Below are 121896 nucleotides of genomic sequence, written 5' to 3'. Positions count from 1 at the left end.
AACGTGTGTGTTTTTTCTGCTTTTCATGTGTCTCTCTCAGGAGGAAATGGCTGGCGTATGGGAACAGGGTCCGTGGGTTGGGAAAGGAAGGCACATGAGGCTTGGAGAGTAGAGTGAGTAATCATGAAGACATGCTCATATGTAGCGCCTGTTCATATGCCCATCAATGCCTAACTAAAACTCAAGTGATAGAATACTTTAGAACAGTACACAGTCGACAGCACAGATGTTATTCTATACAATTATCTTGGGAATTCATTAGGCTACAGTAGGTTATTATAGGACAGGCTGCCTAAGATAGTCATTTATGTATCTATTTTTAGAGGTGTCTAGCCACTTGTCCATGGAATTGACCAAACACAGACAGGATGGGGTTTGAGTTATGTCAAGCTTCTAGGTTCAGTTATCTAAAAGGATGTGATGTGAAACAGTATCACATGACTGCTCTCACAACAGCGACCCTTGAGACACGGGACCATGCATGTCTATGCAGAGTCATTCTGTCCACATCTGTTATTCATTAACATGTTAGGACCGTGGTTTTGTTTCAGTTTGATTAATGCTTGAAACTTGCTTTACAAATAAAGTTGTTATGACTGGGATATAAAGAACAGATATTGAACAGATCTGTTGAAATGATCATGGCCTTACTTTAACTACAACATCAGTAGCCTACAAAGGTATGAAGACGGGAGTAATACTAAGTGTGCTAATAACCTTCAGTTACAGTTGACACATGATTCAACAATTTATTGATCACGGCTGGTCAGGTATGTCCTATGATGTCATGTCATATGATTTCTCTGGATGGGCCAATGTCTGGGTAGTGCCAAATGAGAGCGGACATGATTTGTTACGATCCTGTCTCTTTAATATTTTTAACCTGATCTCTTCTTAGCCACGCCCGTCAGCCGGTTAGCGCCGAGCGCGGCAGTGGCTGTCCATGTAAACCGATTGGCTGGTGGGTTTGACGGTCTTGTCCTATGCTCAAGGGCGGGGTTCTCGGTCGGTGAAACTGAATTACCAGCGGAAGAAAACTTACCCTTGTTGAGCCTTGCGGTGTGGGAATGCGCTGGACACTGCCTGTGAAAATAGGAGCCCAATAGACATATCTGGGAATGTCTTAACGTTTTGTCACTAGTTCCAGGATATATAAATAGACTCTTGTTTGACTCGAAATAAATAATTATTTTTCCTTCTCAGAATGAAGTGACATCACATTTCAGTAACTGGGATCTGAAATCTTTACAACCAGATTTTTTCTCCGCAACGGGAAACATAGGATTTGATTTTGATAAGGGTAAGTTTATTTGTATACTACATGAATAGGCTGGGTTTAGAGTGCTAGTGTATATAGGATTTAAAACATCAGAAATAGAATGTTAAGAAGACGATCCTGAAAAAGCGATCTGTCCCTCTGTCTCGTGTGCGCACAGTTGTATGATCGATAGCCTACACCGGGATCGATAGCCTACTCACACGATCCAAAGGGAATGTATCGAACGAATTGTACTATTTGATATTGGAACCTGTTTTGAATGTCCTGGTTCACATGCATTTGTGCTGTAGATTGGAAAGATCTACGTGTATCGCTATACAATATAATACCTGTCATTCGTTTTGCATATTTGTGATTGTGAATGACAGCTTGTCATCACCTCAATACCAGTGCCTCTATTCTATAAATGTTTGTCATTTCCGCGAGCGCCTATAGGCTTCACGACAGTCCTGCATGTTCATTTGTAGCACAGTAGCACGCCCGGTCTGTAAAGGAGCACATAGCAAGGCATTACTACATAATATGACTGCTATTACGCAGGCTTACACCTTAGGTCTTTTGTCAGGTGATGAATGTAACAGTTCTCCTCTGATCATTTTTCTCCTGGAAAAAGTGGTTTCAGGTGTTTTCTAAGCAAAATAATTGGAATACAATTATTATGGCTGTACTCTTTCACCTTGTACTCCAACGATTGTTCATGACGACCATTATCAATATTCTGTTATGAACTATTAATAGTAATTGTTAGGTAATTGATTGCTTGTTAACATTTTCATACATGTCATGAATGCAATGCCATTGTTTAGACTCCACAATATAGCATAGGCGTCTGCCTCCACTGTGCTACCAGATCAATGGACACTGCACTATAGCCCCCTGTGTGCAACAGGAATGAGAGATGTATTCAGATGTGTTATTTTGGCAAAGTGAGAGGAGCAGCAGGCCAGGCAGGCAGCACATGGCCATCCACAGGATCATCATGAGGACTGATGTCATGACACAGATACAGCAGGCAGGGCCATCATGTGTGATAGTGACGGTCATGTTCATCCTCTATTACCGTTGCCTGTGTGTGTGTGTGTGTGTGTACAGTGCGAGGCATGTGTGGAGGAAGGTGTGTGGCATTTTGTGAGAGCGTATTCCTGTGAAAAACCGAGGGGTTCTGGAGCTGGCATTGAAGGGAGCAGGTGGGAATGGGCTAGCCAGGCCTGTGTTGGTTGGTTGGTATGTGGGTGTAGCAGGGAGCTGCTGAGGGGGCACACTGGACTGTAGTCATGCCCACATGAGTCATGGTGCAGTATCTGTCTATCTATCAGTCAGTCTTGCTAAGTGTGCAACACTCACTCTCTCTCCATGTGGTGTTGTTTTCACTTGGGTTACTGGGTTGAACCGGGTTCACCCTCAGGAGTCCTGTTTTGAACCCACCAGACAGTGCCAGACTTGTTTTGGTCTTGTTTTTATCTTTAGGGGAGGGACACTAGCATGGTAGCGTGCATGCATCTCTATTATATGTAAGGCCTTCTAAGGCAGCCATGAAGTTGTGTTCTGTGTTGGTGTTTGTTCTAATCACTTCATGATGAAAAGCTGACCCGTTTTCAGATGTGGATGTGTCATGGCAGATCCTCTGCTGCTCCGTCCAGTCGATGATGCAGCCCCTTGGTACGAAAAAAAAAGCAGTTCCATATTTCCTGGAATGATCTTCTTGATTAACATGGTCTCAGAGCATTTCGTATGATTCTGTACGTAAACCCAAGACACTCTATTTAGTATGATATGTTACATTTCGTATGGTTTGTATTCATTTGTGGATGTCCATCATCCATTTCGTACAATATTTGACGAATTTGCAAAACGTACAATATGTTACAAATATGTTACCGACACGCAACCTTTGGGCCCACCTACCTATCGCCGACCAACCACCCTCCTTTTGTTTTTGCCTTAAGCAAATTCTATCTTATGTAATCATACCAAACATAACATATCATACGTTTACTATGTTACATCTAGTCTATAAGACCGTTCTGTCTTGTTATGAAACTACATTGTTCTTGCCCATGGCCTTCAGGTATTTACCCTAGTCTCTGTACTGTTCTCTCTCTCTCTCTCTCTCTCTCTCTCTCTCTCTCTCTCTCTCTCTCTCTCTCTCCTCTCTCTCTCTCTCTCTCTCTCTCTCTCTCTCTCTCTCTCTCTCTCTCTCTGTCTCTCTCTCTGTGTTTCTCTCTCTTGTTCTGTTTGTGTGTGTGTGTGTGTGTGTGTGTGTGTGTGTGTGTGTGTGTGTACGTGTGTGTGTGTGTGTGTGCTGAGCACATGCTTCTCTAAATCAACCCAGGCTGCCTGCTGCGGCTTCAAAAGGCCTTGCTACATCATGTGAAACCCAGAGATTATAATCATGTAGTGATGACTATGGTGTGCTATAATGCCATTGGGATGATGTAATAGCTCATTATTATTGCTCTCTTATTAGTAATTATAGTGTTAGTATAAATCAAAGTAATATCAATTGTTGAAGAGAAGACATTTTCAACCACAGGCATATCTGTGGTTGAAAATGCTTTACCCTTTTGGGTTAATTGTAGCATTAGTGTGGGCTAAATCCTAACACGGAATTCTCACGTGAATCACACACCCAACAATCTGAGTTATGTATGTGTATCCACATCTCAAATGAGGATTCCTCTGTTTGTGGAAGCGAGCTTGCAGTTGTAAAATATAGGGCAAAGCAACAGTATCTCTTGTCTTGCAGTTAAACATGTCAACCAACTTGGTGAGCAGCTTTAGTTACAATAAGCGGGGTGTTTTTGCTCAGCAGATCAGTTAAGAGTGTTCCCACTACGGCAGACAGATAGACGGTGCTTTACAAGCATGGCAGGTATAGTTTCACTGAAGAATAATGGCGAGAGAAGAACAATTTACTGCCTCTGCGCTCTCTTTGATCTGGGCCCCATTGGTGCTTGCTCAACCACGACCGTCAATAACTTTGATGTGCTTGTAGTCAGCCTGGAGTTTGTGTCAGATTGTGTCAAGGCTTCAGGAATGGTTGATAAGCAAAAACAGACCACTCTTTTCAGACGTTGCAAAAATGATTTGTCGCGTCAATCTATGAACCGTGGAGAATATGCCGTGGGGATTAGGCTTTATGTGGAATACTTGTGAACAGGAAGATGTTTTCCTCACGCTGTCAGACACTGAAAGCATTTCTCTACATGCAAGTGAAAACACAAACCTTCACATTAGTTCCCAACAGTCACAATGAAAAAACCTCATCAAAACCAATCCCCCACCATTTTGTGTCGTGTGAGGAGTTGGCGTGGCCATTGAGGCTACTTGTTTGAATTCACAGTCATCCTCCCTCGGGTGTCTTGAGTTTGGCCGTGTATGAATAAATGGAACATTGCTTTGGTCTGTGAGTTTCCTGTCAGTGTTCAGGCCTTGATTATGTGAGTCCCAGGAAAGCAGCCGTGAAGCAGCTAACTGTAACCCTCCCATTACATCTTGGAGGTGGCACGTAGGGCCTGTGCTGCAGAGGCTAGGCCCGGCCAACAGACGGGACTGCAAACTCAGTCAGATGTGACGTAATGCTATTTCAGGTCTACCTCTGGTCTCCAAGGCTCTGTCTGCCAGCAAGCCATTCTGCCTGCTCCTCTCTCTCTCTTAGTCCCTATGTTAGCACCTCATCTATCAAAACTCAGCCATGACCTATGTTGGAATCCACAGTCAGGAATCCCAAGAAACTCAATTACCGATGTTTCCTGTTATGACTACAGGGCAGAATGGGAACTTCCTTTAACTGAATATAGGGATTAATATAGATTTTTTAATGTTATTATTTGTTTAAAGCTGATTTTAGGTGGGGCTTAGTCTGATGAGATGAAATGTAGGGCATGATCCTTGCTGCTGGGGTTTTTCTGGATTCCATTGGTTGTTGTTCTCAATGGGGTGGCGTCTGGTCTGAGACTGGTTAACCTGGCGGCACTCGCCATTCTCAGGACCATGGGAATGTTGTGGGTACTCCCACCAAGCAGACTAGAGCTCCAAGGAGGAGGAACTGCTCTGTGTATTTTGATCTTCCAGCTCTGTGTCTGTAGACAGAAACTATAAGGGTGTTTGTCTTTTTCACAGGTAAAAAAGAAGGGGTCCATAGGAACGTATTGTTCCATAGCTGTTGACATGTGGATAGTGCAGATCCTGTGTAATATCTCATAACACAGAGTTTACACAACAAGTCAGAATCTCTAGTCCAATTCAGATCCTGCCACTCAAAACAGATGAAATATAGGCTTCATTTTTTGAATGGTTGTCAAGTGGACAGTTAGTGGAACTATTGTCAGTCTTGTTCTTATTCGACAGGAATCTTGAGTGCAGGACTAAAAATAACATATACCACATTCAGCACTTTTCCTCGCCCTTTTGCTAGGAAGTGGGCGTTCTGATGTACACCAACAAAGTCCATTATTGCAAAATCCTCAAGAGAAATCTTTGTTCTTCAGTTTTCAGTTAGAGCCCATTAGTACAGGTCTCTACTGTCAGACTGTCCATAGTGTTAGATTCCTACACACACTATCTCTTTAAAAGACTGAATGGCCAGACAGACACAAGGATTGGAGAGGGACAACTATAGTTAATATCCCAGGACTGTTACAGTTGAGAGCACATTTTTAAATAGGGCGGCCTGCCTTCTCCGACCCTATCTTTGGCACAGCAAGCCTTCAGCCCCTAGTGCAGGGATCATCAACTAGATTCAGTCACGGGACGATTTTTTCTTGAGCGGATGGTCAGGGGGCCGTAACATAATTACAAATCATTTGTAGACTGCAAATTGACCGCAAGAAGCCCAAACAAAAATGATACAATGACCATGAGTTTCACTATCGTTGTAACGGGTGTCGTAATCCTCCTCCTCAAACGAGGAGAGGATAGAAGGATCGAAAGACCAAAATGCAGCGGGTTGTGAATACATAATGAATTTTAATAAACAAGACGAAACTAAACACACGAAGAACACTTGATACTTTACAAAACAACAAAACGAAGTAAACAGACCTGGACACGAACTTACATACAACGTGAAGAACGAACAGGAACAGACTACAAATACCTAACGACAATAAAACAGTCCCGTATGGTGCGCACATACACTGACACGGAAGACAATCACCCACAAACAAACAGTGAGAACCTCCTACCTTAATATGACTCTCAATTAGAGGAAAACGCAAAACACCTGCCTCTAATTAAGAGCCATACCAGGCAACCCAAAACCAACATAGAAACGGAAAACATAGACTGCCCACCCAAAACTCACGCCCTGACCATCACACACATACAAAACAACAGAAAACAGGTCAGGAACGTGACAATCGTGAATATGTTGAGTGAGAAAATTCCAGACGCAGAAATATCATACCCCCAAGACATGCTAACCTCTTACCATTACAATAACAGGGGAGGTTAGCATTTTTACAGGGAGATGATATTTGTCCCTCTGTAACTTTCTCACTCATCATTATTCACAATACCTTCAGGACTATCCGTATTCATGGTAGCATCAACATTAATGTAGAAGTGTTTGGACACATATTCTATTCTTATTTACAATAAAAGTGACTCCAATGACACGATACGTTATTTACCATTCATTTCTATCGGGCACAAAATACTCTGAAACACAACCCATAACCGAAACAAACAGCAAATGCATCCAAAAAGTTTGTAGAGTCACAAGCTTGATGTAGTCATTACGTGCTATGAATATGGGACCAAATAATAAACTTTTGACTACCTTAATACAAAAATAAGTGAATTTGTCCCAATACTTTTGGTCCCCTAAAATGGGGGGACTGTTTACAAAAAGTGCTATCATAACTGTTTACCCAATATGGATAAAAAATACCCGCAAATTAAAGCTGACAGTTTGCACTTTAGTCTTTGTATCATTTCAAATCCAAAGTGCTGGAGTACAGATTCAAAAGAAGAAAAAATTATTCACTATCCTAATAATTTCAGAGGGTACTGTATTACGCTCTATTGTGCGTGGGAATACTTTGGAACAGATTTCCATAATGAAGATCACTTGGAGCTGATTTGCTGGGGGTTTTACAGTCTTTTATGTCCAACAGCAAAAACAACTTTTCTGCTTAGTAAACTTGGGGGGTTAGGGTTAACCCAAACCCTAACCCAAAGAAAATCACCCAAGGGCCGCCAGTTGGGAAACCCTGCCCTATTAGTGTATCACGCTATAAACTCACGTAGACTGTTCCCCTGCATGGAAGAGCACACAGAGTCATACACAGTAATATCTGGACAGTCTCAACCAACAGTCCACACCACCACCTCCATCACATACCTTGGGCCCAACTCACTCTGTAACGGAGTTTCCAAGAAATGAGGGTGTGCTTTTTGAACAGCTCTGTGACTTGGACTTGCCTGGCCCTATGGGAGGAGGTGGATCCAGGAATGACTAATGATAACTGACAGGGAGACCACTTGGATCACTCCGAGTACACTTTGTACTTGAAACTTGAAGCACACTGCTACCCTTGGACAGAAGGTTTGACATTTCCAGTTTCGAGGGACCACCATGGTCCCTTACTTGCTGTAAGGGAGTGTGTGCCTTGGCTGTTCTTGTTAAAGCACTCTGAAGTAGTGAAGTCGTCCAAGTGCTACAGCACAGGAAGGTTCTGTAGTTGAACTGTTCTGTTGTGTTTTAAGATCTTTGTGTCACAACAATTGAAATTGGTAATGACGTCATCCTGAAATTCTGCTTGTCCTTCCCGTTAGTTTACTCTCCTGTTCTTGTCTGCTGCCTGTGCTACACTTCAGATCCATGCCAACTCTTCCATCCATTGGCCAGTTGTCAGTGGTTGTGCTTGGCATTGCCTTGTGCCAGGAAGATGATGTAAAGCCTACCAGTGATGCCAGTGTTGCCACCCAGTTGATCACGTCACGCACTGCAATAATGAAGCCGTCTTCTGGATTCTTCTGGTTGCGAGCACAGTAGTGAAGGACATTTGCATGTAGAGCAGCGATTCAACAGAAAAAGAAATCAGTGAATAGTCTGTCAGGTTCTTCAGTCTGGGGACGTAACCCAGATACAGTGAGTCAAGTTGGTTCTGCTGCTGTAGGGGTTGACTAATGCACACTCATCACCACCACTCTGTCTCTCCTAATTACTCAGTCACACTATAACCTGTTACCTGACTGATGAGGGTTTATTTGGATTCTCTCACAATGACGAGCACACCTGGGAAGCTGGGATATGTGTCATCCCTTGTCCCCCACCTTATCTCCCCTGTCAACACATTGAGCTCATCTCTGTGGAGGAGTCTGTGTTTTCCTCAGCCCAATCTACAGGGTGAGGACGGAGGAGGCCCTCTTCAGCCTACTGTATCTCCCATGGGGTCTGCCCCAGCCATAGCCCCAGCCTTCCTGTGCCTGTGTTTGGGGGTTTCCATGACTCTCTGTGCAGCACAGCTGGCTGCAGCAGGCCCGTCCGCCCCTGCTCTCTCTCCCCGACCCCTCAGACCTGAACCCTGGCTGGCCTCCCTTCTGATGATCCCCCAGGGCCAGCTTCACTTCCTCAGAGATGACTTGATGATAGAGGATCCTATGGCACCTTGTTAGATTAGGGAATAAGATGTAAGGATACAGGTGAGGGGCTTGTCTGAAACAGGTCAATCAAATGTTATGTGTGGGGGAGATTCCAGGGCATGTGAGAGCTGAGAGAATGGCCAAATGTAGCTCCAAAAAAAGATCACTAAACAGAGATTATTAGCTTATTTTTCTCCTCTTCATCTAATACGGTGCACATATTAAATACTGAGGGATATGAAATACAGACATGCGTCTAAACCGCATCGTCATTGTAACGTTTTGACTTTATTTTCACGGTCTGTTGATGGTGCTCAGGAGACTATGATGCAGTGTATCAAGCACAAAAATACTCACTCTGAGATCATACGTTCACCCACACTTGTCTCACAAAGACCTGGCGGTTGAAACCAAAAATCTCCAATTTGGACTCCAGACCAAAGGACACATTTCCACCGGTCTAATGTCCATTGCTCGTGTTTCTTGGCCCAAGCAAGTCTCTTCTTATTATTGGTGTCCTTTAGTAGTGGTTTCTTTGCAGCAATTCAACCATGAAGGCCTGATTCACACAGTCTCCTCTGAACAGTTGATGTTGAGATGTGTCTGTGAAGCATTTATTTGGGCTGCAATTTCTGAGTCTGGTAACTCTAATGAACTTATCCTCTGCAGCAGAGGTAACTCTGGGTCTTCCTGTCCTGTGGCGGTCCTCATGAGAGCCAGTTTCATCATAGCGCTTGATGGTTTTTGCGACCGCACTTAAAGAAACTTTCAAAACTCTTGAAATGTTCTGTATTAATGTACCTTCATGTCTTAAAGTAATGATGGACTGTCATTTCTCTTTGCTTATTTGAGCTGTTCTTGCCGTAATATGGACTTGGTCTTTTACCAAATAGGGCAATCTTCTGTTTACCAACCCTACCTTGTCACAACACAACTGATTGGCTCAAACATATTAAGAAGGAAATAATTTCCACAAAATTAACTTTTAAGAAGGCACACCTGTAAATTGAAATGCATTCCAGGTGTCTACCTCATGAAGCTGGTTGAGAGAATGCCAAGAGTTTGCAAAGCTGTCATCAAGGCAAAGGGTGGCTATTTGAAGAATCTCAAATATAAAATATATTTTGATTTGTTTAAAACTTTTTTGGTTACTACATAATTCCATGTGTTATTTCATAGTTTTGATGTCTTCACTATTATTCTACAATGTAGAAAATAGTAAAAATAAAGAAAAACCCTGAGTAGGTGTTCTAAAACTTTTGACCGGTAGTGTATATGTCAAAGGTAAATGGGTTTGTCTGGTTGGAGTCACTCTGTGTAGAAGATTAAAGATCCATAGTACACATCCTCAACAGCTACTGTGTAAGTGACTGTATATGTGTTGAATAAATTGAAACCTCAGATTGTTGCCCCCAATTGTAGAATTGCCTTGTTGCCATATGGAGACGGGTACTACATAGCAGCAGTATGCTGTAGTAGTCTGTGGTTCATCTCTGGCCCCTGCTGTGATGGGGGTTACAGCTGAAAGATGGCACGTGTCACATGCTCTGGGACATTCCATCCCCTGTCACTTGGCTTTGAGGACACCATCCCATGCCCTGCCTGCCAGTCCTCTGCTCAAGCACTAGCAGTGAGTGCTCTGCCCCTATCACTAGCTGTAACATCCCAGAGGAAGCCCCCAGTCTTAATATTATGACTGGTCATAGCAGGTATTAGGCCTCAGACCCTGTTTGTTGTGATGCTGGTCAGGAAATCAATTCCTTCGATCTGCTTGTGTGTATTCTGTGTGTTATTTTTCATTTGTGTACATGTTTCACCAGAAACCGCACGTCTGCTGAACCAGTTGAGGTCACTTCCTTCCTTGCAAGAATGTTCTTGGTTTGAGGAAGTGATATCATGAAGAGTACGGTGTTCTTCAATACATATGTGACTCACTCCAAACCCAATATACAGTGGGGAGAACAAGTATTTGATACACTGCCGATTTTGCAGGTTTTCCTACTGACAAAGCATGCAGAGGTCTGTAATTTTTATCATAGGTACACTTCAACTGTGAGAGACGGAATCTAAAACAAAAATCCAGAAAATCAAATTGTATGATTTTTAAGTAATTCATTTGCATTTTATCACTCCAAACCCAATACATATTTGACTCACTCCAAACCAATGCATATTTGACTCACTCCAAACCCAATATATATTTGACTCACTCCAAACCCAATACATATTTGACTCACTCCAAACCCAATACATATTTGACTCACTCCAAACCCAATTTATATTTGACTCACTCCAAACCCAATACATATTTGACTCACTCCAAACCCAATACATATTTGACTCACTCCAAACCCAATTTATATTTGACTCACTCCAAACCCAATTTATATTTGACTCACTCCAAACCCAATATATATTTGACTCACTCCAAACCCAATATATATTTGACTCACTGCAAACCCAATACATATTTGACTCACTGCAAACCCAATACATATTTGACTCACTCCAAACCCAATACATATTTGACTCACTCCAAACCCAATACATATTTGACTCACTGCAAACCCAATACATATTTGACTCACTCCAAACCCAATACATATTTGACTCACTCCAAACCCAATATATATTTGACTCACTCCAAACCCAATATATATTTGACTCACTCCAAACCCAATATATATTTGACTCACTCCAAACCCAATACATATTTGACTCACTCCAAACCCAATATATATTTGACTCACTCCAAACCCAATATATATTTGACTCACTCCAAACCCAATATATATTTGACTCACTCCAAACCCAATACATATTTGACTCACTCCAAACCCAATATATATTTGACTCACTCCAAACCCAATATATATTTGACTCACTGCAAACCCAATACATATTTGACTCACTCCAAACCCAATACATATTTGACTCACTCCAAACCCAATATATATTTGACTCACTCCAAACCCAATATATATTTGACTCACTCCAAACCCAATACATATTTGACTCGCTGCAAACCCAATACATATTTGACTCACTCCAAACCCAAAACGAATGAAAGATAGAGAGAATAGAGAATTGTTAATTAACCATAAAGGTCAAGCAAATCTGTATGAAGGGATTAGAAGAGGCTTTGAATCATATTACAATCACTGTAGAATTCCCTCCAATTTAATATATGAATGAAAGTTTTAGTAGTAAATGGATAAATTAATGAATCCATGGGATTATAAATGTCATTAAATTAACCTTTCAGTATTTGCCTATGTTTTTAGGACATAATGGTGAAGCTACTTTTCTCTGGCGGTTTGTCAAACGTGGGTTCAAATAGTATTCAAAGACTAAACCTGAGTTTAGTAAACAAATACTGTTTGTTCTGATGGTGTGTCAGTTGATCCCTCACTCCAGCAGACAGACAGACAGACAGAGGGTGGGTGTTCCTGCCAGTCCCTCCCTGGCCAGTTTATCAGAAGGTTTGACCTCATTGGCTTTGATTGGAGATCAGAGGGCTGATTTGGACAGGCCAAATGCCCATTCTCTCCCCTGGCTAAATCCGTGTGTAGTCTGGCTAATTCCTTTGTCCCAGAGCAACAGGCCACACTTCATCTGCTCTCCTCAATAGAGACAACAGCTTAGATTTTACACTGCATGGAGATGCCAGATGGAGCTGACGGGACAGGACAGAGGGAGGAGGGAGGGGTGGCTGTTGTTCTCTACTGTGGTATTTGGAGGGGAGGAATGCCTCATAGCCGGTGTTGGGATGAAATTGATTAGTGTGTGTTGTTTCTTGTGCTGTGCGCGGTGGACGTTGTGGAGAAGCCTCCCAGACAGCAGTGTGTTTCCTGCTTTCCCATTTGGAGGTCTCTTCAGCTCCTCCTCTCCTCCCCACTTCCTCCCAGCACGTCTTAAATAAGCAGTCATCTGACCTCTCCATGCTGGTGGTCTTTCAGGGAGGATGTGAGGTCACACAGTTGATGGCGTCTCTTTGTGAAGTTTTTTTACTCGTGTTGATTGGCCAGAGCGTGGAAATAAACTTAGGAGTGCCCACAGTGAGTAATACGGTGGTGGCAGGCCGTATCACCTCCAGAATAAATCGTCTGAAGGACTCCATAACAAGATACGCTGTCTGTCCGATACAGCTGGAGTCTGTCCACATTTACACCCTCCTAACCATGATGGGGTTAACGAACTCCATGCACACAGAAAGTTACTAGCTAAACACAGAACTTGCTGACACCCCAGTTTTGATCGATAAAGGAATGAATCCTTCAGTCAGCCTGGTTTTCCCCTTCCTTCTCTCACGTTGAGGAGGAATTTTGGACCAGTCTCCACAACAATGACCATCCTTCAGCCCCATGCACATCATCAGCCTGATGCCCAGCACACAATGCAGCCTTTTGTAGGCGGGAGCGATTCAGGCTGATATCATGCTGGAAACTATTTAGATGGGGATCACATGTTGTTTGGTCATGCTGCTGCTGAGTCCCCTCTTAGCTCACTTGGCTAACAGGAAGGGCAGCTTCTGACTGCTTTCTACAGACAATAAGGCGCTTGTTTAGCTAGTTTGGGGATGCATCTGGGAGCCTCTCTACGGGGGATAGTAGTGGAAGTGAGACATTCTGCTTTGAGTTTGTTTTCCTTTGTTTTGTTAAAGCTGCCCTGTCTCTCAAGAGGATGTAAATCCATACAGGCACTTCTATGTCCAACGGTGAGAGGTCAAGAGGTCAAACACGCAAAAATTTGGTCGCTAAGTCAAATGCTAATGTTATCGATTGACTGATTATGGAGAGAGAGAGAGAGAGGGCTGTTTCAGATTTGCATGCTGTGGCTCACCCAGTGGTTTCCCTTGCCCTGTCAGGCCGGTTTCATAGCACTGTTTTGAATTTGTGAATAAGTAAACTGTCAGTGCAGAGAGCGGAGAGACAGTATTTTATTTATACACATGTAATTACTGTGATTTATTATGGAGTGTAAAAGTGTCATGTTCATCAATCATGAAATGTTGAGTAATGTTATTACTTGGATAACCCTTTTGGCATTTTTTTTTTTTTCAATTTAAAGTTTTATTAAGTTTTCAATCAACCAACCAAACACATTCCACATTCACAGATGTGACTTAAAAAAAAAAAAAAAAATAATAATAATAATAATAATAATAATAATAATAAAAAATTGTTTTATATATGTATATATATATATATATACATACATACATATATATATATACATACACACACACATACATACATACATACACACACAAATAATAATTATAACAAAATTTAAATTATAAAACTTGCAGCAGCACTATCAAGGTTCTTATTAGCTATTTCCAGCCTTAGCTGAGATGACGAGCCAATAATTAGTTTTTAGATTTTACAGCACCTTACACAACACGCATCTGCTCATCTCCCTGATTCCCCTATTCACTCTGTCCAATTTGAAATATAGTTGAGTAGTGGAGACCAGAGTCTATCAAACTTGGGCTGTCTCTTGTGGAGGTCATAAGTGAGCTTTTCAAGAGGGAGAAAGTCAACAATCTGGTCAATCCACATTTTAAATGTAGGAGAAGTATTAGAGGCCCACAATAGAAGAATACATTTCTTAGCAAAGTATGTAATGGTCATGAGCAAATTTTCTCTGTCAGGATCAAGAACAAATTCCTGCTGGGCATTAAGAAGATAGAGACACGGGGTCATATCAAACTGTACATCTAGTATTTTCTGTGCAGCAGTATGTATAGATTGCCAAAATCTGGCAATCTCTCTACAGCTCCAAAATACATGCATATAGGTTCCACTTTCAGAGGTACATCTATTACAGTTAGGAGAAATGTCTGTTTTCATTTTATGGAGTCTCAGGGGAGTGTAATAAAATTTGTACAAAAATTTGTAATTAGATTCTTTCATTTTTACATTAGTAGAGGAGCAGTATACCCTGTCGCAAACCTCCGCCCATAACTCATCACTGATAGTCAGACCAAGGTCCTTTTCCCATACTATTTTCAAAGGAGTAAAGGAGGAGCCTCCTTTCTCAGAAAGGAGTCTATAGATATAGGATATTTTGCCTTTAATGGATTGTGCTGTGACAAGAAGGGTTTCAACTTCATTCAACTGAGTTCTAAACCTCCTCTTGGAAGTAAATGAGGAGATGACATGTCTAATTTGTAGATATTTAAAAAAATGGGATCTTGGCACATTGAATTCATTGCAGAGCTCTTGAAAGGATTTCAGTGTAGTGGTCTTCTGATGAAATAGGTCTGAAAAGGTCCTGATTCCTAGAGTATGCCAAAGATTAAAGTTGGCATCTCTCAGGGCTTTTGGCAAGTCTGGGTTGCCTACTATAGGCGAGTGAGAACATATTTGGGAGGAGATGCCCAGGTATTTCTTACAGTCCCTCCACGCTCGTAGGGTACTGTAAATCACAAATGTTTTGGCTATGTTGCCCACTTCACTAAAGTTATCAATGAATATAGTTGAGCTTAGTGGCAATGAACCACAAGATTGGGCTTCTATCTGGATCCACGTTGACTCTTGTCTGTTTGTGATCCATGTTAGCATGTTGCGGATTTGGGCAGACCAGTAGTACAATTGAAGGGAGGGAAGGGCAAGACCACCCTTAGATTCAGGTTTCGATAGAGTGGAGAGCTTGATCCTAGGTTTTTTATTGCCCCATATAAATTTGGTGATGCTTTGGTTAATTGTTTTGAAAAAGGAAGCTGGGAGATAGCATGGGAGCATCTGAAATAAATAGTTCAGTCTAGGGAGGATGTTCATACGGATTACATTAATTCTTCCTACTAAGCTAATTGGGAGGGAGATCCAGGTTTGGAGGTTGTTCTTGATTCGATCCAGGAGTGGAAGATAATTCTCCTTGAAAAGCCTATTCAGCTCTGGTGTTATGAATATCCCAAGGTATTGAAACCCCTGTGTCTTCCATTGGAATGGGCATAGTGTCTTCATAGAACTGGTGAGTGTAATATTGAGAGGGCAGACAGTGGATTTGTTAAAATTAATCTTATAACCTGAAAACGTGCCATACTGAGCAATTGTGTCTAAAATGGGAGGAAGGGATTTCTCAGGGTTGGATATGTAGAGCAAGACATCATCCGCGTAAAGCGAAATCTTGTGCTGCCGGTCGCCTGCAGGAACACCCATAATACTTGGATTGCTCCTTATCAACTCTGCCAGGGGCTCCGCCCCCAACAAGTAGAGCAGGGGGGACAGCGAGCACCCTTGTCTTGTGCCCCGTCCCAAAGGGAATCTGTCAGAGTTCAGTCCGTTAGTAGTCACCATGGCATTTGGATGAGAGTATAGTGATTTGATCCATTTAATAAAGTTTGGGCCCATGTTGAACTTCTCTAAGACTGAGAACAGAAAGCTCCACTCCATCCTGTCGAACGCCTTCTCAGCATCCAGTGAAGCCAGCAGGACAGGGGTCTTCTGTGCGTTTACTTGATCAATAATATCAAAAAGACGGCGAATGTTATCAGAAGAGTATCTGTCTCTAATAAATCCCGTCTGGTCCGCTTTTATTATTTTGGGAAGAAGAGTGTTTAGTCTTTTGGCGAGCAATTTGGTAATTATTTTGTAGTCGAAATCCAACAAGCTTATGGGCCGGAAGGAGGAGCAGGATAGGGGGTCCTTGTCTTTTTTGAGCAACACTGTAATGCGAGCTGTGTGCATTGAGTCTGGGAGAACTCCGTTTTTGCAAAAATCCTCCAGCATTGGCATGAAAATAGGGCTAAGCTGGGGCCAAAAAGCTTTGTAGAATTCTCTGGGGAATCCATCTGGGCCTGGGGACTTGTTAGGTGGCATGGAGGTAATTGCCTCCAGGATCTCCTCAGGGGTGAAGGGGGAGTTGAGATCTTCTTGGTCGGTCTCTGATAGTTTAGGTAGCGAGATTCCCTCTAGGAAGGAGTGGAGTTCTGCCTCCGTGTGTTTTCTCTCAGAGGTATATAGTTTGCAGTAAAACTCATGAAAAGTTAAATTGATCTTTTTTGGATCATATGTGACCTCATCCTCTGCTGTTCGGATAGCCATAATTGTACGCTCTGACTGCTCTTTTTTTAATTGATAAGCAAGCAATCTACTAGGCCTATTGCTATACTCATGGTATTTCTGTTTAGTAAAGAAAACTTTTTTTTTAATCTCCCGAGTATAGTCCAAATTCAGTTTGGCTTTGGCTGCTTTAAGTTGACTCCAGGAGGTGCTGTCTGGGGATTGTTTATGTACTTTTTCACAGCGTTCCAGCTCCCTCTCCAGATCTAGCCTGTGTGCTTCCATTGCTTTTTTCTTAGAGGAAGCATATGCAATTAGATGACCTCTTAGTGTGGCTTTAGCAGCGTCCCACATTGTGGCCGGAGAAACAGGAGAATCTTTGTTGTCTTGTGTGTAGTTGTCTATCCATGTAGTTACCAATGTATGGAATGCTTCGTTTGATAGCATGGAGGTGTTGAATTTCCAGCTCTTTGATCTCGGGATGTTTTTGCAGAGGTCAAAGCGGAGGTGGACAAAGGCGTGATCCGAAAGCGCTATGGGTCCGATTGTACACGTGGCTGAATTTATGAAACTCTTTGGGATAAAAATGTAATCTATACGGGAGTAGGTGTTATGGACATTAGAGTAGTATGTATAGTCCATAGCTGAGCTATTAGTCTCTCTCCAGATATCTATCAGTCCCGTCTCTTTAGTAAGAGAGTTCAACATCTTTGCAGATCTAGGATTTGTGGTGGGGACTTGAGATGATTTGTCTAGGGTTGGGTTCAGGGTACAATTAAAATCTCCGGCCAACACTCCAAAGGAAACACAATGCTCATTGAACAGAGTTATCATTTTCGACATAAAAGCAGGAGTATCTGTGTTAGGGGCGTATATGTTTAAGATAGTAATTGGTTGCCCATACAGTGACCCAGTTATCAAAATAAATCTCCCCTCCGGATCAGATATGTTTTTGTCAATTATGAATGGAACATTCTTATGGATAAGTATTGCTGTACCTCTACTGTTGGATTTGAAAGATGAGAAATACACCTGTCCCACCCAAGCTCTGCGGAGTTTGGCATGTTCAGCATCACAGAGGTGTGTCTCTTGCAATAGCGCGATGTCTGCTTTTTCCTTTTTTAGAGCACATAGTATCTTTTTCCGTTTTATTGCATGGCCTAGACCGTGGCAGTTCCATGTCAATAGATTTAAGGTACTAGTCATCGTCATCGAACAGTAATCGAACTTTAGTGCAAGTCATCTCTGGGTAAAGGTGGATAGTAGTTACAGCTGCGTTCACATAAAAGGAAAATAAATGGTTTACATAAAATAACAATCTCTGAACACCCCAGCCGAGTTCCCAAACAACTCGACATATCCCGTTGGATCTATTACCTCCCCGCTCAGTCACAATTCTGTGTTCCAACAACAACAAAAAAAAGACCGGGAACAGTTAGCAACGCACAACGTCTCCCCCTCCCCACCAAAGAAATGCCTCATCCTCTCCGCCCGCATTGAGTAAATGACAACGTAGCCCCCGTCCTGACCACATTAAAAAAGGGAGAAAATAAAATCAATAGCCCAGCCTACATACAGTAGGCCTAGGTTATAATATGGGGCCTATCCCTCTCAGCTAAAGGAACATAAATATAGATTGGACGGCTATAATGAAATTTAGCAGGGCGGTGGGTCTTTGGATATCGGCTATATGTTGTCTTACCTCCTTTAGTAATAACAGTAATCGCATTTAGTCAATGGTCCATTTCTCATTGACCGGGGTTGTCTTTCAAAAAACGTTTTGCCTCTTCGGGAGTTTTGAAGTGTCGCAGGGCTCCTTGGTGAAGAATCCTGAGCTCGTTTGGGTATTTGAATCCCCTAAAGATGCCTCGGTCAATGGAGCATTTCTTCACCTCGTCAAACTCTCGGCGCTTTCGGCGTATTCCAGCTGACAGGTCCTGGAGTACGGTGAGTTTGGCGTTTCCCACTGTAATGGTGTTGGTTTTCGCCGCCTGTAGGACTCGTTCCTTGTCGGTGAATCTCAGGAAACGTATGGTGATTGGGCGCGGTGGTTGTCTGGCTGCTGGTGGGGGCCTCAGTGCTCGGTGAGCTCTCTCGAGTTCTATGGGCCTGTCGGTGGACAGGTGGAGCCACTCGGGAAGTTTGTCTTGCAGGTAGCGGATCAGTGGCATGTTTCCCTCTTCTTTTTCGCCCAGATTTAATAGAACACAATTATTCCTTCGCCCCCTGTTTTCCAGGTCCTCTGTTTTCTCTTCCAGCTGCTCTATTTTTTTTTTAGCATATGCTATTGTTTCCATGGCGTCTGTCAATAAGTTTTCCGTGGATAGGATTCGCCCCTCTGCCTCGTCCAGGCGCCCCGCGTTTATGGTTATCTTGTTGTTTATGTCAGGCAAAGCATTTTCCAGGATTGTCACCTTGCCCCCTATCGCACTGAGCTGAGCGTTAATGGCATCTAGTTTAGTGTTGAGTTCTGTACGTTGGGATCTCAGCTCAGAAAAGATGTCTTCGACAGAGTGCGAGGTTGGCATTCGTTGGGCCTCGGGGGGGAACGGGTCCTCTTTCTCCTGGCTAATGGCGCTAGCTTTTTCTGAAGCTAGCTGCTTCTTGGAGGCTTTTTCCGTCGCTAGTACTCGAGTCCGGGTAAAAATGTCACCTGTAGTGTTGCCTTTTGAAGCCGCCATGACTTTTTGACTAAAGCTAAATGAGTTTAAGCTTGAAGTGGAGGTAAGATTAGGAATTGGAAACTACTTGTGCGGAGCTCCTAGTTCATGCGGCCATCTCGTTCAAGGGTCACGTGATCCCCCCCTTTTGGCATTTTGAGTAACAAGTTATGTTATTATCGTTATGTAGGCTAACATTTAGTTTGACAGAAGATGGTTTCAGCATTGTTCTACTGTAGACGTTATCTTGTTAAACCACTCAACCTCAGTTAAACCAACTCAGCTTAAAAGGTTCATGTTGATAAATGGTCATGGTTGAACTAGTCCAATCACACACCTCCTCTGTGTTTTCAACCTTTGACCCAGATCTCCTAGTTCTCGTTAAAATTAGGTCATGTCCCTATAAGATGAGGTCATGTCCTTGTGAGTGTCATGCTCATGTTATTATCTCCGTTCTTTACTCTGCTCTTTGTCCCCACAGCATTCCTACCCATCTCCAGGCTGTTAAATACTGGAAACTCATAGATATACCTATTACAAGGCTGCTACATGGAGTAGCTGTTGTCATGGTCACACCCTGTCTTCCAGGCTGCAGTGGTCTGGGGGGTGGATGTCAGAGGGGCTCTGGGTCTAGGTGGATCTCTACTCCCACTCTCTCCCCAGGTGACAGGCCTTTCTGTGTGGGCACACTGGGTTGTCTGCTGGGGGAGATAAGGAGAGTTTCCATGCGAAAAAGTACCGTCTGGGACCCTGGCATGATAGCAGCAGTCTCAGGGACTTCAGGCTAGGATAAAACACCCTCTCTATTCCCACCACATCTCAGACTTGAGGAGGTTGTATGAGTGTGTGTGTGTGTGTATGTGTGTGCGTGCCCTAAGAATCAGCTGATGTAATCACTGTCCATGCACAAGAAGACACAGTATTTGATTGTGTTAAATCAAATTGCATTTACTTGTCTTAGAATAGTATAAGGCATCTGGCCCATGAGGCAAGTTTGGAGTCGTCTGTCTTTATATGAGATGTGCAAACACTGGCATGTGTCCAGACAAGATACAGATTTACAGTGAGGCTGGTTTTTCCACCAGAGTAAAGATATGTACCAACCATCTCAATTGCTGCTGTGGGTTAGGAGTGGAGCTTCAGTAAAATGGGCACATTAAAGAGTTGTGCTAAGAGGGGCACGCTAAAGAGTTGCGCAAAGAGGGGCACGCTAAAGAGTTGTGCTAAGAGGGGCACGCTAAAGAGTTGAGCTAAGAGGGGCACTCTAAAGAGTTGCGCTAAGAGGGGCACGCTAAAGAGTTGCGCTAGAAGGGCAAGTTAAAGAGTTGCGCTAAGAGGAGCACGCTAAAGAGTTGAGCTAAGAGGGGCTCACTAAAGAGTTGAGCTAAGAGAGGCTCACTAAAGAGTTGCGCTAAGAGGGGCACGCTAAAGAGTTGCGCTAAGAGGGGCTCACTAAAGAGTTGAGCTAAGAGGGGCATGCTAAAGAGCTGCGCTCAGAGGAGCGCGCTAAAGAGTTGCGCTCAGAGGAGCGCGCTAAAGAGTTGAGCTAAGAGGGGCACGCTAAAGAGTTGCGCTAAGAGGGGCACGCTAAAGAGTTGAGCTAAGAGGGGCTCACTAAAGAGTTGAGCTAAGAGGGGCACGCTAAAGAGTTGCGCTCAGAGGAGCGCGCTAAAGAGTTGAGCTAAGAGGGGCTCACTAAAGAGTTGAGCTAAGAGGGGCATGCTAAAGAGTTGCGCTCAGAGGAGCGCGCTAAAGAGTTGCGCTCAGAGGAGCGCGCTAAAGAGTTGAGCTAAGAGGGGCTCACTAAAGAGTTGAGCTAAGAGGGGCATGCTAAAGAGTTGCGCTCAGAGGAGCGCGCTAAAGAGTTGCGCTCAGAGGAGCGCGCTAAAGAGTTGCGCTAAGAGGGGCACGCTAAAGAGTTGAGCTAAGAGGGGCTCACTAAAGAGTTGAGCTAAGAGGGGCTCACTAAAGAGTTGAGCTAAGAGGGGCTCACTAAAGAGTTGAGCTAAGAGGGGCACGCTAAAGAGTTGCGCTCAGAGGAGCGCGCTAAAGAGTTGAGCTAAGAGGGGCACGCTAAAGAGTTGCGCTAAGAGGGGCACGCTACAGAGTTGAGCTAAGAGGAGCACGCTAAAGAGTTGCGCTAAGAGGGGCTCACTAAAGAGTTGCGCTAAGAGGGGCACGCTAAAGAGTTGCGCTAGAGGGGCACGCTAAAGAGTTGCGCTAAGGGAGGCACGCTAAAGAGTTGCACTAAGAGGGGCACGTTAAAGAGTTGCGCTAGAGGGGCACGCTAAAGAGTTGCGCTAAGAGGGGCACGTTAAAGAGTTGAGCTAAGAGGGGCAAGTTAAAGAATTGTGCAAAGAGGGGCACGCTAAAGAGTTGAGCTAAGAGGGGCACACTAAAGAGTTGAGCTAAGAGGGGCACGCTAAAGAGTTGCGCTAAGAGGGGCACGCTAAAGAGTTGAGCTAAGAGGGGCACGCTACAGAGTTGCGCTAAGGGAGGCACGCTAAAGAGTTGAGCTCAGAGGGGCTCACTAACGAGTTGCGCTAAGAGGGGCACGCTAAAGAGTTGCACTAAGAGGGGCTCACTAAAGAGTTGCACTAAGAGGGGCACACTAAAGAGTTGCGCTAAGGGAGGCACGCTAAAGAGTTGCGCTAAGGGAGGCACGCTAAAGAGTTGAGCTCAGAGGAGCACGCTAAAGAGTTGAGCTAAGAGGGGCTCACTAAAGAGTTGAGCTAAGAGGGGCACGCTAAAGAGTTACGCTAAGAGGAGGCAAGCTAAAGAGTTGAGCTAAGAGGGGCACGCTAAAGAGTTGAGCTAAGAGGAGCATGCTAAAGAGTTGAGCTAAGAGGGGCACGCTAAAGAGTTGAGCTAAGAGGAGCACGCTAAAGAGTTGAGCTAAGAGGGGCTCGCTAAAGAGTTGAGCTAAGAGGGGCTCACTAAAGAGTTGCGCTAAGAGGAGGCAAGCTAAAGAGTTGCGCTAAGAGGGGCTCACTAAAGAGTTGAGCTAAGAGGAGCATGCTAAAGAGTTGCACAGTAAAGAGTTGCGCTAATAGGGGCACGCTAAAGAGTTGCGCTAAGAGGGGCTCACTAAAGAGTTGCGCTAAGAGGGGCACGCTAAAGAGTTGCGCTAAGAGGGTCACGCTAAAGAGTTGCGTTAGAGGGGCACGCTAAAGAGTTGCGCTAAGGGAGGCACGCTAAAGAGTTGCACTAAGAGGGGCACGTTAAAGAGTTGCGCTAGAGGGGAAAGTTAAAGAGTTGCGCTAAGAGGGGCACGTTAAAGAGTTGAGCTAAGAGGGGCAAGATAATATAGAGTTGTGCAAAGAGGGGCACGCTAAAAAGTTGAGCTAAGAGGGGCACGCTAAAGAGTTGCGCTAAGAGGGGCACGCTAAAGAGTTGCGCTAAGAGGGGCACGCTAAAGAGTTGAGCTAAGAGGGGCACGCTAAAGAGTTGAGCTAAGAGGGGCACGCTACAGAGTTGCGCTAAGGGAGGCACGCTAAAGAGTTGAGCTCAGAGGGGCTCACTAACGAGTTGCGCTAAGAGGGGCACGCTAAAGAGTTGCACTAAGAGGGGCTCACTAAAGAGTTGCACTAAGAGGGGCACACTAAAGAGTTCCGCTAAGAGGGGCACGCTAAAGAGTTGCACTAAGGGAGGCACGCTAAAGAGTTGAGCTCAGAGGAGGCAAGCTAAAGAGTTGAGCTAAGAGGGGCACGCTAAAGAGTTGAGCTAAGAGGAGCATGCTAAAGAGTTGAGCTAAGAGGGGCACGCTAAAGAGTTGAGCTAAGAGGAGCACGCTAAAGAGTTGAGCTAAGAGGGGCACGCTAAAGAGTTGAGCTAAGAGGGGCACGCTAAAGAGTTGCGCTAAGAGGGGCACGCTAAAGAGTTGCGCTAAGAGGGGCACGCTAAAGAGTTGCGCTAAGAGGGGCACGCTAAAGAGTTGAGCTAAGAGGGGCACGCTAAAGAGTTGAGCTAAGAGGGGCACGCTACAGAGTTGCGCTAAGGGAGGCACGCTAAAGAGTTGAGCTCAGAGGGGCTCACTAACGAGTTGCGCTAAGAGGGGCACGCTAAAGAGTTGCACTAAGAGGGGCTCACTAAAGAGTTGCACTAAGAGGGGCACACTAAAGAGTTTCGCTAAGAGGGGCACGCTAAAGAGTTGCACTAAGGGAGGCACGCTAAAGAGTTGAGCTCAGAGGAGGCAAGCTAAAGAGTTGAGCTAAGAGGGGCACGCTAAAGAGTTGAGCTAAGAGGAGCATGCTAAAGAGTTGAGCTAAGAGGGGCACGCTAAAGAGTTGAGCTAAGAGGAGCACGCTAAAGAGTTGAGCTAAGAGGGGCACGCTAAAGAGTTGAGCTAAGAGGGGCTCACTAAAGAGTTGAGCTAAGAGGGGCACGCTAAAGAGTTACGCTAAGAGGAGGCAAGCTAAAGAGTTGCGCTAAGAGGGGCTCACTAAAGAGTTGAGCTAAGAGGAGCATGCTAAAGAGTTGCACAGTAAAGAGTTGCGCTAATAGGGGCACGCTAAAGAGTTGCGCTAAGAGGGGCTCACTAAAGAGTTGCGCTAAGAGGGGCACGCTAAAGAGTTGCGCTAAGAGGGGCACGCTAAAGAGTTGCGTTAGAGGGGCACGCTAAAGAGTTGCGCTAAGGGAGGCACGCTAATGAGTTGCACTAAGAGGGGCACGTTAAAGAGTTGCGCTAGAGGGGAAAGTTAAAGAGTTGCGCTAAGAGGGGCACGTTAAAGAGTTGAGCTAAGAGGGGCAAGTTAAAGAGTTGTGCAAAGAGGGGCACGCTAAAAAGTTGAGCTAAGAGGGGCACGCTAAAGAGTTGAGCTAAGAGGGGCACGCTAAAGAGTTGCGCTAAGAGGGGCACGCTAAAGAGTTGAGCTAAGAGGGGCACGCTAAAGAGTTGAGCTAAGAGGGGCACGCTACAGAGTTGCGCTAAGGGAGGCACGCTAAAGAGTTGAGCTCAGAGGGGCTCACTAACGAGTTGCACTAAGAGGGGCACGCTAAAGAGTTGCACTAAGAGGGGCTCACTAAAGAGTTGCACTAAGAGGGGCACACTAAAGAGTCCGCTAAGAGGGGCACGCTAAAGAGTTGCGCTAAGGGAGGCACGCTGAAGAGTTGAGCTCAGAGGAGCACGCTAAAGAGTTGAGCTAAGAGGGGCACGCTAAAGAGTTGCGCTAAGAGGGGCACGCTAAAGAGTTGCGCTAAGAGGGGCACGCTAAAGAGTTGCGCTAAGAGGAGGCAAGCTAAAGAGTTGAGCTAAGAGGGGCACGCTAAAGAGTTGAGCTAAGAGGAGCATGCTAAAGAGTTGAGCTAAGAGGGGCACGCTAAAGAGTTGAGCTAAGAGGAGCACGCTAAAGAGTTGAGCTAAGAGGGGCTCACTAAAGAGTTGAGCTAAGAGGGGCACGCTAAAGAGTTGAGCTAAGAGGGTCTCACTAAAGAGTTGAGCTAAGAGGGGCTCACTAAAGAGTTGAGCTAAGAGGAGCGTGCTAAAGAGTTGCACAGTAAAGAGTTGCGCTAATAGGGGCACGCTAAAGAGTTGCGCTAAGAGGGGCATGCTAAAGAGTTTTGAGAAAAGAGACAGTAAGTGTACTACTGTAGTCACAGAGTGCTATGGGCCAAGTGGTTCTCTCTCTCTCTCTGTCTCTCTCTCTCTCTCTCTCTCTGTCGCTCTGTGTGTGTGTGTGTGTGTGTGTGTGTGTGTGTGTGTGTGTGTGTGTGTGTGTGTGTGTGTGTGTGTGTGTGTGTGTGTGTGTGCGCGCGCCATGCCAGCTCCAATGGGAAATACACAATGAATTATTCACAAGTGTAGAATGGCTTAATAATTTATCTGTTGAATTATCCACCCTTGCAATAATATTTCACCCCCTAAAGAAAAGTGGAAAAACCGTTTTGCCTGGGCAGAACTTACTCAACTTCAAGTGAACTGATTCAGTAGACGTGGCAATTTAGGGCTAATTCCTCTCCCTGATATAAAACACATCTCACCCTTTTTTTCATGTTGATTTCCAGAGGAAGATATATGCACTGTTTTCTCAATGTATTCATTGGGATGTTGCCTGCTCAACTTTGCTTCATTTTAGGGTTCCCACACTGGCAATTAAATATGCTGTATATGAGTCAGGAGGGTGTTATGAGAGTGATGAACTGCATAACACTGTCACTGTACAGTACAGTGCACATCGTGCTGTGAAGTCACTAGTGAGATGTTAAAAGGATGCGGCCATCATTTTTCCAGTTACAGTAGTAGCATTTGCCGTTATATCATCCTACAGTACTTTCTACTGCCTTGATATCTAGCATGTCTGTCATTATGTAAGCTTGTCTATAGTCTATCTCCAGCAGGACGTTGGCCATTGAAGTTCTATAAATAGACTGTATGCACACAGAACAGCGTCAGAGACCTACTTATCCTCTCATACATAGTACCTCTGGCACTAGATCTTAGCATACAGTCAATACTGTTTGGACAGCAGTAGCAGAGGTTTTTCCCATGCACCGTATGTAGCACGTTCACACTCACTTTGGATTGAAAGCCACTCACTTCCAAGTGTTGACTTTGCACTATAAAATCCCCCGTGGTGTGTGTGTGTGTGCGTGCGTGCGTGCGTTTTCCCGGACGGTAGGGCGAGCCGGCCCTGGTGTCTGAGTGAGCAAACATGGGGAATGGAATGAGGTTCCACCAGACAGGCCTATTATGCCAGTTCTCCCCTCTGGCCCCTCCCCAGCCATGACACTGGATCCCTGGGTCAGCTGCAGAGGGTATTCCTGTTGTGTTTGCGTTTTAATGTCAGACGGGGATGTTTCGGGGGGACAACCTGTCACATGTCACTGTGTCAGTTTGCCTCAGGCTAGACACACACTGAATCTTAATGATGCGGAGCGGGCCGGACACAGGGCGGCTCCTTGGCCTCCGCTACCAAGGCCTGGTCTGCAGCTATGTGGAGTATTTCCTTCCATGTAAGAGGAGCATACCGCCAGGCCATACGCCCAGACTGAGGAGAGGAACTGGAGCTGGACCCTCCTTCCTTTCCCCCTTAAAAAACCCTGGTGAAAATCCCCTTGTCATCCCAGCGCCGTGGGCATGGAAACCACGTGGTTTAGAGTCACACTGCTCTGTTAGTCATCAGGGAGAAGGTGTGAAGGAGGGAAAGAGGGAAAGAGAAACAGAGAGTTGCGTTTACACCCGTGGTTATATCACAGAGGCAACTCTAGTCTGCATCCAAACTCTGCTTCCACAATCAGAGTGGTCACCTGGTCTTGCTGTCTCTCCTCCAACATGAATGTTGTGTTGATATTCTTAGTCCTTTAATCTGCGTCTGTTTCAGAAATCCATAGGCTCCCAAACTAAGACACTGCAGCTTCTGTCAGCTTCTTAATTGGTCTCGCTTGACAGTGGTGTGTGCGTGTGCATGCGTGTGTGTGTGTGTGCTATTTAAAGACCAAAAGCAGCACCATGCTGTAATAAATGCCCAGATGGGCCTCAGATGGATCAGGTGTTACGCAACACTGAGGCCGTTGTTATTAAGTGCAGTTGATTGACAGTCTCTAGATCACCCATCTAGGTCCACTGCCAGATCAGATGTGTGTTCCAATTGCTTAGCACGTTCCTTATCCATCCAAGCACACTTGAAGGATGAGGTCTTGTTGGGCTCCTTGGCAATAATGACTTTGTGGGAGTGTTGTTGCCTACGGTGCATGCAGATTGCAGCATAGTAGGCCTATAGAGTCATATGAGGAGTGAGGTCAGTGTTTGGGTAAGAGAGTGAGCTGCTCAATGGCATATTTTCCTCCCATTGTTTCCTTTATGTCAGGCTTTGCATTGCTTTCGACATGTAGTGAGGCATGATGACTGCAGCCATGATGGATAGGTGGCATTGTTGTTAGTGACAACTCCAGCATGGTGAAGGTCAACATTACCAAGAAGAATCTCTGTTTTTATCCAGGTTTAGGGTATTTATGGTGCATATTCTGTTAGGTGAAAAGGGACATGATATGCGGTACTAAAGCGAAGTCATTGTCTTATAGTTTTCCATAGTGTATCACTCATCCAGAGAAAAGAGGGAAGAATACAATTATACACAAAGACATTTAGAGAAAACCAAAATAAAGGGATTGAGGTTCAGCAACAGAGGACGAGAGAAAGATAAAGATATATTCGGGAGAAATGCTGGGTAGAGAGAGAGAGGAAGCGAGAGAGAATGAGAGAGCGAGGAAGCAGAGCCTTGGGTCAGGATGTTCAGTTTCTCAGGAAGGAAGTGTCCAGCCTTCTCAGTACCCAGATTAATGAGATCATCCATCATGGCGCCTGCCTTGGCCTGCACGCCAGCATGTCTCTCTGTTTCTCTTCCTCTTCCCCCTACGCCCATCCTGCCTCCCTCTGCCCAGCGTGCCTCATCTACCCAGCCTGCCTACCTCATCTACCCAGCCTCCCTCCCTCTGCCCAACCTGCCTCATCTACCCAGCCTGCCTCCCTCTGCCCAGCCTGCCTCATCTACCCAGCCAGCCTCCCTCTGCCCAGCCTGCCTCATCTACCCAGCCTGCCTCCATCTGCCCAGCATCTACCCAGCCTGCCTCCCTCTGCCCAGCCTGCCTCATCTACCCAGCCTGCCTCCCTCTACCCAGCCACCCTCATCTCCCCAGCCTGCCTCATTTACCCAGCCTGCCTCCCTCTACCCAGCCTGCCTCCCTCTGCCCAGCCTGCCTCCCTCTACCCAGCCTGCCTCCCTCTGCCCAGCCTGCCTCCCTCTGCCCAGCCTGCCTCATCTCCCCAGCCTGCCTCATTTACCCAGCCTGCCTCCCTCTACCCAGCCTGCCTCCCTCTACCCAGCCAGCCTCCCTCTGCCCAGCCTACCTCCCTCTGCCCAGCCTGCCTCCCTCTGCCAAGCCTGCCTCCCTCTACCCAGCCTGCCTCCCTCTGCCCAGCCTGCCTCATCTCCCCAGCCTGCCTCATTTACCCAGCCTGCCTCCCTCTGCCCAGCCTGCCTCATTTACCCAGCCAGCCTCCCTCTGCCCATCCTGCCTCATCTACCCAGCCTGCCTCCCTCTGCCCAGCCTGCCTCATTTACCCAGCCTGCCTCCATCTGCCCAGCATCTACCCAGCCTGCCTCCCTCTGCCCAGCCTGCCTCATCTACCCAGCCTGCCTCCTTCTGCCCAGCCTGCCTCATCTACCCAGCCTGCCTCCCTCTGCCCAGCCTGCCTCATCTACCCAGCCTGCCTCCCTCTACCCAGCCACCCTCATCTACCCAGTCTGCCTCATTAGCCTCAGCTCTGCCACGCAGCCAGCTGCACTGTCTGGAGCTCTGTCACTTACAATAAGACAGAGCATTTTCCTGTGACTGTCCGCACACAGGGCCTACTGAAATGACACCCCACTTTTTGGCCAAAAGTAGTGCACTGTATGGGGAATAGGGTGCAATTTGGGACACAGACGTCCTGCCCTGTACATGGAGCAGGGAGTGAGCAGCAGAGCACACCGAAGCAGCATGGAGGAAATCCCTCGCCCAGCCCAGACACTGGCTGACCAGACTGGTTTGACTTGATGTGCTTTCTCCAGCAATGCTGCTCACTTTCAGAATCAGAATCACCTTTGTTCACCAGGTACATTTACACATACTCAGAATTGTACATGGTGATATGGTGCTACTAGAGATAGACAACATTTAGAGACAGAATACAGGCAACTGAGTTGATACGAAGTTTACATGCATTATATACAACTAGGCAGAGTGAGCATAGCGCTATAAGAGAATGAGCAGATGTATAAATATACAGTGGGTATACGGTTGATATACAGTGGGTATACGGTTGATATACAGTGGGTATACGGTTAATAAACAGTGGGTATACGGTTGATATACAGTGGGTATACGGTTGATATACAGTGGGTATACGGTTGATATACAGTGGGTATACGGTTGATATACAGTGGGTATACGGTTAATAAACAGTGGGTATACGGTTGATATACAGTGGGTATACGGTTGATATACAGTGGGTGTACGATTGATATACAGTGGGTATACGGTTGATATACAGTGGGTATACGGTTGATATACAGTGGGTATACGGTTGATATACAGTGGATGTACACATATACATTATCAGTATGAATATATCTAAATGCAGAGAGATGGACAGAGTGCAATGCAGTTATTTTAGTGCAGTTACTTTATGTGCAGTTCAGAGATGGCTTGATGCGGTGTGCAGCATAGAGTGTCCTTTAGTGTCCATAGTCCTTTAGTCTCTATTTGCCAGATGGCTGGTTGGTGAGGGCCACAGTCCTTTAGTCTCTATGCGCCAGATGGCTGGTTGGTGAGGGCCACAGTCCTTTAGTCTCTATGCGCCAGATGACTGGTTGGTGAGGCTCACAGTCCTTTAGTCTCTATGCGCCAGATGGCTGGTTGGTGAGGGCCACAGTCCTTTAGTCTCTATGCGCCAGATGGCTGGTTGGTGAGGGCCACAGTCCTTTAGTCTCTATGCGCCAGATGGCTGGTTGGTGAGGGCCACAGTCCAGGGGAATAAACTTTGTGGCGGGATGTTTTGATCAAGAGTGACCTGAACCGCCTGCCAGAGGTGCATATTTGGAGTAGGGGGTGACCGGGGTGGGAGGAGTCGGCGATGATCTTTCCTGCACGCTTCCTTGTCCTGGAGGGCAGGTGGCAGCCTATGAACCGCTTTGCAGAACGGACAATGCGTTGCAGTTTGCCCTTACAGTGGGCAGACCCAGACGGTGATGGAGGAGGTGAGGATGGACTCAACGATTGATGTGTAAAACCGGATCAGGATTGCCTGGGCAATTTTTTTAAAATTCAGCTGCCGCAGGTAGTATGTCCACTGTTGTGTCTTCTTGGTGACCGCTGTGATGTTGTCTGAGGTTGTGGGAGATGATGTTCCCCAGGAATTTGAATGATTCAGCCCTGCTAACAGCTGAGCCAGCGATCTCGAGGGGGAGAGATGGTGGGGGGCTGTTCAACTGAAGATCATATGGAATGTTGCTATGGAATGTTCCAGTGACAGCTTATTATGAATTCAGGTTATGTCCCTGGATGGAGGTCTTGGGAAACATACTGTACAAGACCCATTTCAGAAATGTATAATGTATCACTTCTATTTCCAAATCTGGGCTGGCATTAGATGAGAGAGGCTGCTGACAAATGCATTCCTGCACACATGGATAATGAAATGGATGGATCATGTTGTCATTTTCTATCGATTAGATCTTATGTCGAGGGGTGTTTAGTATCAGGAAGTTAGGGCTACCAGTTAGAACAGATGAAATGAAGATTTTTCAGTGGAACATTTGTTTCTGCTTAGCAGGCATCAAAAAAGGGCTACATTTAGAATGTGGATAACGTCAAACAGGATGTGTCAATTAAGGAAACGTCGTGAGATCGCAGCAGGAGAACTAGGTCCTGTTGAAAAGTGAACAATGAGAATTAACCCCTGTGTCACGATCGTCTTGAGGATAATGAGTGGACCAAGGCGCAGCGTGTGAAAAATACATTCTCTTTTATTTAGAGACGAGAGAAACACGAAACGAACACTTATAACAAAACGAAACAAAACAACAAACGACCGTGAAGCTACAAACGTAAGTGCAATACAAAAGCTACAAACGTTCTACATAGACAATTACCCACAAACGCATAATGCCTATGGCTGCCTTAAATATGGCTCCCAATCAGAGACAAATGAAAGACAGCTGTCTTTGATTGAGAACCACTCAGGCAACCATAGACATACCTAGACACATTTACTAAACACAACCCCATACACTAAACCCAACACCCCCTTTACCATATAACCACCCAAGACAAGACAAAAACACAAACATTCCCCATGTCACACCCTGACCTAACTAAAATAATAAAAAAAACAAAGAATACTAAGGCGAGGGCGTGACACCCTGCCCTCGCCCACCAAAGCCCTTTCAGACAGGCAGCTGAAAGTGTCACGGTTCATGAATCCACTGCCTCACTCTCTCTTTTCTCTCTCTCTCTCTCTCTCTCTCTCTCGCTCTCTCTCTCTCTCTCTCCTGTGTTTGTGTGGGCGTGGTTCCCAATCTTGGCCTGATTGTCTGCGCCAGCTGGAATTAATTATCTTCCCCTTTATATGTTCTGTAACCTGTGTTTCTTGTTGTCAGATCGTTGTTTCTTCCCTGAGGTTGTGTCGTGTGTCAGTGCTCATTCTCTCTCAGCCCTTGTGGGGATTATCTGCTGTGCTCCTTCCTACCCGGCCGGACTCACTCCCTTGGATTTCTCAGCACGCTATCATCAGAGGATGTGCCCTAGGCCCTGGGTTGGATTCTGTCTGAGTATATTCTGTCTGTCCTGTGGATACTGTAAACTATTTTCATTAAACCATCGTTGCTTGCATCTTGCATCCGCCTCTGCATTGTGACAGAACGATCTGACCATATCATGGATGCAGCGAGTTCAACGAGTCTGACCGAATTCATTTCCCGCAGTATCACGAGAATGGACCAACAAGAGGAGAACATCTCCAGCACAGGTCGGGCAGTTCAAGCCATGGCGACGCAGGTATCCCAGCTGACCCAACAATTACAACATCTGAAGGGTCTCGCTGCGCCACCTACACCGGCAGTTCCACACGCCCCGCCAGAGCTGGATTCTCAGCTAGAGCCACGACTACCGACACCAGAGGGTTATTCAGGTGATCCGGACTATTGTAGAGCTTTTCTTACGAGATGTTCAATGCATTTCTCGTTGCAGCCACGGACCTTCAACCGTGAACAGTCTAAGGTAGCATTCGTACTCACACTGCTATCAGGCAAAGCAGCTCTTTGGGGAACGGCGGTGTGGGCGAACCAGGACCCATGCTGCACCTCTTTCCAGACACTCTCCGAGGAGATGAGAAGGGTCTTCGATCGGGCCGTGGCGGGTAGGGAGGCGGCCAGACTACTCGCTGACCTTCGCCAAGGAGACCGTTCAGTATCGGAATACTCCATCCAATTCCGCACTCTGGCCGCAGAGTGTCAGTGGAACGAGGAGGCGCAGTGGGACATGTTCCTGCATGGGCTGGGGGACCGGATCCAGAAGGAGATCTATGTTCTGGACCTTCCCAGGAGTTTAAATGGACTAGTGGAACTAGCCTTGAGGGTCGATGCTCGTCTGAGTCGTATTGGCCACCGAGCATGCCCTAACAGACCGTATAACGACACGGAGGGCTGGCATACCAGCGGCGGGAACACGGTCAGTTCAGCCTCCGCTCACGAACCCATGCAGCTGGGGAGAGCTCGCCTCTCCCGGGAGGAGAGGGAGAGGCGGAGATCACAAGGACTCTGTCTCTACTGTGGTAGAGCGGGCCACTTTATCCACTCCTGCCCGGTAAAAGATCAGGCCCGGTAGTAAGTATGAGGCTACTATCGGGTGGTGTCACCACAGAGAAGACCTCATCATCTACTCTCCTCCCGGTAAGACTAAGATGGGCCACCCACACGCACGACACCCAAGCTTTACTGGACTCAGGAGCAGAGGGTAATTTCATGGACTTCAAGCTCGCTCACAAGCTCCAGATTCCTATCACCTCACTCACGCACAAGATATCCGTCAACGCTCTCAATGGTCAAGAACTCCCCAACATATCTCACACCACTGAACCTATCACACTCATCACTTCTGGCAATCACACTGAGACACTATCATTTCTACTCATGGACTCACCCCTTGCACCATTAGTTCTCGGCCACCCTTGGCTCACCCAACACAACCCCAGAGTTGACTGGGGTCATAACTCTATATCCATGTGGAGTAACAAGTGTCTTGAGTCCTGTTTAGTGTCTGCTTGTTCATCTGTGTCTGATTCTGTGTTTCTAGAGGAGGCAGTGGATTTGTCTAACGTGCCCGTTGAATACCTCGACCTGAAGGAGGTGTTCAGTAAGTCCCGTGCTGCTTCTCTTCCTCCGCATCGTCCCTATGACTGTGCAATAGAATTATTGCCAGGTGAGTCTCCGCCTAAAGGCAAGTTATATTCACTCTCTGTTCCTGAGAGGGAGGCAATGGAGAGATACATCTCTGATTCTCTGGCATCTGGATTCATTCGTCCTTCCTCTTCTCCAGCGGGGGCGGGGTTCTTCTTTGTGGGGAAGAAGGACGGATCTCTGCGTCCTTGCATTGATTACCGTGGGTTGAATAACATCACAGTGAAGAATACCTATCCCTTACCGTTGATGTCCTCAGCCTTTGAAAGGTTACAGGGAGCATCCGTGTTCACTAAGTTGGATTTACGTAATGCATATCATTTGGTTCGCATAAGGAGGGGGGACGAATGGAAGACCGCGTTTAACACCCCCAGAGGGCACTTTGAATATTTGGTCATGCCTTTTGGGCTATCCAACTCCCCAGCGGTTTTCCAGGCACTCGTCAATGACGTGCTGAGAGATATGATTGATCAGTTCATATATGTTTACCTGGATGACATACTGATTTTTTCTTCTTCTCTCCAGGAACACGTTCAGCACGTCAGACGAGTGCTCCAGAGGTTGTTGGAGAATGGACTTTTTGTCAAGGCGGAGAAATGCATTTTTCATGCACAATCCGTTCCATTCCTAGGTTACATCGTCTCGACTGAAGGTATTCGCATGGATCCTGACAAGATTAAGGCTGTGGTGGAGTGGCCAAGCCCAGATTCCCGTAAGGCCCTACAGAGGTTTCTGGGATTCGCCAATTTCTACCGGCGTTTTGTTCGCAACTTTAGCCAGATAGTCGCTTCCCTTACCGCCTTAACCTCCCCCAGAGTGACGTTCAGGTGGACCGATACAGCCGAGGCTGCATTCGTCAAACTCAAGAGCCGCTTTGTTTCGGCTCCCATCCTCATAGCTCCCGATCCCTCGCGTCAGTTCGTGGTGGAGGTGGACGCTTCAGAGGTGGGGGTAGGTGCGGTACTTTCCCAACGTGCCGCATCTGACAACAAGATGCACCCTTGCGCGTTCCTTTCCCATCGGTTATCACCTGCGGAACGCAACTACGACATTGGCAACAGAGAGTTGTTGGCAGTAAAGTTAGCATTGGAGGAGTGGCGCCATTGGTTAGAGGGTTCGGGGGTACCTTTTATAGTTTGGACCGATCACAAGAATTTGGAATATATCAGAACAGCCAAGAGACTCAACTCCAGGCAGGCGCGGTGGGCACTCTTTTTCGGACGTTTTGACTTCTCTCTCTCGTATCGCCCGGGTTCCAAGAATGTCAAACCCGATTCCCTTTCTCGTATTTTTGACCATTCCGAACGCCCATCCACTCCCGAGTGCATCCTACCCAGGACCCTAGTGGTCTCCACACTTATATGGGAGGTTGAATCGAGGGTCAGAACGGCCTTAGAAGGGGTAACGCCTCCGCCCGGTTGTCCGCCTAATCGGTTGTTTGTGCCGGAGGGGTGTCGGTCCGATGTTATTCGGTGGGGGCATTGCTCCAACGTAGCGTGTCATCCAGGAGTCAGTCGTACTAGCTTTTTAGTGAAGCAACGCTTTTGGTGGCCGCTGATGGCTCGTGACATTCACAGTTTTGTCTTGGCTTGCTCGGTTTGTGCCACTGGGAAGAGTTCTAATCGACCCCCAGATGGGTTACTCCAACCGCTGTCGGTCCCTTCGAGACCCTGGTCCCACATCGCGCTAGATTTTGTTACCGGTCTCCCGCCCTCCCAGGGCAAGACGGTTGTTTTGACTGTGGTGGACCGGTTCTCGAAGGCGGCTCATTTTATTCCCTTGCCTAAATTACCATCTGCCAAGGAAACAGCGGTAACGGTCGTGGATCATGTCTTTCGCTTACATGGCCTGCCGATGGACGTAGTTTCTGACCGTGGGCCCCAATTTGTGTCCAAGTTTTGGCAGGAGTTTTGTAGGTTACTGGGAGCAAGTGTCAGTCTTTCTTCAGGGTTTCATCCCCAGAGCAACGGTCAAACGGAGAGGGCCAACCAAGATTTGGAGAGAGTGTTGCGATGTTTGGTTTCTAAGAACCCCTCTTCCTGGAGTCAACAACTCTCTATGGTTGAGTACGCTCACAATTCGTTGCCAGTGGCAGCCACGGGTCTCTCTCCATTTGAGTGTAGTTTAGGTTACCAGCCACCTATCTTTCCCAGTACAGAGTCCGAGGTCACTGTTCCCTCCGCTCACGCTTTCATCCAGAGGTGCCGTCACGTATGGAGCAGAGCCCGTGAGACTCTCCTCCGGGTGGGGGCGCGCACCAAGGCTAAGGCCGATCGCCACCGGTCGAAGCCTCCGGTATACGTTGTTGGACAAAGAGTGTGGCTTTCCACGAAGAACATTCCACTCCGATCCGTTTCTAACAAGCTTGCCCCCAAATTTATCGGGCCGTTCAGGGTCACCAGGATCATTAGTCCGGTGGCGGTCCGGCTCAAGCTTCCTCCGGCGTATAGGAGAATTCATCCTACCTTCCATGTGTCCAAGATAAAACCGGTGTTTCAGGCACGCATTAACCCGCCGGTCCCGGTTCCCCCGCCGCCACGACTTGTTGATGGGGAGACCACCTTTTCTGTCAATCGGATTTTGAACTCGAGAAGGAGGGGACGCGGATTCCAGTACCTGGTAGACTGGGAGGGTTACGGTCCGGAGGAGAGAAGTTGGGTACCCGCTAGGGACATTCTGGATCACTCCCTTATCGATGATTTCAATCGACAGGTAAATTTGTCTGGGAACGCCAAGAGGCGTTCCTAGGGGGGGGGGGGGTATTGTCACGGTTCATGAATCCACTGCCTCACTCTCTCTTTTCTCTCTCTCTCTCTCTCTCTCTCGCTCTCTCGCTCTCTCTCTCTCTCTCTCCTGTGTTTGTGTGGGCGTGGTTCCCAATCTTGGCCTGATTGTCTGCGCCAGCTGGAATTAATTATCTTCCCCTTTATATGTTCTGTAACCTGTGTTTCTTGTTGTCAGATCGTTGTTTCTTCCCTGAGGTTGTGTCGTGTGTCAGTGCTCATTCTCTCTCAGCCCTTGTGGGGATTATCTGCTGTGCTCCTTCCTACCCGGCCGGACTCACTCCCTTGGATTTCTCAGCACGCTATCATCAGAGGATGTGCCCTAGGCCCTGGGTTGGATTCTGTCTGAGTATATTCTGTCTGTCCTGTGGATACTGTAAACTATTTTCATTAAACCATCGTTGCTTGCATCTTGCATCCGCCTCTGCATTGTGACAGAAAGAGGCAGAGAAGGAAGGCACAGCTAATCAAATCAAATCAAATCAAATTTTATTTGTCACATACACATGGTTAGCAGATGTTAATACGAGTGTAGCGAAATGCTTGTGCTTCTAGTTCCGACAATGCAGTAATAACCAACAAGTAATCTAACCTAACAATTCCACAACTACTACCTTATACACACAAGTGTAAAGGGATAAAGAATATATACATAAAGATATATGAATGAGTGATGGTACAGAACGGCATAGGCAAGATGCAGTAGATGGTATAGAGTACAGTATATACATATGAGATGGGTAATGTAGGGTATGTAAACATAAAGTGGCATATTTTAAAGTGGCTAGTGATACATGTATTACATAAAGATGGCAAGATGCAGTAGATGATATAGAGTACAGTATATACATATACATATGAGATGAGTAATGTAGGGTATGTAAACATTATATTAAGTGGCATTGTTTAAAGTGGCTAGTGGTACATTTTTACATAATTTCCATCAATTCCCATTATTAAAGTGGCTGGAGTTGAGTCAGTATGTTGGCAGCGGCCGCTAAATGTTAGTGGTGGCTGTTTAACAGTCTGATGGCCTTGAGATAGAAGCTGTTTTTCAGTCTCTCGGTCCCTGATGCACCTGTACTGACCTCGCCTTCTGGATGATAGCGGGGTGAACAGACAGTGGCTTGGGTGGTTGTTGTCCTTGATGATCTTTATGGCCTTCCTGTGACATCGGGTGGTGTAGGTGTCCTGGAGGGCAGGTAGTTTGCCCCCGGTGATGCGTTGTGCAGACCTCACTACCCCTCTGGAGAGCCTTACGGTTGTGGGCGGAGCAGTTGCCGTATCAGGCGGTGATACAGCCCGACAGGATGCTCTCGATTGTGCATCTGTAGAAGTTTGTGAGTGCTTTTGGTGACAAGCCGAATTTCTTCAGCCTCCTGAGGTTGAAGAGGCGCTGTTGCGCCTTCTTCACAACGGTGTCTGTGTGGGTGGACCAATTCAGTTTGTCCGTGATGTGTACACCGAGGAACTTAACTTTCCACCTCCACTACTGGCCCGCCGATGTAGATAGGGGGGTGCTCCCTCTGCTGTTTCCTGAAGTCCACAATCATCTCCTTTGTTTTGTTGACGTTGAGTGTGAGGTTATTTTCCTGACACCACACTCCGAGGGCCCTCACCTCCTCCCTGTAGGCCGTCGCGTCGTTGTTGGTAATCAAGCCTACCACTGTAGTGTCATCCGCAAACTTGATGATTGAGTTGGAGGCGTGCATGGCCACGCAGTCGTGGGTGAACAGGGAGTACAGGAGAGGGCTCAGAACGCACCCTTGTGGGGCCCCAGTGTTGAGGATCAGCGGGGTGGAGATGTTGTTACCTACCCTCACCACCTGGGGGCGGCCCGTCAGGAAGTCCAGGACCCAGTTGCACAGGGCGGGGTCGAGACCCAGGGTCTCGAGCTTGATGACGAGTTTGGAGGGTACTATTGTGTTAGATGCTGAGCTGTAGTCGATGAACAGCATTCTCACATAGGTATTCCTCTTGTCCAGATGGGTTAGGGCAGTGTGCAGTGTGGTTGCGATTGCGTCGTCTGTGGACCTATTGGGTCGGTAAGCAAATTGGAGTGGGTCTAGGGTGTCAGGTAGGGTGGAGGTGATATGGTCCTTGATTAGTCTCTCAAAGCACTTCATGATGACGGAAGTGAGTGCTACGGGGCGGTAGTCGTTTAGCTCAGTTACTTTAGCTTTTTTGGGAACAGGAACAATGGTGGCCCTCTTGAAGCATGTGGGAACAGCAGACTGGGATAAGGATTGATTGAATATGTCCGTAAACACACCAGCCAGCTGGTCTGCGATTGCTCTGAGGACGCGGCTGGGAATGCCATCTGGGCCTGCAGCCTTGCGAGGGTTAACACGTTTAAATGTTTTTCTCACCTCGGCTGCAGTGAAGGAGAGCCCACAGGTTTTGGTAGCGGGCCGTGTCAGTGGCACTGTATTGTCCTCAAAGCGAGCAAAAAAGTTATTTAGCCTGTCTGGGAGCAAGACATCCTGGTCCGCGACGGGGCTGGTTTTCTTTTTGTAATCCGTGATTGACTGTAGACCCTGCCACATACCTCTTGTGTCTGAGCTGTTGAATTGCGACTCTATTTTGTCTCTATACTGGGACTTAGCTTGTCTGATTGCCTTGCGGAGAGAATAGCTACACTGTTTGTATTCGGTCATGTTTCCGGTCACCTTGCCCTGGTTAAAAGCAGTGGTTTGCGCTTTCAGTTTCACGCGAATGCTGCCGTCAATCCACGGTTTCTGGTTTGGGAATGTTTTAATCGTTGCTGTGGGTACGACATCGTCAATGCACTTTCTAATGAACTCGCTCACCGAATCAGCGTATTCGTCAATATTGTTGTTGGACGCAATGCGGAACATATTCAGATCCGCGTGATCGAAGCAGTCTTGAAGCGTGGAATCAGATTGGTCGGACCAGCGTTGAACAGACCTGAGCGAGGGAGCTTGTTGTTTTAGTTTCTGTTTGTAGGCTGGAAGCAACAAAATGGAGTCGTGGTCAGCTTTTCCGAAAGGAGGGCGGGGGAGGGCCTTATATGCGTCGCGGAAGTTAGTATAACAATGATCCAAGGTTTTACCAGCCCTGGTAGCACAATCGATATGCTGATAGAATTTAGGGAGTTTTGTTTTCAGATTAGCCTTGTTAAAATCCCCAGCTACGATGAATGCAGCCTCAGGGTGCGTGGTTTCCAGTTTACAAAGAGTCAGATAAAGTTTGTTCAGGGCCATCGATGTGTCTGCTTGGGGGGGAATATATACGGCTGTGATTATAATCGAAGAGAATTCCCTTGGTAGATAATGCGGTTGACATTTGATTGTGAGGAATTCTAGATCAGGTGAACAGAATGACTTGAGTTCCTGTATGTTGTTATGATCACACCACGTCTCGTTAATCATAAGGCATACACCCCCGCCCCCTCTTCTTACCAGAAAGATGTATGTTTCTGTCGGCGCGATGCGTGAAGAAACCAGCTGGCTGCACCGACTCTGTTAGCGTCTCTTGAGTTAGCCATGTTTCCGTGAAGCAGAGAACGTTACAATCTCTGATGTCTCTCTGGAATGTTACCCTTGCTCGGATTTCATCAACCTTATTGTCAAGAGACTGGATATTGGCGAGTAGTATGCTAGGGAGTAGAGCGCGATGTACCCGTCTCCGAAGCCTGACCAGGAGACCGCTACGTTTGCCCCTTTTACGCCGGCTGGGATCAGATCCATTGTATTGGGTGGAAGGCAAAACACTGGATCCGTTTCGGGAAAGTCATATTCCTGGTTGTAACGATGGTGAGTTGACGATGCTCTTATATTCAGTAGTTCCTCCCGACTGTATGTAATGAAACCTAAGATTACCAAGGAATAACACATAAAAAAACAAAATACTGCATATTTTCCAAGGAACGCGAAGCGAGGGGGCCATCTCGGTCGGCGCCGGAAGTATCTATAAAGCTCCTTGCAGCCCCCAGCCCTACTCACCACTGTTTGTCTTCAAGCTTTACCTGTTACAGCTGGGCCCTCCATTGTCAATACTCATTGCCTCTCTATGCATGACTGGCACCCATTTACCAAGTCATTATATTAATAGATGGCCTAAAAACCTCATCCAGTGTGTGTGTGTGTGTGTGTGTGTGTGTGTGTGTGTGTGTGTTCGTGTGTGTGTGTGTGTGTGTGTTCGTGTGTGTGTGTGTGTGTGTGTGTGTGTGCGCGTGCATGCGGCACATACACCAACAATAGACCTACATGGCTGCCAGGGAGGTAAATCACTGTGGTTGAGCCTGGCTGTCAGTTTGATAACCTGGAAGCCTCATGTCCTACCCTGCACCTGGAGAGACCAGGGTCAGTCCTCTGGGCTTAGTCTGCCTGCCAGTCTTCCCCGCTAATGGAGAGCAACAGCAACACCAGAATGTAAAAACACAGTCAATCGAGTTTGTTGTAAATGCATCTCAGGGTTGAGTAGGAAGCGTTTGTTTCTCACATGCATTAGCCTGGAGTTGAAGCGTCAGCAGGAAGCTAATCTTGCAGTGTGCATGTTGCAAGGATGGGAGTGGGTGTTTTCATTCTTCAGATGTGGATCTGGAAGTTAAAACAAATCTATTTAAAGGGCCCACACGTTAAATCTCGTTAACCTCATGTCGTGGGAATTAAGGGTAGGGGTGCTGATGGTGCTGCAGCAACCCCTGACAAATCTGAATTTAAAAAAGTATCAATAAAAAATAAATCCATCTGCAACGCCAGCGCGGGCAAAAAGATTTGTTCAGCCCCACCCCCAAACTACTTCCAGCGGCTATGGTTAACTTGAAGAATGCTGAGTGCAGACAGACAGACAGACAGACAGACAGACAGACAGACAGACAGAGTAGTTATCATGGTGGGAATTCCATCTCCAGGCATGGAATTGTTGCCACGCAACGTTCAGTTTTAACCTTTAACCTTTAGACAGTCTTCGACTCAATTAATAATATTAAGCAGTAATAAGCATTAATGTGATAGTATCAAATAAATAAATGGTTGAGCCACTTGCCTTCAATCCTTTTGGAACTTGAATGTGAATTGAAACTATAAGGAGTCAGGAGTCAGGGAAAATGATAATCCTGTGTCCTTGGATGGGGTCCAAAATGTAGAATTCAATCAACATCATTTCTCCTCAAGGATATCTCCATTGCTCAAGGACTTCCTCCCTATAAAATCCAGTCAGTGTGCCTCTCAGACTGGGATGGATGACCCTGAATACTAGCTAGGCCCTTGGCCTTCATGCAGGCCTAATGTACTGTACTCATTCATTATCCTGGTGAGAGGAGATGACTGCCATGTTAAAGACTGCCACGTGGTAGATCACTGCCATAACCACAGCCCGTGTCCACGCTGGGTGTCCTGGAGCCTGCAGACCTAGTATCCGGCTTGTGGCTGCCATCCTCCCATCCTCCTCCCCAGACACAAGCCTCAGAGCTCTGCCAAGTCATCTGCCATGTTGACTTTGGACTGGACTGAAGGACAAGAGAGAAGGAGACAGGCTTCCGAAGCACACAGCTGTAGGTCTGCCTGTCTGTGGGTCTGTCAGTCTGTCTGTAAGTAGGTCTGTCGAAGGTTTCAGATTTTTATAGGTCTCAGTGTGCCAGACGCGTCACCCACCTGGCCTCTCTCAGAGTTACACTCAGAGTGTGTACACAGGGTAGTAAGGATGAGAGGAAAGACAGGCAGCAGGCAGGAGGATTTAAGTGGGTTGGCCGTAGGAAAACCGTGGGGAGAATCGGAGGCGACAAAGACCCCAGTGTTAGCTACAAACCCAGGAGATAGTGGAGCGTAGATTCAGCAGTAGAGAGAGGCTGAGTCCCAGTTCAAACACACTACAGTCACGGCTCCAGGGCCTGGAATCAAATGAGACTGAGTGTGGAAGACAATTAGGCTCCCATCCCTCGATACAATCTGCAGAACCAGGGCATATACCTCTGCTGTGTTGGATCACTAAGTACTAAGATCCCTAGAGTTTGTAGTTAAAAGCAAATTATGGGAGCTGTAGCTTCAGGGCTGTCTGGGCTATAGAAGAGAGGGTTTGTGTGTGTGGTTCTGGCAGCAATGTTGTAGTGGGTGTTTTGTACAAGTGCAAAGGCTGAAGACAGACAGGCTGAAGTTCCCCTCCTCCAGGCGTTGGTTGCTAGCTGGTCAAACAGAGCTTCACCTGGTCCATGACTCACCCCAGTAGGAGACCAGGGGAGGCTGTCGCTACGCCTTATACCCCCGGTCAGAAAACCTACAGTCATGACCTGTACCGTCACTAGAAGTCTGAGCTCATATGGAGCTGAGTGACCGTGCTTCGAAATGTGTCACCTTGTGATATTTTCTCTGCTCATCTTCCTCTGCACAGAAGAACCTGGTTGCAAGTCAGTGAGGGCAGTCTCCCCCTCTTTCCTCCCTCACACCTCCCTCCCTCACACCCTAGGCTGGCCTGCTTTGTTCCCATCTGGCTCAGCTAACAGCTAATCCTGGCCAGTCATCACAGCCCAGAGCTCCTGACCAGACATAAAGGCTGGGGAGGTCGGACAGCATTCCACCACAGAGCCCTCTCTCCACTCTGTGCAGTGGGGCAGAATGTCTCAGCATGGCGTCCATGGGTGAAGTCACCGACCTCTTGTTGGCTCTGTCTTCCCAGTAGCTAGCTATTTACCACAAGCTTATGGACTTGTTCAGTACGCGCTCTCTGTGACCGACCTGGGTTCAAATAGTATGTGTTTTCTTTCAAATAATTGCTGCATGATATTGAGCCTACACGGAGTGCCATATTGGCAGGGTTTGCACTTTTGGTACTATTCCCTTGGTTCCATTGCACCAGGCAAGCTCAATCAAACTCAGTTAAGGTATTTACATAAAGCAAATACTACTTGAACCCAGTTGTGTGTTGTAGACCATTTTCACACATGATTGGACAGGTCAGGATGGGACTGACTGCATGTGTGTCCTGCTGTGAACCGATGGCTCGTGAACACCAGCCGTCAATGATGACTTGGCTGACTGGGACCAGGCTGCTGTTACTAGCAGTGTGGTTGACCTCACCTTCACGCCTCTCCTCTCTATCCGTGGACAGCGCCTCCGGCCTGGGGTTTCACTCCTGCCTCCCTCCACTGCCCTCCTTTGTCAGCCTCGCTGGCTCTGTGGCAGGATTTATGTTTCATATGAACGCTCCCATCATCACTTGGGCTAAAACAGGAGCCTGCAGTGTGTTAAAATGCAACGCAAAGCAGATGTGCTTGACATTGCCATGGACTTTCCAAGGACCTAAAGCTCTGTAACCGTAGAAGGGTATGTGTGACCCTGTATGACTGCTGCCAGCCCGCTGCCAGCCCGCTCATAGCCCTCTGATGCTGCTGAAGTGAAAGCACAAGACCACGTTAGGGCCCTCATCCCTCTTCTTGTGGGGCATTTGAGCAAAATGAGAGTCTGTGAAAGACAAATATCATGTGCCAAGTGAGGAGAGTGTTTTTCCTCACATTCACAGGGTTTAATAACAGCTTCTCTGGTGAGGAACTACCCAATGGCGCACGCTTCAGTGTTTTTGTTGGTGGAAATAGTCTTCATTTACGCCTTCATGTATCTCACCGCGGGAATGATTGTTTCAGTCTTCCTATGATGCCCCCGAGGAGAATGTCGCAGAGCACTTTAAGAGTGCCACCCTGGTGTTTGAAGGACACTGTATTATTTTACCATAATCGGCAGTGAGGAAAATAACAGGATATTACAAACAGAGAGATAAGTGAGACTGTGAGAGAACCCAAGCTGAAGTGAAGGATTGTTGATAATGATGCTCTAGGGAAGAGGAGACTTCTCTGACGGAGGCCGGCGAGGTTCATTGCACCACCTGTGGTCTCGAGGCTGCGTCATGGGAAAAGACCTAGCAATTTAGGCTCTCCGACAAATGCCTGGCGGGGGATAGGCCTAGAATAGAGCAATATATAACAACAAGGTGGGATTAAGTTCAATTTCATCTCTGGCATTTCGGGATTAGTCCTTAGATCATAAACTTCCCCACTCCCGCTGCACAAATATTTATTGCTTTGTTAAATGGTTCCGTGTGCTTCTTTCTGGGTAAGAGTAAACAGCTGTGGTCTGGTAATCACTCCATTTGGCGCTCTCTGCTTTTGTAGCTGGTTTTACGATAGCAGTACAGACCCTGTCACATGGGGTGACTCAAGGCTCATCAGCACCATCTTGTGTAATGACTCTGCAACACAAGCTATTAAAATCAAAGTTTCAAATCAAGTCATTATCGGGATGCTCTCAGGCTTTCATTTACAAATTGTTGATTAGTCTTTTAACTGAAACTCCTGAGGGACAAAGAGGATGTGATTACACTTGTAGGATGGATATGTATCAGTCTCATCCTTCCCTTCGTCTCTCTCTCCCTGTAGGTGGGAGGCGTGTGGTGGGGTCGGGAGCATGGCTGAACCACGCCATGAGAGCACCAGCAGCCTGCAGAGGAAGAAGCCTCCATGGCTCAGACTGGACATTCCCACTGCTCAGGTGTCCCTGGATGAGCCACCCACCTTTGTCCAGGTACAGCACACACTCTCTCTCCTTCTCTCTCTCCCCCTGTCTCTATCGCTCTCTTTATCCCTATTGTTCACTCTTTCTTTTGCTCTCTCTTTCACTCTCTCTTTCACTCTCTGTTTCTTTCTTTCTTTCTCTCTCTCTCTCTCTCTCTCACTCACTCACTCACTCACTCACTCACTCACTCACTCACTCACTCACTCACTCACTCACTCACTCACTCACTCACTCACTCACTCACTCACTCACTCACTCATTCAAACACTCTCTTTATTTCTCTCTCTCTGCTTGCCTTTCCTTGTATCCCACACTTCTTCTCTGGATCTCTGTCTTCATTCTTCTCCCTGCTTCTCATTGTCTCTCCCACAGTGTTGTGTTGGGGTCTGTTGTAACTGTATGTGAATCTCTGCATGCAATATGGCTCTCATTGTGTGTACTTCATCTCTCTCTTCCCATGCCCCCCCCCCCCCCCCCCCCCCCCCCCCCCGCCTGCAGCCGGTGAAGCGCCAGGGTTTCCTCCGCAGTATCAGCATGCCAGTGGAGCCCTCCCACCTCCGGTCCCCGCCTCGCGACCTCTTTGACCCCCGCCGGCCGCCCCTGCTACGCCAGTCCTCCATCACACAGACCATCAAGAGGTAAGGGGAACATACCAGCGCTCTGGAGCTACTGAAGGACACCTTGATTGGTTAGATCGTGGTTGTGACACGGAATCGTACGACCTCCATGGGATTTGGTTATCTTTGGTGTTGAGCAGTGGGCCCACTGAAAATATTTGATTATGAACTTGTCATGATGGTGTGAAATAAGCAATGTTTTAGTCATGGATGGCATGTTTTTGACCAGTTTGTGTTACTGTAGGCTACTTGTGTGATGCCAGTAACAAGGCATGAGACCATACTGTCCGTTTCTCTGTCTGATTGCCCCCACCCACTTCAGTTTGGTGGTTTGATTGCATATTGATGTTTACCAGACACCTGTATTTGTTTGACAGGACAGACTGGTATTTGTAGGTGTTTGTTTGTGGTGTGTTTTATCAGTGCCTGTCTGGGTCTGCAGATGGGCTCATATTACAGTGTATAAAAGTTGAAATAACTGTGGCTGTGATTGTGTGCATTGATTCTTCAACAGTCTGAATGAATGAGTTGGGAAACCCTCCGCATGCCTGGTTCTTTGTCTGGTCAGTGTGTATGATTCTAATGCATGTTCAAACTTTATTTCCCTTCACAATTTCAATGCTTGAAAAGCTTTACTCCATTTTGCACTATTTCTGTCTTTATCGCTTTTCTAGATGCTGTTTCTTGCTCACCACCTCTTCTTCTCTCCTTCTCTTTCCTTCTCTTTCTTGCCCTGCCCTGCCCTCCTCCACCTCTCACCTTCCTACCCTCTCCCCCTGCCCCCTGCCCTGTCCTCTTCCACCCTCCACCCTCCTCCTCTCACCTTCCTACCCTCTCCCCCTGCCCCCTGCCCGTCTCCAGCAGCAGGAGGGTGCACTTTGAGCGGATTAACACAGTGCCCGTTAAGGGTCAGCGGGCATCTCGCCGCGGCCCCAGGAAGCATCACTCTCTCTCCAGAACCCTGCTCAGGTACTGCAGGCCAGAGGTCAGAGGTCAGACTGGGCCTACAGTACACTGGCCAATGAGGACAGCACTTCCTGTCTGATTACAGTAACATACAGTGTGCAACCACAGGGAGCCAGAACATCTTGTGATGGATAACATACTGACACAGGTTTAACCCACCAGTGTTTGTGTCATATGTTATGTTGGTAATGGCTCAGATCTAGGGAGTACAAAGAGTCTGAAGTGCAGAACAGAGAGAATTATCAAGAGAGTGCAGGCTCTCCGTAAGATAGAATACTGCATCAGGCATACGGACACAGCTTGAATGAACTCTCTTCAGGGGTGCTGTTGTTTTCTCTCTGTGCTATGACTGGTGTTGTTATATGACTCACCTCATTGACACATCTGACTCACACTGAATTGGTCATAATAAAGGGGCCTAACACAGGGACCTGCCATTTTCCTGGAATACACAACAACCACCGCATTCCATTGTGGACAGACCAAAGACTAAGCAGCAATAATGTCGCCTCGGACTTTATGAATCTCTGTGTGAGTTAGGGACCATAGAATACATGTCCACTGATTCGATGTTACAGTCACTAAAAGACCATACTTGCGTTTGACTGTGTCTTAAAATAACCTGAGCTGCTCTTTAAACTAAGCCATTCTGGTTAGTTTGTGTATAGCGGCAGGGTTGGGTTAGCGTGGCCTTCTGCAGCACCTGATTAGATTAGACTGGCAGAGGCAGAGAACATTGTATTGTGATCCTTATTGAATGTACAGATTATATGATTCAATAGAAAACAACAGCTCATGGAAAAAAAGAGGCAGAGAGAGGGAGAGAGAGGGGCAGAGAGAGAAAGGGGCAGAGGGAGAAAGCTTGATATTGAGAAAGGCAGCCTTGGCTCTTAAGAGAAGACAGACTATGTGCACACTGCCCACAAAATGAGGTGGAAACTGAGCTGAACTTCCTAACCTCCTGCCAAATGTATGACCATATTAGAGACACACATTTCCTTCAGATTACACAGACCCACAAAAAATTTGAAAACAAATCTAATTTGATAAGCATATGTTTCCCATGCCACAAAAAAAACAGAGAGAGCGAGGCAGAGGTAGAGCGAGGCAGAGGTAGAGCGAGGCAGAGGTAGAGCGAGGCAGAGGTAGAGCGAGGCAGAGGTAGAGCAAGGTAGAGTGCGAGAGAGGGGGGCAGAGGAAAAGAGCGAGAGAGGGGGGCAGAGGTAGAGAGCGAGAGAGGGGGCAGAGGAAGAGAGCGAGAGAGGGGGGTAGAGAGAGAGAGCGAGAGAGGGGGACAGGGATAGAGCACGAGAGAGGGGGCAGAGGAAGAGAGCGAGAGAGGGGGGTAGAGAGAGAGAGCGAGAGAGGGGGACAGGGGTAGAGCACGAGAGAGGGGGACAGAGGTAGAGAGCGAGAGAGGGGGACAGAGGTAGAGAGCGAGAGAGGGGGGCGGAGGAAGAGAGCGAGAGAGGGGGGCAGAGGAAGAGAGCGAGAGAGGGGGGCAGATGTAGAGAGAGAGAGCGAGAGAGGGGGACAGAGGTAGAGAGCGAGAGAGGGGGCAGAGGAAGAGAGCGAGAGAGGGGGGGCAGGGGAAGAGAGCAAGAGAGGGGGACAGAGGTAGAGAGAGAGAGCGAGAGAAGGGGACAGAGGTAGAGAGCGAGAGAGGGGGGTAGAGGAAGAGAGCAAGAGAGGGGGACAGAGGTAGAAAGCGAGAGATGGGGCAGGGGAAGAGAGCGAGAGAGGGGGACAGAGGTAGAAAGCGAGAGATGGGGCAGGGGAAGAGAGCGAGAGAGGGGTGTAGAGAGAGAGAACGAGAGAGGGGGCAGAGGTAGAGAGAGAGAGCGAGAGAGAGGGGGGCAGAGGTAGAGAGTGAGAGAGGGGGGCAGAGGAAGAGAGCGAGAGAGGGGGGCAGAGGTAGAGAGCGAGAGAGGGGGGCAGAGGTAGAGAGTGAGACAGGGGGGCAGAGGTAGAGAGCGAGAGAGGGGGCAGAGGTAGAGAGCGAGAGAGGGGGGCAGAGGTAGAGAGCGAGAGAGGGGGGCAGAGTTAGAGAGCGAGAGAGGGGGGAAGAGGTAGAGAGCGAGAGAGGGGGGCAGAGGTAGAGAGCGAGAGAGGGGGGCAGAGGTAGAGAGCGAGAGAGGGGGGCAGAGGTAGAGAGCGAGAGAGGGGGGCAGATGTAGAGAGCGAGAGAGGGGGGCAGAGGTAGAGAGCGAGAGAGGGGGGCAGAGGTAGAGAGCGAGAGAGGGGGGCAGATGTAGAGAGTGAGAGAGGGGGGCAGAGGTAGAGAGCGAGAGAGGGGGGCAGATGTAGAGAGCGAGAGAGGGGGCAGAGGTAGAGAGCGAGAGAGTGGGGCAGAGGTAGAGAGCGAGAGAGGCGGAGAGGTAGAGAGCGTGAGAGGCGCAGAGGTAGAGAGCGAGAGAGGGGCAGAGGTAGATAGAGAGAGGGAGAGGTAGAGAGAGAGGCGGAGAGGTAGAGAGAGAGAGCGAGAGAGGGGGCAGAGGTAGAGAGCGAGAGAGGGGGCAGAGGTAGAGAGCGAGAGAGGGGGCAGAGGTAGAGAGCGAGAGAGTAGGGCAGAGGTAGAGAGCGAGAGAGGGGGCAGAGGTAGAGAGCGAGAGAGGGGGGCAGAGGTAGAGAGCGAGAGAGTGGGGCAGAGGTAGAGAGCGAGAGAGGGGGGCAGAGGTAGAGAGCGAGAGAGGGGGCAGAGGTAGAGAGCGAGAGAGTGGGGCAGAGGTAGAGAGCGAGAGAGGGGGGCAGAGGTAGAGAGCGAGAGAGGGGGGCAGAGGAAGAGAGCGAGAGAGCGGGGCAGAGGTAGAGAGCGAGAGAGGGGAGCAGAGGTAGAGAGCAAGAGTGGGGGGCAGAGGTAGAGAGCGAGAGAGGGGGGCAGAGGTAGAGAGCGAGAGAGGGGGGCAGAGGTAGAGAGCAAGAGAGGGGGGCAGAGGTAGAGAGTGAGAGAGGGGGGCAGAGGTAGAGAGCGAGAGAGGGGGGCAGAGGTAGAGAGCGAGAGAGGGGGGCAGAGGTAGAGAGCGAGAGAGGGGGGCAGAGGTAGAGAGCGAGAGAGGGGGCAGAGGTAGAGAGCGAGAGAGGGGGGCAGAGGTAGAGAGCGAGAGAGGGGGGCAGAGGTAGAGAGCGAGAGAGGGGGCAGAGGTAGAGAGCGAGAGAGGGGGGCAGAGGTAGAGAGCGAGAGAGGGGGCAGAGGTAGAGAGCGAGAGAGGGGGCAGAGGTAGAGAGCGAGAGAGGCGGAGAGGTAGAGAGCGTGAGAGGGGCAGAGGTAGATAGAGAGAGGGAGAGGTAGAGAGAGAGGCGGAGAGGTAGAGAGAGAGAGGGAGAGGTAGAGAGAGAGGTGGAGAGGTAGAGAGAGAGGCGGAGAGGTAGAGAGCGTGAGAGGGGCAGAGGTAGATAGAGAGAGGGAGAGGTAGAGAGAGAGGCAGAGAGGTGGAGAGGTAGAGAGAGAGGCGGAGAGGTAGAGAGAGAGGCGGAGAGGTAGAGAGGCGCTCCAGATGTTCCATCAGGCAGAGGTTTATTTATAGCCTCCGAGGTCACAGATGCCAGGCTGACACATTCTAATGACACGCCACAACCTGGAGGACAGGGCAGCTGGTCTGGAATGCCAGAAATTCAATCATGTCACTAACAGACTGATAGAGATAGTACATCCACAACCCAGAGGAACACAGGACACAGTATTTCAAATGATCTGTCCATATTACCCAGAATAATCCTTTACATGCAACAGGTAGAGTAGGTGTTTAGTGGGCTATAACAACGGTTGCTAGGAAGTAGGGCTTGGCATTGCCAGGGACCTCATGATACGATATTATCCTGATTCTCACGATTATATATGTATTGCAATTTGATACTGTGATTTTATTGTGTTTCAATGTTCCGAACATATTGCTCACCCTGTGTCTTCTGCAGAGGGACAAGAGAGAAAACGAGTTCACTGGGCAGTTGTGATAGTTACTAATCGGAATATCATTTTTGACGATATATCGTATCAACTATCGCAATATTATTTTACACCAAAGTTCCAGGTATTTTTCCTTCATAGCTTGTTCTCCAACTTCTTTTTAAATAGGGAGACTTTTTGTTTTCAGCACTTTTATTTCCATGACTGACCCAAACTCGTATTCTCATGGCTCTCTCTTGTCCCTCTACAGAAGACATATGGTGAACAATATGTTTGGAACATCGAAACACAATCAAATCAAATCAACTCCATATTTGGTTTGATGTTACTTAAAGGAGATTTGGCCATTTAAAAAAAGAATGCTTCCATTGATTGTTAGCTTGTCAAATCAAATGAAATTGTGTTAGTCACATGCGACAAATACAACAGGTGTAGACCTTACTGTGAAATGCTTACTTATGAGCCCTTAACCAACAATGCAGTTTAAAAAAATACGATAAGAAATCAAAGTAACAAGTAATTAATGTGCAGCAGTAAAATAACAATAGCGAGACTATATACAGGGGGGTACCGGTACAGAGTCAATGTGCGGGGACACCAGTTAGTTGAGGTAATATGTACATGTAGGTATAGTTAATAAAGTGACTATGCATAGATGATAACAACAGAGAGTAGCAGCGGTGTAAAAGAGAGGGGGGGCAATGCAAATAGTCTGGGTGGCCATTTGATTAGTTGTTCAGGAGTCTTATGGCTTGGGGGTAGAAGCTGTTTAGAAGCCTCTTGCACCTAGACATGGCGCTCCGGTACCGCTTGCCGTGCGGTAGCAGAGAGAACAGTTTATGACTAGGGTAGCTGGAGTCTTTGACAATTTTTAGGGCCTTCCTCTGACACCCCCTGGTATAGAGGTCCCGGATGGCAGGAAGCTTGTCCTTAGTGATGTACTGGGCCGTACGCACCACCCTCTGTAGTGCCTTGCGGTCGGAGGCCGAGCAGTTGCCAAACCAGGCAGTGGTGCAACCAGTCAGGATACTCTCGATGGTGCAGCTGTAGAACCTTTTGAGGATCTGAGGACCCATGACAAATCTTTTTAGTTTCCTGAGGGGGAATAGGTTTTGTCGTGCCCTCTTCACAACTGTCTTGGTGTGTTTGGGCCATTCTAGTTTGTTGGTGATGTGGACACCAAGGAACTTGAAGCTCTCAACCTGCTCCATTACAGCCCCGTCAATGAGAATGGGGGTGTGCTTGGTCCTCTTTTTCCTGTAGTCCACAATCATCTCCTTTGTTTTGATCACATTGAGGTAGAGGTTGTTGTCCTGGCACCACGCGGCCAGGTCTCTGACCTCCTCCCTATAGGCTATCTCGTTGTGGTCGTTGATCAGGCCTACCACTGTTGTGTCATCGGCAAACTTAATGATGGTGTTGGAGTCGTGCCTGGCCGTGCAGTCATGAGTGAACAGGGAGTACAGGAGGGGACTGAGCACGCACCCCTGGGGGGGCCCTGTGTTGAGGATCAGGGTGGCGGATGTGTTGTTACCTACCCTTACCACCTGGGGGAGGCCCGTCAGGAAGTCTAGGATCCAGTTGCAGAGGGAGGGGTTTAGTCCCAGGGTCCTTAGCTTATTGATGAGCTTTGAGGGCACTATGGTGTTGAAGGCTGAGCTGTAGTCAATGAATAGCATTCTCACATCAGTGTTCCTTTTGTCCAGGTGGGAAAGGGCAGTGTGGAGAGCAATAGAGATTCCATCATCTGTGGATCTGATAGAGCGTATGCAAATTGGAGTGGGTCTATGGTTTCTGGGATAATAGTGTTGATGTGAGCCATGACCAGTCTTTCAAGGTACTCCATGGCTACAGACGTGAGTGCTACAGGTCGGTAGTCATTTAGGCAGGTTACCTTAGTGTTCTTGGGCACAGGGACCATGGTGGCCTGCTTGAAACATGTTGGTATTACAGACTCGGACAGGGAGAGGTTGAAAATATCAGTGAAGACACTTGCCAGTTGGTCAGTGCATGCTAGCAGTACACGTCCTGGTAATCCCTCTGACCTTGTGAATGTTGACCTGTTTAAAGGTCTTACTCACATCGGCTGCGGAGTGCGTGGTCACACAGTCTTCCGGAACAGCTGGTGCTCTCATGCATGTTTCAGTGTTATTTGCCTCGAAGCGAGCATAGAGTTAGTTTAGCTAGTCTGATAGGCTCCTGTCACTGGGCAGCTCTCGGCTGTGCTTCCCTTTGTAGTCTGTAATGGTTTGCAAGCTCTGCCACATCCGTCATGGCCGATGTAGTATGATTCGATCTTAGTCCTGTATTGACGCTTTGCCTGGTTGATGGTTCGTTGGAGGGCATAGCGGGATTTCTTATAAGCTTCCGGGTTAGAGTCCCACTCCTTGAAAATGGCAGCTCAAGCCTTTAGCTCAGTGCGGATGTTGCCTGTAATCCATGGCTTCTGGTTGGGGTATGTACGTACAGTCACTGTGGGGACGACGTCATCGATGCACTTATTGATGAAGCCAATGACTGATGTGGTGTACTCCTCTATGCCATCGGAGGAATCCCGGAACATACTCCATGTGCTAGCAAAACAGTCCTGTAGCATGGCATCTGCTTCATCACTTTTTTATTGATCGAGTCACTGGTGCTTCCTGCTTTAATTTTTGCTTGTAAAGCAGGAATCAGGAGGATAGAATTATAGTCAGATTTGCCAAATGGAGGGTGAGGGAGAGCTTTGTATGCGTCTCTGTGTGTGGCTAAAGGCGGTCCAGACTTTTTTCCCTCTGGTTGCACATTTAACATGCTGATAGAAATTTGATAAGACGGATTTAAGTTTCCCTTCATTAAAGTCCCCGGCCACTAGGAGAGCCGCCTCTGGGTGAGCATTTTCCTGTTTGCTTATGGCAGAATACAGCTCATTGAGTGCGGTCTTAGTGCCAGCATCAGTCTGTGGTGGTATGTAGACAGCTACGAAAAATACAGATGAGAACTCTCTAGGTAGATAGTTTGGTCTACAGCTCATCATGAGATACTCTACCTCAGGCAAGCAAAACCTTGAGACTTCCTTAGATATCGTGCACCAGCTATTATTTACAGAAATACATAGTCTGCCGCCCCTTGTCTTACCAGACGCCGCTGTTCTATCCTGCCGATAAAGCGTATAGTCCGTAGTGGCTAAAGTTAGCTGAAGTTTGTAGTAGATGTTTAAAGAGAACTGAACTGTAGATTAGTTTCTCCTGGCCCATAGACTACTTTCAGCGCAAGGAACCATGTTATTTTAACTTGTAAAATAGTAAATAGTGAACTACTCCTTTAACGGGGTCAAGTTGTAAGAGAATAGTCCATTCCAAAAATCTCTTTATTCTAAAGTTAGTCATCTGGAGGAAATTGACAGATTTTCTTTAGCGGATTCCAGCAACAGAATGCCTCCAGCGTGCTTTGAGAGTGGAGAAAGTTCAGTCTTTTACATTGATTGAAATGTTTGACTTTTTTACCGTGCTGTAATGCTGCAAAGACAGACAAAGTAATACAATATACACCAGACCCATGAGAGAGACGGTGTGTGTGGTGTTTGTGTGTGTGTGTGTGTGTGTGTGTGTGTGTGTGTGTGGGTGGGTGGGTGGGTGGGTGTGTGTGTGTGGGTGTGTGTATGCCTGGACTGGAACATGTCTGGGCTTATTCCCTCTCTCGCTGATGGTCTATTACTAGTGCAGTCAAGAACAATTAGTCATTTTTTCCATTCTTGGGAAGTGTGGCGTTATCAGTCCATTGCATGTTTGCCCACCCAGTCTTCCAAACAGGGCTTTGAGGAGGGACATCTAATAACAGCTCTAGATCTCTCTGGCCATTTACTGACGCACTCTGTGCTAGATAGCTGGAGTTAGCAGACTCCCTCTACGAGAGAAGTACTGCGGAACTAGGTGATCAGAGAGAGTTCTGTGGATAGGTTGGAGTTTGTGAGATGAGATGTGTGCTTCCCGTGGACTGAGTGGCTGGTGTTTGTGGTGTCAGGGGCACAGCGGACTGGTTCGGGGTCAGTAAGGACGGCGATGCCACTCAGAAATGGCAGAGGAAGAGTCTGCGCCACTGCAGCATGCGCTATGGCCGTCTGAAGCCCCAGGTGATCCGGCAGATGGACCTGTCAAGTCAGGACAACATCTCTCTGACCAGCACCGAGACGCCCCCGCCCCTCTACGTACCCTCCTCAGTACATGCCTTTGGCATGCAGAAGGTATAGTACCTCTGTCATCTATATATTTGGGTCATTATACCTACAGTACTTTTGTACCTCAGTGAAGGTTTCATTGTGGATCTTGATAACATATTTTTGGATGTATCAATATCTGTCTCCTGTGGTACCCACAGTATTTTTTCAATTATAATCTCGGTTGATTATTCAAACATAATCCAGTTTCACAATACACACTCAGTCCTAGATAGCCCGCTCTTAACCGCCCTGCCTGTGTCTGTCATCTTCAGATCGTGGACCCGTTGGCGAGGGGGCGTGCGTTCCGTATGGTGGAGGAGGTGGACGGTTACAGCGTGCCCCAGACCCCCGTCACCCCCGGCGCCGCTTCCCTCTGCTCCTTCACCTCCTCCCGCTCGGGCCTCAACCGGCTGCCGCGGCGACGCAAGAGGGAGTCTGTCGCCAAGATGAGCTTCAGGGCAGCAGCCGCTCTGGTTAAGGTGAGCTTGCTGTGTGACGAGACATCCTATTGAAGGAAGTGATTCATTATTTCAGCTGCTAAAGCCCTCTACTGTACTGTACACACAGATCCAAACCATACCCACCCAGTACCACTATGACCAAACTCTTCCCTTAATCGATAAGGTACCCTCAGTGAAACAGCATGGCCTGATCAGTTGTGTGGAATCAGTCAGCCTCCGGCGTTCTAGAACAACACTGAGTTCCATCGGGGCGGACACATTTATTTTCTAAAGGAGACATTATCTTTGTGTTGTGTTGTGTCATTCAGTGTTGAGGGAGACCACTATGTGCTATGCTGCATGTTCAAGAGCAGCAGTGCTGTGCTTAGGACTACTGTTAGGAAAGAGCTTACCATTTTGGAAGTGCAAGAGTGACATGGAGGAATGAACAAACATGGGTACTCAAGCTCTGGTATGCCTACTATGCATGTGTTATAATTATGAGGTAGTGTCTCCAACATTTCTTACATGCAAAAATACACTCAACTCAATGTTAGTGTGTGCGTGTGTGTGTGTGTGTGTGTGTTTGTGTGTCTGCACCGTTTGTTTGCTGTATGGCACTAGACATAACACTACAGCCTGCTGTGCTAGGTGACAGCTTATAGTGTGTGTTGTGTTGTTATGTGTGTGTGTGCGTCTCAGGGGCGCTCCCTGCGGGAAAACGCCACCCTGCGGCGGATGCAGAGACGCAGCTTCACCCCTGCCAGCTTCATGGAGGAGGACGTGGTGGACTTACCTGATGAGCTGGACACATCCTTCTTCGCCAGAGTAAGGACATGTCCTCATCTACTCTGTAGTTAGAAACTCATCTCAAGCCTCCATCTAAAAGAGATCATACAGCACCCCCTGTAGGTCTCTAACAGAGTTGCAGCCTGGGATAGAGTCTAAAGGCCTGTGATTGGCTGTGTGTTTTCATTACGGCCAGGAGTTTTTCCTTCGCCATGTGTGAGCTGACCAGGGAAATCTCCTGTGCCTAGTTCCCACCCAGTACTGTTCTCAGACCTGGCCTACCCCTCCCAATCCCTCCCCCAGGACTGTCTGATGCAGGAAGAGTTGTCCACATACGCTGACGAGGTGTTTGAGTCTCCGTCGGACGCGGCTATGATGGATGTGGTGCAGGAGGAGGGCAGTATGCTGGACGAGACGGAGCTGACCGGCAGCGCTCTGGACAAGAGTGAACTGGAGAGGAGCCATCTCATGCTGTGAGTCAGGCACACTGACTCCTGACAACAAGTACTCAGAAACATCTGAAATGACTACACTCTTTGGTTTCCTGTTGCCAAAATCCAATACACTACCAGAGCATCTCAGTGAACCATTCAGTTGTGTTGACACAGTGTTTGGTTTAAAGAGAACCCACACTCTCTCCAAGGGTGGTTCTGTGGTGGGTTCCTCTTTAAACTGACTTTACCCTTCCTCCTCTCTGTCTCCGCTCCCCTCCCAGGCCTCTGGAGCGAGGGTGGCGTAAGGCCAAAGAGGGAACCCCGGGACCGCCCAAGGTGCCCTTGCGGCAGGAGGTGGTGAGTGTGAACGGACAGCGACGGGGGCAGCGCATCGTTGTGCCCGTCAAGAAGCTGTTCGCTCGGGAGAAGAGGCCCTACGGGCTGGGCATGGTGGGGAAGCTCACCAACCGCACCTACCGCAAGCGCATCGACAGCTATGTGAAGAGGCAGATAGAGGACATGGATGACCATAGGTAATGGTCTCTAAGACCATGCTGAGGCTCAGCGTGTTTAATATATGAGACATTGGTGTAGAGTAGAGCACTTCTGTGTTGTTTTCTAATATGGATAGTGTGTTTCCATCAGGCCTTTCTTTACGTACTGGATCACTGTTGTCCACTTGCTGATCACCATCCTGGCTGTCTGCATCTATGGCATCGCCCCCGTGGGCTTCTCCCAGCACGAGACGGTTGATTCTGTGAGTACCACCTCACTTCCCTGGTCAAATCAAATCAAAGTTTATTGGTCGCGTACACAGTTTAGCAGGTGTTATTGCGGGTGCAGTGAAATGCTTGTGTTACTAGCTCCTAACAGTGCAGTGAAATGTCAATCAAATAATCCTAAACTTAAATCAAGAAACGTCTGAACGAATCCTTACAGCTTTACAATGGTCTTACAGTCGTTATGGCCTTCTTTTCCATCCTTCCAGGATCAAGTTGAAATGTGAAATGTTTTCCTCCCCAGGTTCTAAGAAACAAAGGTGTATATGAAAATGTCAAGTTTGTACAACAAGAGAACTTCTGGGTCGGGCCCAGTTCAGTAAGCACATTCACATTGCTCCCCTTTTTTTCATTCAAACATTCTGTTCCATGACCAGATGTGTCCGATCCTTTCAGTTTGGAAGGTACTTATGTGAGCGCTTTAACTAGGCCTGATAAAGTGATGGTGTTCTATGTGTCTATTCCTCACTGTCTGCATGCCATCTGTCTCCCTCGTTAGGAGGCTCTGATCCACCTGGGGGCCAAGTACTCTCCCTGCATGCGTCAGGACCAGCAGGTGCACGACCTGATCCGGGACAAGAGAGACATAGAGAGAGACTCTGCCTGCTGTGTACGCAACGACCGCTCCGGCTGTCTACAGACCTCAGAGGAGGAGTGTTCGGTGAGTCGTGAGTCCCTGAGACGACCTATTCTCTCTCTCTGTCTCTCTCACTCTTTTGTACTCTACCTACACGAAAGAGCTATTCAGGGGTCGATATTTTTACCTTTCATTCTTTGTTTTGTCTCAGAGTACTCTGGCCGTGTGGGTGAAGTGGCCGCGGCATCACAGCACCCCTCAGCTGGAGGGCCATGACAGGCAGTACGGCTCAGTGTGCCATCAGGACCCCCGGTGAGAGAACCACTCTTACCTTCAGCAGTACGCCGTCACACTCCTCATGCTACTGTAGTTACACTGTGTGTTTATTGGGACCACTGACTGAACTGTGTATCCATACTAATATTTCATAAATATTTTTCACCCCACAACAGGATTTGTCTAGAGCCAGCTTCGGTGGCACCGCATGAATGGCCTGATGACATCACCAAGTGGCCAGTGAGTATTGTGTAACCCCATTGGTCATGATGAGAGGGTGAGAGGTCAGAGGACCTGTCAATCAGTCAGTGTCTCCTTGTTACCTCTGGCTTTTTTTTTAGGTTTGCACCAGGTACAACACAGGGAACCACACCAACCTGCCTCACATAGACTGCACCATCACAGGCCGGCCCTGCTGCATCGGCACAAAAGGGAGGTGAGGAGAGCCTACATACAAAACCAAACATGCAAACATTCACGCCAGACACCACACACACATTCCTGTGAGTCTATTTACTATTGACACTGTGGTGTTGATTTGCCTATGTCTGTGGTACATGTAGATGGACGTTTAAACAAGGCAGGGGCTACATCTCAATAATCTATATGGACTTCCTCTCCCCTCTTGCCTTCATCTGCACTGATCTGGTAAAGCAGCAGTATGTAAGCAGTGTAGTGGTCACCATGTGTCTTGTTCATGACCTATCCATGCACATGACGGGGAGGATTCAAGGGAGTGTGTGGTCATGAGGTCATGCTGTGGTTCTCCTGTTCCTCAGGTGTGAGATCACGTCCAGGGAGTATTGTGTCTTCATGATGGGCTACTTCCACGAGGAGGCTACTCTCTGCTCCCAAGTAAGTAAGCATCGCTCTACTCAATGAACATCTGACTAGTACGTTGCGTTAGGATATTGCCAAGTCATCTTTAGAGGCTAGCTAGTATGATGGATACGATAGCCCCAGTCCTACAAAAGACATAACCCAGACCATAACCTCGGCCCCGTTCCAACTAGGTTAATGAGACAGGCTGAGTCGGAGGCAGCCATCGAGGAGCAGAGGAAGGTTTAAGCTGTGAGAGTGGGTAGTGTTTAATCACCGTAACGGGTGCCACACAATACCCTTCTGAGTAGGCAAACTGTCCTCACTGTAATCCCCTCTGCTCTGAGGTACAGAATATCCGGGGCACAAGTAAATATATTCACACAGAAGGTTCTTCATTATAAATATGATGTATTCATTCCACGATATGTGTCAAATGAAAATCCATCCTCTACTACTAGTACTTGCAGTGACATGTTTGTCTTAGAATAGCATGACAGTAAAACAATTTATTGTAAATCCAGTGGCTATCAGTATGCTATTGTGTGTGCGGTTTCGCGTGTGTGAATGTGTGAATGTGTGTGTGTGTGTGTGTGTGTGTGTGTGTGTGTGTGTGTGTGTGTGTGTGGGTGTGCGTGTGCGTGTGCGTGTGTGTGAATATGTGCGTGTGTGTGAGAGTGTGTGTGTGTGTGTGTGTGTGTGTGTGTGTGTGTGTGTGTGTGTGTGTGTGTGTGTGTGTGTGTGTGTGTGTGTGTGTGTGTGTGTGTGAATATGTGCGTGTGTGTGAGTGTGCCAACAGAGACCGAGAGAGAGATGGTGTCCTGTAGGTGACGTATTCTACCTCCTCCCCCAGGTTCACTGCATGGATGATGTGTGTGGCCTGCTGCCTTTCCTCAACCCAGAGATCCCAGACCAGTTCTACAGACTGTGGCTCTCTCTCTTCCTGCACGCTGGGTAAGTGGCTGCCTGCCTCTGCCATTTCATCACAAATCCTCTGTCCATCCTAGCAGCATTTAATACATTCGACCGGTATTGTACTGCTAGCCATCCCTGGAGCAGCTGTATTATAATGAGGCAGAAGGGTGGCCTACGATTCGTTCCATTGGGTGACCAATTATGTGTCCTCTCACTGACTCATTATGTTTCATGTACACGTTCTCCAATAACTCCTTCTTCAAGCCCCTCATTAATGTCTTTGACTTCTTCAGTCAGAATGTCAGTGGTCCCACTGCGCAGATGTCATGAGCCTATATTAGTAGAAGGAGCTGAGTGTGTACACTGACGTACCACTCGGAGGAAGAGGAGGGAGCAGAGTAGCAGTCCTCCTTCATCCCTCTGCTGCCTCTTATCTGTCTCTGCTCTCCTCTCTCTCCTCCCTGGCGTAATTAAAGGAAGTGTCCTCTCTGCAGGCAGCAGCCCTCATTAGGCTTGAGGAGATAGACAGACAGCAGCCCTCATTAGGCTTGAGGAGATAGACAGACAGCAGCCCTCATTAGGCTTGAGGAGATAGACAGACAGCAGCCCTCATTAGGCTTGAGGAGATAGACAGACAGCAGCCCTCATTAGGCTTGAGGAGATAGACAGACAGCAGCCCTCATTAGGCTTGAGGAGATAGACAGACAGCAGCCCTCATTAGGCTTGAGGAGATAGACAGACAGCAGCCCTCATTAGGCTTGAGGAGATAGACAGACAGCAGCCCTCATTAGGCTTGAGGAGATAGACAGACAGCAGCCCTCATTAGGCTTGAGGAGATAGACAGACAGCAGCCCTCATTAGGCTTGAGGAGATAGACAGACAGCAGCCCTCATTAGGCTTGAGGAGATAGACAGACAGCAGCCCTCATTAGGCTTGAGGAGATAGACAGACAGCAGCCCTCATTAGGCTTGAGGAGATAGACAGACAGCAGCCCTCATTAGGCTTGAGGAGATAGACAGACAGCAGCCCTCATTAGGCTTGAGGAGATAGACAGACAGCAGCCCTCATTAGGCTTGAGGAGATAGACAGACAGCAGCCCTCATTAGGCTTGAGGAGATAGACAGACAGCAGCCCTCATTAGGCTTGAGGAGATAGACAGACAGCAGAGAAATGTTGATGCTGGATAAACTAGAGATCCCTGGTTGGCTGGCTGTGGAGGTGTCTTCTCACAGCAGCCGGATTAGCTGGATCCCTCCATCACATGCAGAGGACATACTCTTACATTCACACGCATACACGCTGTAGGGTCCTTCACATCGTGGTGTAACGTGTCTTTCTGTCCCCCTGTAGGATCCTTCACTGCATGGTGTAATGTGTCTTTCTGTCCCCCTGTAGGATCCTTCACATCATGGTGTAACGTGTCTTTCTGTCCCACTGTAGGATCCTTCACATCATGGTGTAATGTGTCTTTCTGTCCCACTGTAGGATCCTTCACATCATGGTGTAACGTGTCTTTCTGTCCCACTGTAGGATCCTTCACATCATGGTGTAACGTGTCTTTCTGTCCCACTGTAGGATCCTTCACTGCATGGTGTAACGTGTCTTTCTGTCCCCCTGTAGGATCCTTCACTGCATGGTGTAACGTGTCTTTCTGTCCCCCTGTAGGATCCTTCACATCATGGTGTAACGTGTCTTTCCGTCCCCTTGTACGATCCTTCACATCATGGTGTAACGTGTCTTTCTGTCCTCCTGTACGATCCTTCACATCATGGTGTAATGTGTCTTTCTGTCCCCCTGTAGGATCCTTCACATCATGGTGTAACGTGTCTTTCTGTCCCCCTGTAGGATCCTTCACTGCGTGGAGTAACGTGTCTTTCTCTTCCCCTGTAGGATCCTTCACATCATGGTGTAACTTGTCTTTCTGTCCCCCTGTAGGATCCTTCACATCGTGGTGTAACGTGTCTTTCTGTCCCCCTTTAGGATCCTCCACTGCATGGTGTAACGTGTCTTTCTGTCCCCCTGTAGGATCCTTCACTGCGTGGTGTAACGTGTCTTTCTGTCCCCCTGTAGAATCCTTCACATCATGGTGTAACGTGTCTTTCTGTCCCCCTGTAGGATCCTTCACTGTGTGGTGTAACGTGTCTTTCTGTCCCCCTGTAGGATCCTTCACATCATGGTGTAACGTGTCTTTCTGTCCCCCTGTAGGATCCTTCACTGCATGGTGTACCGTGTCTTTCTGTCCCCCTGTAGGATCCTTCACTGCATGGTGTAACGTGTCTTTCTGTCCCCCTGTAGGATCCTTCACTACGTGGTGTAACGTGTCTTTCTGTCCCCCTGTAGGATCCTTCACTGCATGGTGTCAGTGTGTTTCCAGATGACCATCCTGAGAGACCTGGAGAAGCTGGCAGGCTGGCTGAGGATCTCCATCATATACATCCTGTCTGGCATCACCGGCAACCTAGCCAGCGCCATCTTCCTGCCCTACAGAGCAGAGGTCTCAATAAACCCCATAACACACACTAACACACACACACCTCAATGTGTAGGGTTCAATTTGGACAACTCAGAACACATGACTGGTAATAGTGTCAGATGAGACAGACAAGATGTATGGTTCAGACCGGGGGGGATTTTTCATCGTTTTGTGCAGCTCATAGAATGTGTCTAATAGAATGTGTCTAGTAGAATGTGTCCACTCTAGGTGCTAAGTATTTCTATGTTGACCTTTTCCACTGACTGACCGGTCCCTCTCTCTCCCCCTCCCTCCGTCAGGTTGGTCCGGCAGGCTCCCAGTTTGGCATCCTGGCCTGCCTGTTTGTGGAGCTGTTCCAGAGCTGGCAGATCCTGGCCCAGCCGTGGCGGGCCTTCATCAAGCTGCTGTGTGTGGTGCTCTTCCTCTTCGCCTTCGGCCTGCTGCCCTGGATCGACAACTTTGCCCACATCTTTGGCTTCATCTCTGGCTTCTTCTTGTCCTTCGCCTTCCTGCCCTACATCAGCTTCGGACGCATGGACATGTACCGCAAGCGGCTGCAGATCATCGTCTTCCTGGTGGTGTTCTTGGGGCTGTTCGCCGGCCTCGTGGTGCTTTTCTATGTGTACCCCATCAAGTGTGACTGGTGTGAACTGCTCACCTGCATCCCCTTCACAGACAAGTTCTGTGAGAAGTACGACCTCAACGCCCACCTCCACTGAGGAGTGGGAAGGTAGCGCCGGAGGAGGGGCGTCAGGTCAAGAGGCATCGATTGGCAGGTGTTATCAACCAATCCTTGTCTCTGTTCTGCCCTATAGTGTGGCTGAAGAGGAGGGGAGGGTCCCGTGTGGAGCTCCCTCTCCTCTGGCTCTGTGAACTGAACTCTGATGACAATATGCTTGTGTTTTTTACTCGGTCTGTCTGTATGAATAAGTAGGAATGCCACTGCACTCGTCATGAGGACTTGCATTAATCACATTCTTTTCACCCCCCCACACACCATTTTCTCTCCTCCACTGACCAATGAGAGAAGGGTATGGTCTAACCACTTATCTAAGCCCCTCCCACATTTCTCTCTCTCTTCACGTATAAGGCAGGGTTTGGAGGAGTCATCACTGGTACAATAGACAGAAGGAAATATTTCTGTATTTTTTTCAATTTGTTATTTTTTTATTTTATTTTCATGTTTTTAACACTCACAATCCAGGAGTAGGTTTTGTAATTATTCAGGCAACCTCTCAAAAACAACCAGGGACAAACAAATCAGACATTAATACCTTTGGTGCCTTGCTGATAAATGTACCAACTACTGCCATATTTTTGTTACAATACGTTGAGCACTCGAATGCTATCCTTTTATTTGTTTATTGCTTCTTAAGAAGTAATGATTGATTGAAACAAGGTAGTGTTTTAGCTACCTATCTACTCATATGTAACTGAATACAACAGTAAAAAAACATGAAAAGAAATCCGTCAGTGAAGTCTGTCTGATTTTCTGTGGTGATTGATGCTGCCCTTTACTTTGGATGTCATAAGGTGAATGCACCAATTTGTAAGTCGCTCTGGATAAGAGCGTCTGCTAAATGACTTAAATGTAAATGTAAATGTACTTTCAGACATGAACATTAGTTACCGTTCGCTAACAATCAGCTTTGTTGAAGGCACCACTGTTTTCGTGATGTATGTCAATGTTAAAGGGAGTATGAGGAGCTGTAAAATCTGTGGCATTGTTTCCCTTTATTGCCTTAGTACATCATAGTGTTAATACGAAAAGATAAGCAACAGCCTAAGAGTTCAACACACCAGAGGACTAATAGGGTTTAGAAAAATAAAATGGTATTTACATCACACTCAGAGAACTCAATAATAGTAGTATCTCAGTAACAGTATCTCAATAACAATAGTAGTATTAGTAATAATAAAAACCTCAAACAAGAATAGTACTACAAAGTACGATTTGTGGCAAGGAACATTACATTTAAATTCCCTCAAAATTAAGCATCATAAAAATGAAGAATGTTGGGCCTGCAAAATTCGAACTTTGATAATTCAATGACGTATACACAAAGTATATGCTGAAACTCCACATTGCATCTCAAACATATTCTGATTCTGTCTTCTATCGCGAACAGACATTTTTTTTGCTTTCTGTTGCTGTTTTCTAAGGAAACCCATTCTTGTCCCCTTCATGTGATGGTGCATGTCCCCTGTCTATGTTGCAGGGCGTCGGGATGCTGTCTGTGAGGAACTGAAAGATGGTGTCTCGGATCCTGCTGGTGCTGCAGCTGAGATTGATGGGGCATTGCCTTCTCTCATGGAGCACCTGTGGTTGCAACCTGGTCTCAGAGCATTTCATATGATTCTATATGTAAATCTGGGATAATCCATATGTTACGTTTGGTATGGTATGTGTTGATTGGTAGATGTCCATTACCCATTTCGTATGATATTACGAATTACAATTCGTATTAAATGTTCAGAATTTGCAAAACATACAATATATTAGGATTTTACAAAACGTGTAATATTTTGTGAATTCTAGCTAGGTGGCTAATGTTGGCTAGCTCGCTAACATTAGCTAGGTTAGGGGTTAGGGTTAGGGTTAAGTTTATGAGTTAGGTTAAAGGGTTAAGGTTAGGGTTAGGTTTAGGGGAAGATTAGCTAAAAGGTTTGTTAGAGTTACGTGAAAGGTTAGCTAAACGTGAAGGGTTTGCTTAAAGGGTTAAGGTTAGGCTTAGGGGAAGTTCTGGATAACATGCTAAGTAGTTGCAAAGTAGCTAAAAAGTAGTAAGTAGTTGAAAAGTCGCTGAAGTTGTCCGTGATGAGATTTGAACTCGCAATCTTTGCTAGATGTTTGTGTTATACGCCCACCCATCCTGACCAACCACCCTTCTTAAGTAACCATCTGTCTTATGTAACCATACCAAATGTAACCTATCATACTAAATGGTGTGTCTCGAATTTACGTACAGAATATTATGAAATGCTCTGAGACCAGGTTGGTGCTTGGATCTGTCTGTCTGCTATAGTGTATTCTGGACAGTCAACTGTGATGACCAGAGTCTATGATTACGTGGTGGATGAGTTCCAGTGCTAGGATTGATGTGATTATGAGCGGGGTGGTGACGGCCGGCAGTGACTAGCAGCCGCTGTTCCGCCGTGCGTAGGCCGCTCCGCCGATATGGTACTCCATCTCCTGGAAGGTGAGGTTGGGCACGGTGATGGCAGAAGGCCCCTTTTCCTTGAAGCCTGCCTTCTGGTAGAAGGGCACCAGGAACTCCTCGCAGACCAGCAGGGCCCTCCGGAGGCCTGGCACACATCGCAGGTACTGCAGGTAGCGCCACAGCAGGATGGAACCTTTACCCTGCTGGCGAGCGTGGCGGTGCACAGACAGCACATGGATGTGCACTGCCGAGGTTTCTGGGACATGCTGGGTCATGGCCTCCTGGGGTAGGGAAAGGTAGGGTTAATGACCAGGTATGATCAGAGTAAAAAACATGTATTTTATTGATGGTTACCTTTCAGATTATGAAAAAAATATTTCTGTTTTTTGGGGGGCATATCAATTCCAAATATGCAATGGAGGTAGCTCTGTAAATTGTGGTGTCTGTCTCACCTGCTCCAGTCTCTCTTTGCCCCAGCCTGAGCCGATGATGAACGCCACCAGCTGGCCCTCTTCAAACCAGCCCAGGGAGAGCTCCGGACACTGACTTAGGAAGTTCAGCACCTCGTCAAGAGTGAGTGGACACTCGCCAGACACAGAGACGAATGCTGGTGGGAGGAAAGACGAGACACACGGTCAGTCAGTCAGTCAGTGAGCAGATGAAGCATCTTGGAAGATTAGCAAACAAACCAGGGATTACAGGCTGCTTCCTCTCTTGTCACAGTTTATTGATGTCATTCACAATCCATTTTTTGGGACAAAAATCTGTGATTAACACACATTTGGTGGTATTAAGGCATTGTTTAGTTTCCTGAGTTCTTTATATTGTGGAGACTGACAGCTATTGTCATTATGTGTTAGAAATGATAAGATAAATGTGCATTTTGTTAAGACCCAAAAGCCTCTCTAGTCCAACAAATCCTTTACAATCCACAGTAGAATCTGGAGATACTCTTACCTTCTCTCTCGATCTCGAACACGCTGATGGCGTCCTGTGGGGTCAGGTTTCTGAACTCGCTGGCGGGGAGCGTGTGGCGTCTCTGGGTTCGCGGAATGACCCCACCAACCGGGGTCCTCGTGTAGAAGGGCTTGAGGAACGGAGAGCGGCTGACCTGATGTGTCATGATGGTCAGTTACTGGGCTGATGAATAAAAACGATGAAATACTCTCTGTGCTGTCTTTACAAGTATAGCAGCTCTCTTTCCAGTCTTCTGTTGTAGAGAATACTGTAGATATTTTCTTGGTTAGATGTTGGTTTCCTCTTGACCGGTTTTTTGTTCCAGAGTGGTTTGATGATGATAATAGTCTTTGAATCCAACACTAAAAACACATCTGAGGTTAACTTGCTCTGTGCTTTCTACCTGCCTGTCTGTCTCTGTCAACTGACTAGTCTTTCTCCTCACCAGTAGAATAGTACCTGTCCTTTTGTCTCAACACCTCCACTGCAAGCTCTTACCCTCCCTGATCTCCTTCTCTTGCTATCTCTCTCTTTCATTATCCCTCTTTCATGCACTCTCTCTCTTATTGGCCCATCCCCTGATCTGTCAAAGTGGTCATTCCAAAGAGGGGATCACTGTCTGGGCACGTAAGGTGAACAATTCACCAAATCTGGTGACAAGCATGTTTATGCATAGCAGTGTCTGGGAGGAAACCATTGAACTCTGTGATATACATTATGTTAGTGATTGATTGATTGATTCTCTTCAGTCTTCATTTTGTTCAGGGTTTTCTTAGAAAACTCAATTGAAGGCCAGTTTTTAATATATTCTCCCTTTCATTGTACTGTTATTAAATCCATTCACAAAGAAATCCATCAAGTTCACAGTTCACACTTTCAAGCCCCATACTGTATGTAAGGGCTCCTTATATCACCATTATATGATATACTAAAACATGATTAGTGAAACGTCTGTGTAGGCTTAAAGAGTTCTGAAGCCTTCATTTAGCTTTAGAAGTTAAAGCTCAAAGTGTGACCAAGATCACCAAGGTTTTTTTTCTCTCACATCGATGATGTCATTTTGGCACGCTAACGTCAGCACCCCACGTCGCCTTTTCTGGACGGCTCTCATGTGCCGGCCTCGTGCTACGTTTGTATGTCGTGGATCTGGTCCAGGGTATGTGCACGTAGCGAAGCTAGCCGATATACTGTAGCTCACATTGTGTTGACACGTGGGGCCCTTGGGGATGTGTTTTGGAGACGGTGGTGGAAAGGGCTGTAGCGTGGCTTCTGGCTTACTGGCGTGATAGGCATGTGTGTGCAGTTCCAAGGGCATGTGGGCTTTCACTGTAACAAACCCAGAGAGAAAGAGAGAGGGAGATTTGGGTGGATTGCTGTAAGGCTGATTTCATGGCTTAGAGGTTTAGCTCACCTGCTAATTAATGAGAATGAAAGCAGCCTGTTTGCTGGGCTGCCTGGAGGAGAGTAAACCTGTTTATATCTACTGGGCCTGGAGGAACGGGGTAGGATGAGTAGGTTACAGAACGACTACTCTTGATGTCACCAGACAAAATAACAGATTTGTAGTCAAATAAAGTAATATGATCATATATGATCATGTCATTTATGTAGCACTATGCTAGTTACTTCTGGTGATCATTTATGTAGCACTATGCTAGTTACTTCTGGTGATCATTTATGTAGCACTATGCTAGTTATTTCTGGTGATCATTTATGTAGCACTATGCTAGTTATGTCTGGTGATCATTTATGTAGCACTATGCTAGTTATTTCTGGTGATCATTTATGTAGCACTATGCTAGTTATTTCTGGTGATAATTTATGGACCACTATGCTAGTTATTTCTGGTGATCATTTATGTAGCACTATGCTAATTATTTATGGTGATCGTTTATGTAGCACTATGCTAATTATTTATGGTGATCATTTATGTAGCACTATGCTAGTTATTTCTGGTGATCATTTATGTTGCACTATGCTAGTTATTTCTGGTGATCATTTATGTTGCACTATGCTAGTTATTTCTGGTGATCATTTATGTAGCACTATGCTAGTTATTTCTGGTGATCATTTATGGACCACTATGCTAGTTATTTCTGGTGATCATTTATGTAGCACTATGCTAATTATTTCTGGTGATCATTTATGTAGCACTATGCTAATTATTTATGGTGATCATTTATGTAGCACTATGCTAATTATTTATGGTGATCATTTACAGTTGAAGTCGGAAGTTTACATACACTTAGGTTGGAGTCATTAAAACTTGTTTTTCAAGCACTCACACTCACACATACATTTCTTGTTAACAAAATATAGTTTTGGCAAGTCGATTAGGACATCTATTTTGTGCATGACACAAGTACTTTTTCCAGAGGCAAAAGAAACGCACACCTATTTAGGCGAGGTGCTGGCTAGCGGAGTGGAACAAAAAAACTAAGGTGCTCAGATGTCCAACGTTTTGACAGACAAGCTGTCTTCATCAGGGTACAAGTCATTTTTCCAACAATTGTTTACAGACGGATTATTTCACTTATAATTCACTGTATCACAATTCCAGTTGGTCAGAAGTTTACAAACACTAACTTGACTGTGCCTTTAAACAGCTTGGAAAATTCCAGAAAATTATGTCATGGCTTTAGAAGCTTCTGATAGGCCAATTGACTTTGTTTGAGTCAATTGGAGGTGTACCTGTGGATGTATTTCAAGGCCTACCTTCAAACGCAGTGCCTCTATGCTTGACATCATGGGAAAATCTAAAGAAATCAGCCAAGACCTCAGAAAAAAACATTGTAGACCTCCACAAGTCTGGTTCATCCTTGGGAGCAATTTCCAAATGCCTGAAGGTACCACGTTCATCTGTACAAACAATAGTATGCAAGTATAAACACCATGGGACCACGCAGCCGTCATACCGCTCAGGAAGGAGACGCGTTCTGTCTACTAGAGATGAATGTACTTTGGTGCAAAAAGTGCAAATCAATCACAGAACAACATCAAAGGAACTTGTGAAGATGCTGGAGGAAACAGGTACAAAAGTATTTATATCCACAGTAAAACGAGTCCAATATCGACATAACCTGAAAGAGGCTCCAAGACGCTTGCAAGCCGAAGAACACCTTCCCAACCGCAAAGCAAGGGGGTGGCAGCATCATGTTGTGGGGGTGCTTTGCTGCAGGAGGGACTGGTGCGCTTCACAAAATAGATGGCATCATGAGGTAGGAAAATTATGTGGATATATTGAAGCAACATCTCAAGACATCAGTCAGGAAGTTAAAGCTTGGTCACAATTGGGTCTTCCAAATGGACAATGACCCCAAGCATACTTCCAAAGTTGTGACAAAATGGCTTAAGGACAACGAAGTCAAGGTGTTGGAGTGGCTGTCACAAAGCCCTGACCTCAATCCTATAGAAAATTTGTGAGCAGAACTGAAAAAGTGTGTGCGAGCAAGGAGGCCAACAAACTTGACACCGTTACACCAGCTCTGTCAGGAGGAATGGGCCAAAATTCACCCAATTTATTGTGGGAAGCTTGTGGAAGGCTACCTGAAACGTTTGACCCAAGTTAAACAACTTAAAGGCTACCAAATACTAATTGAGTGTATGTAAACTTCTGACCCACTGGGAATGTGATGAAAGAAATAAAAGCTGAAATAAATCATTCTCTCTCATTCTTAAAATAAAGTAGTGATCCTAACTGACCTAAGACAGGGAATTTGTACTCGGATTAAATGTCAGGAATTGTGAAAAACTGAGTTTAAATGTATTTGACTAAGGTGCATGTAAACTTCCGACTTCAACTGTTTGTAGCACTATGCTAGTTATTTATGGTGATCATTTATGTGATATATATTTTGTGCTGTATCCAGCTAATCCACATGGAGATTATTATGTTTTATTTTTATGGAGTAATTGATCATTTTACTGTTACATTTCTACCAGGGCCATCTGTAAGGTGCAGCTTTTGTCTGTTAGTTTCTAGATATTGAGGTTGCCAGATGAATTGTTAGATGGCAGCATTTCTTCACATAGTGACTGAAATGGACATTAATCCCCAAAACAATCTTCCTTGAGTGGTTTACAGCCAATAAGATTATGAGAAAGCTAAATAATGTCATGCCGCCCATTCCTTATCAGTTATAGCCTTTCATTACTTGTCATAATGTTTACATTAAGATGAGATTGTAGACAAGACAACTTTGCCCACGTCAACATTACTTTAAAAAAAAAGATAACCAACCCCCCCGCCATAGCCTTATCCACACAGGCTTAGCAAAGCCATAATAGCTTTAACACCACTGAATGTGGAGTAACTCGTCTCTGTAGACCACTGTTCTACCAAAAAGCGTTGTCTGTAGGATTACTTTAGAAACAGATGGTGAAATCTCTATTTCCAGCCAACAGCTGCGTCTTTCCAAGACAATCACAATGAGAAACTCCCACTTGTTGGGCTTACTGGATATTAGGCCTAAAGCGTATGCACAGATTTTTTTCTGATGGCGTGATTTTTTTGGGATCCACCTAAAGCTCGTCTTCCTAATCTCACTAGTTTGCTTGAAAAGGAAAAAGGAGAGGAGAGTAGGGTCTCACTGTTGTTGTCAGGAAGGTAATTATCTCAAGGAGCACTCAAACCTCTGAGCTGCAGCTTCTAGCCACTCTAAATGAGAGTTGAGGAGGAAATTATGCTGTGGTGACGTGCAATGGTGGTTTGGGAGGGCATATCAGGTTCTCACCTCCTATATGTTTTCTATGTGGCATCATGTCCTTGTTTGTTAGTGTTCAATGTTTTGAATTACACTCAGATTGAGTTGGTTGAGTTTATTTTATTTTTACAGGGACAGTGCACATTAATCAACGTTTCAGTAAAAGTGCCGGTTTTAGCCAGCCGGCTAATTTTCAACCGCAGTCCCTGGGCAGATATAAGACTCCATCTTACAAAGTTGTTGACGAATATCATTATATTCCTAAATACTTTGATAACCTAAAAACATGGATCACTGGATCAAGATGTGACAATACTTTCAAGAAGTAATGACAGAATAATAAGAACACTGTAATGTAGTGTCACAGAATGTTCTGTGTGTTTGTGTGTGTGTGAGTTTGTGTGTGTACACTACCGTTCAAAAGTTTGGGGTCACTTAGAAATGTTTTTGAAATAATATCAAATTGATCAGAAATACAGTGTAAATGTTGTAAAGGACTATTGAGGCTGGAAACGGCAGATTTTTCATGGAATATCTACATAGGCGTACAGAAGTCCATTATCAGCAACCATCACTCCTGTGTTCCAATGGCACGTTGTGTTAGCTAATCCAAGTTTAGCATTTTAAAAGTCTAATTGATCATTGGAAAACCCTTTTGCAATTATGTTAGCACAGCTGAAAACTGTTGTGCTGATTTAAAGAAGCAATAAAACGTGCCTTCTTTAGACTAGTTGAGTATCTGGAGCATCAGCATTTGTGGGTTCAATTTCAGGCTCAAAATGGCCAGAAACAAAGACCTTCTGAAACTTGTCAGTATTTTCTTTTTCTGAGAAATGAAGGCTATTCCATGCGAGGAATTTCCAAGAAACTGAAGATCTGGTACAATGCTGTGCACTACTCCCTTCACAGAACAGCGCAAACTGGCTCTAACCAGAATAGAAAGAGGACTGGGAGGCCCCGGTGCACAACTGAGCAAGAGGACAAGTACATTAGAGTGTCTAGTTTGAGAAACAGACACCAGTCTCAACGTCAAAAGTGAAGAAGCGACTCCGGGATGCCGACCTTCTAGGCAGAGTTCCTCTGTCCAGTGTCTGTGTTCTTTTGCCCATCTTAAACTTTTATTTTTATTGGCCAGTCTGAGATATGGCTTTTTCTTTGCAACTCTGCCTAGAAGGCTAGCATCACGGAGTCGCCTCTTCACTGTTGACGTTGAGACTGATGTTTTGCGGGTACTATTTAATGAAGTTGCCAGTTGAGGACTTGTGTAGCGTCTTTTTCTCAAACTAGACACTCTAATGTACTTGTCCTCTTGCTCAGTTGTGATCAATTCGCCTTTTAAAATGAGCAACTTGGATAAGCTAACACAACGTGCCATTGGAACACAGGAGTGATGGTTGCTGATAATGGTCCTCTGCACGCCTATGTAGATATTCCATAAAAAATCAGCCGTTTCCAGCCTCAATAGTTATTTACAACATTAACAATGTCTGCACTGTATTTCTGATCAATTTGATGTTATTTTAAAGGACAATTTTTTTTCTTTTCTTTCAAGAACAAGGACATTTCTAAGTGACCCCAAACTTTTGAACAGTGGTGTATGTGTGCACATGCGTGCCTGCATGTGTATCAGTGTGTGTGCAAATGTAATTGGTTCTTGAGCTGTACTGGCAGTTAGTTTAATGAGGTTAGTGGGTGAGGTTGGCACAGTGTGCCAGACTGTTTTAATCTGTACCGACCTGCTGCCTGCTCAGGCACATCCAGAGGATCACCCATCCTCTGACAGCGTAGTCTCATAACACTTTTACCCTTCTGTGCTGGGAGATTACGCTAGCTGGTTATGAGGCTAGTAGCTCTACTTGGCCTAACAAATGACACAGAGACTGGGCTACAGGTCAACACCAATGGGAAAAGGAAGGATGGATGGCTGAAATCCAGGGGTAAATATGGTCTGAGTCGTCCTAAATGAGTTCGGCTTAGGGTTGAGCCAGGGTGTGGACATGAAGCTAGGGTTAAGGAATCCGCATACATAATATAGGTTTGGTTTGCTCCTAGCAGAACTTGGCAAGGCGAAACGACCGTCTGTGCTCTCATACTTCCTAAAGACCATCGCTTGAAAAACAAGAAAAAAGCATTTGTTCATCCTGAGTCACCGTAGCAACAACATAGCCAGAAATACTTCCTCAAAATAGTCAGAATTAATCTAAAATAACTCAAGAAATCTGTCATTAATTTTGACGTTTTTGGTGAGGTGATCTTAGTCACGCAATTTTACATTTAACTAAGATGTTTGGTGCGGTATTTCTCAAGTGAAAAAATGCATGAAACCTGGTGGTCTCTCGTTGAATGAGAACAAACTCTTCATGTTCCCACTCCTACTAGGAGTAGTACTGTTGACCAATCACAGACTAAGGGGCATAGACATCGGCTACCGAACTTCGACTTGCCTGTCACGTTCCTGACCTATTGTTCCTTTTTCTTTTATTTATTTAGTTGGTCAGGGCGTGAGTTGGGGTGGGTTGTCTTTATGTGTTTTTGTATTGTCTAGGGTGTTGTATGGTTTAGGGGGTTAAGTAGAGTAGATGGGTTAGTGTTCAGTGTAGGTGTCTAGGAAAGTCTATGGTTGCCTGAATTGGTTCTCAATCAGAGACAGCTGGTTATTGTTGTCTCTGATTGGGAGCCATATTTAAGGCAGCCATAGGCTTTAGCTGTTTGTGGGTAATTGTCTATGTGTAGTGTTTGTGTCAGCACTATCTGTCTTTATAGCTTCACGGTCGTCAGTTTTGTTATTTTGTTAGTTTGTGTATAGTTGTTCGTTTCTTGTTTGTTTTCTCTCTTCTTCTTAAATAAAAGAAGATGTATTTTGCACACGCTGCGCCTTGGTCCAATCTCTCACAGCAAGACGATCGTGACATTGCCTCAATAATATTTTTGGCTAAAGACCAAAACTAACAAAAAATATATAATATATGCACAAACTGTTTTGACTGGGAAGCACAAACTGTTTTGACTGGGAAGCACAAACTGTTTTGACTGGGAAGGACAAACTGTTTTGACTGGGAAGCACAAACTGTTTTGACTTGGAAGCACAAACTGTTTTGACTGGGAAGCACAAACTGTTTTGACTGGGAAGCACAAACTGTTTTGACTTGGAAGGACAAACTGTTTTGACTGGGAAGCTCAAACTGTTTTGACTGGGAAGCTCAAACTGTTTTGACTGGGATACACAAACTGTTTTGACTGGGATACACAAACTGTTTTGACTGGGATACACAAACTGTTTTGACTGGGAAGCATACGGTAAGCTTTAGGGTTAGGGTTGAGACGGAGTGTGGACATGAAGCTAGAGTTAGGGTTGAGGTTAGGGTTAGTTGATTGTCTTGGGGAGGGACCTGGCCTTGCACTTGCTGACTGACTGACCTTGTAACTTGACGTAGTCCGTAATCAATCCCGGCAAGTGTCCAGTGAGAGTGAAGTGAAGTTATTCATTAATAACTCTCCTTTTTGTACTTAGAGACAGTTATCCAGTATCCAGTTTGATGCATAACAGAAACCACACAATGTCATACTTGGACTAATGAAGGAAGGGAGTATGAGGGCTTGAAAATACTTAATATACAGTGAGTGTAAAAAAACAGGTGAATCCAGGCTATGATTCCTTATTGATGTCACAAAATCCACTTCAATCAGGGTAGATGAAGGGGAGGAGACAGGTTAAAGAAGGATTTTTAAGCCTTGAGACAATTGAGACGTGGATTGTGTATGTGTGCCATTCAGAGGGTGAATCGGCAAGACAAAAGATGTGTCTTTGAACGGGGTATGGTAGTAGGTGCCAGGCCCACCGGTTTGAGTCTGTCTAGAACTGTAATGCTGATGGGTTTTTCATGCTCAACAGTGTCCCGTGTGTATCAAGAATGGTCCACCACCCAAAGGACATCCAGCCAATTTGACACAACTGTGGGAAGCATTAGAGTCAACATGGGCCAACATCCCTGTGGAACGCTTTCAACACCATGTAGACTCCATGCCCCGGCAAATTGAGGCTGTTCTGAGGACAAAGGGTGCAACTCAGTATTAGGAAGGTGTTCTTAATGTTCTGTACACTCAGTGTATACAGGATATTATGAGTACGGACTCCGCTCCTCATACTGGCCTGAGCTACACTTAGAGGATGCAGAGGTGAATCATAGCTGAACATGGATCTTACTCTGAGATTGGAGAAATTGTGCTCACTGGACACAGACTTCAGTTCAATGTCTAGTTTTACATTTGGTTGAGTTTTTAACTAACGTGAATTCAACGTGAAATCAGCCAAAAAGAACATCTTTTCATTGGATTTTGGTTGAAAAGTTGGGTGGAAAACCCCCCCAGAAATCTCCTTACTTTGATAACTTTTTTTCAAATCCAATCAATTTTCCACTTTGATTCAATGTCATCGCATTGAATTTTGGGTTGAAATGACGTGGAAACAACGTTGATTAAACCAGTTTTCGCCCAGTGGTTAGAGAGACTCCAAAAAATCACATAATGTCGATAAAGATCTGTATCACCCCTTGCACACCTGATATGGGCAAAATAATACCTAACGTTACCAATCCATTGACTCAAGAACAATTGCAGCGTATTATTATTACAGGTGTTTCACTAGTTCCTGTTTGGAATGTATGTGCCTGAACTGTCTAATCAGTAATCAACACTCAGTCAGAGCATGTACGGGCTTGCTTTGGTAGCAGGTGTGCTTCAGAAGTATAGGTCATTCACATCAACACATAATGGACAGTGAGACAAGTAGTTATTAGTCCGTATCCATGGTGCACAATTATGCGTCTCAGCGGGTTCTTGCCTAACATACTGGTCTACTCAAACATGACGCCTGTTTTTGGAAGCCGGCTGCAGTTCTGATGTGCATCATCGGTTCTCAGTAAATGTATCCGTATGTTATTTATTGACAGCCCGTCGTTTACAATGCATTTTGTTCCGGTTTTTAATGCAAGGACCATATTTACTCGTCTGCCGTTGGTTATACTGCAGTTTCCCCACTAGAGGGCGCCTCGGGGGTTATAGAATGAAAGTGTTTAGAATGATCTGTACAGGGCTATTCTAGAAATGATACATGCTATATTCACAATATTTAGGAATAATAAAAGGAACTGTCAAGGTTGTTCATGATCCAATCTTCTATTATCAGTTGAAAGGCCACCAGTGTTGACCCACCGCCTCCACCTCAAGCCCAGACTTGCAACATTGGCGAACAGTGTCCCTTGTCCAAGTAACTATACGTTCCAGACCTATCATATTACCCCTCTGGTTATTTTTGGTATATTGTCATACAAGACCGCACCAAACATTTCACAGTATCCACGTCAGTCCTGGCCTGTCTCTTCTTCCAACAGACACATATTCTGGAGTAAACTATTAGATGAATTTGTACCGTGCAGTATTTCTATAGCAACATTAGTATTTATGAAGACCTATTTCTTAAACATGCTGTAAGGGATGCTCCTCTTCTTCTTTCACAAATGTATTACATGTTGACTATAAAAGCGTCATAGTCTAAAATGAAGGACCGGACATTAGACATCAAGTTAAGGACATACAGGGTCATTTTGTAGACGATAGTGACCTTGACCAGACAGGGAGGAGAGGAGGGCTATATGGGGACACTCCTGTTGTCATGGTAAAATGGCTCTCAGGAAACTGGACAGCAATAAAGAGATAGTCAAATGGAGATGAGAGGAAGCGTATAACAGACCGACCACACTTTGTGAATTCTATTAGCATATTTCAGGTAAGTGGTTGTGTAGGTTTATTGTGTGGTTGATGTGTAGAAGAGGAAGTATAATCGAAGTAAACACACACAGGCTTATGTCACCTACCTGCAACCATGAGTACCAGAAGGCCAGTTTTATGGAGACCATCAGCAGGGGGCACTGTGAAACCTGCATGACCGGGCAATGTCTCAATCAGTCCCTCTTGTACATTATTAGCCTAACGCAGGTGCACAACAAATAGCTTCAGTTACTCTAGGGCCAATATAACTTTGGAGCAGAAAAGCAAGATCTTATTGACAGTACGGTTCATTGATTATGATCTGACATGGGGTTCAGCATTCTTGTTACAGTGTTCACCTTTTTGTCCATTCCAATTCTGTACACAGATTCAGTCATATCCAAGTAAACACGTTACAGATGGGATGGACCATCTGAGCTGTTAACTTGAGCTTGCGGTTGACCAATGGGAGGTTAGCATGGTCCTTTTGGAGTGCCAACCCCTGCTGAGAGAGAGAGAGAGAGAGAGAGAGAGAGAGAGAGAGAGAGAGAGAGAGAGAGAGAGAGAGAGAGAGAGAGAGAGAGAGAGAGAGAGAGAGAGAGAGAGAGAGAGAGAGAGAGAGAGAGAGAGAGAGAGAGAGAGAGAGAGAGAGAGAGAGAGAGAGAGAGAGAGAGAGAGAGAGAGGAGAGAGAGAGGAGAGAGAGAGAGAGAGAGAGGAGAGGAGAGAGAGAGAGAGAGAGAGAGGAGAGAGAGAGAGAGAGAGAGAGAGAGAGAGAGAGAAGAGACTTTTCCAGTCTGTGGTGATGAGGCAGATCTTGGCTGATGTAAATGTGCTTGTTACATTTTTTTTATTTAACCAGGTAGGCCAGTTGAGAACAAGTTCTCATTTACAACTGCGACCGGGCCAAGATAAAGCAAAGCAGTGCGACACAAACAACAACACAGAGTTACACATGGGATAAAAGAAAGACAAAAGTATATGTACAGTGTGTGCAAATGGCGTAAACATCACCAATACTTGCACACAATGTTCTTCACCCTGTCTATTTAGGTCAGAATGGTCTCCAGGTATCTCTCTCCCTCTCTTTCCCATTGCTACCACCTAGTGCAGCATTAAGGAGAGCATAGCCACAAGTTATCCCATCTCTCCCTCAGCTCTCTCATTAAGCAGCTGCCTAATGAGCTCTGGCCCCTAGGGACTCCCAGCGTCCCCCAGTCCCTGATACCCCTTCCTGAGATACCAGCCATGCTCCTACCCACAGTGTAGCTTCTTCTCTCTGAGGTCTCACACCGTCATCTGGTTTTCGATGAAAAAGAGCCTTCTGACTCTAATATTTGACAGTGCAGTAATTCGTCAAGAGTGATCAACGATAGCTTTTTATAACATTGCTGTCCAACAGGATAAGTTTTTCTGTGAAAATGTACATTTGTCTGATTAATGCACTTTAACACTTGCAATATGCCTGCTTTCATCAGGTGTTAAGTATGATGACGGCTTACTGTGTGTGTGCTCTGCGTGTGTGCATGTGCGAGATAACGGCCCATAATGGGTCTGCCACCATAGACCTATGCCTCCCAAAGCAGGAAAGGAAAAAACCCAGGAGAAGGATTGTGTTCCACTGTTGATCCAGCATGAATATTTAAAGTAGCGCTGATGGAGAGGAGAGGGTACCCTTCTCTCTCCTGGAGGAACTGGGGCTTCTGGGAGCTGCACACACAGCACGCACTTCCCTACTGGGCCTCATGGCCAATCACAATAGGCAGGCAGACGTACTGCATGTTAGATCAACAGTCTGCCGGGGACAGGTGGAGTCCCAGCTACAGTAATTACATCGCTTTTAATGAATCCCACTGATCTATTCTGCAAGAGAGGCCACCGTTGGCCGTATCTTGATCATTGGTGTTACGGACTGGTGTGTGGCTTTTTACATCTTTTGTTTGCCTCTATCATTTCTGCAATGTATTAAAATCTGCGTGATTGTACATTTAGAATGTTGTTGTTAGTGGTTGAGAAGTGTTCCACAATACGAGCTTTGTTATTCAGTATATATACAGTATAGTCCGGTTAAACATGTTTTGTGAATGCCAGTTACATAAAACGTTTTCAAAAGCGGAATAGTCCTTCCAGGAAGTAATTCTAATCTTTAAACAGGTCTGCTTTTACTGTCTGATTCATGGTAGGCACTTGTTCTTTTGATTGGTCAATATTGACTACTGATTGTTAGTCTGATTAGTAAAAGAGAGAGATTATTGTGTTGAGTATGATGATGTCCTAAGAGGAGAGCAGGTGAGAGAGATTCTGCTCCCATCACATCTACCTCCAGCATACATACACACATCCATCCATCCATCCAGACAGCTGATTAGGGGAGCTCCCAGTGCGGTCACCTGGCCCCAGGCCTTGGGAAGGGAGGAAGGTGTAGGGTTACCCTGTATTAACCAGTTAGCTGGCCCAGGGAGCCAGATGCCAGGCTTCATAAAACAAGGAGCAGCTAATCAAGTAAGACTCTCTTCAAGACCCAGACAATCCCTGCAATGTAAACCCACCTTCTTATTCATCGGGAGAGCTGTGAGGTGAGGGAAATAGAAAAGAGGACTGAGCATCTGCGCTTACACACACACAGCACACAACTCAAATTAACACATTCATTTATTGGTGACTACAATGACGTGGCAGAAAATACTTTCTTATAATGATCGAGAGATTTGCGAGAGCTAATTCCTGAGTGGCGCAGTGGTCTAAGGCACTGCATCTCAGTGCTAGAGGCGTCACTACAGACTTTGAATCCAGGCTGTATCACAACCGGCTGTGATTGGGAGTCCCATAGGGCGGCGCACGATTGGCCCAGCGTCATCCGGGTTTGGCCGGTGTAGGCCGTCATAGTAAATTAGAATTTGTTCTTAACTGACTTGCCTAGTTAAATAAAGGATAAAGAATAATAATTCAACATGCTGTGTTCAGGGGATGCAAGTTATTGAAGGACCCATCTCTCCACCACTCATTCCCTTCTTTCTTCGGTCTGGTCTGGAGTGGAGGCTGTTGTTTGGTGTTCATTATTGATGATAATACCACATTCCCCATAGGGATAGAGCAGACTCACAGCAGGTGGAGGTGGAGAACTTAACCCTAATTGCTCCTGTAAGTCACTCTGGATAAGAGCATCTGCTAAATGACTCAAATGTAACATAAATGATGATGACTAAGGATCACCTGACCAGAGGTTCTCAAACAGACGTAAAGATTATGTTTCACCCCCAGCCTGTCACCTCACCTTGGGCTGCAAGATTCTCTGACATAATGCTGCTCTAATTGGACCCCTCTTTTGTGTTGACATCAATGGTCAGATATCCTGCTGATGCACTGAGATTGGGAGATGTTCAAACTGGACTATCTATAGGGCCGAGGATGAGACCAAATCTAGTCAGACCAAATCTAAAGGACACAATCCTTTCACCCCCTTTCTCAGAGGGGCCCAAGTTAATTACAGCCTCAACAGGAGAACTATCTGACAGATCTGTGACCTCTGACCTTTACCTTGCTGCCCATCAAAGCCAGAGGGCACACTGCATGACCCCAGCTTTGTGTTGGTGTATACACAGAGAGATCTAGAACATAGCTATATTAAAAATGGCATTAAGCCCATGCTGTTGTTTTATTTTATGTCCGGAGTCCTCAGGGGTGAGACATGCTCCCGCTACCGTTTCATAAAAATAATCAACTGCTTTCTGAACTTGTGAACCACCACTGCAGGACACCACAGAGGCACTTCCACGTTCCTGGGTGAATAATAGAACAGAAATGCCACAACTTTACCACAACAGATTGGATTATCCCTCATTGGGCCTATTTAGTTCCCTTCACAATAAAGAGATGCTGTTTGGGAATTAAGTGGTTTATTCATGGGGGTTATCATTCCAGCATTCCAAGTTCATTCCTTGTATTGTTCCTTTCACACACATGCATCATTCTAGCTTCTCCTTAAATGTACTTGAAAAGTTTAAACCTGCCTCTGTTCTCATTACACTCACGATTTGAGTGGAGAAAAAACAAATTACTTTAGTATATACTACAGTTTTCTTTTTATACCGTATTTATACTATAGTTAACTGTAAATACCACAGAATTCACTATAGTGTTTTTGCACAAAACACTACAGTGAATAATACAGTAAAGTCGACAAAATACTTCAGTGAATACTATAGTATTTATACCATAATATAGACAAAGACAGAACAGCATGTTTAGAAACTATGTGGTATAGATACAGTAAAGAGGTCAATGGAACTCGACCAAAACAATGGAAATGCCATGTAAACGCGTAGCGGAAAGATGCCATGGGGGAAAAAGCCTGAATCCCCTCATTGCCCCCCAGCAAAATGTGCCTACATTTTAGTCAATTGTTTATACATGTATGTGTATTTCACACTATATTGAGGTAAAAATTGGAGTATAATGTTTGTATGGATGTCAACCCCAATATATGTTAATCTTATTGTCATCAATCAACTGCATTACAGTTCAAAACTACTTTGACTACCAGCATCGATGTCTGTATGCTAGCTATGCTACCAGCTTATACTTATGGGAGTTAGCATTTAGCAGTCACTTCTTCTAAACCTGAACAGGGACAATTTCTAAATGTAATGCAGTGAAAACAGCCAAATATATCCAAATCGGACTTTAGTAACCACATCAAATTGTATTGGTCACATACATATACAGTTGAAGTCGGAAGTTTACATACACTTAGGTTGGAGTCATTAAATCTTGTTTTTTAACCGCTCCACAAATGTCTTGTTGCCAAACTATAGTTTTGGCAAGTCGGTTAGGACATCTACTTTGTGCATGACACAAGTAATTTTTCCAGCAATTGTTTACAGACAGATTATTTCACTTATAATTCCAGTGGGTCAGAAGTTTTCTGTGCCTTTAAACAGGTTGGAAAATTACATAAAATGATGTCATGGCTTTAGAAGCTTCGGATAGGCTAATTGACATCATTTGAGTCAATTGGAGGTGCACCTGTGGATGTATTCCAAGGCCTACCTTCAAACTCAGTGCCTGTTTGCTTGACATCATGGGAAAATCAAAAGAAATCAGCCAAGACCTCAGAAAAAAAATTGTAGACCTCCGAAAGTCTGGTTCATCCTTGGGAGCAATTTCCAAACGCCTGAAGGTACCATGTTCATCTGTACAAACAATAGTATGCAAGTATAAACACTATGGGACCACGCAGCCATCATACCGCTCAGGAAGGAGAAGTGTTCTGTCTCCTAGAGATGAACGTACTTTGGTGTGAAAAGTGCAAATCAATCCCAGAGCAACAGCAAAGAACCTTGTGAAGATGCTGGAGGAAACAAGTACAAAAGTATCTATATCCACAGTAAAACGAGTCCTATATCGACATAACCTGAAAGGCTGCTCAGCAAGGAAGAAGCCACTGCTCCAAAACCGCCATAAAAAAGCCAGACGACGGTTTGCAACTGCACATGGGGACAAAGATCATACTTTTTGGAGAAATGTCCTCTGGTCTGATGAAACAAAAATAGAACTGTTTGGCCATAATGACCATTGTTATGTCCGGAGGAAAAAGGGGGAGGCTTGATAGCCGAACACCATCCAAACTGTGAAGCACGGGGTGGCAGCATCATGTTGTGGGGGTGCTTTGCTGCAGGAGGAACTGGTGCACTTCACAAAATAGATGGCATCATGAGGGAGGAAAATCATGTGGATATATTGAAGTAACATCTCAAGACATCAGTCAGGAAGTTAAAGCTTGGTCGCAAATGGCTCTTCCAAATGGACAATGACCCCAAGCATACTTCCAAAGTTGTGGCAAAAGGACTTAAGGACAACAAAGTCAAGGTTTTGGAGTGGCCAGCCCTGACCTCAATCCCATAGAACATTTGTGGGCAGAACTGAAAAAGCGTGTGTGAGCAAGGAGGCCAACAAACCTGACTCAGTTACACCAGCTCTGTCAGGAGGAATGGGCCAAAATTCACCCAACTTATTGTGGGAAGCTTGTGGAAGGCTACCTGAAACGTTTGACCCAAGGTAAACAATTTAAAAGCAATGCTACCAAGTACTAATTGAGTGTATGGTAACTTCTGACCCACTGGGAATGTGATGAAAGAAATACAAGTTGAAATAAACCATTTTCTCTACTATTATTCTGACATTTCACATTCTTAAAATAAAGTGCTGATCCTAACTGACCTAAGACATGGAATTTTTACTCGGATTAAATGTCAGGAATTGTGAAAAACTGAGTTCAAATGTATTTGGCTAAGGTGTTGTCACGACTTCCGCCGAAGTCGGTTACTCTCCTTGTTCGGGCGGCGTTCGGCGTCACCGGTCTTCTAGCCATCGCCGATCCACCTTTCATTTTCCATTTGTTTTGTCTTGTGTCCCCACACACCTAGTTTACATTTCCTTCATTACGTGTCGTGTATTTAACGCTCTGTTCCCCCCATGTCTGTGTGTGAAATTGTTTGTTGTCAAGGTTAGCACACTTCTGGCTGGTTTGCGCTGGGGTTGTTTTATTCCCCGTGCTTTGTGGCAGCCGGTACTTTGTACTTGGGTTTTTGTACTTTGTGCTGCCTCACTTGTTCGTTTGGCATTTGTTTTGTGACGCGGTTGCGTTCTGTGCAAATGGTTGCCTTAGTAAAGTGCTTTGTCCACTCATCTCTGCTCTCCTGCGCCTGACTTCCATGCACCAGCTACACTCACCCTTTGACAGGTGTATGTAAACTTCCGACTTCTACTGTATTTGTCAGATGTTATTGTGGGTGTAGCGAAATGCTTCTGGGTCTCTTACAATGCATCAATCATGACGGGTTTGATGAATATCCACTTTTTAAAATAAAATGTGTTTAATTTGCCACAATCCAGCTTCCTTCTATCCCTCACAGTCTGCGTTCCATTGACCTCCTAACACCATCTATACTACAGTATTTTTTTATGTGGGAGACCACATACCTTCATAGAGGAAGTTAATGAAAGACCAGTGGATATTAAACAATTATTCCCAACCATGCTTTGTCTTTGAGAGAAAAAATTATATTTTCTTGAGTTCCTGTGAAGATTCCAGTCACAAACAGTAGGCAACAACATCATGGTAAAAACAAATCATATATTTTTCTATGTTTAGATTGATCAATGACATCCTCCAGAAAGAAAGATAGCCAGCCCAAGTCAGAATTGGGAATGGACCGTGGAAATGAAATGACAATGGGAGAAAATTAGATTAGTCTGTTTTAACCCCTAATGTGACAGATACGAGACAGTCATCCCACTTGATAGAAATGGATCTCTTTTGTGTGTCTGAATATCAACCATGACATTTGGTCTCCCAAAAGATTTTTAAGTAAAGCTGAGAATGTAAAAGTTGGAACTTGTCAGGTTTCTCCTATCATAATGTATACAACAGTGATAATTAAAGACATATCTATAACCATGCCCAAGAGTATAGAAATATATTTAGAATGATGTTTTAAACTCAGCAGAGCTGTGCATTAGGACAGAGATTTACTTGACTAATGCAAGGCACTATGCAGTCAGATGCAGCTCCTCATCCCCTACTCTGCTCTGGCTTCACACACATCTGAAGGAGATGGATCCCCAGCCATCTCTCCACCACACAAAGACTTCCACTTGGTTTGGATGAAGATGCAGGGAACAATGAGAAGCAATCATTCTCAGAGTGAATGGACTCTGGGGATTGGGGACCACTTGTTTAATAATATGTATGTCAGGTCGGGACTCTTTGCACAGACGTAATCGAAACATACACAGAACAAGCCATAGAGCTTTCAGGCCGTACCCACTGTGTGTTGTGCTTTCTAATGTATATCACTGGAAAGACTAATTAAAACCTAACTGATTTGTTTTGTTCATGTATTGTATACGTGAGTGAACCCATCAGTATCAGTTCACCCTTTGTTTCAGCTCCTCCTTGGCTGTCCTGTGCCCCCCAGCAGTCAGCTCCTGTAATCAGCAGTACCAGGAGGACATAAAGCAGCCAGGGTCAGGGTGCATTGACCGCCCTGCTTGTTCACCCTGACAGATCTGCATGTTGGGCCGACAGTGTACCACAGCCCCTTCTTTGAATAGAGCCCCATGGTTCTGCCTGCTGGAAGATAAGTCTATCAGGGCAGCTCAGGAGGGTTGGCTTCGACACCAGACAAGAAGTTTGTCCAGGGGGGAGTCTTAGATTTGAGCTCACCACCCAGCTGTACCTTCCATTAGATTGTCTAGAAAGTAAACTGTCGTAAGGTCCACAAGCTGTGGTGTGGTTCAGTTTGAGTGATGTGCAGATTGGCCATGGACCTCAGGATGACCCAACCTACCTACACATCCAACTGGTTTATGTTTACTCAGAACTGCATAATAACACAATGGCCCCTGCATGCCCAGACCTGCTCCACTACCTTCACCTGACCTGACACTCTTCCTTAACACCTGCCTCTGGGCTGCTCATGTTCAGGGTGACGATTACATACACATTAGACTTACACAGACAGACCAAGTTGCACCATGGTTATTAGTCCAGTGGGTCTGGCCATTTTAGGAAGCTTCGACAAGCTCAGACTTGCTTGAGGGAAAGATGTACGGTACTTTTTTCTGTTGTGAAAGACAAAGAGGTTATCTTCATTATAACATGGGGCAAGAGAAGGAGAGAAGTGTTCAGAACGGGTCACACACACACACATCACCAAATGATTATTTTCATCCTGGAAGAAATTCTCCACCATGAGTGGAATTGAATGGGCACTGCTACAATACCTCATCACGCTCTATTGCTAATGGATCCTCCTCTGGAAATGGAATTTGGATTTGTTGGGGGAAAAACTCCTTAAGGGAACTGAAAGCAAAGTTTCATCTTGCAGAGATGGAAGTGTGTTCTTCTGCCCTGCTGGGTGAAGTGCTTTGTTTTGTACCATCCATTTCAGAATGAAATGAGTGACCGAGGCTTAGGCATGCTGGTCCTCATAAGACGAAGGTTCAGTGGTGTATGGTGAGAGGGTGTAGGTAGGGGATAGAGATCGGACAGTTCATTCCTGGTAGAGTAGAAGAGTATTTGTCTGTCTACATACATTAACAATAGATAATACAGTATAGTTAAGCAGTAAGGCACGAGGGTGTGTGGTATATGGCCAATATACCACGGCTAAGGGCTGTTCTTAGGCACAACGCATCGCAGAGTGCCTGGACACAGCCCTTAACCGCAGTATACTGGCCATATACCACAAATCCATGAGGTGCCTTATTGCTATTATACGTAGTATACGGTCTGATATTTTTTATTTATTTATATTTTTATTTCACCTTTATTTAACCAGGTAGGCAAGTTGAGAACAAGTTCTCATTTACAATTGCGACCTGGCCAAGATAAAGCAAAGCAGTTTGACACATACAACAACACAGAGTTACACATGGAGTTAAACAAACATACAGTCAATAATACAGTAGAAAAACAAGTCTTTATACAATGTGAGCAAATGAGGTGAGATAAGGGAGGTAAAGGAAAAAAAAGGCCATGGTGGCAAAGTACATAAAATATAGCACGTAAAACACTGGAATGGTAGATTTGCAGTGGAAGAATGTGCAAAGTAGAAATAGAAATAATGGGGTGCAAAGGAGCAAAATAAATAAATACAGTAGGGGAAGAGGTAGTTGTTTGGGCTAAATTATAGATGGGCTATGTACAGGTGCAGTAATCTGTGAGCTGCTCTGACAGTTGGTGCTTAAATCTAGTGAGGGAGATAAGTGTTTCCAGTTTCAGAGATTTTTGTAGTTCGTTCCAGTCATTGGCAGCAGAGAACTGGAAGGAGAGGCGGCCAAAGGAGGAATTGGCTTTGGGGGTGACCAGAGAGATATACCTGCTGGAGCGCGTGCTACAGGTGGGTGCTGGTGACCAGCGAGCTGAGATAAGGGGGGACTTTACCTAGCAGGGTCTTGTAGATGACCTGGAGCCAGTGGGTTTGGCGACGAGTATGAAGCGAGGGCCAGCCAACGAGAGCGTACAGGTCACAGTGGTGGGTAGTATATGGGGCTTTGGTGACAAAATCGATGGCACTGTGATAGACTGCAACCAATTTATTGAGTAGGGTATTGGAGGCTATTTTGTAAATGACATCGCCGAAGTCGAGGATCGGTAGGATGGTCAGTTTTACGAGGGGATGTTTGGCAGCATGAGTGAAGGATGCGTTGTTGCGAAATAGGAAGCCAATTCTAGATTTAACTTTGGATTGGAGATGTTTGATGTGAGTCTGGAAGGAGAGTTTACAGTCTAACCAGACACCTAGGTACTTGTAGTTGTCCACATATTCTAAGTCAGAACCGTCCAGAGTAGTGATGCTGGACGGGCGGGCAGGTGCAGGCAGCAATCGGTTGAAGAGCATGCATTTAGTTTTACTTGTATTTAAGAGCAGTTGGAGGCCACGGAAGGAGAGTTGTATGGCATTGAAGCTCGTCTGGAGGGTTGTTAACACAGTGTCCAAGGAAGGGCCAGAGGTATACAGAATGGTGTCGTCTGCGTAGAGGTGGATCAGAGACTCACCAGCAACAAGAGCGACATCATTGATGTATACAGAGAAGAGAGTCGGCCCAAGAATTGAACCTTGTGGCACCCCCATAGAGACTGCCAGAGGTCCGGACAACAGGCCCTCCGATTTGACACACTGAACTCTATCAGAGAAGTAGTTGGTGAACCAGGCGAGGCAATCATTTGAGAAACCAAGGCTATCGAGTCTGCCGAGGAGGATGTGGTGATTGACAGAGTCGAAAGCCTTGGCCAGGTCAATGAATACGGCTGCACAGTATTGTTTCTTATCGATGGCGGTTAAGATACTGTTTAGGACCTTGAGCGTGGCTGAGGTGCACCCATGACCAGCTCTGAAACCAGATTGCATAGCGGAGAAGGTGCAGTAGGATTCGAAATGGTCGGTAATCTGTTTGTTGACTTGGCTTTCGAAGACCTTAGAAAGGCAGGGTAGGATAGATATAGGTCTGTAGCAGTTTGGGTCAAGTGTCCCCGCCTCTGAAGAGGGGGATGACCGCAGCTGCTTTCCAATCTTTGGGAATCTCAGACGACACGAAAGAGAGGTTGAACAGGCTAGTAATAGGGGTTGCAACAATTTCGGCAGATAATTTTAGAAAGAAAGGGTTCAGATATACTAGCGCTGTCAGCCAATCAGCATTCAGGGCTCGAAACCACCCAGTTTATAATGAGATTTATACAACGGCTGGGTCTAATCCTGAATGCTGATTGGTTAAAACCTATTCCAGCCAGTGTCTATTCCACAAGTTAACACCTATTTACACTGTTCCATCTTTTTCCTATCCTTAGGAAGATCCTATAAACTACATCACAAAATCATTTATTTTTAAGTCCACTGTATTTATTTAATTCATGCATTATTTACAGCCTTTTAATTAATAATTCAATAACTCATCACCCCATTCATCACATGTACGTTTAGATTAACTTACTGCCAAAGAAATGACCATCTATGCAAAAAAGTTATTCAGTATTTTCATATTTTAACTGTATTACCTGAATCATACATAAAACATCCTTTACATAACATACCCTTACAACCATGGCTATACTAATGTTAGGTAATCCTGAGCCTTTTTAGAATATCTACTAATGGAAAGAATATAAAAAATCATCATAAAGTTTTACAGTTGAAGACTTTCAGAGCATAATGTAGCCGGCTAGACAGCCAGCAAACTGTCACGGCACAACTCTCTCTTGCATTATGTCTGATCTGATTGCCCACACAATACTGATTATGAAATTAGATTAGATTAGTATGTGAAGAGTTCCAAAACGCTATATACACACATTTGTCACATTTGTTTTTTCATCAGAAATTATTTCTTATCCTTCATGTGTGTAAAATATCAAATTGCCACTCGTCTAATGTCCATTGCTCGTGTTTCTTGGCCCAAGCAAGTCTCTTCTTCTTATTGGTGTCCTTTAGTAGTGGTTTATTTGCAGCAATTCGTGCATGAAGGCTGATTCACACAGTCTCCTCTGAACAGTTGATGCTGAGATGTGTCTGTTACTTGGACTCTGTGAAGCATTTATTTGGGCTGCAATTTCTGAGGCTGGTAACTCTAATGAACTCATCCTCTGCAGCAGAGTTAACTCTGGGTCTTCCATTCCTGTGGTGGTCCTCATGAGAGTCAGTTTCATCATAGCGCTTGATGGTTTTTGCGACTGCACTTGAAGAAACTTTCAAAGTTCTTGACATTTTCCAGATTGACTGATCTTCATGTCTTAAATTTTTGATGGACTGTCGTTTCTCTTTTCTTATTTGAGCTGTTCTTGCCATAATATGGACTTGGTCTTTTACCAAATAGAGCTATCTTCTGTTTACCACCCCTACCTTGTCACAACACAACTGATTGGCTCAAACGCATTAAAAAGGAAAGAAATTCCACAAATTAACTTTTACAAAGGCACACCTGTTAATTGAAATGCATTCCAAATGACTACCTCATGAAGCTGGTTGAGAGAATGCCAAGAGTGTGCAAATCTGTCATCAAGACAGAGGGTGGCTATTTGAAGAATATAAAATATAACATATATTTAGATTTGTTTAACACTTTTTTGGTTACTACATGATTCCATATGTGTTATTTCATACTTTTGATGTCTTCACTATTATTCTAGAATGTAGAAAATAGTAAAAAATTAAGAAAAACCCTTGAATGAGTAGGTGTTCTAAAACTTTTGACCGGTAGTGTATAGATTTTTTAAATGAAACCCTTCATGTAAAACGAAGTGGTTGCTAATTAGGATAGATTTGTTTTGTTCTATAACAGACATTCAATACTACAATAAAAACAGCATGTTTGTTTCATAGATGCAAACAATCAAAAAGCAAATAGAAAATGCACATTAAAAAACACAGTAAATGTGACTCAGAGGTTTCTCTGAATGAATCCATCATGCTAATGTAGCAAAACAGTAGTCTATAGGTCCTCTGGCCTCCTGCTGGAGTGCTTGTTCAGTATTGGGGCTGGTGCTGGGTGAGGGTGTCACATATAAGACTCTGCTGTCCCCCATGGCTGCATCTCAGTGAAGAAGCCTTCACAGAAGCTGAGACTATGGTCCAGGGTGATAGGCACTGCCTGCACCTCCTCTTTCAGCTCCTCCCAGGGGTGCCTGTGCTGCTCATCAGGGAACAGTGTCAGCTCCTCAAAGTGCTGTGGGTGTACCGCCAAAGGGAGCGGCTGCTGCAGCCTTGAGGTGCTGAGGTTGAGGTGCTGCTGGATCTCCTCCATGCTGTAGCAGCCCATGGTGGTCACCTCCATGTACCTGCAGGCCTGCTGGTGTTCCCAGTCAGCCCCTCCGCTGCACCACTTCTCCAGGTGCCAGCCCCGGCCTTGATCCTGCTGGGAGAGCTCCACCTTACAGCCCAGGGAGTTCAGAGCTAGGTTAATGTCTAGATCCTCAAAGTTATTGCTGCTCCCATTCAGAACATCGTCAAACACCATGGCCCAGTCTAGTTCACCCTTCAGTGCCTCTGGTTCCACGAGATCCAGTGTCAACAGTGGTGACTTATGGACTGTCTCCCACTTTGTGCCACTAAGTTTGCGTCTGTTCCCAGCCCCTGCCCCTCTGTGGGACACTGTGTAGTGGGCCTGGGGGAAATGCTGGTGGTACTCCTGGGTTTTTCGGTTACGGGATGATCTTTGGGTTTTGCTGTGTCTCTGGGTGTTGAAATGGATGTCTGGCATCCGCCTGCGCTTGAAGACTCCATTGACAAACATGTCTGCGTACTGAGGGTCAATCTGCCAGAATCCCCCTTTTCCTGGTTCGTTCTTCTGCCTGGGAACCTTCATGAAGCACTTGTTGAGTGACAGGTTATGACGGATAGAGTTCTGAGGAGAGAATAGAATGTAGTTCCTGAAAAGATGAGCTAACTGACAGCCGCCTCGTTAAACATTCTCTGTCATTTGTTGCTGGATCGTCATAATGTTATAACTAATGATGTGTATGTATAAATCATTTGTTATAACATGTCAAATGTGCATCGTCAGGACAAGGTAATAACAATTTAAGTTCAGTGTACTCCTGAATCATATAGTCCCCATCACAGAGATTCCAAGAAAATCAAGCAACGTCAATCATTTAACTTGTCTAACAAAAATACCCAGTTTGAATGGTGAGCGAGCGTTGCGTCTTTTCCTGTCCAATGATGTCTACCCATTTTTAGGTTGCACCTCTACTCACGTTGGTTGCGCACCTTCTTACTTATTTTCCCCCCAAAATCAAACAACAAATAACCCACGATTACATCTATGATAAACAAATATAATCACGATAGGCCTCGACCCTATTTTCCATACAGCATCAAAATAAATACTGTATCTCTGAGGGATGAGTTGCATGCAATCGCCCACACATCTCTCTCCCCCCGTGTTGTGTACCTCTCTCAGGTTTGATCAATAATGTAGAAGACAGACTGAGTCACTAACCTGCCAGCTGGTCTCAGCATGTCTGTAGTAGCAGAAGTTCTCTGTGATCCAGTTATAGATATCAGACAGTGTGATCTTGTTCTTCTTGCCGGCCTGCAAGGCCATGCAGATCAGTGTGGCGTAGGAGTAGGGAGGCTTCACCTCGTGGTTGGTCTTGTAGTCTACCTCATCCAGGGACTTGGCTGGCACAGTGATCTGGTGGTGGTTGTTGGTCACTGTCGGGTGAAGGGAGTAGTAACTAGTCCTGTTGGCTGAGGCACTGGAGGTGATGGGGCTGCCTGCACTCTGAGGCATGCCGGAGGCTGCAGTGTCCCCAGCAGGTGGACTGGAGGGGGAGTCGGAGCCCTGAGGGTGCAGGTGGCTGGGCTGAGGCAGCTGGTACGGCTGGCAAGTGGAGCCCGCTAGGCTTTCTAGACTCACACTGACTATGGTGAAGTCCTGGAGCCATTGGAGGCTGGTGAGACTGTCATCAAGGTGCACTGCACCATTCACATTGTCTTGGTCTTCTGGGTGAAGCTTCATCCATTTCTCCTTGAATCTGGTGGCAATCTCTTGACTTGGTAGTACTGGCATTGTAAAGTGTCCCTGTTAATAAATTCCCACAAAAGATTGGTGTGATCTCACTCAGCTCTTTAAATTTACAATACGAAAAACTGCACTATAATCTCATAAAAATAAAAGAACAGTGGCCATTCATTCATAAAGAAGTATTAGCAAAAGCAGTACATTTACCTTGGTCTTGGTGTACTCCGCAGTACAGCTTGAACGATCAGCTCCACTGTTCTCATATGGTACCCAAACCTCTTACACGTTATTGCGATGTCTGTACAGATGGCTTGGAGAGGAACTGCTATCTAAACATGTAAAGCCACGACTTAACTTGCAAAAGTAGTCTTTATGTTTCCACATTCATTCAGATCCTGTCGATGTGTGATAATAATCCCATAACGGCGAGGGCAGATCAGAACATACTGAGGGAAAGACAGAAAAGACCGCCTTGAGTTTTAATAGCCCTAAACAAATAGCAGGTCGCTGATTGGCTCCGTGGTTTTCAGGTTTCGCCTTTGTTTCTACCGCTCGCTGTATGTGTGCGTGCATATACTGGAAAATTTGGTTAAATCAGCGAAAACAAACAGAATGTAATTACACAGAATATTCTATGTAACATTTTTTACCTAATTAATCAGAAACAAAGTGGCTTCTGACTGTCATGAATACGTTGTGTATTCGTGAATTGTAAGAAGGATGAGTTTTGATTTAAAAACTGAAGTGCAGTTTTGTTACTAAGGGTCTTCTGTAGGCTATTGGACAGTTAATGATACATAATATTTCAAATGTATCCTGAATAATTGTAGATAATGAATACATCCTTAGTCATTGTAAAACAGCCACCTTTGGAGTTAAATGTTTTACAACTGTGATGTGACTTTACCTACACATGGTCGATATTTGAATTGACTTTTGATTAATTCCTCGTTTTATAGACATTGAAGACATAAATGTTACAGTTAATGACAATGTGTGTAGTTGAAATTGCGAACATACTGGCTCTGGGATGAAATTGGGTAATTCTGGCTGTGACATGATGTATTAGCGACATCTACTGGTTATTGTCGATATTAGGTTATCCAATTTGCTGTACCCGTTTTTTAATCAGTAGGTATACCCAGCTGACAGGGAATCTATGATTCCGTTAAAATGAATATGATCATTGTAGAAAACTCCATCACAGTCACGCTTTTTCTGGTCTTGGGAGTCTGGGACACAGGCTCACAAACTCTGTCTTTCTAACTCAGGGTGTCAAACTCATTTTGCCCCGCGGACCGCATTCGCGCACTCGGTCTTCGACGACGCACTAAAATGTGTTATATTTCATCGCCATCAAAATTGGCCCCAAAATAGTTCTCTCCATCATTTTTTGAATTGGATATACTCCCTGGCTGTCTATCTATCTTTCATTTCGATGATTATTAACGAGTTGGACAGTCAAGAAACTATGAAGGTACTGTAGGTCCATTAACGTTTCTACACGGTCTATATATGGTTTTAGTCATACATACACTACATGACCAAAAGTTTGTGAACACCTGCTCGTCAAACATCTCATTCCAAACTCAAGGACATTACTATGGAGTTGGTCACCCTTTGCTGATATAACAGCCTCCACTCTTCTGGGAAGCTGCTTTCCACTAGATGTTGGAACATTGCTGCCGGGACTTGATTCCATTCAGCCACAAGAGCATTAGTGAGGTCGGCACTGATATTAGGAGATTAGGCCTGGCTTGCAGTAGGTGTTCCAATTCATCCCAAAGGTGTTCGATGGGTTTGAGGTCAGGGCTCTGTGCAGGCCAGTCAAGTTCTTCCACACCGATCTCAACAAACTATTTCTGTATCAACCTCGCTTTGTGGACAGGGGCATTGTCATTCTGAAACAGAAAAGGGCCTTCCTCAAACTGTTGCCACAAAGTTGGAAGCAGATAATTGTCTAGAATATCATTGTATGCTGTATCAATAATATTTACCTTCACTGGAACTAAGGGGCCTAGCCCAAACCATGAAAACAGCCCCAGACCATTATTCCTCTTCCACCAAACTTTACAGTTGGCACTATGCATTGGGGCAGGTAGCATTCTCCTGGCATCCGCCAAACCCAGATTCATGCGTCAGACTACCAGATGATGAAGAGTGATTCGTCACTCCAGAGAACGCGTTTCCACTGCTCCAGAGTCCAATGGTGACGAGCTTTACACGAACACTTCTTGTGCTGATGTTGCTTCCAGAGGCCGTTTGGAACTCGGTAGTGAGTCTTGCAACCGTGGGCAGACGATTTTTACGAGCTACACTCTTCAGCACTTGGCATTCCCGTTCTGTGAGCTTGTGTGACCTACCACTTCACGGCTGAGTCATTGTTGCTCCTAGATGTTTTCATTTCACAATAACAGCACCTAGAGTTGACCGGAGCAGATTTAGCAGGGCAGAAATTTGACTAACTGACTTGTTGGAAAGGTGGAATCTTATGACGGTGGCACGTTGAAAGTCACTGAGTTCATCAGTATGGCTATTCTATTGCCAATGTTTTGTATAGAGATTGCATGGCTGTGTGCTCGATTTTATACACCTGTCAGCAAGGAGTATGGCTGAAATAGCCAAATCCACTAATTTTAATGGTTGTTCAGATACTTTTGTATATACAGTACCAGTCAAAGTTTGGACACACCTACTCATTCAAGGGTTTTTCTTTATCTTAATACTAGTGTCTACATTGTAGAATAATAGTGAAGACATCAAAACTAAGAAATAACACATATGGAATCATGTAGCAACCAAAAAAGTTTTAAACAAATCAAAATATATTTAATATTTGAGATTCTTCAAAGTAGCCACCTTTTGCCTTGATGACAGCTTTGCACACGCTTGGTATTCTCTCAACCAGCTTCATGAGGTAGTCACCTGGAATGCATTTCAATTAACAAGTGTGCCTTCTTAAAAGTTAATTTGTGGAATTTCTTTCCTTTTTAATGTGTTTGAGCTAATCAGTTGTGTTGTGACAAGGTAGGGTTGGTATATAGAATATAGCCCTATTTGGTAAAATACCAAGTCCATATTAAGGCAAGAACAGCTAAAATAAGCAAAGAGAAACAACAGTCCATCATTACTCTAAGACATGAAAGTCAGTCCATGCAGAAAATGTCAAGAACTTTCAAAGTTTCTTCAAGTGCAGTCGCAAAAACCATCAAGCGCTATGATGAAAATGGCTCTCATGAGGACCACCACAGAAATTCCAGAGTTACCACTGCTGCAGAGGATAAGTTCATTAGAGTTACCAGCCTTAGAAATTGCAGCCCAAATTAATGCTTTTTAAATTTAACTAGGCAAGTCAGTATATAACAAATTCTTAATTTACAATGACAGCCTACAGGGGAACAGTGGGTTAACTGCCTTGTTCAGCGGCAGAGCGACAGATTTTTACCTTGTCAGCTCAGGGATTCAATCCAGCAACCTTTCAGTTACTGGCCCAACACTCTAACCACTAAGCTACCTGCTGCTTCACAGAGTTCAAGTAACAGACACATCTCAACATCAACTGTTCAGAGGAGACTGCGTGAATCAGGCTTTCATGGTTTAATACCTGCAAAGCGCAAAGAAGCCACAACTAAAGCACACCAATAAGAAGAAGAGACTTGCTTGGACCAAGAAACACGAGCCATGGACATTAGACTGGTTGAAATCTGTCCTTTGGTCTCATGAGTCCAAATTTGAGATTTTTGGTTCCAACCGTCATGTCTTTGTCAGATCGCACCATGAAGCATGGAAGAGGAGGTGTGATGGTGTTTTGCTGGTGACACTGTCTGTGCTTTATTTAGAATTCAAGGCACACTTATCCAGCATGGCTGCCACAGCATTCTGCAGTGATACGCCACCACATCTGGTTTCACTTAGTGGGACTAACATTTGTTTTTCAACAGGACAATGACTCAACACACCTCCAGGCTGTGTAAGGACTATTTGACCAAGAAGGAGAGTGATGGAGTGCTGCATTAGATGACCTGGCCTCCACAATCACCCGACCTCAACCTAATTGAGATGGTTTGGGATGAGTTGGACCGCAGAATGACAGAAAAGCAGCCAACAAGTGCTCAGCATATGTGGGAACTCCTTCAAGACTGTTGGAAAAGCATTCCTGGTGAAGCTGGTTGAGAGAATGTCACAAGTGTGCAAAGCTGTCATCAAGGCAAAGGGTGGCTACTTTGAAGAATCTATAATCTATTTAGAATTTAACACTTTTTTGGTTACTACATTATTCCATATGTGTAATTTCATAGTTTTGATGTCTCACTATTATTCTACTATGTATAAAATAATAAAATAAATAAAAACCCTTGAATGAGTAGGCGTGTCCAAACTTTTGACTGGTACTGTATATATAATATATACACATTTCATTTCAACTTGTAGGACTATGCATAGGGTGAATTCGGGAAAGAGTGGGACATGATATAAACTGGGACAGATTAATCCTGATTCCTTTATTTCTTGGTCTGACAAAAGAACATATGGTCATGCCTCCTGTGAATATGAAATCAACAGTCGTTTTTTTGTGTGATTACGAAACATCTGTAGGATTTCATAAATGTATCATGTGTTGGGCTAATATGTTGGATAGATGTCGAAAGAGGTTACAGAAGTTGGAAATGTAAAGTGTCCCGCTTTTTCCGAATTCACCCTAAATGGTCATCACAGATCAATGGAAGTCAAGCATGAGACATGCAGTTAAAAACAGAAGTGTTCAACATTACATTTATTTAATTGTTATTCACATGCGACTATAGGCTACACATGTAGGATCTTAATTTGAGCCAGTTCGCTACAGCAGGAAAGTAATCCTGCAGCAACAGAAAATTTGAATTATGTGGATTATAATGAATGGGACATTTTTGTAGGGGTTGATACATTTTTCATTAGTGCAAATCTAGTCTGATATTTTAAAGTAGAAATTACAAACTTTAGAAGCCTTTTTAAACCTTGAATACACTACAAGTTTGCATTTCCTGCTGGGCAGGAAAATTCTCAGTAACAGAAGATTGATCAAATGAAGATCCTACATCTGTACACAGGGACAGACAGAAATTGATAGAGTTATGAATCACTAAATGTGGTGTTATCCTGGATACCAGGTCAATAATAGTGAGAAACAGGAACAAGGCACAAGTGTATCATCAAAGTTAACATGACATATCGTTAGTCAAAGACACATGACATGAACAGTATTAATCCAAAGCAGATTGGATCGTTTTTACACCCCTTTACAACAAAACTCACAAGCGAAAGATAACCTAATGTTAAAGATGCAATGTCTCAAGATATTGCATAAGTAAAATGGTCGAGAAGCATTTAGTTTATTCCTCCTGGGGGGAAAAATGAGAACACACACACAATACAGACCAAATAACAACCAAGTCTACTCATAATGTAGTTCATTTTTAGATTAAATGTATCAATATATGGACTTAACATAATTGTAATTGCTGAACAGTTGGTTTTAATAACAATTAGGTTTCTTTAAAAATATTTAACGAACCATTGAGAATGCAAAGAAATGTCATACTTTTACAGCTCTGTATATCAGCAAATGTAAATAAAAACCTCTTAGACTACAGGCTCATACAGCTGTATATCCTGAAACAGTTTCATCACAAGAACACCAAAAATGCAACTAGCAGCAGCCATATCTGTTTAGTTGAAGGCACATAGACCTATATGTATGGTGCTACATCTATAGGGAAGTCAGATACTGCAAGTCATGGAACTTGAGCAAGACAATGACTATGCCAGGATGACAAGCCACAATATAACTACAGAAATATGCCACGTCTACAAATAACACAGTTTGTGCTATACAGTCAGCATAGCGTATTGGCTTGTTGCAGGCTCTATCTTTGTGTTCAGCTGTTAGGGTGTAAAGCTGGACTCTGTCACTAAAAATCGATCAGCTATATGTGAGATACTGTGCGTGTAGCTGTATCTACTAATCTCCTTATTTGAATCCACAGATTTTCTTCTATAATACACAAATATACAACTTTGCAAATTAATCTACACAATTTTCTAGTACAGGTACAATATATAAGATATCACATAATTCGGTATAAAAACAAACAAATGCAGATATTTACCGTTGAAGACAACTTGAAATGAAATGCCTCAATTTGACTTGCTATGACAGGGGAATTCACCATTTCAAAGTAAAATGAATGAATCCTCAAAACCTTTAAAAATGACACCATTCAATTATGTCATGTCTAATCATGTCAAATGTCCACTGAAATGTTTCAAAGTTTGTTTTCAAAAACGTTTCATATCATACAAGCACCAAGAAATAACAGTTAAAAAAAGTTATTAGTTTAGATGAATACAACATGAATGGTATTAATGCTCTTTAAAACAATTAGTGTCAAGCAGTAATTTGAGTAGAGTAAACTGAAAGTGAGTGTGCTTCTAGTACCACCATATGATGGTAGTCATACTCAACCACTGGAATCATGCAATGTCCGCCACTGCACCACATCCCCATCCAGAATGGATAAACAATTACACACTCCTAAATGTATGTATGCAAAGCAATCTAATTAAGGACTTGTTGTTTTTTTGTTAAGGTATAGTATGGTTTTAGTAAATCCTTGCAATGACCACCACAAACACATTTTGAATCAATGCCAGTTATGGCATGAATCGGTGACCAAAGTCGGAGAGAGGTCTTCTACAAGGCCCAAGGGGACTGGATCATGGGGGAGGGATGGGTTTGGGAGGAGACCATGGCTAAGTCCCAATTATTCATATTTTAGGCTAAATGTGCACTTTCACACTCCCCGTCATGGATTTAAAAGCATTGGATTGGTGTAATTATTGACTGGAGGGAGTTTCCACCATTGTTAAATCCATGCGAGAAAGTGAATTGGGACTCAGCCAGAGAGGGAGAAGCGTTGGGCCCAGAGGTTAGGGGTCAAGTTGCTCATCCTCCATGTGAAGGCTGCTGGAGGGACACAGGAGGGGCTGGCTGGAGCAGTTGGTACTCTGACTCTTCAGGCTCTCTGATGACCCTGTGGACACAAGGAGCATGATCCAATTAAACAAGAGGATCTCTTACTCCGGTGAAATCAAATCTAAACAATTGGATACTTATCAATACAATCTTGCTGTCAATTTGCATGATAAACAGAGTTATAACCTGCAGCAGATTTTTAACCAACTGTCCTGAATCTGACAGATAGCGAGGAATCAGTTTCTCTGAAGCAACGAGACAGGTAAAGACAGGACAGAGAAGTCCTACATACCACATTTATTCCTCCACACCAATAGAGCAGGCATCAGGACCTAGAGCTGGCCATAGCAAGGCCAGGTAAAGGGACAGGGCAGGGAGTAAGGAAACAGAGAAGAACAAACAGCACACAGGTTAGATGCAAAGCTGGGGGACTGAACGCATGGGAGAATAAAGAGAAAAAGAGCCAAAAGGTGTTATACGTGCAATGAAAAATGTATGTTAACAATTGGTTTGAGCATTAAAGACATGCTCTGGTACTTTGGCAACTAGTAAGTATTTTTCAAGGTTCCCGTTTTTTGTGTTAATGTGTAGTTCATGCATAATCTATGAGCAGAACTAGCCAAGAAATCCCTAGTTTGACTGTTTTCTGGAAGCTGTGCAGCGCCATTTTCCCTACATTTACCCCCACATGGGCCAGCCCCCTAGCAATTAAAGTTTCAGCCAATGATCTTCAGCTTGCCATGGGAGTGACAGCTAGCAACACGCATACAGTAGACCGAGAGAGAGAGACATGATGCACATATCTGTACATATATGTGACAGAGTACGCAATTTTCTGGGGCCACTTTTGGCTCGTGGGCGCTACTTTCAGAACTACTGGCTAAAAAGTATACAAAAGAACCAGAGAATATCTTTAATATCCAGACAAACATACACAATCATGCACACGCGCACAGATACGCACGGGCCTGGGCCTTGTGTTATTATTAGCTTACCTGGCAGAGACAGGTCCCCTGGCGGGTCACTCTCTGTTTTGGTCAGGCTGCTGTGTTCACTGCTGTAGTCCTGAAGGATCTCTCTCTCTCCTCCAGAGTGCAGCCTGTCCTCTGTACCACCCACAACAGGAGGGAGAGACAAGGTCACAACAAGACCTAAATGTCCTTACACTGGTTTGCAATGTACCCTGGTAGGTATTTCAAGTCATTATTTGGAGGGGGTCACCTACCCGAACTTGATGTAGACTGGACCGCTAACTACGTGCATTCAGAGCATGACAGAACTCACCATCATCTGGGGAGATGGACTCCGGTACATCCTCGGCTGCAGTGGCCTCGGTGGGAGCTGGGCTGCTGGAGAGCAGTGTGTGAGGCTGGGCGTCCGACATCTCAGACAGCTTCTCCTCATCCTCCTCCTGGATAGGTGATGAGGGCGACCTCAGGGTGCTGTGGGGGTCAAACACTTACAATGAGGCGACATTGATAAACAAAAAAACAGTTTTACAACCAACGTGAAGCTTTATAATAAACAGACTGCACTCTGTACTGTTGTCCTAGTAAGTTTATTTTCTGCAGGTTGGCAAGGCTCAGCAATGTCAACTAGATGGATTCCCAAGGACACGCCGTCTAATCAGTTTGTAGCATGGTGCTGGATACAGGAGAAGACCTCTAGCAGCAGCTCACCACAACATACGGGCACTCTTTATTCTGACCCTGGGTCAGCTGTTACACAAACTGATGAGTAATCAATCCAGAGTCAAACCCAATGTCAACAAAAAAATCCATCCGGGCAGTTAATCTGTCAGGGCTATTAACTCCATACTAAAACTAAATAATTCAAAATTGCATATGCTCCAAGTTAGAGACTGTTCAAATCAACTGGTAATGGTGTGAAACATTACAGTAGCAGGCAGCTGGACTGTAGAGAGCAGCACTGGGAGACTTTAGCCCACTTCAGTGTCTCCCCCTTCTTCCTAAAGTGTGGCCTGGTTCACCCTACCTCAAAAGATTTCAAAGCATTGGATTGGTTTAAATATTCGCTGGAGGGAGGTTCCACCATCTTCCCTTACACCTGTCCATTTTAAATCAATGAGGGGGAGTGTAGGGTACGAGTGCACAGTTCAAGGAGATGGTCCATCTCAGATGGAGGAGAAAGTGAACTGGGCTTGTTACTACCCTTGTGTCCCAGGATTACCTGTCAGGTGACTTGCTGACTTTGCCCTTCTGCAGGCCCCCGTCACCGGAGTGTTCTGGGGAGCCCAGCGGCCGACCCTCCCCTACCAGGCTCCCAGAGAAGTTAATATCATCGTAGAGGGGGGCGGGGGGGATGGAGGGGGACACAGAGTGCAGGCCGTTCAGAGCCTCCAGCAGAGAGATGGGCTCAAAACCTGGAGGAACCGAGTCTGAGCTCTGGAGAGATGCACACAGAAAGACTGCTCATATCTTCACTAGTCATTCACAGCCATTTATTAAAGGCTTTGTAATTGCATCGTGATGGAGTTGAGTTTTGTTAAATAAAAGTAGAAAAAGAAACAATCCTTGACACAAATGATGCCATGTGTGTATTAACAACAAATGCCTGGGTCGTTTGCGCCGTACCGAGTGCTCATCATGGTCCATGGTCTGAGCCAGTACAGGGCTGAACGACACAGGGGACAGCGGCCCAGGCTTCTTCCTCACAGCTCTGATCTGCAGCAAGGCTCGGAAGGCTGGGGAGAGAGACAGACCAAACACTGATTACACTACACACTGTCAAATGTGACTGCATCTTCACTAAAATGTCAACTTTACAGCTTTTTCCTTAAATCAGCTCAGTCCACACAGGGCATTCATCTCCACGTCCATTAGGTGTCTCTCTCGCTGAGCTCTGAAACATGGCAGCCTGGCAGGTCTATTTCCTATTAGCTAAGGCATGAAATCCCAGTTGGAAGCCTATTGGAAACAAACTAGCATCGCTCCTTACGCAGTCTGCAGATAGGACAGTTGTTGGCCTGGTAACGCAGGGTGTCAGCACAGGAGTTGCAGAGACACAGATGTCTGCAGGGCAGAATGATGGTGTCTCGGAGGTCTGACAGACAAACAACACACTCATTGCTGTTGTCACTGTTCTCATCCTCCGACGGCTGCAGAGAACCAAAAAACATTTGTGAAGAGTGATGAACATGTAGAAAGAAATTGACTACGCAAACCAACGGTCTGAAAACCTACAGCAAAATGAGCCACATTCCTGAAATATTCAGGTGTGGTTACACCTCTATAATGTAAAAATGTGTTGCTTTGCAAAAGCCTTTGTAAATTCATGTTAAATACATCTACTGTATGCATCTACAAAAAGTGTTCCTGGTGAGTTCTGGAATAACAACCTTGGTCTCTTGGTTATTTTTGTTTTCAATTCCATAGATCTCCTGCAGCAGGTAGCTCACACGATCCACCTATAACAGAGAGCACACATGGCAACAACACGTGGCCAAGGACAGAGAATGATGAGAGGAACACATTGTAGCCTTATGTCCCATAGCGGATAAAGAGGAAGTAAGCACACATGCTAACAAATGTATGTGTTGTAAATGAACATGTTTTTGTTATTCAGGCATTTTGTATTTTGAATAATCTACTAATATAATAGAGAAGACATGGATTAACTTGTATTAACTTACAATTTGCTTCTGCTTCAGAGGCTTGACGGAGAAACTGCCATCCACATGCTTGAAAGGAAGAAATGGTGTTTACTTCACATATTTGTGAGTGAAAACAGAACTTCATGACATCAGACGCGGGATGCAAATTTGAGTCAAATTCAAACACTGTCCTCTTCCACTCAATCGACACAATGAGTTACTTACTCTCTCAAAGGCTGCCAGCAGCACATGTGCATGTCCCAAGCAATCTGGAAAAGGACAAACACTAATTCATAAGGGATTACTGTACTCTGTGCATACAGAATGTCTAATCTAGCACCTGCTATTGTGGTACAGCGGAGAGACAGTTGCCAACTAAGTTTGTTATTAAGTCAGCCTTGAATTATATATGGAGCGCAGAACATTAACATCAGCGTCAAACCGTTTGGACCACCTACCATCCCCTTCATCCACCACAGCTTGGATCACCATGGGGAAAACACCCCGGTCCAGCTCAAAGTTCAGCTGTAAAGATAAAATAAATGGTGACAACAGATGAGTTTATCAACGGTCAGCTGGTGACATCACTCCACAGGATTGAGTGCTGCTGCCCAGATATACTCACATCCTCCTCCTTCCAGTCGGTGAAATCGATTTTGAAAGAAGGCAGGGAGAAATGTTGGCTCACACCCCTCTTATAGTGTACAGTCTCAGAAACCAGGGCTGGGCCCTTTGGGTTGTACCTACACAGGACAGAAACAGTGATGTCAATATCTTATCAATACAAAAAACTATCAAAGTTAATTTAGTATATCCAGGAAATATAAGATGTTCTTTTTCAGATCTCTTGTTGAAAGCAGTTTCTTCGACCACAAATAATGAAAAACAGCATTAGGCCTAAATAAAATCAATTTCCGAATTTTCCCTCTTAAATTTGTCAATGGAAAAGCTCAATAAAAAAACATGAAAAAAAAAAAAAAAAAGAGGCAGAAACACATCCATCCACTCACATAATGACCTCAGCATAAACTATTATATTAATTCCCTCTTCAGATGACATGCGTATCCATGGAGACAGGCGGTTGCTAAGGACCCATTGTATCTCTCCCAGTCTGCTTTTTGGAGACTGGCGTTCTATGCTGTACATTGGCCACTATCATACGATGTTCTTATACAACGTGTCTTTAAAGTGAATAAAACAATTTCACTGCACATCTTCAGAAACAGATAAAAGGCATGGATTTAATTTCAAATGAGAAATGTCAAATGCTGGATTGCATTTAGTTAGATATTTGGGAGCAAGAGACAGTGGAAGAAAATATGTATTTCTAATTAGTGAATGACTTAGAAATAGCATATTGATGCTAAACATAGTCTATTATGTAAATGAAAAGGTTTCTGAATCAGACTCGTACATACATTGCCATCCCATTGGTGAATTCCTCAAAAGCTTGGCAATACAGGGTGATAGCCACACGAGCATCAGCGTCAAATGTGAATTCCACACCATACAGAACCTTTGGCTTCCCTCCTTCCTCTACTGGAGCATCAGTGTCATCTTTGTACCTAGTAGTCAAGCAGACGAACAAAACAATGTTAGGCTAGCTTTTTCAAGTGGCCAATTTCAAAATGACATAACTTTGAAACTGAAGCTATGATTAAGTTAACAACAACAAACAAATCCCTCATGCACCACACTTATGAAGGCATGTCAATATCAAATGAAACGTAGGCCTAAACAAGTACAGTGAATAGATGTTAAGCGAAGCTCAATCAGCCAGGATTCTTGACCTGAATCACTTGACAATGAAAACCACGTAGAAAAACAAATGAGGTTAAGGTTAGTCTGAAGACTACTTGCTGTAGAATATGATGGTGTTTTTCCTCACCTGACCAAGCGCAGGGAGTCCTTTCTGATATTGACCAGACTTCTCAGGGTCTTCACAGGCTCATGGGGTGCCGGGGTCACGTACGGAAACTAAGCAAAGGTGAGACACGACAACTAGTCTAAGAAAAGAACAGCCCAATGCAGATAAACTTCAAATGCTTAATAGCCTTAACCTAAATGCTTAACCTAATAGCCTAACCAATAGCATGGGGGATGTGAATCAAGGACTACTCCTGAACTTCCACTTAAACTAATATGCTGTACATGTTACTTATCTGTCAGCAGCTTGCAAGATGAAAAACTTAACAACATAACTAAGAACCTTTGCCATTGTATAGCGAACTTGTTTGTCCTTACTTGTACAGGCCTATTTCCAAGGAAGTTCAGATCCATGTTTTCTCCAAATAGGTAACCCTCTGGATGGGGAGTGTCAAATTTCTCCCCTCCCATGAAAAAATGGCTGGCAAAGTAATTCCCTTAAAAGAAAATAGAAGTATGTGACTAGATTAGAACCAGGATAAAATCATTATGGTAGGCCTATCTTTAATCAGGACAAGAACAGGGCACCGATGTACAACTCATCCCTGCCTCATCAAATAAACATCTCACCACGACTGAATATCATACAATTAACCATTTATAGCGTTCACATGTAACGTTAGGCCTATAATGTTGGGAGCTGATGATGTCAGTTTAACTGACGTTAGCAGCGTTAGCTATAGTTCGAGTTTTAGCGTTTCAATCCAAATTAATAGCTATATTTACCCGATTTCGGTGGAAATCTGTAAGCAGAATTCGCCTGTATATCAATATCCTCAACGCCAGCGATTCTCCGGCTAAGAATCGACCCCATCTTTCCTTGTTGTTGCTAGCTAGCTAATTAGCTAAATACTTGGCTAACTACTAACGTTACTAGCCCTTACGCCAGTGTATTTATCGTCCAAGGGACAGTTTTGTAACAAGTTTTAGACTTTCTTCGGTATTACACAGCCACGTATATATCCAACTGTGTACCTGTCAAGAATAACGATAGAACCAAGGATAACTGGGTGTCCGCTAAAGAAAATAAACACAAGTTTCTAGCCAAAAGCCTTCTGATGTGTGAAACGTCAAACTACATGGTGTTAGGAACTTGTAGTTCTTTCTGTCACCGACCTACTGATCGCCCCTCCCCATCGCTCTGATTTGCGCTCTCGTGCTGCCGATCAGAGGGGTGCTCAGGACACTGAACATAGTTCATAGAGTAAATATTTGAGTTTTCACTGCTGACTGTGCTGTCTCCATGGTCGATGAGAGGAAAGGCTAATGCAAGGGAGAATAACCTCAAGGACTGAGCACCAAACCAAGGGGAAAGGTTTAGAATAGCCCTCTTCTGCAAATATGGATGATCTAAAGCACCAAGTTATGATAAATCAATTCGTCCTGACTGCTGGATGCGCGGCAGACCAAGCGAAACAGCTTCTACAAGCGGCACATTGGCAGTTCGAGGTATGGGAACCTTTTCTTCTTAATAATGGTCTGAGTTTGGTGCATGGAAGATAGATCAGTTACAGAAATCAGTCTGTGTCTGTTTCTCAGAGTCATTGATTAAATACATCTAATTAATACAGTAATGCCAATCATTTGTAAAATAATCTGGTTATCTTTACAACATCCCAGTGGGCTAATGCTATTATGCAAGGAAAATGTAGCTAACTATGGTATTCAGCAGCCTAATGGCACAATGTAACATTTTCACAGCAGATAGTATAATATCAATTTAGGTTGTATCTGTCTGCAATGGGCTATCATATGTGTAATGCACACTGGACTGTTGCTTATTGACACATACATTTTATTTTTCAATAGACTGCATTAAGTGTCTTTTTTCAAGAAACCAATATTCCATACAGTCACCATCATCAAATGGTAAGTATAGAAAACCTACAGTATTATTGTTAACAATGAATGATTGATGTATTATTATTATTATTACATTATGATGATGATTATTGCAACATCTATGATTATATTTATATTCATGCACTTGTCGTCCGTGCCCGCCGTGTTGTACCGAAACACAAGCCTGACAAAAAGAAACACACATTGGCCACGTTGTTCATAGTGCCTTGTCATGTACTGTAGCTAATTACTTACTGTGTTATTTCACATGAATGGTGACATGATAGGCTGCTATGTTTCTAATACTTATAGTCGGCAAATGAAGTCATGTGAGTTATGAATGATCTGTACTGCTACTATTCTTTTTCTTCAATTGAATCCTTGAAAATGTGTCGAGTGGGAGAGGGTGGTTCCAGGAAAAGTGAACATTGTTTTAGTAAAAAAAAATAAAGTAAAAAATTAAATAATATGATTTCAGTGCTACAGCACTTATGATACATACTATACAAAACATACAGTTGAAGTCGGAAGTTTACATACACCTTAGCCAAATACATTTAAAGTCGTTTTTTCACAATTCCTGACATTTAATCCGAGTAAAAATTCCCTGTTTTAGGTCAGTTAGGATCACCACTTTATTTTAAGAATGTGAAATATCAGAATAATAGTAGAGAGAATAATTTATTTCAGCTTTTATTTCTTTCATCACATTCCCAGTGGGTCAGTAGTTTACATACACTCAATTAGTATTTGGTAGCGTTGCCTTTAAATTGTTTAACTTGGGTCAAACATTTCGGGTAGCCTTCCACAAGCTTCCTACAATAAGTTGGGTGAATTTTGGCCCATTCCTCCTGACAGAGCTGGTGTAACTGAGTCAGGTTTGTAGACCTCCTTGCTCTCACACGCTTTTTCAGTTCTGCCCACAAATTGTCTATAGGATTGAGGTATGGTTTTGTGATGGCCACTCCAATACCTTGACTTTGTTGCCTTTAAGCCATTTTGCCACAACTTTGGAAGTATGCTTGGGGTCATTGTCCATTTGGAAGACCCATTTGCGAGAAAGCTTTAACTTCCTGACTGATGTCTTGAGATGTTGCTTCAATATATCCACATAATTTTCTTTCCTCATGATGCCATCTATTTTGTGAAGTGCACTAGTCCCTCCTGCAGCAAAGCACCCCCACAACACGATGCTGCCACCCCCGTGCTTCACGGTTGGGATGGTGTTCTTCGGCTTGCAAGACTCCCCCTTTTTCCTCCAAACATAACAATGGTCATTATGGCCAAACAGTTCTATTTTTATTTCATCAGACCAGTGGACATTTCTCCAAAAAGTATGATCTTTGTCTCCATGTGCAGTTGCAAACCGTAGTCTGGCTTTTCTATGGCGTTTTGGAGCAGTGGCTTCTTCCTTGCTGAGCGGTCTTTCAGGTTATGTCGATATTGGACTCGTTTTACTGTGGATATAGATACTTTTGTACCTGTTTCCTCCAGCATCTTCACAAGGTCCTTTGTTGTTGTTCTGGGATTGATTTGCACTTTTCACACCAAAGTACGTTCATGTCTAGGAGACAGAACGCGTCTCCTTCCTGAGCGGTATGACGGCTGCGTGGTCCCATGGTGTTTATACTTGCGTACTATTGTTTGTACAGATGAACGTGGTACCTTCAGACGTTTGGATATTGCTCCCAGGGATGAACCAGACTTGTGAAAGTCTACAATTTTCTTTCTGAGGTCTTGGCTGATTTCTTTTGATTTCCCCATGATGTCAAGCAAAGATGCACTGAGTTTGAAGGTAGGCCTTGAAATACATCCACAGGTACACCTCCAATTGACTGAAATGTTGTCAATTAGCCTATCACAGGGGTGTCAAACTCATTCCACGGAGGGCCTAGTGTCTGCAGGTTTTTGGTTTTTCCTTTCAATAAAGCCCTAGACAACCAGGTGTGGGGAGTTCCTAACTAATTAGTGATGTTAATTCATCAATCAAGTACAAGGGAGGAGCGAAAACCCGCAGACACTCGGCCCTCCGTGGAATGAGTTTGACACCTGTGGCCTATCAGAAGCTTCTAAAGCCATGACATCATTTTCTGGAATTTTCCAAACTGTTTAAAGGCACAGTCAACTTAGTGTATGTAAACTTCTGACCCACTGGAATTGTGATACAGTGAATTATAAGTTAAATAATCTGTCTATAAACATTGTTGGAACAATTACTTGTGTCATGCACAAAGTAGATGTCCTAATCGACTTGCCAAAACTATAGTTTGTTAACAAGAAATTTGTGGAGTGGTTGAAAAACAAGTTTTAATGACTCAAACCTAAGTGTATGTAACTTCCGACTTCAACTGTACATACATTGTCTTTTAATGACAGTGTTCAAATGTTGACACATGTATAACAGGACATTAGCACAGTTTATTCTAGGCCATTTGTCATGTAGATTTTCCATTTGGCCTGTATATTTCCTCCTTCGAAACAACATCTGGCTTCATGAGCAATAAGATATCAGCTTATTTAGGTCTAGAACCTTACCTCTCATAACCTACCACTGGGTCTGCCATTTCCCAATAATCTCATTCTACTTCTATTTTCATTTTTTAATTTTCAAACTGATGAAAATAAACAGGATGTGGGCAGACATTAGATTTGATAAGAAGCGGTGACATTGGCAATACATCTGGCGTGGTCTGTTTACATTAGGGGTTGGCTGTCAGGCGTGGCATAAGGTTAAGTTGAGCCCCTTTCATTGACAATTGGTTGACAGGTTAACTACGGTGCAGTATGTGCCCACTGTGTCCTTAAACAGACCAGCGCAGAAAGGCCAAGCGTAGGAGAGGCCCGATGCACATGTAACATGATGTGGAAACATTTCAAGCTGGGGAGTGAGGTTACGAAATTAACTCTGTTACACCCAAGGCTATTAAAGGTCATGTTTTTGAAAGTGCTGTAGGGTACTGTTTCTGTTGTCAGTAGTGGTTGTATTGCTACGAAGATCACTCTGACTTTGGTTTAAAATGACACTTGTACAACTTGAACAAGTTGACATGACAAAGCAGCATCTGTATATTAATCTATCCCTGGCTGTATAATAACAACAAGGGACTGTGTTGGGTTAATTATTGACTCACTCTATGGTTGCTCATTGACCTGTTTGTGTTGGAGGTTGGTGAGATTGATTTGTTGATACAGGACACAGTAATGTAAGCTGTGTAGCACGTGACGCGTGATGTCTGAATTTCCTTTCTTTCGTCTCGTTGGACAGTTGACCACATACATAGAAACAGACATTGTGTAGGGCGACTGTGAGTTAGTGAAACAGCTCTGAAAAAGGTGCAGCCTCACGAAAGACAGATTACCCATGGTGCCCTCAACACTTTTATCTTGTAGATCACACGATGGAGGTCAGTGTTGAAACTCAACGTGCTTATGGGATGTTACATCCACAGATTACGCCCCTCATGATTGAAATGCACATAGGGGGTTTAACTACAGCAGGCTAATAAGGCATAGGCTGGTGGCAATATTGTAGACGTGTGGCTTATCACAATGTCCCAGTCAATGTTTAGGATGCCAGGAGGTCTGTGGCAGTCATGAATCGAGTCAATTAAAGAGTCTTCATAACATCGTCCAAAAGAAACAGCTTTTGTAAACTGTTCTACTACCCTTGTTATTACTATTTGGGATGCTATTAGACGTTTAGTGTCTACAGTTAGATGTGCTCTGATGCGGGATATCATTTTGAAAAGAAAATGCGTCTGTTTACAAGCCCTTTGAACAATGGTAGAGTAGACTGCCTGGTGTACAATAGCACATTTGTTTAAAATGGACAATGCTGGTTGGTAGGATGCAGGGCTTTAGTACAGGGTACAGTTTGCCATTGTTTATTCTGAGCCACAAATATGGCAAACTGACAATAAACAATAGGAAAAGGGATGAGAAAGACCACACTCTCTAAAACAAGCTCTCTTGTACTGTTTCCCTGGCTGCAGCTGCTATTACAGGATCCATCCCTATCAAACAGGACTGTTTCTATAGCAACTTTGCAGCTCCAGATGAGAAAATACACGGTCGGTCTCCTGTGTGTTTATGTGTACAGAGCCAGCTGATCTGACTGAGCAGCTGCCACACACTGAGGCCCACACCCTGTGTGTCCACATAGCCAACCCCTTCAACACCCTTCTCCCTATACACTGCTGACCTCTTTCAATGTAAAGCAGTGGAAACTCCCACACATACCAGGCTGTCTTGTTATTGTGGTCAGATAACGGAGAAGGCTTTTGTATTACATGTGTTTTTCAGCTGTACAGTTTTAACCGTTTTGTAAACAGATATAGTATAAAGAAATATAATTCTAAATCATATCTTAGTGTCACGACTTCTGCCGAAGTCGGTCCCTCTCCTTGTTCGGGCGGTGTTCGGCGGTCGACGTCACCGACCTTCTAGCCATCACTGATCCATTTTTCATTTTCCATTGGTTTTGTCTTGTCTTCCTTCACACCTGGTTCCAATCCCATCAATTACATGTTGTGTATTTAACCCTCTGTTTCCCCTCATGTCCTTGTCGGAGATTGCTTTATTGTAAATTATGTGCAAGTCATGTGTCGGTGTGCGACGAGTTTTGTACCCACTTATATCATTTTTTTTGTATATTTTGGTTTTTGGAGTTTTATGAGCACTTATTAAACGACTCCGTTTATACCAAGTTCGTTTTCCTGCGCCTGACTTCCCTGCCACCGACACGCACCCATTACACTTAGATCATTGTTTTATTGCCGCCATGTGTGTCAGTTGACAGGAAGTCTGTTATGATCACTTACAATTTATTGCTGCAGTGTTATTGACTGAAGCAAATGTAGGCTACCAGTGATCTGCAAAATGACATTTCTGAAGCAGCCAGCCTTATGCTAGTATGGCTGCTGCTGACCCGTTTTTTGTACAAAGACATGCTTGTCCTGAACTGAGCAATGCACATACTAGCTTTAAGGTTCACTGCGCATCATAAATGATTACGTTGAATAAAGGCATGTCTCGTTCCTATTGAAGCAGCTCAACGCTAATGCCTGTGGGAAATCCAATGTTTGTTCATTCATTAACTCATTAATTCTTACTGCACCATAGAAACCTTAGAAATCCATATGTGTGGAATACTCCACTAATGTTCTTATCAAGTAATAAGAATTTTTTTATTAGCCTGTGGACATCTTTTTCTTCTTGTACATATTTCAGCTCTCATTAACAAAATGTAGTTAAATTGTCTGACAATCCTCCTACAGAAATATGTTAACCGCAGTCAAAACCTATTCTGAAGGCAAGCATGTGACTTGGGGGGGAGGGTATCGGTTTCCTCTAGTTCCACTACAAACCACATGACTGTTTGAGATATTGCATAATCTATTATGTGGTGGATATCCTGTCCACACAACGAGAAAACAGACAGTCTGGTAGCCTTCAGATGGTTGGGGTGAATCCTAACACTGGTTGCTTTGACCTTTTACGTCCTGGAAGGTACGATTCCTTTGGACCCTCTTAGGTTCTTACTCATGGAATGGTGTTTGTTTTGGCTGACTGGTCCTGTGTTTGGCAGCCACAGAGCAGTCTCCTAGGGCCTGCTCTCTGTAGTGTCAGCTGAGAGGGCAGACTCAGGGCAGGATGTAGAATTTGGTGGAAAGACAAGGGGTCAGTCTGAGGAAGTTGGGCTAAAATATTTTTCCCTTTTCGCTTCCACAACTATTATGATGTAGGCACTTCTAAGGATCAGTTGAGGGAGGACATAAGTGTCAAGATGGTAAATCAAACCAAGCATGTCAATTAGAACTGGAGACAATGCGGCAGTAATTACAAAAGTCAGTAGTGAAATATGCAATCAGAAATGCTTACAGATCGATGTTCTCTTATTAATGGTTCTCTCCTTTCTCCACAGATGCACACTCCAGCCAACACACCAGCAACACCTCCCAACTTCCCAGACGCACTGGCCATGTTCTCCCGCCTCAAGGCCTCAGAGAGCTTCAATGCCAGCAGTCCCGTAGCCTCCATGGCGACCTCTCCTCCTCAGGTCAACTGGGCCATGGGCCCTTCTGCCCCAGGTCAGACGCAGCAGGGCCTGTGGACTTCTGGGCAGCTGCCCTCTCGGGTGCCTCCCCCTGGGTGGCCCCAAGCCGTCACTCAGCAGGCCTCCAGTGAACAGGCCAGCGTTACCATGGAGGCAGAGAGATGAGAGCACTGCAGGGGCCTCGCGATAACAAGAGGAACCAATATCGGGCAGTCCTCTTTGACAAAGTGAGAAATGAATTGGCTGCAAGGGAAAGCAGAAAACCAAGCGATGTTGTGGACATGCACTGAGGACAGAAAGGAGGAATTATGAGCATACAGCTGATGAACATTCATGTGACCCCACATTGTAAAATCTGCAGACAATTTTAGTTAGGCATATGTTTCATTTTTTTTCATTGATCTGAAACCAGAGACTAAGATGGACTTGTATAACTAGTGCCGAAGAAGGATCTTCTTGTTGTACACACTGATGTGTATGACAGTGTCATCATCTTTCCTTTGTCTTTCTGGAGTGGTGTCAATGGACTGGATGCCTTATATACTGGGGGTGCACTGCATAAATAACATCATTCTTCTATATATTTTAACCAGTGTAAGTGTGCGAATATCATGTGTTCTAGTATTCTAATGTGCTTAGAAACCAACTTGGATCTGCTTTTTCAAACATTGGGTAATGACTTTGACTGTCCCACTCACACAATCAAGGAACACCAGCTATCCAACTATGTTTAATAAGCAGCTTTACAAACTGCTCCTCTTTATATACAGTGTTTCTGTCTGCGTTGAATGCTAAATGATGTTATACTGCAATCCTGGTTCAGTGTTTTTTGTATGATTCTGTTTTCAGCCTTTAGTGTTCAGAGGAAAAGTGAGATTAAGGTTTCTGTCAGAGTGAGACATCTTGCTTGATATTCCACCTCTAAGTAGCAGACAGATAGTTTGTGATACAGTGTTGTTGTTGCTTAAGATGGAAATCAGCGTATTAGGGGAAAATAATAAAGAGGGAAAATATATTTAAAAAAAGATAGATTTAAAAAAAGATTACAAATAATAAGAAATAAAACAGCATATTTGGTGATGCTGTCTCAGGAACTCTCGGCTCAAAAATGTTTTGTCTAGGCACCTGATCATCTTTAGTTTGTAAAATGGAATGAATATTGCAATTGAAAGGAACTGATGAATTCAGGGAAGGCCCCATCCAAACGTTTTCTATTCTACGATCTGTTAATCTGATAATCACACTAGTTTTGCTTTGCACATCAGTTAATCTGAACACACGCCTGTTCCTCAATGTTTTCCATGAGACAGCTACCACAACAATTTTGTGGATTACCAGACAATTAACTTAATTATTTTGTGTTTCTGAATAAATATCGTATGTATTACACTGCATTAGATCTTGAAGTCTGACGATGTATCAAATGGACATGGGGCTCTAATGGAACTATAACCCACAACATCTTGTGCTCTTTTAGTATTTTCCAGATGGCACTTTATTTCTCAGCGGATGTTGAGTCCAGTGAGTTGGTATGACGCAATCTTCAGTCACACACATCACATCAGGGAGAGATACACTGTTTAAAAACCAGGGGAAATGTGAAATGGTCTAAACAGATGAATGTTTGGCCTTCTCTCTCCATCCTTGGATTGATGAAAAACCTCAGAGCAGACTGAGGAGGAGATGTTGAGTCAGAGACTGTTTATCCCACACTACAAGGACAGGGACAAGCAGAGACCAAACAGTGCTCTGTTATGGCCACTTCCTTGTCTATGTGGTACAGATTTGTTTGTGTATGACAAACCTTTTCACCCCACTGTTCTTTCCCCCCATCTGCTTAGGAAATCAGCTCTCCCCATTTGATAGATGTTGTCTTCATTCATATCATCCCCTGTGTATGCTATTCAACTTCTCTCTATTTTGACTTGAGTGTTGAAGATCGTCATCAGTTCTGTGATCGTGGTTAATGTTCCAACAGTCATAACACATAGCGACATGGATTCAAACATTAACCAGAGCCTAGTTGGACTGTGCACCTATCAACCTCAAACAATTATTGTTCTTCTGCTCACATGGTGAACCTCCCTGTATTCTGTAGCTGGACAGGCCTTACACATTGTATAATGTCATGCTGACATCAGACTGATCGATCTGATCTGTCTGTACTGAGTTGACAATGAAAGGTGAGTGGCCCCCGAGCAGTCCACCCATCCTCATAACTCCTCAAAACTCATGGGATTGGTGAGTTGTGCTGGTATTTGTTTACACTGCAAATTGCTGCACTATAAAACTGTAACCAGGCTAGCACAAGATTTCCCTGCTGCGCAGAGCCTTAGAGTACTGTAAGCACAAGCTAGTTTGAGCCAAACTAATAAGACATGATGGTTTGGGTATACAAACTGGAGATTTACTTTTAGCCTGAAATAGCATAGAGGAAATGGTGAGAGCATGCGCCAGGGCTGTCAGCAATGTGACCTGCTTTTGCCCCAAAATGTGGAGAACACTCAGGCTTGCAAACATAAACAACGGCTGCTCTCACAATGCACAACCCCCTCCTGTTATTTCTTTCTTTCTCTCCCTATTTTTCTATTTCTACCCCCCCCCCCCCTCTCTGTCCTCCCACATAACCAGCAGTAATGATAGGTGGGTGGTGTGTCTCTTCTGACTATGACTAACCTTGTTTCACCTCCACTTCCCTGGCAGCAGCAGTGCATAAAATACTTTTGAGTCTTCTTTAGACCCATCCTGCTGGACCCAGTCCCCCTCCCTATCCCCATCACCTCGCTGGCTGTGTGTGTTTCTGTGTTTGCAGGGCGTGACATGAATACCAGGCAGCTGCCAGGTTGGCTAGGATGATAGTGGAGCTGCCAGGAACACAAGACGAGATGGAGGAGCAGAGCTACATGGCTGAAATTCCTACAATACACTGCCCCACTCTCTGCTACTCCGTACTGCTCATATTCCAACCCACCACATCCATGACCATTAGGCTGACTTCATAGTTCTTTACATGGATTTCATGCAATGTTTATGAAGCTTATGCGTTGTAGGTGTGTTAAAGACATACCACAATAGAAGTGCTCCAGCTATTGTACTGATGGGAAATGGTTCAAATATACAGAAATTATACACTCCATCTCCAGAACATTGTGGGTTAGCCTATACAATAACAAGATAGCTATTGTTTATGTGAGCGTCATTGTTTGGATATGCTGTCGCAGTATGCAATCTCAGATAAGACATGTTTCTGGACAACTTGTGAGAAGCTGACGTGATTGCTGAGATAAAAACCTACTCGAGAGTAAGCCTGGAGTAAACCCTCAAAAGCAGAAAGTGGGTGAAAGGTGATGGGGACAAGTGGACACAGCAGCACATGATAGAAGAAAGGGAGAAGGAGGTAGAGATTACAGCAACGAGGAGGAAGAAAAGAGCTATGTTTATCACACGTAAGCCCCTCTGCTACTATGGCATTAACATGTTGCATTCAGCCTACTGCCTAAAGGGAATGATCACACACACACACACACACAAACACACACACACACACACACACACACACACACACACACACACACACACACACACACACACACACACACACACACACACACACACACACACACACACACACACACACACACACACACACACACACATACACACACACACACACACACACACACACACACACACACACACACACACACACACACACACACACACACACCATGAGCATCTATCGTATCTGCTGTGGGACGGCTGATTACATCTCACATTTGCTCGTGCAAATGGGAAGAATAGGACTGTTCAACTCTCAAAGGATGGGGAGGAGACACTTTTCTTTCCACCATGACTCCCACCCTCTCCCTCCCTCTGTCCCTTCCTCTCTCTCTCTCTGTCTCTTGCTCTCCCTCCCTCTCCCCTTCCCCCAGCTCATTGTTACATAAGAGCACTGCAGTGTGCCCCGTCTCTCATCACACAGACTGATCTGGGAACAGAAACGTAGTGTTCCAGTGAAACGAAACAGACAGGAACACAGGTAGAGAGAAATGTCCTTTCATAACGCTCTGGTGGGACAGACAACACTCCCTTTCATTCATTCCATTCATGCATGTGACTGACCCCTCACCCCCTTGTCTGCTGAAACAATCTCACTCTGAACACCAGTCATGCTTCAGTGTAGTGGTTGTAGTAATTGTAGCACCGGCATGCGGGTTTGGGAGAGTCCGACAGGGAGGGTACTTTACAGCTGGTTTTACTGGTTCAACATGTTACAGCAGCCTCTTCTTATTAGTACTAAAACATGAATTAGTAGTCTACTGTAGTCTATGTAACAAGTTATTTCTGGACAGTGTGTCAATATGTATCCTACTGCAAAACCAAACATAGTAACAACCTTCTTAATATAGCAACATCAAATCTATCTGGCAATAAACACATGGAAACTGCGATCAAGTTCACCAATCACAGGGAGTGTGATAGAAAAGGAGAGATTGGGTTGGTTGGCCCCTAAACTTGGCTCAGACTATGGGATGTAAAAACTTGTCAGAGAACAAGGGAGTGTCTACTCTGCCAACAGCAGTACTTTGTTGTTATAACTTGTGTGCCTGGAACTTCACTATTGTTTAAGTTTGAATGCACGGGAAAACTTACAGTAGGCCTAATGACTAAAATGTAACAGGTGAAACAGAAACATACAGAATGCTCTAAAAACAAATATCTCATTAGAGGTAAAACAGCATAAAATTGTACATATTATCTGCACCTAAGATGCAGGGGAAATAGTTGCATGAGTGCAGAGTGGTAGACTAAATGTGTCTTCTGAGGAGGAGACTTCTGGCTATAGTTATGCATTGTGGACAGTGCTCTCTAGTGGACATTTTAGGCATGGAGCCATTGCTTTGCAACATTATACAAATTCAGGCTATATAAATAATCGCAAACCTCCACCGAGACACCTATTTCAACCGTTTTCTTTCACATTGTCTGTGTGTTGAAGTGCATGTTTTTGTTGTTTTGACCCCTAGCATGATGTATATAATTATTGTATCTTCAACAGAGGGCGGAATTAAGTTAAGATTATTCTCTCTCAGGAAACAGTGGGAGTCTGGGAAATCCTAGGGCCAACGGCAACAATAGCATAATCCTCTCTTTACATAGTGGGTTACTGTTTTCTCTAATTTGTTACTTTTACATGCACAAGTCTCCAATGAATGTTTTACAAACAGAGGTCCAAGCTTTAAAATAACATGGCACTGTTCTGGTACAGGGTTGTGGGCTCAGCTGCTCTCAAGTGTCTACTGAGTATTCTAACAGTAGCTGTCTGAGAAAGACTGTGAGAGGCCATCTGGGGGTAGTGAAACTGAGAGTGCTCTGAGCCAGAGAGAAGACTCAGTGGATAGCCTGCTTCAGAGCTGCACTGTATCAGGTTTTCTTTGGCTCTGCACCCACCTACTAATTCCTCTCATGCTGTGCAAGGAAATGGAGCTGGTGGTTCATAACTGTCTGTTCCGTAGGACTGAAAATATGCCTACATCTCCCAAAGAACAGGAAGGACATCTCTGACTCGCTTATTATTGAAGCAAAATGGAACATTATAAGAAAGATATGAGGCTACATGTCACTTTTTCAGTTCTGTACAAACAATAATTATCATGTTACTTTCGATGACAGTGAAGGTCTCGGGGTAATCAAAAATAAAGAAAGATCAAGATGTCTTTCAGAGTATTAGATGTTTTATTGACAAAGACATGCAGAGACATACATGCCAGGGCCCCTGGGAGAAAACTCTAGAACAGGTCTCAAGTACATTTTCTCAAAGCCTTACTTTCTTGTTCATCTCTGTTTATACCTGGTTTTGCATCATAATGTGCCTTGCAATAATCGCTTACAGTAATCAAATTCAACATATCACAACAGCTTGAGTGTAGAGTTTCAATAAACCGGTAGGTAGACCATATTTGGCTAAGCTTCCAGATGACGAGCTGTCAAGCTTAATCATCAGTTAAATAAAAATAAATAAAACAGACTTGAACTTAAAATGAGGGACAAACATACATGAATCATTAATCACAGTAAAAAAATAACAGCCTTCAGAAATATCTGTCGACACATCAAAACAACTAGGGCTTTACAATGATGGTGGAAACTTTGGAAAATGTGGGGATTAAGTGGGTTAAAATTGTCCTAGAACTCAGTAAAACATGCCATGGGACATGTCAAAATGCAGATTTCTGGTACTTTAGCCAGTTTTATATATATATATATATGTATATATATATATATATATATGTATATATATATATATATATATATATATATATATATATACACTGCTCAAAAAAATAAAGGGAACACTTAAACAACACAATGTAACTCCAAGTCAATCACACTTCTGTGAAATCAAACTGTCCACTTAGGAAGCAACACTGATTGACAATACATTTCACATGCTGTTGTGCATATGGAATAGACAAAAGGTGGAAATTATAGGCAATTAGCAAGACACCCCCAATAAAAGAGTGATTCTGCAGGTGGTGACCACAGACCACTTCTCAGTTCCTATGCTTCCTGACTGATGTTTTGGTCACTTTTGAATGCTGGCGGTGCTCTCACTCTAGTGGTAGGATGAGACGGAGTCTACAACCCACACAAGTGGCTCAGGTAGTGCAGCTCATCCAGGATGGCACATCAATGCGAGCTGTGGCAAGAAGGTTTGCTGTGTCTGTCAGCGTAGTGTCCAGAGCATAGAGGCGCTACCAGGAGACAGGCCAGTACGTCAGGAGACGTGGAGGAGGCCGTAGGAGGGCAACAACCCAGCAGCAGGACCGCTACCTCCGCCTTTGAGCAGGAGGAGCACTGCCAGAGCCCTGCAAAATGACCTCCAGCAGGCCACAAATGTGCATGTGTCTGCTCAAACGGTCAGAAACAGACTCCATGAGGGTGGTATGAGGGCCCGACGTCCACAGGTGGGGGTTGTGCTTACAGCCCAACACCGTGCAGGACGTTTGGCATTTGCCAGAGAACACCAAGATTGGCAAATTCGCCACTGGCGCCCTGTGCTCTTCACAGATGAAAGCAGGTTCACACTGAGCACATGAGACAGACGTGACAGAGTCTGGAGACGCCGTGGAGAACGTTCTGCTGCCTGCAACATCCTCCAGCATGACCGGTTTGGCGGTGGGTCAGTCATGGTGTGGGGTGGCATTTCTTTGTGGTGCCGCACAGCCCTCCATGTGCCCACCAGAGGTAGCCTGACTGCCATTAGGTACCGAGATGAGATCTTCAGAGCCCTTGTGAGACCATATGCTGACACATGCACATTTGTGGCCTGCTGGAGGTCATTTTGCAGGGCTCTGGCAGTGCTCCTCCTGCTCAAAGGCGGAGGTAGCGGTCCTGCTGCTGGGTTGTTGCCCTCCTACGGCCTCCTCCACGTCTCCTGATGTACTGGCCTGTCTCCTGGTAGCGCCTCCATGCTCTGGACACTACGCTGACAGACACAGCAAACCTTCTTGCCACAGCTCGCATTGATGTGCCATCCTGGATGAGCTGCACTACCTGAGCCACTTGTGTGGGTTGTAGACTCCGTCTCACGCTACCACTAGAGTGAGAGCACCGCCAGCATTCAAAAGTGACCAAAACATCAGCCAGGAAGCATAGGAACTGAGAAGTGGTCTGTGGTCACCACCTGCAGAATCACTCCTTTATTGGGGGTGTCTTGCTAATTGCCTATAATTTCCACCCTTTGTCTATTCCATTTGCACAACAGCTTGTGAAATGTATTGTCAATCAGTGTTGCTTCCTAAGTGGACAGTTTGATTTCACAGAAGTGTGATTGACTTGGAGTTACATTGTGTTTAAGTGTTCCCTTTATTTTTTTGAGCAGTGTATATATATATATATATATATAAATCAAATTTATTAAATGTTCTATGTGGTTTATATAAAAGGGCATGTAATTTAATATCACAGGCTTTAATAATTGAATATTGGTGCACAATTTCTACTTAATTGTGGGGCTCTCTGTGATTGTGAGTTCCATAGGGTGCACAAACCCAGCGTGTAGGCTGTCATTGTAAATAAGAATTAGTTCTTAACTGACTTGCCTAGTTAAATAATATCAAAGTGATGCAAAAAGGCACTCTATTCATGGAAAGAACCAGGCAGTCATTGGTACAACTCAAATACCATTTCTCTTGTGTGTATTTAGTTTCAGGCTGATTGTGTTTGTATCATTGCCACAGCGCAGGGGCCTATGTCAAGTTTCAGTGTGTTTGTATGGGAGAAAAGCCCAGGGATGAAATACATTCAAAAACCAGCAATGATAAAGATCATCAGAAATATGCATAGAACACGCATATGTAACGGATGTGAAATGGCTAGCTAGTTAGCGGGTGCGCGCTAGTAGCATTTCAATCAGTTACGTCACCTGCTCTGAGACATTAAGTAGGGTTGCCCCTTGCTCTGCAAGGGCCGCGGCCTTTGTGGAGCGATGGGTAACGACCGTGCTTCGTGGGCGACCGTTGTTGATGTGTGCAGAGGGTCCCAGGTTCGCGCCCGTGTCGGGGCGAGGGGACGCCGTAAAGTTATACTGCTACATTGATGCTGTTGACCCGGATCACTGGTTGCTGCGGAAAAGGAGGAGGTTGAAAGGGGGGTGAGTGTAACGGATGTGAAATGGCTAGCTAGTTAGCGGGTGCGCGCTAGTAGCATTTCAATCAGTTACGTCACTTGCTCTGAGACTTTAAGTAGGGTTGTCCCTTGCTCTGCAAGGGCCGCGGCTTTTGTGGAGCGATGGGTAACGCTGCTTCGTGGGTGACTGTTGTCGATGTGTGCAGAGGGTCCCTGGTTCGCGCCCGTGTCGGGGCGAGGGGACGACGTAAAGTTATATCTGTTCCACATACAATGATCACCCTCAGAAGATCAAGTTCCACATGCTGATTTTCATATCAGAGAACAGCCTGTGTTGCGAGTGCCCACAGGGAGAAACGGAATTGGGCAAGGACCTAGATCTCCAAGTGGTTTTCAAATGCCAGCCAGCAGGAGGCATCCCTACATGCTCTGGCTAGTGGGTAGGCCTGTATCACATGAGTATCAACATCTTGTACGCTGTCTTCTCTGTTTGATACTCCAAACTCCCCAGAACATAAGGTTTGAAGAGGATAAGCCTACATGCTAACTTGGTGAATGTGAGACATGTAACGTGAATATTTTGCCATAGTGTTTAAGTGCGAACTATCACTAAATGATGCAATGTGATATTGGAGTGAGAGTGGAGCGGAAAAGGCAGAAGAAAACAGGGAAATGATTCATACATTCTTTATGAAACACCATTTTCCACCATGGTGTCAACATTGATCCTCAATTACTTTGTTGCTCACTAATTGTATGTCAAGGTAAAGTTATAGCAACTGTTTGTGATCTAATCAAACTCATCCAGACATAATAGCCTAATTGTTCTGTACTCTGATTCTGATTCTAAATCTGTTCTAATCATGCATGAGGCCTAAATGCATGTTCTGTTAGATTAAACTGTAAAGTGCAAACTCATGACCTCATCTAGGTTGCCTTGGGCTAAATACAGATAACTTAGCCTAGCTCTTATAGAACTGTGCCATACATTCAGATGCCATGCATTTGTATATTCTTATTTTGCCCTACCCTTGAAAGTCCTGTAATTTCCCCAGCAAAATCAGTGTTCACATCACACTCACTATCCGATTTTATTTTTTGGCAATTTAGGATGTTGCACAACGCATTCAGCCACCGGTGTCAGAACATATGTGTGTTTTTTCCAGCATTCTTGTCAATGTAGCTAGTTAAGGAGGAAAATGATGCCTTTACAGCCTGAATGGAGGATACTTCATGT

At 45.0% G+C, this 121896-nt stretch overlaps 5 protein-coding genes across 9 annotated transcripts; 2 read left to right on the top strand and 3 right to left on the bottom strand.

The window, feature by feature from the left end:
* Positions 1 to 873: 873 nt before the first annotated feature.
* LOC129833103 (inactive rhomboid protein 1-like) lies at positions 874 to 63433 on the top strand. Of its 3 annotated transcripts, XM_055897406.1 has the most exons (19): positions 896 to 1300; positions 44645 to 44789; positions 45279 to 45418; positions 46259 to 46366; positions 54270 to 54489; positions 54738 to 54944; positions 55608 to 55733; positions 55998 to 56167; positions 56410 to 56661; positions 56774 to 56885; positions 57152 to 57226; positions 57407 to 57568; positions 57696 to 57796; positions 57937 to 58000; positions 58102 to 58196; positions 58540 to 58615; positions 59433 to 59533; positions 61835 to 61988; positions 62267 to 63433. In XM_055897406.1, the coding sequence occupies exons 2-19, from the start codon at positions 44673 to 44675 to the stop codon at positions 62684 to 62686; spliced, it is 2700 nt and encodes an 899-aa protein (XP_055753381.1). In that variant the 5' UTR covers positions 896 to 1300; positions 44645 to 44672; the 3' UTR covers positions 62687 to 63433. The 3 variants fall into 3 exon arrangements, with proteins under 3 accessions (XP_055753383.1, XP_055753381.1, XP_055753382.1); XM_055897408.1 differs by lacking the exons at positions 61835 to 61988; positions 62267 to 63433 and adding an exon at positions 60845 to 61817 and having other exon boundaries at positions 874 to 1300; XM_055897407.1 differs by lacking the exon at positions 46259 to 46366 and having other exon boundaries at positions 900 to 1300.
* Positions 63434 to 63682: 249 nt separating this feature from the next.
* On the bottom strand, positions 63683 to 66647 carry LOC129833105 (serotonin N-acetyltransferase-like). Its single transcript, XM_055897409.1, has 3 exons — positions 66086 to 66647; positions 65581 to 65735; positions 63683 to 65409 (listed from the first exon to the last, which is right to left on the bottom strand). The coding sequence occupies exons 1-3, from the start codon at positions 66249 to 66251 to the stop codon at positions 65104 to 65106; spliced, it is 627 nt and encodes a 208-aa protein (XP_055753384.1). The 5' UTR covers positions 66252 to 66647; the 3' UTR covers positions 63683 to 65103.
* Positions 66648 to 87935: 21288 nt separating this feature from the next.
* Positions 87936 to 94238, bottom strand: LOC129833102 (forkhead box protein J1-B-like). Its single transcript, XM_055897405.1, has 3 exons — positions 91784 to 94238; positions 91052 to 91636; positions 87936 to 90454 (listed from the first exon to the last, which is right to left on the bottom strand). Exons 2-3 carry the CDS (start codon positions 91622 to 91624, stop codon positions 89609 to 89611), a joined length of 1419 nt encoding a protein of 472 aa, XP_055753380.1. The 5' UTR covers positions 91625 to 91636; positions 91784 to 94238; the 3' UTR covers positions 87936 to 89608.
* A 2084-nt stretch (positions 94239 to 96322) lies between these two features.
* Positions 96323 to 105232, bottom strand: LOC129833100 (probable E3 ubiquitin-protein ligase MGRN1). 3 transcript variants are annotated; one of them, XM_055897402.1, is made up of 16 exons: positions 104858 to 105231; positions 104450 to 104568; positions 104094 to 104182; positions 103624 to 103770; positions 102830 to 102947; positions 102663 to 102729; positions 102430 to 102473; positions 102244 to 102291; positions 101950 to 102018; positions 101550 to 101709; positions 101186 to 101295; positions 100782 to 100996; positions 99876 to 100033; positions 99587 to 99697; positions 98884 to 98929; positions 98561 to 98649 (listed from the first exon to the last, which is right to left on the bottom strand). In XM_055897402.1, exons 1-15 carry the CDS (start codon positions 104943 to 104945, stop codon positions 98889 to 98891), a joined length of 1584 nt encoding a protein of 527 aa, XP_055753377.1. In that variant the 5' UTR covers positions 104946 to 105231; the 3' UTR covers positions 98561 to 98649; positions 98884 to 98888. The 3 variants fall into 3 exon arrangements, with proteins under 3 accessions (XP_055753376.1, XP_055753378.1, XP_055753377.1); XM_055897401.1 differs by lacking the exon at positions 98884 to 98929 and having other exon boundaries at positions 96323 to 98649; positions 104858 to 105232; XM_055897403.1 differs by lacking the exon at positions 98884 to 98929 and having other exon boundaries at positions 96323 to 98649; positions 105107 to 105232.
* Positions 105233 to 105291: 59 nt separating this feature from the next.
* On the top strand, positions 105292 to 113427 carry LOC129833101 (UBA-like domain-containing protein 1). The gene is made up of 3 exons (XM_055897404.1): positions 105292 to 105580; positions 105941 to 106000; positions 111897 to 113427. The coding sequence occupies exons 1-3, from the start codon at positions 105473 to 105475 to the stop codon at positions 112191 to 112193; spliced, it is 465 nt and encodes a 154-aa protein (XP_055753379.1). The 5' UTR covers positions 105292 to 105472; the 3' UTR covers positions 112194 to 113427.
* Positions 113428 to 121896: the final 8469 nt, after the last annotated feature.

This window comes from Salvelinus fontinalis, chromosome 34 (genome assembly GCF_029448725.1).
Source record: "Salvelinus fontinalis isolate EN_2023a chromosome 34, ASM2944872v1, whole genome shotgun sequence".
NCBI classification, from domain to species: Eukaryota; Metazoa; Chordata; class Actinopteri; order Salmoniformes; family Salmonidae; genus Salvelinus; species Salvelinus fontinalis.
Note: the sequence above shows the minus strand (reverse complement) of the source record. Positions and strands in the feature narration are given on the sequence as shown.

Bases quoted from the DNA above. Each gene is read 5' to 3' on its own strand.
- LOC129833103 (XM_055897406.1), top strand. From the start codon at position 44,673: ATGGCTGAACCACGCCATGAGAGCACCAGCAGCCTGCAGAGGAAGAAG. The intron at 54,490-54,737 runs GTATAGTACCTC...TGTCATCTTCAG, and splicing joins ATGCCTTTGGCATGCAGAAG to ATCGTGGACCCGTTGGCGAG. The intron at 59,534-61,834 runs GTAAGTGGCTGC...GTCCCCCTGTAG, and splicing joins TCTCTCTTCCTGCACGCTGG to GATCCTTCACTGCATGGTGT.
- LOC129833105 (XM_055897409.1), bottom strand. From the start codon at position 66,251: ATGACACATCAGGTCAGCCGCTCTCCGTTCCTCAAGCCCTTCTACACG. The intron at 65,736-66,085 runs GTAAGAGTATCT...TCCTCCCACCAG, and splicing joins GTTCGAGATCGAGAGAGAAG to CATTCGTCTCTGTGTCTGGC. The intron at 65,410-65,580 runs GTGAGACAGACA...TCCCTACCCCAG, and splicing joins GCAAAGAGAGACTGGAGCAG to GAGGCCATGACCCAGCATGT.
- LOC129833102 (XM_055897405.1), bottom strand. From the start codon at position 91,624: ATGCCAGTACTACCAAGTCAAGAGATTGCCACCAGATTCAAGGAGAAA. The intron at 90,455-91,051 runs GTTAGTGACTCA...TTCTCTCCTCAG, and splicing joins ATGCTGAGACCAGCTGGCAG to AACTCTATCCGTCATAACCT.
- LOC129833100 (XM_055897401.1), bottom strand. From the start codon at position 104,945: ATGGGGTCGATTCTTAGCCGGAGAATCGCTGGCGTTGAGGATATTGAT. The intron at 102,948-103,623 runs GTATGTACGAGT...TGTCCTGTGTAG, and splicing joins TTCACCAATGGGATGGCAAT to GTACAACCCAAAGGGCCCAG. The intron at 101,710-101,949 runs GTTGTTATTCCA...GGTTCTCTGCAG, and splicing joins AAAATAACCAAGAGACCAAG to CCGTCGGAGGATGAGAACAG.
- LOC129833101 (XM_055897404.1), top strand. From the start codon at position 105,473: ATGGATGATCTAAAGCACCAAGTTATGATAAATCAATTCGTCCTGACT. The intron at 105,581-105,940 runs GTATGGGAACCT...ATTTTTCAATAG, and splicing joins CGGCACATTGGCAGTTCGAG to ACTGCATTAAGTGTCTTTTT. The intron at 106,001-111,896 runs GTAAGTATAGAA...CTTTCTCCACAG, and splicing joins ACAGTCACCATCATCAAATG to ATGCACACTCCAGCCAACAC.